General features: G+C 48.0%; 23 pseudogenes; 6 read left to right on the forward strand and 17 right to left on the reverse strand.

The window, feature by feature from the left end:
* Window positions 1-17,519: 17,519 nt before the first annotated feature.
* On the reverse strand, window positions 17,520-17,638 carry LOC143949325 (5S ribosomal RNA; annotated as a pseudogene).
* Window positions 17,639-24,001: 6,363 nt separating this feature from the next.
* LOC143946871 (5S ribosomal RNA) lies at window positions 24,002-24,120 on the reverse strand (annotated as a pseudogene).
* Window positions 24,121-24,222: 102 nt separating this feature from the next.
* On the reverse strand, window positions 24,223-24,341 carry LOC143950065 (5S ribosomal RNA; annotated as a pseudogene).
* A 4,048-nt stretch (window positions 24,342-28,389) lies between these two features.
* Window positions 28,390-28,508, reverse strand: LOC143950000 (5S ribosomal RNA; annotated as a pseudogene).
* A 160-nt stretch (window positions 28,509-28,668) lies between these two features.
* Window positions 28,669-28,787, reverse strand: LOC143949797 (5S ribosomal RNA; annotated as a pseudogene).
* A 2,085-nt stretch (window positions 28,788-30,872) lies between these two features.
* Window positions 30,873-30,991, reverse strand: LOC143947810 (5S ribosomal RNA; annotated as a pseudogene).
* Window positions 30,992-31,082: 91 nt separating this feature from the next.
* On the reverse strand, window positions 31,083-31,201 carry LOC143949505 (5S ribosomal RNA; annotated as a pseudogene).
* Window positions 31,202-31,523: 322 nt separating this feature from the next.
* Window positions 31,524-31,642, reverse strand: LOC143948437 (5S ribosomal RNA; annotated as a pseudogene).
* Window positions 31,643-34,172: 2,530 nt separating this feature from the next.
* LOC143948090 (5S ribosomal RNA) lies at window positions 34,173-34,291 on the forward strand (annotated as a pseudogene).
* Window positions 34,292-38,279: 3,988 nt separating this feature from the next.
* Window positions 38,280-38,398, forward strand: LOC143949424 (5S ribosomal RNA; annotated as a pseudogene).
* A 100-nt stretch (window positions 38,399-38,498) lies between these two features.
* Window positions 38,499-38,617, forward strand: LOC143946073 (5S ribosomal RNA; annotated as a pseudogene).
* Window positions 38,618-39,156: 539 nt separating this feature from the next.
* On the forward strand, window positions 39,157-39,275 carry LOC143949748 (5S ribosomal RNA; annotated as a pseudogene).
* Window positions 39,276-51,277: 12,002 nt separating this feature from the next.
* On the reverse strand, window positions 51,278-51,396 carry LOC143949681 (5S ribosomal RNA; annotated as a pseudogene).
* A 109-nt stretch (window positions 51,397-51,505) lies between these two features.
* LOC143946158 (5S ribosomal RNA) lies at window positions 51,506-51,624 on the reverse strand (annotated as a pseudogene).
* Window positions 51,625-63,709: 12,085 nt separating this feature from the next.
* LOC143949750 (5S ribosomal RNA) lies at window positions 63,710-63,828 on the reverse strand (annotated as a pseudogene).
* A 539-nt stretch (window positions 63,829-64,367) lies between these two features.
* On the reverse strand, window positions 64,368-64,486 carry LOC143946074 (5S ribosomal RNA; annotated as a pseudogene).
* Window positions 64,487-64,586: 100 nt separating this feature from the next.
* LOC143949425 (5S ribosomal RNA) lies at window positions 64,587-64,705 on the reverse strand (annotated as a pseudogene).
* An 8,443-nt stretch (window positions 64,706-73,148) lies between these two features.
* On the reverse strand, window positions 73,149-73,268 carry LOC143949984 (5S ribosomal RNA; annotated as a pseudogene).
* A 721-nt stretch (window positions 73,269-73,989) lies between these two features.
* On the reverse strand, window positions 73,990-74,108 carry LOC143949326 (5S ribosomal RNA; annotated as a pseudogene).
* Window positions 74,109-83,253: 9,145 nt separating this feature from the next.
* Window positions 83,254-83,372, reverse strand: LOC143947568 (5S ribosomal RNA; annotated as a pseudogene).
* A 2,097-nt stretch (window positions 83,373-85,469) lies between these two features.
* LOC143948069 (5S ribosomal RNA) lies at window positions 85,470-85,588 on the reverse strand (annotated as a pseudogene).
* Window positions 85,589-128,786: 43,198 nt separating this feature from the next.
* On the forward strand, window positions 128,787-128,905 carry LOC143948070 (5S ribosomal RNA; annotated as a pseudogene).
* A 2,095-nt stretch (window positions 128,906-131,000) lies between these two features.
* LOC143947570 (5S ribosomal RNA) lies at window positions 131,001-131,119 on the forward strand (annotated as a pseudogene).
* The last annotated feature ends 7,699 nt before the right edge of the window (window positions 131,120-138,818 follow it).

Here is a 138,818-nt window from a genome sequence, read left to right on the forward strand (position 1 = left end):
AAAAAAAACAAGTCAACGCCAACAACATAAAAAAAAGCCTGCAGCATCTGGAAAACCCAGGCGGTCTCCCATCCAGGTACAAACCAGGCCCAACCCTGCTTAGCTTCTGAGACCAAACGAGATTGGGCGCTTTCAGGGTGTTGTTCCCATAGGCAATTTCTTTGTGCACTCTCAACCCTCTTGACAAATGCCAAGATGATCACCTTGGGAAACAAGCGGAAAAAAAAACATGTCAACGCCAACAGTTACTAATCAATCCCGACAATGCTTAGCCTCCGAGATCAGACAAGATCAGGCACTTTCAAGGTGATGGAGCCATAGGCGATCTTTGCGGGCACTCTCAACCATCTTGACAAACGCCAACATGGTCATCTTTGGAAACAAGCGAAAAAAACCAAGTCATTGCCAACATTGGAAGCTAACAGGGTTGGGCAATCAGTTTCCTTGCCTGAAATAGGCATCTCAGAACTGCCATCTGGCTGCTTCCCGGGTTTCCGACTCCTTCAACTAATCCCAGGAGACAATACTTCACCTCCATCCTGGTGGAGGTTCCAAACACCCGATCAATGGTTCCTGTCACCTCCGTCCAGTAGCGGATCAACTTCGGGCATCTCCAAAACATGTGCATCATGTATCCCCCCATGTTCCCGCACCGGGGGCAACTTGCGTCCTGCCGTTTGGCCAAATTGAAAAAGTTTACGAGGAGCATAATAGGTTCTATATAATAAGAACAGATGTGACATCCTCTGTGAGGAGAGCCACAATTCACCACAGGCAGGATTCCTGTGGCCAATTATAGCTCAGGGGGGTTTAGTACACACCCCACACTATATAAGGCCGCCAGCGCGGCGGCCTTGCATAGTGTGTTGCGGTGGTCAGGGAAAGAGGACGATAGGCAGGGACAGTGTCTTTACTGCTTGGGAACCTAGCACTATTACAGTGGGTGTTATGTGCCTCCTGCACAGTACACACCTGAAGCTTCCCTTTATTACTGGTGTTCAATTTCTGCAATACACGCATCTGCAGTGCAGAAGTTAGAGTGGGTGTTGTGTGCCTCCTACACAGTATACACCTTATTGCTGGTGTTCTGTTTCTGTAATACAGGAACCTAGCACTGTACCTAGGGTGTACAGAGAAGCTGGTATATATAGAAGACTACAGCATACAGAAGAGATGCTAGAGTAAACAGTGAGGCTGGGGTATACAGAGAGGCTAGTTTAAAGAGAGGCTAATATATACAAAGATGTTAGTGTATATAGAGAGGTTAGAGTGTATACAGAAAGGACAGTGCATATAGAGAAACTAGTGTATACAGAAGACAGGCTTGGGTATACATCAAAGCTGACAGTGTATACAGAAGACTGGGTAGTGCATACAGATAGTCTAGTGGGTAAAGAAGACAGGCTGGTGTATTCTAGCTAGTTTTTACAGTCTAGTGTATACAGAAGACAGGCTGTGGTATACAGAGGGTTTAGTGTATTCAGAGAGTCTAGTGTATACAGACGGCGAGTGTATACATAAGACTGGCTAGTTTACACAGTGTTGACAGAGATGCAAGGGTGTACAGAAAAGCTAGTATATATAGAAGACTACAGAATACAGAAGAAAGGCTAGTGAATACAGAATACAGACTCGTGTATGCAGATAAGCTTGAGTATACAGAGATGCTAGAGTAAACAGTGAGGCTGGGGTACACAGAGAGGCTAGTTTAAAGAGAGGCTAGTATATACAAAGATGTTAGTGTATATAGAGAGGTTAGTGTATAGAGAGAGTCGAGTGTATACAGATAGGACAGTGCATATAGAGAGACTAGTGTATACAGAAGACAGGCTTGGGTATACATCCAAGCTGACAGTGTATACAGAAGACTGGGTAGTGTATACAGAGAGTCTAGTGGGTACAGAAGACAGGCTGGTGTATTCTAGCTAGTTTTTACAGTCTAGTGTATACAGAAGACAGGCTGTGGTATACAGAGGGTTTAGTGTATTCAGAGAGTCTAGTGTTTACAGACGGCGAGTGTATACATAAGACTGGCTAGTTTACACAGTGTTGACAGAGATGCAAGGGTGTACAGAAAAGCTAGTATATATAGAAGACTACAGCATACAGAAGAAAGGCTAGTGAATACAGAATACAGACTCGTGTATGCAGATAAGCTTGAGTATACAGAGATGCTAGAGTAAACAGTGAGGCTGGGGTACACAGAGAGGCTAGTGTAAAGAGAGGCTAGTATATAAAAAGATGTTAGTGTATATAGAGAGGTTAGTGTATAGAGAGAGTCGAGTGTATACAGAAAGGACAGTGCATATAGAGAAACTAGTGTATACAGAAGACAGGCTTGGGTATACATCAAAGCTGACAGTGTATACAGAAGACTGGGTAGTGCATACAGATAGTCTAGTGGACACTACAGAAGACAGGCTGTGTTACTCAGAGATTTAGTGTATTCAGAGAGTCTAGTGTATACAGTTGGCGAGTGTATACATAAGACTGGCTAGTTTACACAGTGTTTACAGAGATGCAAAGGTTTACAGAGAAGCTAGTATATATAGAAGACTACAGCATACAGAAGAAAGGCTAGTGAATACAGAATAAAGGCTGGCTTTTGCGGAGAGGCTAGTTTTTTCAGAACACTATCTAGGGTATACAGAGAGGCTAGATTATACAGAGAGGCTAGTGCATAGAGTGAAGCTATTGTATATAAAAGCCTGGTTAGTGTATACAGAGAAGCTAGTGTGTACAGAAGAAAGGCTAGACAGGCTATAAAGAGAGATAAGTGTTTACAGAAGACAGTTTGGGGTATACAGAGATGCTAGTTTTTACAGAGAGACTAATGTATACAGAAGAGAGGCTAGGGCATACAGAAGACGGGCTAGTGTATTCAGACCTAGGCAAGTGTCTATCGAAGACAGGCTATTGTATGCAGAAGACCGGCTAGTGTAAACATGCTGTTGTATATAGAGAGGCTAGTGAATTTAGAGGGTAGGCTAAGTGATAACAGAAGACAATCTGGGCTATACAGAGACATTTCATCATTTCATCTAGCTCACATCTCTAATGGAGTTTGTCTCATTGCCATGTTATGTCTTTTCATTCTTATGCTAAATATAGATTATACTCACTACACGATTTTAATCATCCACATCAAGCATGCAATAAAACTATCATACATCAAAATGAATCATGTACTCTTTTGCTCTATTTTGCATATTTGTAATTCTCCACATCAACTGTCACATTGAGTATGTGACAGTCCTGACACACCATCCTGACTTATTTTGCTTTATTTCTTTTTACTACCTCAAAATCCGGTTAAAATTATTCACTTCGATGAGTTATACCGCTAATTGTACGGTAATGTTCACAAAACCATTCATTTGCTACTAGACATGCTGCACATACTAAGAGTAATGTAACTATCGCTCGCTAACGATGTAAACCGTTTTATTGCTTTTCTGACATTAACCGAGTATCTCTGACATTAACTGAGTATCTCTCTGCACTATGATCTTAATAATAATAATAATAATAATAATAGGATTGTGTAATGCAAAGATTAACTAGTCTAATATAAGCTTTCTCATTGGTACCTGCATATCCTTTAAATTTAGACTAACGCAACTATTTCTCAGCCATTTTCAAGCTAAACTTTCAATCTCTTACCGTTGAACAGCGATACTTCCTCCCTGCAATATTATGCCATTTAAATGTCCTATTTGTCGCCTATATTATACAACTCTCTGAAAAGCATATATGTAGACAATTAAACTAGTCTTACATCTTAATAAAACAGTTTTTTTTGCTCAACCAGTATCTCAGAACATAAGCAAATAAACGTTTCCACTGTTTGACTCTTTTTCTGTATTACTTATTTTTCTCCACCTTAACTGTCACAGTTAAAACACAGTGACAAAACATTTCTTTTTACCGCAGCAAAATGTAAGAAAAGCAGTGTAAGCCGTCTTTCTGCCATATGCTTCAGAAAATTAATGTACCGCTTTTAAATCCATATCAATTCCACAGAACCGTGAACCGTCTTACAATTTTAACATTTATTGATAGCAATTACTGATATTACATTATGACTATACCAGTGGGAAATTAATCATCAGCTCAGAGTTATTTAATTTGCAACCATCGAATCTCATTGCTATTCCGACATTCTGCCTTAATGAGGATATTACTTTGCAACTATCACTTGATCCCTTTTGTGTATTCACTTTATCTCGACCTATATATACTGCTTCAATATTTTCCTAATTTGTTTTGCTATAGTTATTATTATTATATTATAGAGATAACTATCTCTAAATCATTGTAAACCTAACCATAGTTATAATGTCTACAGCTAATTTTACGTTAAAGCAAAATTCACACAAAACCATGTCTTTAAAACCTTTACACATTAAGGGTAATGCAACCATCTCTCGCTACCTCTATGCAATAGGATTCTCTTTCCAGTGGAATCGGAAAACAGTCAGTGAAAGCCATCTTCGTGCGTAACAAAATTAATGGAACTATTTACACGTTGGAATTTTCAAGCTACGTCAATTTACTCTGTAATAATGTAAACCCTTTAGCTGCTTAGCTCACACTTTGCTGTATGTAGCCGCGTTAACTGTATTAATGGCTACATGTAAATAACCAATGGGGATTGACATTTTATGTCTATCTCACATCTCTAATGCAATTTGTCTCTTTGTCATGTCATACTTTGCAAGTTATTATACTTTCTCATCCTTAAAGACACGTAATGATCCTGAAGAACGATAAAAACCTAGTCAGGTCGTTGCTGATATTTCATGATTACAGCAATCATCTCATCTAATTGCTATTCCGACATTCTTCCCTGGTATTATTTTGCAACGCTCTATTGAACAATGTAAAGGTAAGCTAGATATTTTGTGTATTTCCACTTAAACTCGACTTGTATATACCGTCTCAATATTATCCGTTCTAATTTTGCTAAATTAGATTGTAGAGTTTGCTATGTCTAAATCCAGGTTACCTACTCACCTTAATCACGTATACGGCTAATTTTAGGATAATACAAAATCATCTTATTGCTTCTTTACACGCTGCACATATTAAGAGTAATGCAATGCTACCGTGTACAGTTTAATTGCTCTTCTCACATTTAGCTGGTATCTCTCTGCTATAGGAAACTGAATTTGTACTACAACGATCACTCATCTAATATCAGTCCACTCAGTGCTAACGGGATAACTTTTACATTTAGAGTAATGAAATGATTTCTCAGTCATTTTGAAGCTACTGCAACTAACGCTTCCGATCTCTTTTCAACTGCAATACTTAATCTTTGCTATTGCAGAATATTTAGCTGCTTAGCTCATACTTTGCTGTACGTAGCCGTGTTAACAGTATTAATACCTGCAAGTAACCAATGGGGATTGACATTTCATCTCTAATTCATTTTCACATTTCTAATGCAGTTTGTCTTTTTGCCATGTCATCCTCTGCCAGTTATTATCTTTTCTCATCCTTATGCTATATTTGGGGTATATTCACTACATGATTAAAGACACGTAATGATTGACACACGTCGTTGCTGTTATTTCGTGTATTTCCACTTAAACCCAACCTGTATATACTGTCTCAATATTAATCGGAGTTATTTTGCTATATTTATTATTAGAATAAACAGATTACTATCTCTAAATCCTGGTAAACCAACTCACACAAAACCATCTTATTTCTACCTTACACGCAGCACATATTAAGATATTAACATTTAGCCGGTATCTCTCTGCAATAGTAAACGAAATGTGTAGATCACTCATCTAATATCGTCTTCTCAGCGCTACCGCAACAACTTTTAAATTTAGAGTAATGCAACGATTTCTCAGTTTTATGAAGCTACTACAACTAACGTTTTGGTTTTCTTTCCTGTTAAATTACGCTCTGCAATATTAAGCAATGTAAAATTGGTCTCTTAACAATGCTATGTATAATAATACAAAACTTTCAAAAGCAATATCGTCTCACTGTAATACTTACACTCTGCATAATAAATATGAATAATGCGAATAATGCTAATAATAAAGTCGCCTAAAACTCGGCTATAATTAGAGAATATATTTATCAAAATAAACCATGTACTGCCAAACCAATAACGGCCAATTACTTAACGTCTATCAGTCAATGACTTAACAAAATACACTTAGCACTCTTTTGCTCTATTTTGTATATTTGTAGTTCTCCACATTAACTGTCACATTGATATCACCACTGACAACACACCACTTTTTAAAAGCACCAAAATATGAAAAAAGCACTGTAACTCTTTACATGTTTCAGAAGTAACTACTTTATTAGCAAAAAATAAAGTCCTGTCTTCTTTACACGCTAGCCTTTCTGTATACATTAATCTCTCTGTGTACACCAGCCACTCTATATAGACTAGCCTCTCTGTCTTCTGTATACACGTGCCCGTAATCTATATTCACTAGCCTGCCTTCTTTTTACAATAATCTCGGTGTCCCATTCTCTTGGCATACACTAGCCTCACTGAATTCCCCAGACTATCTTCTGTATACACAAGCCTATCTGTAAAAAATAGCCTGCCTTTTTTACTCATTAGCCTCTCTGTATAAACTAGCCAGTCTTCTGCATACTCTAGCCTCTCTGTGTAACACAGTCTAACTTTGGCTTCCCTAGCCTCCATCTCTGCATACGCAGGACCTTCCTCTGTATAATCTAGCCTATCTGTATACACTAGCCTGTCTTTTGTACAAATTAGCCTCTCTGTAGCCGGTCTTCTGTATACACGAGCCTCACTGTCTACTCTTGGTTGTCTTTTGTATACACTAGCATCTCTTTATACATTATCTCTCTGTATACCCAAGCCTCTCTGTATACACTAGTCCGCCTGTATACACTAGCAAGTCTGCATACACTAGCCTCTCTTAGTAACCCATCCTCTCTCTCTGTATACCCTAGCCTCCATCTCTGCCTACCCAGGACGTTCTTCTCTATAATCTAGCCTATCTGTATACACTAGCCGGTCTTCTGTAGACATTAGCCTCCCTGTATAAACTTGCTGGTCTACTGTATACACTAGTCCGTCTGTATACACTAGCAAGTCTGCATACACTAGCCTCTCTGTGTAACCCAGCCTCTCTCTCTGTATACCCAGGACGTTCTTCTGTATAATCTAGCCTATCTGTATGAACTAGCCTGTCTTTTGTACACATTAGCCTCTCTGTATAAACTAGCCGGTCCTCTGTATACACTGGTCCGTCTGTATACACTAGCAAGTCTGTGTAACCAAGCCTCTCTGTGTAACCCAGCCTCTCTCTCTCTAGCCTACATCTCTGCATACCCAGGACATTCTTCTGTATAATCTAGCCTATCTGTATAAACTAGCCTGTCATTTGTACACATTAGCCTCTCTGTATAAACCAGCTGATATTCTGTATACACTAGTCCGTCTGTATACCCTAGCACGTCTGCATACTCTAGCCTCTCTGTGTAACACAGTCTCTCTCTCTCTGTATACCCCAGCCTCCATCTCGGCAACCCAGGACGTTCTTCTGTATAATCTAGCCTATCTATATACACTAGCCTGTGTTTTGTACACTTTAGCCTCTCTGTATAAACTAGCCGGTCTTCTGCATACACGAGTCTCTCTGTATACCCTTGGAAGTCTTTTGTATACACTAGCTGCTCTTTATACATTAGCTCTTTGTATACCCAAGCCTCCTTGTATACACTAGTCCGTCTGTATACACTAGCAAGTCTGCATACACCAGCCTCTCTCTCTGTATACCCTAGCCTCCATCTCTGCATACCCAAGATGTTCTTCTCAATAATCTAGCCTATTTGTATACACTAGCCTGTCTTTTGCCCACATTAGCCTCTCTATATAAACTAGTTGGTCTTCTGTATACACTAGTCCGTCTGTATACACTAGCAAGTATGCATACTCTAGCCTCTCTCTCTGTATACCCTAGCCTCCATCTCTGCATACCCAGGACATTCTTCTGTATAATCTAGCCTATCTGTATACACTAGTGTATACAGACGGACTAGTGTATACAGAGGACCGGCTAGTTGATACAGACAGGCTAATGTGTACAAAAGACAGGCCAATGTATATAGATAGGCTAGATTATACAGAAGAACGTCCTGTGTATGCAGAGCGCTCAGCTTCAAGGGATGGCCATCGTGAGTAATATGAGGGACACTCCTCAACCCCGCCCCCACCTACCAGATCTGACTTTCATCTCCTTGCCCTCTCTGCCCTGGTCATCTGGTGGCAGTTTTATGCACTCCCTGGCCCCCACCCATTCATAATCCTTACCGACCTTTCCTTCCACTGCTCACAGGAACACACCGCTATCCTCCTGTCTGACACCGGTCCCCCTTGGAGGCTTTACACCTCACTGTTTGGGTGGTCCCTGCCTCCCCCTGAATGCTCCACATATACCCCGACGACATTGTCGGAGGGGCACCACTTGACAGGACATGGGGCTGTCATGCCGGTGGCATCTCCCATTGAAGGAAGGGATGATGGCAACAAACCCCTTGGCAGCAGGTTCTTTCATGTACAGACCAGGGCGGCTCATCTTCCCTTCTGGCGTCTTGACCTTAGAGGGGGGAGTTGCACTTTGGGGGGTCTGAGTGATACCTAGTGCGCTGTACTGGAAGGGCTTGACATTCCCGCATATGTGTCCCCTCCCCCTGGTTGCGCCCCTCGTCCCCCCCTCTCTGGCCCCCACCTACTCTTTGCCGACATTGCCTTCTGCAACTTTCGGGGACACCCTGAATGACTCATTTATTGAGCCTATTGGTACGAGACACTGCTTCCCTCCAGTGTGACTCTGGACCCCCATGGAGGATTAACCCCTTACTGTTTGGGCGGTCCCAGCCTCCCTCTGGATGCTCTACACAGCCCCCGATGGTGATGCAGGAGAGACACTAATTGGCGGGCCCCAGGACTGCTGCTCGGGTGAAGTCTCCCGTTGGATGGAGGGATGGTGGCCCCAGCCCCTTGCCTGCCGGATTCTCCATGCACCGACCAGGGCTGCTCCTCTTTCATCTTGATGTGGTGACCATAGAGGGCAGGAGTTGAAATTTATGGCGTCCGGGTGGTTGCTGGTGTGAGTGCGCTAAAGGACTTGACATTTCCGCATGTTTGTCCCCTCTCCCTTGCTGCCCCTTTCCCTCCCTCCTTCCCCCTTCCCTCCTTCCCTTTCCTCCCCCCTTTCCCCCTTCACTCCCCCTTTCCCTCTTCCCTCCCCCTTTCCCTCCCCCTTCCCCCCTTCCACCCCCCTTTTCCCCTCTTCCCTGCCCCTTCTCCCCCGGGGTGTGGACGGGGGAGAGGGGGTAAGGAGAGGACAATCTGCCAAAGGGAGAAATGCATTTGTTCGGGGGCTGCATGTACTTTTGGGGTATGGGACGGGGGGTGGTGGATTCCATTTTGTGATGCCTTTTCTGTTGTGATGGGCTCCCTCGTGCATGCCTACGTTTAGGGTGAGCTGAGGAGACCCCTCAGTGCTGACAGTTATATGCTCTACCTCTGTTTTGATTATACTATTGTTTTTTGGTTCTATGATGTTACTGATTGTCTTTTATTTGCATACCGGTATCAGACGTGACATTTACCACTGCCGGGACTGGGGGGACTAGGATTTGGGGGCTCCCTCTCCGACCTGTCTACCCACCAACCCACGCAGGACAGCGCTTTAAACCCAGTGTACATCTGGTAAGTGCTATAGCATAATTGTGCTGTTTTAGTATACCCTTTCTGTACTGTTGAGTGCGGACAACCCTTAATTTCCCTCTCCCCCTGGGGTTGAGGTGCCCGGCCTCTTTTTCCCCTTACCTTTCCTTCCATTTGCCCTTCCTTTCTCCCCCTTAGTTCCCGCCATCCATTACCTACCCAAAACCTACCTTGGTTCAACTTTCTTTGCTTTTCTCTGACGTCCCCCTCCCCCTCCCCGAGGAGCGATGGCAGACTCAGTCAAGGTCACCTCTCTAAACGTTAAGGGACTGAACTCCCCTGAAAAACGGTGGATCCTCCTGTGAGAACTGAAGACTTCTTGTACTGATGTGGCCTTTATACAAGAAACACATTTTAAAAATACTAGTCTCCCCTTTCTATGGTCGAGATCTTTCCCTAAGGTCTACCACTTTACTAACCCCTCCTCTAAGACCAAGGGAGTCTTCATTCTGATCTCTAGCAGGCTCCCCTGGGTTCTCCAGGATTCTCTGGTGGACCCTGGGGGCCGATATCTTTTTCTTAGGGGCCACATTGGAGAGCGCCTTTTTACATTTGCCACTGTGTACGCTCCCAATGATCACCAAGATACGTTCCTCAGAACTACCCTGCACAGATTATGTGACTTTCGGGAGGGCCAGTTGATATTAGGTGGGGACTTTAATGTCCCCTTTCGCCATCGGTTGAAACTTCTGCCTCTTGCTCCTCGCTCCTCATTTACTAAGTGTTTACTGAATGACCAATTAGTTGATGTCTGGCGTCTGCAACACTCTGGGGAAAGGGACAACTCTTTTTGCTCTTCCCCTCACAAATCATACTTGAGGATAGACTTCTTCTTGATTCCACATGACCAACTGCACTTGGTGAGCTTTTCCTCCATCGGCCATATTACTTGGTCTGACCACGCTCCTGTAGCCCTTACCTACACCCTCTCTAGGAACCCCTCACGTAGGTCTCTATTCTGGCACCTTAATGAGAGCCTCCTCCAGATACCGGAAGTTTTAGCAGATGGACCAGGGAATTGGACCTTTATTTCCAAGAAAACTAAACGCAGGACTGCGACCCGAGGATAATTTGGGAGGCTCACAAGTCAGTACTCCGCAGGGTACTTATCAGGCACGGGGCAGGCATCAAACGAACATGGAAGGAACAGCTTGCTAATCTGTTTCGTGAACTTGCCTCTGTGGAAGCCAAACATAAACATGCCCCCTCACGGACCTTAGAGATTGAATTGGGGACACTCTGCACCCAGATTGCTGACCTTCTCCATTATAAAGCGAAAGCGACACTCCAGTTTTGTCGTAAATTGACGTAGGAGTCAGGGGACAAATGCAGAAAAATCTTAGCCAGGTCGGTAAAGGAGTTTAAATCTGCCTCTTACATACCCCAGTTGATAGATGAGAATGGCCAGAGGGCCTCTACCCCAACCCAAATAGCCAAAGTCTTTGAAAAATGTTACTCTGATCTCTACAACCTGCCTGATTCAGGGTCCGGACAGGACAATATAGACAGATATGTAACCGGTTCTGGTCTACCAACCCTCTCATCGGACTCACGGGAGTACTTGGAGGACCCGATCACACTGGAAGAAGTCCAGACGGCCGTGGGACCTCCGAAGGTGGGTAAGGCTCCGGGCCCTGACGGATATACCGCACAATACTATAAGACCTTCCTCCCTATTCTCGGCCCGCGCTTGGTGAATTTATTTAATACTCTGAGCTCAAATGGGGATTTTCCTGAGGATACCCTTAGAGTCCACATCTCGTTGATACCTAAGGAGGGCAAAGACCTGGGCCTATGTGGGAGCTACAGACCCATTTCCCTCCTAAATTCGGTCCTAAAACTATTGTCTAAAATCCTTGCCATGTGATTGGCACATCACTTGCAGTCCCATATACATATTGACCAGTTAGGTTTTATTTCCACCAGGGAAGATAGGGACAACACCATTAAGGTGCTTACCGTGGTCCATAAAGCAAAGTCATCTGGGACCCCTTGTCTTCTCGTGAGTACTGATACCGAGAAGGCTTTTGATCGGGTCAAATGGACATTCATGTTCTTGGTCCTTCGCCATATAGGTCTGAGTGAACGGATGCTGGCATGGATAAGTAAAATATACTCACGCCCTTCAGCTCAAGTCAAAGCGAATGGGGTGCTCTCATCTCCCCTTGACATCGGGAATGGGACCAGACAGGGTTGCCCCCTGTTGCCCCTGTCATTGGAACCCTTTCTCTCCACAATTCAACAAAACTCAGACATAACGGGACTCCAAATGGGTACTACTGAGTGCAAGATATCTGCCTACGTGGATGACATGCTGTTCTCGCTGACGAATCCCAGAGTTTCCTTGCAAAATCTCCTTCGGGAATTCCAGATATACGGGATACTTCTTGAAATCAGAGGCCATGGGGGTTGCAGTCCCCCCGCAAACGTTACTAGACTTGCAGTCCAATTTTCGATTTAAATTGACCCGTACAGCCCTTAAAACTTCCCCCACCCTTTGTCACTAAGATCCGCAGTTTGCTTCACGGGTGGCATTCTGGCCTCCATTCCTGGTTCAGGAGATGCAATCTCATTAAAATGAACATACTCCCTAAATTTACCTATCTTTTCCAAGCTCTCCTGATCCAGATTCCAGTCCCGTTTTTTAAGCAAGCTCAATCCTTGCTCACTCAATTTAACTGGGCCCACGAAAATCCCAGACTTAAGCGGTCACAGCTGACATTGTCTAAACAACAGGGAGGGTTGGTTCTCCCTGACTTGTGTCGCTACTACCTGGCCTCCCATCTGGGGTGTGTATTGGACTGGAATCCAAACAAACTTTCTAAGCTCACTCCCGAATTCTGCTAAGAAGCGCCATGTGGTGCTATAAGGGTTTACCCACAGAATTGACGTCACATCCCACTATAGGGGCTTAGTTGAAAGTCAGTCACCTGATCGCTACCCAAAACACACTCACGTCTTTGACTTCCCCCCTATTCCCTATACGTGGCCATCCGAACTTTAAACCGGGGACCCACTTAGAAATTCCAACCTAGACAATGCGTCTAAATTCATCATTGATGGAAAATGGCCTTCTTTCTCAACCCTAACAGATCCGACAGGGCTTTTCCAACTGCCTTTTTGGAGAGCGGCGCAACGACATAATTTTCTCCATTCCATCCCCAATCCTCAAACGTTCGCCAATCCTCAGACGGAGTTTGAGACTCTATGCAGGAGCGAAGGCCCTTTGGCACACATTCTCTCTCAAACAGATTACCCACACTTAACCTGTCTGTCCAACTGGGAAAAGGACCTTAATTGCTAGTTTTCCCCAGCACAGAGACAACGCATTATCACTTTGGCTCTCAAAACCTGGCTGTGCACGAAGATACAGGAGACTAATTTTAAACTTCTCACCAGGTGGTATTTGACACCATCAAAGCTGCATAAATGTTTCCCCTCTTCCTCGAACATATGCTGGAGGTGTGGAGAACAGGGCTCGAGTCCTGCGGGAACGCGTGGGAACGGCGTCCCTGCACTTTTTTCACAGCAGGAACGCCGTTCCCATTTGCAGGACCGGAGCCGCCCGAGGCTCTAGCACAGCCTGCTAGCTGTATTGTCTTCACATAGCTGACATCGGAAGAGCAGCACAGCGATGCACGGAGGGCAGGGGCTGGCCCAGTTAACTGACTGGTTAATAGAACCGCTCTGCATTCTATCCACCAATCAGTTAACTGGGGCCGGTCCCGCCCTCTGTCTATCCCTTTGCTGCACTTCCGATGTCAGCTCTGTGCCTCCGATGTCATCTGCTGTATCCTGAGTAAGGTAAGAAAGGGAAGACGGCACTGTTATGAAGGAGGGAGGGGGAAAGTATCAGAAACTGAAAGGAATGAGGAGGGGTGATATAAAAGGGAGGCAGGGCAGGAATGTGAAGGGGGGTTCTACAAAGGGGGTGAGGACAGGAATGTGAAGAAGGGTGCTATAAAGGGGCTGAGGACAGGTTTAAATTTTAAAACTGGCTACTTGGTCATCTCCTGTAGTATGTCGCATTCACAGTCTGGTCATCTCCTGTAGTCGCATTTGCAGTCTGGTCATCTCCTGTAGTCGCATTCGCAGTCTGGTCATTTTCTGTAGTATGTCTCATTCGCAGTCTGGTCATCTCCTGTAGTCGCATTCGCAGTTTGGTCATCTCCTGTAGTATGTCGCATTCGCAGTCTGGTCATCTCCTGTACTATGTCACATTTTCAGTCAGGTCATCTCCTGTAGTCGCATTTGCAGTCTGGTCATCTCCTGTAGTCACATTTGCAATCTGGTCATCTCCTGTAGTATGTCGCATTCACAGTTTGGTCATCTCCTGTAGTCGCATTCGCAGTCTGGTCATCTCCTGTAGTATGTCGCATTCGCAGTCTGGTCATCTCCTGTAGTCGCATTTGCAGTCCGGTCATCTCCTGTACTATGTCACATTTTCAGTCTGGTCATCTCCTGTAGTCGCATTTGCAGTCTGGTCATCTCCTGTAGTCGCATTTGCAGTCTGGTCATCTCCTGTAGTCGCATTTGCAGTCTGGTCATCTCCTGTAGTCGCATTTGCAGTCAGGTCATCTCCTGTAGTCGCATTTGCAGTCTGGTCATCTTCTGTAGTATGTCGCATTCGCAGTCTGGTCATCTCCTGTAGTCACATTCGCAGTCTGGATATCTTCTGTGGTATGTCGCATTCGCAGTCTGGTCATCTCCTGTAGTATGTCGCATTCACAGTCTGGTCATCTCCTGTAGTCGCATTCGCAGTCTGGTCATCTCCTGTAGTCGCATTCGCAGTCTGGTCATCTCCTGTAGTATGTTGCATTCGCAGTCTGGTCATCTCCTGTACTATGTCACATTTTCAGTCTGGTCATCTCCTGTAGTCGCATTTGCAGTCTGGTCATCTCCTGTAGTCACATTTGCAATCTGGTCATCTCCTGTAGTATGTCGCATTCACAGTCTGGTCATCTCCTGTAGTCACATTCGCAGTCTGGTCATCTCCTGTAGTATGTCGCATTCGCAGTCTGGTCATCTCCTGTAGTTGCATTTGCAGTCTGGTCATCTCCTGTACTATGTCACATTTTCAGTCTGGTCATCTCCTGTAGTCGCATTTGCAGTCTGGTCATCTCCTGTAGTCGCATTTGCAGTCTGGTCATCTCCTGTAGTCGCATTTGCAGTCTGGTCATCTTCTGTAGTATGTCGCATTCGCAGTCTGGTCATCTCCTGTAGTCACATTCGCAGTCTGGTCATCTTCTGTGGTATGTCGCATTCGCAGTCTGGTCATCTCCTGTAGTATGTCGCATTCACAGTCTGGTCATCTCCTGTAGTCGCATTCGCAGTCTGGTCATCTCCTGTAGTCGCATTCGCAGTCTGGTCATCTCCTGTAGTATGTTGCATTCGCAGTCTGGTCATCTCCTGTACTATGTCACATTTTCAGTCTGGTCATCTCCTGTAGTCGCATTTGCAGTCCGGTCATCTCCTGTAGTCGCATTTGCAGTCTGGTCATCTCCTGTAGTATGTCGCATTCACAGTCTGGTCATCTCCTGTAGTCGCATTTTCAGTCTGGTCATCTCCTGTAGTCGCATTCGCAGTCTGGTCATCTCCTGTAGTCGCATTCGCAGTCTGGTCATCTCCTGTAGTCGCATTTGCAGTCTGGTAATCTCCTGTACTATGTCGCATTTGCAGTCTGGTCAACTCCTGTACTATGACGCATTTGCAGTCTGGTCATCTCCTGTAGTAGCATTCGCAGTCTGGTCATCTCTTGTAGCATGTTGCATTTGCAGTCACTGTATTTTATGTGAAATATAAATATGCATATGAGCGTATCATTTTTTTTTTTTGGTGGGGGGAGTGGATCTTGGGTGGGAGTTCCCACACTTTTTTCCCCAGGACTTGACCCCTGGTGGAGAAGAAGAGGGCACGTTGCTCCACATTTTTTGGTCCTGTCCTAGCTTGGTGGACTTCTGGACAGAGATCCGATGCATAACACAAAAATTCACAGACTTCTCCATCCAGGAAGAGGCTGCATTCTTTCTCTTGCATCATTAACAGATTCCCAATAAGAAGTACAAAAAAAACAATTTTACGGCATGTGATAAATGCGGCGAAATCCTGCATCCCTCTCTATTGGAAAAAATGTCCCCCCCCTTTCATTACTTACTGGCTTAGGAAAATAGAGGACATTAAAAAAAATGGAGGACTTGATCCTCACATCACAAGGTAAACAAGAATTTTTTAAACAAACCTGGGACATCTGGAATACCTTTATATTCTCGCTGGAAGGATGTCGCCTGCTATCGCCTTAGTGCTCTGAGCTTTCCTTGACTGGCCCCTTGGACAGTGGCTGCCATCGTGTCTCGTCCCCTCTTCTCCTTTCCTGATCTTTCACCCCTTCTCTTTTCTGCCTTCCTCCCCTATCTATCACCCCCTCCACCCCCTCTCTCTTCTGGAAAAAGTGGAAAATTGGGAATTACGGCCCCACACCCCCCTCTGGATGGATTATGCAGGGGGGACCTGGGGTTTGTGTGACCCTGGATCTTGGTACAGTACTTTATTCGTGCCTCGAATCATTGTGATTGATGGAAGGCAGACTCACAGTTGCGAATATACCTGTATCAAGTATTGTTCAGCTGCTTTTTGCTCTGTATTTCTCTGTTGCATTATGTACTCGGGGGACCATCTTCCCCTGTTTGGAGAAAAAATTATATTTGAAAAAAAAAAGAAGCCTACGACACCTGGTATTTCCAGGCGGTCTCCCATCCTGGCATTAACCAGGCCCGACCCTGCTTAGCCTCCAAGATCAGACGAGATGGAACAGATTCAGGGTGATGTGGCCACAGCCAATATCTTCAGGCACTCTCAACTCTCTTGACAAACGCCAAGATGGTCACCTTGGGAACAAGCAGAAAAAAATAGGTCAACGGCAACAACATAAAAAGAAGCCTACGGCACCTGGAAATCCCAGGCGGTCTCCCATCCAGGTACTAAACTGATCCCAACCCTGCTTAGCCTCTGAGATCAGATGAGATTGGGCTCTTTCAGGGTGATGTGGCCATAGCAGATTTCTTCGGGCACTCTCAACCCTCTTGACAAACACCAAGATGGTCACCTTTGGTAAACAAAAAAAAATAAACAAGTCAACACCAACAACATAAAAAGAAGCCTACAGCACCTAGTATTCCCAAGGCCCAACCCTGTTTAGAGATCAGAGGAGATCGGGCACTTTCAGGGTGATGTGCCCATAGGCAATCTCTTTGGGCACTCTCATCCCTCTTGAAAAATGCCAAGATAGTCACCCTGGGAAACAAGCGAAAAAAAACAGGTCAACGCCAACAACATAAAAAGAAGAATACGGCACCTGGTATTCCAAGGCCGTCTCCCATACAAGTACTAACTAGGCCCAACCCTTCTTAGCCTCAGAGATCAGAAGAGATAGGGTGCTTTCAGGGTGATGCGGCTGTAAGCGATCTCTTTAGGCACTCTCAACCCTCTTGACAAATGCCAAGATGATCACTTTGGGAAACAAGCGAAAAAAACAGGTCAACACCAACAACATAAAAAGAAGCCTGCGGCATCTGGAAAACCCAGGTGGTCTCCCATCCAGGTACAAACCAGGCCCAACCCTGCTTAGCCTCTGAGACCAGACGAGATTGGGAACTTTCAGGGTGTTGTGCCCGTAGGCAATTTCTTTGTGCACTCTCAACCCTCTTGATAAATGCCAAGATGGTCACCTTGGGAAACAAGGAAAAAAAAACAGGTCAACGCCGACAACATAATGAGAAGTCTACGGCACCTGGTATTCCCAGGCTGTCTCCCATCCAGGTACTGACCAGGCCCATCGCTGCTTAGCCTCCAAGATCAGATAAGATTGGGCTCTTTCAGGTTGATTTGGCCGTAGGCACTCTCTTTGGGCACTCTGAAGCCTCTTGACAAAGGCAGAGATGGTCACCTTGGGAAACAAGCTAAAAAAAACAGGTCAAAGCCAACAACATAAAAAGAAGCCTACGGCACCCGGTATTCCCAGGCGATCTCCCAATCATGACACTAACCAGGCCAGATCCTTCTATGGCAGCTGGTCTTCCCAGGCAGTCTCCCATCCAGGTACTAACCAGGCCTGACGCTGCTTAGCCTCTGAAATCAGAGGAGATCGGGTGCTTTCAGGGTGATGTGGCCGTAAGCGTTCTCTTCAAGACACGCCCAACCCTCTTTTTTTTTTCAAATATATATTTTATTAGTTTTCAACAATGGGACAAGGGCCCGTTTAACATACAGCGGTAGCAAAAAAATGGAGGTCGCAGCCTCCAAGTCACTCATCTTGACAAGATATAAAATACAGTGCATATTCCAACAGCACAAGAAAGAGAATATAACCAGGGTCCATATGTCCCCGAGGTCCAGTTTGTTGGTATAGCCAAAATCTAAACAATATAGGCCGACATATCGCTACCAGAAAAGAATGAGAGAAGAAAGAAAGGTAAGTTACAGGGGAGAGGGGGGAGGATCGGAGAGAAGGGGGGCATGGAGGGACAATGGGAGGCGTGCGACTGAGATACCTGTCCATGGGGTTGGAACCTCCGTGTACTGCCTAGTGTCCATGTAATCACAACAGCTCAAGTCGCAAGCAGCGACTTTCCTTCATCTGAAAGTATGAACATATTCCAGAGAGACCAGGTTTTCCTGTAGGTGTCCTGTCTGTGTTGCGCTGTCAACACCAAGTCCTCCATTTTATTCATGTCTTCTACCCTCCTCAACCACATTGCTACGGTCGGAGGACAGTCTTGTTTCCAAAGTAGGGGGATACAGGATTTGGCAGCGTTAGTCAAGTGTCGCAGTATAGATCTCTTGTATCTTCGGGGGGGCAGGGTGGACACATGGAGTAGAAAGAACGCCGGGTCGTTGGGAATCAGCAGGTCCATAAAATTTTGAGACACCGTTCGCACTGCAGTCCAGAAAGGCGTCAACTTAGGGCAGGACCAAAACATGTGTAACATGGACCCCCTCTCTTCATGACATCGCCAGCAACTTGCTGACGTGTCTGGGAAAATGGCATGTAGGCGACTAGGTGTAAGATACCACCGGGTCATGATTTTATAATTGGTCTCTTGTATTTTAGTGCACAGTGACGTTTTAAGAGAATGGTCAATTATATTCTGTTTCTGGACTGCAGTAAAGGTGCATTGAAGCTCCGCCTCCCACTTGTCCAAGCACGCCAGGCTCGGCGGGTGGGCTGGTGTATTCAGTGTCGAGTACATTTTAGAGAGGACTCGAGAAACTGGTTCCGTGCCTGTGAGGAATTCCTCGTATGGGGTCAGCGGTCGTGTATAAGACTGGGGATTTGGGATGCTTTGAAGAAAATGGTGTATCTGTACTGCGTCCCAGAAGGAGAGCTGGAAGGAGCCCGCTGGGTCGGTTAGCTCCGTTAACAAGGGCCACCTATCTCGCCGCACAAATCGTGCAGCCGTTACACAATCTGACTCCCTCAGCGCCTGAAAGCGTGTAGGTGAGTTCCCGGGGGGGAACCGGTGGTTACCTAGAATCGGGGTCAAGGGAGAGGTTTTGGTAGTCAGGGAGTTTTGGAGTGTCGCCTGAAGACATTGCGTCAGAGTGTTCCCTATCAAGGGATGCGATTTTATCTCAGGGGGGAGGGAGCCACCACACCATAGCGCAGAATGCAGGGGAATGTTTACCTGCCGTTGTTCTATCTGTACCCATAATTTCAATTCTTGATGTCTCCCCCAGTCCACGATTCTGCCTAAGTGTATTGCTTGGTAGTATCTCCTAATATCGGGGAGTGCCAGTCCCCCATATCGTTTGGGCGCAGAAAGTTGGGCACGTGGTATGCACGGTTTCTTGTATGCCCAGACAAATTGGACAAACAGGGTCTGCACCTGTTTAAAATATGTGGGAGGTATTCTGATCGGGAGAGCCTGAAAGAGGTATAACAATTTGGGCAGCACACTCATTTTTTTCTTATGCCATGTGTCTAGCAGTGCCCTAATCTGTATCAACAAAGGGGGAAAGTTATAGTCATAGATGCGAGACAGGTCAGTTGGGATTTTCGTGCCCAGGTAAGTGAAGGCAGAGGACGTCCATCTAAATCGGAAGGTGGATTGTAACATCGAGAGAGTACGTGCCGGAATAGATATCCCCATTGCCTCAGATTTAATAAAGTTAATTCGAAGGTTAGAGAGTTTCCCGTAAGTCTCGAATGAACTAAGGAGGTTCAGAAGGGAAATTATTGGGTTAGTGATGGAGAAGAGCATATCATCCGCATAGGCTGACAGCTTACAGTGCAGTCGGCCAATTGCCACCCCTTGTATATCGGGGTTCATTCTGATCTTGGCTAAAAACGGTTCCAAGGACAGAGCGAAAAGGAGGGGGGACAATGGGCAACCCTGTCTCGTCCCATTGGTGATCTTAAAAGGTTCTGATAGTATACCGTTGGCCTTCACCTGGGCTGTAGGACTACTATATATACTAGCTATGCGGCTCAGCATCACCTCCCCCAGTCCGATATGTCGTAGTACTGTAAACATAAACGACCAGTTAACCCGGTCGAACGCCTTTTCGGCATCAGTGTTTAAAAATAGACACGGGGTCTTCTTTGATTTCACAATATGTAACAAATTAAGCACTTTGGTGGTACTATCCCTAGCTTCCCTCGACGGGACAAAACCCACCTGATCCAGATGGATAAGTTGCTGGAGATGCGATGCCAGCCGAGTAGCCAGTATTTTGGTGAATAGTTTGAGATCTACGTTCAGCAGCGAGATAGGTCTATAACTGCCACAGGACGCCGGGTCCTTCCCCTCCTTAGGGATCACGGAGATATGGGCACCCAGGGTAGCGGAGGCGAACGTTTCTCCCGACCCCATGGCATTAAAGACCGTGAGTAGTTGGGGGCCTAATACTGGGAATAGGGTTCTGTAGTATTGTAAGGTATAGCCGTCAGGACCCGGCGCTTTCCCGGGCTTAAGGGACTTCATGGCCGTTTGGAGTTCTGGTAAAGTTATGGGAGAGTCTAAGATCCTCTGCGTGTCAGGCGAGAGAGAGGGCATGTGAGAGGTCGCAACGTATTCCTCCATGTCTGATTGGGGCGCTGTCACCAGAGGCCGGGAAGGAAAGGGCAAGGGAAGAGAGGGGAAGGAAACAGAAGGTTAAAACAGATACCAGAAAGAAAAGGAAAAAACGTTAAAAGAAGAAAGAGAAAAAGAGTCAGGAAAATGGGACAAAGTCTAACACCTTGTCCCTTACACAGTATAATATTTGCATATGGCGCTTGGTAGCCGTGTGGCAGAACCCAGCGACATATACCAACCTATTTGGGGGAGAGGTAGGACAGGGCTCAAAAAGAGAGCGCCCAGCCACCCCTCCCCACCCGACACATCATAAAAATGAAAAAACATGTATCACTCCAAAAATATTGCAACAGGGATAACCCCCAACCCAGAAAAAAGGAGACAACAAATGCATAAAAACGGAAAAAAGTGAACGAAACAGGTGTTCCCATTCCCCACGGTATACGTCCCCCTCGTACCTGCTTTTCGGTAGACACCTGGCTCCAAACGTAGGAATTGCCGCAGCAAGAGGGCTGTTAATCCTGTATCTACCAGGCCATGTAGGAGACTGTCAACCCTCCCCAGATATACCCTGAGAGCCTGCCGATCGTTAGCCAGATCGGCTCCTAATACAGGACAAGTAGCCAGCCAAATGGTGCCCAACGGCCTGGTAGCCCGACCAGAGCCCCCAACTAAACACACACCTGCGACAGAGTCTTTCAATGCGTCCGTAATCCAGTGGATGCCCATGCCCCCAGAACCCCCATGGCATCAGGGCTCCATGCGCGCAGACATGTCAAACCCATTCCTCATCCGTCCAGGCTACCCGTCCGTATGTCCAGCCGAGGGGTTCACATGACTGCAACTCTCAGGGCCGTTGCCAATGGGGGGATTTCACGGCAGCCATCCCCACCCATCCAACGGTGGCAAAGGGTGTCCTCCCCGGTTAGGCGCTGGAGCGTGGAATGTTCCTGCCGTAACTGAGAAGGGATGTCCCACGGCAGACAGGCAGGGCAGAGTCAGCAAGACAAATACGTCAACCGAGGGGTGGGGGCGTAGCTCCTCACAGTTCCCCGGAGGGGGGGGGGGCTGATAAAATGCAGGTAGGATCATTCAACACCTCGGGGCGGGTAGCCCACCAAAAAGAGAAAAAAAAAAAAAAAAGGGGGGGGGGGTGGTGCCAGGGGACCATGAGGGAGCCAGGTGGCAGTCAAGGTGCAAAGGTAACTGGAAATGTAGGGGCAAAGATAAGAAACAAAAACTTAACTGAGCAGGTGAGTTCCGAACCTGGGGTTGGGATCATCCGATTACGGTCAAACGAGGTTGGGCGGTAGCACCCGGGAGCCAGATCAAGATTCACGGACATCCTCCTGAGAGACCGCTCTAGGTCGGCGACGACCTCTTTGTAATCCGGGAGGCACTGCAGCTCCTTGTCCAGACATACTCGGTTGTCCTTGCGGTCGTGGGAGGAAAGCCAGCCAGTCAGGCATCCTCACCGGCTCTGAACCAAGAAAGGTAAAGAGGGCAGGCAGGGATTCAGGTTTCCGCAAAGTAAACGATCTCTGATCTTTCTTAAATGTCACTGAAAGCGGATATCCCCAGCGGTAAGTTATATTTCTTCTGCGAGCAAGGTCAAGCAGCGGCCGCAGCATGGCTCGTCTTTGCAGGGTGGGGCGGGAAAGGTCCGGGAGGATCTTAATGGTCGGCCCCATCAAATTCCAGGTCCCCGGCGTTCCAGGCTTTGCGTAGGATCTGTTCCTTATGAGGATAGTGGTGGATCCTGCAGATAACATCTCGGGGCCGCAGGGGGTCCGTAGGTTTAGGGCCTAGCGCTCTGTGTATCCGGTCGATCTCCACCCGGTCCGGGAGATCGATGCCTTCTATAGCGCGGAAGATAGCAAGAGCGGTATCCTGCAAGTCTTCAGGGCCTGTAGCCTCAGGTAAGCCCCGGAGTCACAGGTTGTTCCTGCGACTCCTATCCTCCATTTCCTCCAAGTGGAGTTGTTGTGCCACCAGAGTCTCTGCGTGTGCCTCCTGGAGTCTATCCACCGCCGCTACACGTTGTTCAAAAGCAGCCAGAGAGGTCTCCCCCGCCTCCACCCTAGAATTAAGCGCCGATACGTCTGCCTTAACTGCCGCCATCTCTTTGCGGTGAGCCGCCTCCACAGTCCCTATCAGAGCGGTTATGTCCGCCTTCGTCGGCAACGCTTGGAGCAGCATACGCAGTTCAGCGTCCACTCTGCCTGTCGGCACGGCAGCCCGCCTCAGTTCGTCGTCCATGGGGTGGAGGTCCGGCGGAAATTCCCGATAGCCATCTGCTGGTGTATGCTCTGTATGCGAGAGTGGTGCTGGACCTGGGGACACGCTCTCCTCCTCCGTGCGAGTCGCCGCCATCTTGGCCTCCGGGGATAGAAATTGCTGGCGGTGAAATAACCGGCTAAGCTCTCCGGAGGTCGGGGTTTGAGGCGCCGATTTGAACAGTTTGTTGTTCCGCTTGGCTCCCTTCTTCTTAGCGAAGTGCATAGTGCTCTGTAAGGCACTGAAATGGTCGGGGTGGTCGAGAGGCGACCGGGCGCTCCAAAAAGAAAGTGCCCCCTACTCAGCCATCTCTAGTCCACCTGTCCGGTAGAACTGCAGGACCCTCGGCCGTGGTGGTAGGCCGGAACGGCCGCGGAGCACGATCCCGGGTGGGGGCCGCAGGAAACACCGGGGATCCGTAGGCCTTAGTAGGCCTCACTGGGCCGGAACCGGCCGCGGCCTCCCCGAGCGCCCCAGAGTCCAGGGAACGCCACCGGAGGGATCCTGGCAGGAGGGTGGACAACGTGGGGGGACCGATGGAGGTCTCTCACCTCTGCAGGCAGCAGGGCCAAGGCTTTTCCGGGAGGCCTCGGGGCAGAAAGATGGCGGCGGCCGGCGGACGGCAATGCGGCGGATCCGCGGAGTCAGCGGGCCGCCGAGCGCTGCAATATAGGCCTGGGACACCGCTGCGGGCTCCAACTAGCCGGCCGAGGTGGCTTGAGCAGGGATTGGGCACCGGATCGCGTGGATGGCTCCGCAGGTATCAGGAGCTTACAATCTAACATCTGTCGCCATTTGTGTCAGGCCACGCCCCCAAAAGAACACGCCCAACCCTCTTGACAAACGCCAAGATGGTCGCCTTGAGAAACAAGCAAAAAAACAGGTCAAAGCCAACAACATAAAAAGAAGCCTATGGCACCTGGTATTCCCAGGCGGTCTCCCATCCAGGTACTAACCAGGCCCAACACTGTTTAGCCTCCGAGATCAGACGAGATTGGGCGCTTTCAGGGTGATGGGGCCGTAGGTGATCTCTTCCGGCACTCTCAACCCTCTTGACAAACGCAAAGATGGTCACCTTGGGAAAAAAGTGAAAAAAAAAAACAGATCAAGGCCAACAACATAAAAAGAAGCCTACAGCACCTAGTATTCCCAGGTGGTCTCCAATCCAGGTACTAGCAAGGCCCAACCCTGTTTAGCCTCTGAGATCAGAGAAGATCGGGCGCTTTCAGGGTTATGTGCCCATAGGCAATCTCTTTGGGCACTCTCAACCCTCTTGACAAATGCCAAGATAGTCACCTTGAGATACAAGCGAAAAAAAAACAGGTCAATGTCAACAACATAAAAAGAAGAATACGGCACCTGGTATTCCAACGCCATCTCCCATCCAGGTACTAACTAGGCCCAACCCTTCTTAGCCTCAGAGAAGAGAAGAGATAGGGCTCTTTCAGGGTGATCCTGCTGTAAGCGATCTCTTTGGGCACTCTCAACCCTCTTGACAAATGCCAAGATGGTCACCTTGGGAAACAAGCGAAAAAAAAAATGAATCAATGCCAACAACATAAAAAGAAGCCTACAATAACTGGTATTCTCAGGTGGTCTCCCATCCAGGTGCTAACCAGGTGCTAACCAGGCCCGACTCTTCTTAGCCTCCAAGATCAGACGAGATTGGGTGCTTTCAGAGTGATGTGGCCATAGGCAATCTCTTCAGGCACTCTCAACCCTCTTGACAAACACCAAGATGGTCACTTTGGGAAACAAGCGAGAAAAAAAGCAGCTCAACGCCAACAATCTAAAAAGAAGTCTACAACACCTGGTATTCCCAGGCGGTCTCCCATCCAGGTACTAACAAGGCCTGACTCTTCTTAGCCTCCAACATCAAACGAGATTGGGTGCTTTCAGGCTGATGTGCCCGTAGTCAATCTCTTCAGGCACTTTCAACCCTCTTGACAAAGGCAAAGATGGTCACCTTGGGAAACAAGCAAAAAAATAAAAAATAAGTCGGAAGCTAGAGACAATACGGCTCGAGTCCTCCGTTTAATCCATGCAGCGCATGTACAGGGAAGGCCCTTGCTTATGTTGTCAACGGATGCGGAGAAGGCCTTTAACAGGGTGGCCTGGCACTTTTTGCAGGCCACCCTGGAACATATAGGTCTTGGCCCCAACATGATGAGCTGGGTAATGTCGCTTTACTCCACGCCGTCGGCAGCAGTACGGGTGACTGGAACCACTTATGTGTCACGTTCGGAATGACCCGAATATTACTGGCATATCCAAACCCTCGGCACACCACAAAATTGCGGCGTACGCTGACGATCTAATTTTTTTCGTCTCCAATCCACACATTTCCCTTCCCAATATACTCGCGGCTCTCCGGCGATACGGCAGCCTATCAAACTATAAAATCAATTGCGCCAAGTCGGCTGTATTGAATATATCGGTTCTACTGAGCTGAAAAATCTATACGTTACGTGGGCGTTGACATCGCAGCGGATTTGGCGCAATTGTACCCGCTTAATTTTGTCCCTCTCCTGAATAGACTGAAATCTGATTTGGGAAACTGGCATGCTTTAACACTGACCCGGTTCGGGCACTGTAATGCATTCAAAATGACAGCCCTCCCGCGGATCTTATACTTGTTCCAGACATTACCAATCCGGTTACCCCCAATTTTTTTCAGACAACTGCAGGTGCTGCTCTGGGACTTTATTTGGGCGCGCAAACTGCCCAGAGCCCGTTTGCAATTGCTTGCCAGACCAAAGGACAAAGGGGGTCTGGGTCTCCCAGATCTGAGACAATACTACAGAGCGACTCTGCTAGCGAGAGTCGTTGATTGGCATTGTAATGGCCCACACAAGCAGTGGGTGGAGATGGAGATTGAGGATGGATCCATTCCCCTATTGACCTCCCCGTGTTTCCTGTCCTCCCTACCAAAAGACCTCAGAGATCACCCCGTACTGGGAGCTACGTTGGCTGTTGTGCGGAGGTTGTTCCGCTGCACACACATTGCTCCCCTGCCATCACCAATGACTCCGGTTATAGGTAATCCAGACTTCCCACCGGGATTTACCAACAAGAAACTGCGACAGTTGACAGTGGTGGGGAAACTGTCACTTTCTTCTGGCCATACAAAGGGCCCCCTACACTCCTAGAGACCTGACGCCCTATGAATCCATCTGTCACAAAAGGGAACCTGTGCGACACACCCTCTCCCTCCTGTACAACCTATTGAGTAGTCAGGAGGAGGAGTCGACCCCACCATTTATCCACAAATGGGAGGGGGACTTAGGCATCACATTTACCCCACAACAGATAGGGAAGATCCTGACCTTAGTACATAAAGCTTCCATCGCAAACCAATATCAAGAATCAGGATACAAGATAGTCTCACACTGGTATAGAGTCCCATACCTTCCGAATAAAATGAATAGATCGATCCCAGATGTTTGTTGGAGGTGCAATTCAGATACGGGGACCATGGGACACATTTTCTGGGCATGCCCGGCCTTGAGGAACCTTTGGGTGGAGGTGACCGGGATGATAAAAACTCTCACAAATGTAGATATCGCAGACAACCCAGCAGCGTGCCTTCTACACTTGACCGAACAGCCTGTTCGAAAATACAAAAAAACCCTCACGATGCAACTCCTGAATGCCGCCCGGGCCTGCATTCCCACACTGTGGATGCAGCCTCAGCCCCCATCCAAGGTGCTGTGGTATTCCAAAGTCAATCATATTCTCCGGATGAAATTGACCGCCACCCTTCACAACACTGAAGAGGCATTTAGTGTTACATGGAGGCCCTGGAGGTATTTTACTGGTACTCGAGACTACATTCGGGTGGTGAGCAGTGCCCCTGTCCCAGAAAACGACTGAACATCTAACGCTTACCTACGTAGGCCATGTCTGCCCTGGGTGGCATTCCCCCCCCCCTCCCTTTTTGTCTTTATTTTTATTTTTTTCCCCGCCGCCATCCCCCCCTCCTCTCTCTCCGTCTTTGCACTCTCTTCTCCCCCCGTCCTCCCTTTTGACTATGCCTTGTCTCCTTACTAGCCTTTGGGACCCAGAAGAACCCCAGAGTTCTGGACACGACCGGCTCATATTTTACTCTGGTTCACATAGGTCATGATAAGCTGGCTCGCTGTGGTCCCAGTTGTTCTCCATGATTACATTTGTCCGAACGGAGCTGCACTAGTTATACTGTACTACATGTCGGAGGTGGGGTTTCTCTCTTTTCTGCATGAAACTGTAGGACTCCCCTCTGAGAACTCAGAGTTATTTGGCTGCCTATTTTTTGTTACCGTGTAATTGTGACCCTGGGTCATGCTGTATGGTTGACTGTTATATTTATGTTGTTCTACTTATACTTAATAAAAGAATTAAAAAAAATAAATAAAAATAAGTCAATGCCAACAACTTAAAATAAAAGCCAATGGCATCGAGAAATCCCAGGCGGTCTCCCATCCAGGTACTAACCAGGTCCCAACCCTGCTTAGCCTCTGAGATCAAATGAGATTTGGCTCTTTCAGGGTGATGCAGCCATAGTAGATTTTTTCAGGCACGCTCAACCCTCTTGACAAACGCCAAGATGGTCACCTTGGGAAACAAACAAAAAAAACAAGTCAACGCCAACAACATAAAAAGAAGCCTACAGCACCTAGTATTCCCAGGCGGTCTCCCATCCAGGTATTAACAAGGCACGACCCTTTCTAGCCACTGAGATCAGCGGAGATTTGGCGCTTTCAGGGTGATGTGCCCATAGGCAATCTCTTTGGGCACTCTCTTCCCTCTTGAAAAATGCAAAGATAGTCACCCTGGGAAACAAGCGGAAAAAAACAGGTCAACGCCAACAACATAAAAAGAAGAATACGGCACCTGGTATTCCAAGGCTGTCTCCCATTCAAGTACTAACTAGGCCCAACCCTTCTTAGCCTCTGAGATCAGAAGAGATAGGGTGTTTTCAGGGTGATGTGGCTGTAAGCGATCTCTTTAGGCACTTTCAACCCTCTTGACAAATGCCAAGATGATCACTTTGGGAAACAAGCGAAAAAAACAGGTCAACACCAACAACATAAAAAGAAGCCTGCGGCATCTGGAAAACCCAGACGGTCTCCCATCCAGGTACAAACCAGGCCCAACCATGCTTAGCCTCTGAGACCAGACGAGATTGGGCGCTTTCAGGGTGTTGTGTCCGTAGGCAATTTCTTTGTGCACTCTCAACCCTCTTGACACATGCCAAGATGGTCACCTTGGGAAACAAGGGAAAAAAAACAGGTCAACGCCGATAACATAATGAGAAGCCTACGGCACCTAGTATTCCCAGGCTGTCTCCCATCCAGGTTCTAACCAGGCCCATCGCTGCTTAGCCTCCGAGATCAGATGAGATTGGGCTCTTTCAGGGTGATTTGGCTGTAGGCACTCTCTTTGGGCACTCTGAAGCCTCTTGACAAAGGCCAAGATGATCACCTTGGGAAACAAGCTAAAAAAAACAGGTCAAAGCCAACAACATAAAAAGAAGCCTACGGCATCCAGTATTCCCAGGCGATCTCCCAATCAAGACACTAACCAGATCAGATCCTTCTATGGCACCTGGTCTTCCTAGGCAGTCTCCCATCCAAGTACTAACCAGGCCTGACACTGCTTAGCCTCTGAAATCAGACGAGATCGGGTGCTTTCAGGGTGATGTGGCCGTAAGCGTTCTCTTCAAGACACGCCCAACCCTCTTCAAAAACGCCAAGATGGTCACCTTGAGAAACAAACGAAAAAAACAGGTCAAAGCCAACAACATAAAAAGAAGCCTATGGGCTTACAGCGGACCTTAAAAGATGGGACCCACTAGCTCTGTCATGGTTCGGACGCTGTAATGTGTTGAAGATGAACGCGATGCCACGACTTCTGTATCTACTACAAGCCTTACCTATCAAAATACCCCAGACTTTCTTTCATGCGGTTCGCTCAATCTTTATCAAGTTCCTCTGGCGTGGCAAACATACGCGTATTGGTAGGGCAATGCTATTGCGACCGAAATTGCGGGGAGGTATTGGCTTCCCGGACCCTGCTCTATATTACACAGCGACGCACATGACACGGGTGGTTGACTGGTGCCGGCATGGGGAACTGACGCTATGGGTCAAGCTAGAGCAGGAGATGGCGCGGGTTCCACTGGCTGGTCTGCCTTGGGCGGGGAGGCCATTGGAGTCCTGTGTGACTACTCACCCGTTAATTGGCCCCTCGCTCGCCGAGATGGATCGTTTTTTTCACCTTTCCCACCTGACTAACTTCCCTTCTCCTATGACCCCAATTATTGGACATCCTAGATTCCCTCAGGGCCTGTCTGACCAGGCCATTACCAGGCAAGCCCTGAAAGGGCTTCTGAGAGCAGCCCTATTTCTTGGACCCACGGGCTGGATTCCCACGGGGACCATACTGCTAGAGCAAGTACCTGTTGCATTGGATAGCTGGAGAGCTAGACAGCTCATCCATTTCCTCGGATCACTACCTAACCATTCGTTCTTCTCTAGACAATTCCACCCCTTCGAGAAACTTTGCCTGGATGATGGCCCAATTCGTGGTTCCCTCTCTAGGTCCTACCAAATCCTGACAGACGCACAATCCTCCACGGATCCGCCCTTCCTAGCTAAATGGAAAAGGGACTTACAAACTACATTCTCCAAACCACAGAAGGACAGAATACTCTTTTTCGCCCATAAGTCGTCACTCTGCAGTAAATATCAGGAGATCTCATATAAGCTGATCACATGCTGGTATCGTACACTGGCGGTGTTGGCCAAAATATTCCCCGGTCAATCTGACCGCTGCTGGCGCTGTGAGCAACAGGCTGGCACCATTCTCCACATTTTCTGGGAATGCCCTAAATTACAAACATTCTGGCAGCCTGTCCTGAGACTCATCCACAAGTTCACAGACATTTCCTTAGCCAATGATCCCACAGCAGTTCTTCTCAATCTAACTCCTATGTCGAGAAAGCGTTATCATAAGTCCTTACTTAAACATCTCCTCAATGCAGCTAGGGCCTGCATTCCAAGTCAGTGGAAACAGCAACTGCTCCAAAGGTGACCCAGTGGTTCGCAAGGGTAAATGATATTGAACGAATGGAAGACCTGACTGCCACAATGAGGGATAAAACGGAGGAGCAGGGGAACAGATGGTTCTACTGGAACAGTTGTGCTTTTCGGAAGAATACCTCCGCGAGACATAGTAAGCTCATGGTGATCGTTGGAGATCGCTGTTCCAAGCGTTGGACAGCTGATGAGCTGGTAAACCGAGGGCGTCTCTTGCTCCCTGGGAGGGGACCCCACCCTATCCACTCTACCCACGACACCCCCTTACCCCTTCTTTTCCTTTTCTGCCATTTCCTTCCCCAATCTTCTCTTTCCCCTTCTCCCTCCTTTCAGTTCTACTATTTCCCTTCTTAACTCAAAAAAGGGAAAAGAAAATGGTATGTTCCGACCTCATTTGACTACTACACAATACTCTTCCCCTATCTATGGATATCGAAACTCTTCGAGGGTAGCAGGGCTAGTATCAATAATATTTTAAGTGGTAGAGGATCCCAACGAGATGGAGCTTTAATCTCATCTTGATATGACCGCAAAGCTGTACACGTGCTATTCTCCTCGGACTTCTTACCATTGGCTCTGATATCCATGCAATATGATCGTTTGTTTGTAACTATTTGTATCACACATTCTTTGAAGTTGCCTTTGCATTGTATGTCGCATACTACAAAATAAAAAAATAAAAATAAAAATAGAAAAAGAAGCCTATGGCACCTGGTATTCCCAGGCGGTCTCCCATCCACGTACTAACCAGGCCCGACACTGTTTAGCCTCCGAGATCAGATGAGATTGGGCGCTTTCAGGGTGATGGGGCCGTAGGTGATCTCTTCGGGCACTCTCAACCCTCTTGACAAACACCAAGATGGTCACCTTGGGAAAAAAAAACAGGTCAAGGCCAACAACATAAAAAGAAGCCTACAGCACCTAGTATTCCCAGGTGGTCTCCAATCCAGATACTAGCAAGGCCCAACCCTGTTTAGCTTCTGAGATCAGAGGAGATCAGGCGCTTTCAGGCTTATGTGCCCATAGGCAATCTCTTTGGGCATTCTCAACCCTCTTGACAAATGCCAAAATAGTCACCTTGGGAAACAAGCAAAAAAAAAACAGGTCAATGTCAACAACATAAAAAGAAGAATACGGCACCTGGTATTCCAACGCCATCTCCCATCCAGGTACTAACTAGGCCCAACCCTTCTTAGCCTCAGAGAAGAGAAGAGATAGGGCTCTTTCAGGGTGATGCTGCTGTAAGCGATCTATTTAGGCACTCTCAACCCTCTTGACAAATGCCAAGATGGTCACCTTGGGAAACAAGCGAAAAAAAAAAAACGAATCAACGCCAACAACATAAAAAGAAGCCTACAATAACTGGTATTCCCAGGTGGTCTCCCATCCAGGTACTAAGCAGGCCTGACTCTTCTTAGCCTCCAAGATCAGACGAGATTGGGTGCTTTCAGAGTGATGTGGCCATAGGCAATCTCTTCAGGCACTCTCAACCCTCTTGACAAACACCAAGATGGTCACCTTGGGAAACAAGCGGAAAAAAAAACAGGTCAACGCCAATAACATAAAAAGAAGCCTACGACACCTGGTATTCCCAGGCGGTCTCCCATCCAGGTACTAACAAGGCCAGACTCTTCTTAGCCGACAACATCAAACGAGATTGGGTGCTTTCAGGGTGATGTGCCCGTAGGCAATCTCTTCAGGCACTTTCAACCCTCTTGACAAACGCCAAGATGGTCACCTTGGGAAACAAGCAAAAAAAAAAAAGAACTTAAAAAAAAAGCCTATGGCATCGAGAAATCCCAGGCGGTGTCCCATCCAGGTACTAACCAGGTCCCAACCCTGCTTAGCCTCTGAGATCAAATGAGATTGGGCTCTTTCAGGGTGATGCTGCCATAGTAGATTTTTTCAGGCACGCTCAACCCTCTTGACAAACGCCAAGATGGTCACCTTGGGAAACAAACAAAAATAACAAGTCAACGCCAACAACATTAAGAGAAGCCTACAGCACCTAGTATTCCCAGGCGGTCTCCCATCCAGGCATTAACAAGGCGCGACCCTTTCTAGCCTCTGAAATCAGAGGAGATTGGGCACTTTCAGGGTGATGTGCCCATAGGCAATCTCTTTGGGCACTCTCATTGGAAAAATGCCAAGATAGTCACCCTGGGAAACAAGCGAAAAAAAAACGGTCAACGCCAACAACATGAAAAGAAGAATACGGCACCTGGTATTCCAAGGCCGTCTCCCATACAAGTAGTAACTAGGCCCAACCCTTCTTAGCCTCAGAGATCAGAAGAGATAGGGTGCTTTCTGGGTGATGCGGCTGTAAGCGATCTCTTTAGGCACTCTCAACCCTCTTGACAAATGCCAAGATGATTACTTTGGGAAACAAGCGAAAAAAACAGGTCAACACCAACAACATAAAAAGAAGCCTGCAGCATCTGGCATTCCCAGGCGGTCTCCCATCCAGGTATTAACAAGGCGCGACCCTTTCTAGCCTCTGAAATCAGAGGAGATTGGGCACTTTCAGGGTGATGTGCCCATAGGCAATCTCTTTGGGCACTCTCATTGGAAAAATGCCACGATAGTCACCCTGGGAAACAAGCGGAAAAAAAACGGTCAATGCCAACAACATGAAAAGAAGAATACGGCACCTGGTATTCCAAGGCCGTCTCCCATACAAGTAGTAACTAGGCCCAACCCTTCTTAGCCTCAGAGATCAGAAGAGATAGGGTGCTTTCAGGGTGATGCGGCTGTAAGCGATCTCTTTAGGCACTCTCAACCCTCTTGACAAACGCCAAGATGGTCGCCTTGAGAAACAAGCGAAAAAAACAGGTCAAAGCCAACAACATAAAAAGAAGCCTATGGCACCTGGTATTCCCAGGCGGTCTCCCATCCAGGTACTAACCAGGCCCGACACTGTTTAGCCTCCGAGATCAGACGAGATTGGGCGCTCTCCAGCTATCCAATGCAACAGGTACTTGCTCTAGCAGTATGGTCCCCGTGGGAATCCAGCCCGCGGGTCCAAGAAATAGGGCTGCTCTCAGAAGCTCTTTCGGGGCTTGCCTGGTAAAGGCCTGGTCAGACAGGCCCGGAGGGAATCTAGGATGTCCAATAATTGGGGTCATAGGAGAAGGGAAGTTAGTCAGGTGGGGAAGGTGAAAAAAACGATCCATCTCGGCGAGCGAGGGGCCAATTAACGGGTGAGTAGTCACACAGGGCTCCAATGGCCTCCCCGCCCAAGGCAGACCAGCCAGTGGAACCCACGCCATCTCCTGCTCTAGCTTGACCCATAGCTTCAGTTCCCCATGCCGGGACCAGTCAACCACCCGTGTCATGTGCGTCGCTGTGTAATATAGAGCAGGGTCAGGGAAGCCAATACCTCCCCGCAATTTCGGTCGCAATAGCATTGCCCTACCAATACGCGTATGTTTGCCGCGCCAGAGGAACTTGATAAAGATTGAACGAATCGCATGAAAGAAAGTCTGGGGTATTTTGATAGGTAAGGCTTGTAGTTGATACAGAAGTCGTGGCATCGCGTTCATCTTCAACACATTACAGCGTCCGAACCATGACAGAGCTAGTGGGTCCCATCTTTTAAGGTCCGCTGTAAGCCCATAGGCTTCTTTTTATGTTGTTGGCTTTGACCTGTTTTTTTCGCTTGTTTCTCAAGGCGACCATCTTGGCATTTGTCAAGAGGGTTGGGCGTGTCTTGAAGAGAACGCTTACGGCCACATCAACCTGAAAGCACCCGATCTCGTCTGATTTCAGAGGCTAAGCAGTGTCAGGCCTGGTTAATACCTGGATGGGAGACTGCCTGGGAAGACCAGGTGCCATAGAAGGATCTGGTCTGGTTAGTGTCTTGATTGGGAGATCGCCTGGGAATACTGGATGCCGTAGGCTTCTTTTTATGTTGTTGGCTTTGACCTGTTTTTTTTAGCTTGTTTCCCAAGGTGACCATCTTGGCCTTTGTCAAGAGGCTTCAGAGTGCCCAAAGAGAGTGGCTACGGCCAAATCACCCTGAAAGAGCCCAATCTCATCTGATCTCGGAGGCTAAGCAGCGATGGGCCTGGTTAGTACCTGGATGGGAGACAGCCTGGGAAAACCAGGTGCCGTAGGCTTCTCATTATGTTGTCGGCGTTGACCTGTTTTTTTTCCCTTGTTTCCCAAGGTGACCATCTTGGCATGTGTCAAGAGGGTTGAGAGTGCACAAAGAAATTGCCTATGGGCACAACACCCTGAAAGCGCCCAATCTCGTTTGGTCTCAGAGGCTAAGCAGGGTTGGGCCTGGTTTGTACCTGGATGGGAGACCGCCTGGGTTTTCCAGATGCCGCAGGCTTCTTTTTATGTTGTTGGTGTTGACCTGTTTTTTTCGCTTGTTTCCCAAAGTGATCATCTTGGCATTTGTCAAGAGGGTTGAGAGTGCCTAAAGAGATCGCTTACAGCCGCATCACCCTGAAAGCACCCTATCTCTTCTGATCTCAGAGGCTAAGAAGGGTTGGGCCTAGTTAGTACTTGAATGGGAGACGGCCTTGGAATACCAGGTGCCGTATTCTTCTTTTTATGTTGTTGGCATTGACCTGCTTTTTTTCGCTTGTTTCCCAGGCTGACTATCTCGGCATTTTTCAAGAGGGATGAGAGTGCCCAAAGAGATTACCTATGGGCATATCACCCTGAAAGTGCCCAATCTCCGCTGATCTCAGAGGCTAGAAAGGGTCGCGCCTTGTTAATACCTGGATGGGAGACCGCCTGGGAATACTAGGTGCTGTAGGCTTCTTTTTATGTTGTTGGTGTTGACCTGTTTTTTTCGCTTGTTTCCCAAAGTGATCATCTTGGCATTTGTCAAGAGGGTTGAGAGTGCCTAAAGAGATCGCTTACAGCCGCATCAACCTGAAAGCACCCTATCTCTTCTGATCTCAGAGGCTAAGAAGGGTTGGGCCTAGTTAGTACTTGAATGGGAGACGGCCTTGGAATACCAGGTGCCGTATTCTTCTTTTTATGTTGTTGGCGTTGACCTGCTATCTTTTTCGCTTGTTTCCCAGGCTGACTATCTTGGCATTTTTCAAGAGGGATGAGAGTGCCCAAAGAGATTACCTATGGGCATATCACCCTAAAAAGGGCCCAATCTCCGCTGATCTCAGAGGCTAGAAAGGGTCGCGCCTTGTTAATACCTGGATGGGAGACCGCCTCTGAATACTAGGTGCTGTAGGCTTCTTTTTATGTTGTTGGCGTTGACTTGTTTTTTTTGTTTGTTTCCCAAGGTGACCATCTTGGCGTTTGTCAAGAGGGTTGAGCGTGCCTGAAAAAATCTACTATGGCTGCATCACCCTGAAAGAGCCAAATCTCATTTGATCTCAAAGGCTAAGCAGGGTTGGGACCTGGATGGGAGAACGCCTGGGATTTCTCGATGCCATAGGCTTTTTTTTTAAGTTGTTGGCATTGACTTATTTTTTTTTTTTTTTATTCTTTTATTAAGTATAAGTAGAACAACAAAATTATAACAGTCAACCATACAGCATGACCCAGGGTCATAATTACATGGTAACAAAAAATAGGCAGCCAAATAACTCTGGGTTCTCAGAGGGGAGTGCTACAGCTTCATGCAGAAAAGAGAGAAACCCCATCTCCGACATGTAGTACAGTATAACTAGTGCAGCTCCGTTCGGACAAATCTAATCATGGAGAACAACTGGGACCACAGCGAGCCAGCTTATCATGACCTCTGTGAACCAGAGTAAAATATGAGCCGGTCGTGTCCAGAACCCTGGGGTTCTTCTGGGTCCCGAAGGCTAGTAAGGAGACAAGGCAAAAGGGAGGACGGGGGGAGAAGAGAGTGCAAAGACGGAGAGAGAGGAGGGGGGGGGATGGCGGCAGGGAAAAAAAAATAAAATAAAGACAAAAAGGGGGGGGGGGAATGCCACCCAGGGCAGACATGGCCTACGTAGGTAAACGTTAGATGTTCAGTCGTTTTCTGGGACAGGGGCGCTGCTCACCTCCCGAATGTAGTCTTGAGTACCAGTAAAATACCTCCAGGGCCTCCATGTAACACTAAATGTCTCTACAGTGTTGTGAAGGGTGGCGGTCAATTCTTCCATCCGGAGAATATGATTGACTTTGGAATACCACAGCACCTTGGATGGGGGCTGAGGCTGCCTCCACAGTGTGGGAATGCAGGCCCGGGAGGCATTCAGGAGTTGCATCGTGAGGGTTTTTTTGTTTTTTTGTATTTTCGAACAGGCTGCTCGGTCAAGTGTAGAAGGCACGCTGCTTGGTTGTCTGCGATATCTACATTTGTGAGAGTTTTTATCGTCCCGGTCACCTCCACCTAAAAGTTCCGTAAGGCCGGGCATGCCCAGAAAATGTGTCCCATGGTCCCCGTATCTGAATTGCACCTCCAACAAACATCCAGGATCGATCTATTCATTTTATTCAGAAGGTATGGGACTCTATACCAGCGTGAGACTATCTTGTATCCTGATTCTTGATATTGGTTTGCGATGGAAGCTTTATGTACTAAGGTCAGGATCTTCCCTATCTGTTGTGGGGTAAATGTGATGCCTAAGTCCCTCTCCCATTTGTGGATAAATGGTGGGGTCGACTCCTCCTCCTGACTACTCAATAGGTTGTACAGGAGGGAGAGGGTGTGTCGCACAGGTTCCCTTTTGTGACAGATGGATTCATAGGGCGTCAGGTCTCTAGGAGTGTAGAGGGCCCTTTGTATGGCCAGAAGAAAGTGATGAAGTTGATAAGCACTAAACAAGTCAAGCGGAGGGTCAGAAAGCTCGGCGACAGTTTGCGTGGTCGGGAGCCCTCCCGAGGGCCACACCTCTCCCAGACGCTGTTTCCCCACCACTGTCAACTGTCGCAGTATATTGTTGGTAAATCCCGGTGGGAAGTCTGGATTACCTATAACCGGAGTCATTGGTGACGGCAGGGGAGCAATGTGTGTGCAGCGGAACAACCTCCGCACAACAGCCAACGTAGCTCCCACTACGGGGTGATCTCTGAGGTCTTTTGGTAGGGAGGACAGGAGCCACGGGGAGGTCAATAGGGGAATGGATCCATCCTCAATCTCCATCTCCACCCACTGCTTGTGTGGGCCATTACAATGCCAATCAACGACTCTCGCTAGCAGAGTCGCTCTGTAGTATTGTCTCAGATCTGGGAGACCCAGACCCCCCTTGTCCTTTGGTCTGGCAAGCAATTGCAAACGGGCTCTGGGCGGTTTGCACGCCCAAATAAAGTCCCGGAGCAGCACCTGCAGTTGTCTGAAAAAAATTGGGGGTAACCGGATCTGTAATGTCTGGAACAAGTATAAGATCCGGGGGAGGGCCGTCATTTTGAATGCATTACAGCGCCCGATCCAGGTCAGTGTTAAAGCATGCCAGTTTCCCAAATCAGATTTCAGTCTATTCAGGAGAGGGACAAAATTAAGCGGGTACAATTGCGCCAAATCCGCTGCGATGTCAACGCCCAGGTAACATATAGATTTTTCAGCCCAGTAGAATGGAAAAGTGGAGCGGAGCCTCTTGGCCTCACCATCCGGGACCGATATATTCAATACAGCCGACTTGGCGCAATTGATTTTATAGTTTGATAGGCTGCCGTATCGCCGGAGAGATGCGAGTATATTGGGAAGCAAAATGTGTGGAGATGGAAAAAATTAGATCGTCAGCGTACGCCGCAATATTGTGGTGTGCCGAGGGTTTGGATATGCCAGTAATATTCGGGTCATTCCGAACGTGACACATAAGTGGTTCCAGTGTCAGAATAAAAATTAGGGGAGACAGAGGGCACCCCTGCCTCGTCCCATTAGTGATGGGGAAAGAGTCCGAGCACCACTCGTTCACCCATACCGCTGCCGACGGCGTGGAGTAAAGCGACATTACCCAGCTCATCATGTTGGGGCCAAGATCTATATGTTCCAGGGTGGCCTGCATAAAGTGCCAGGCCACCCTGTCAAAGGCCTTCTCCGCGTCCGTTGACAACATAAGCAAGGGCCTTCCCTGTACATGCGCCGCATGGATTAAATTGAGGACTCGGACCGTATTGTCTCTAAGGTGACCATCTTGGCGTTTGTCAAGAGGGTTGAAAGTGCCTGAAGAGATTGCCTACGGGCACATCACCCTGAAAGCACCCGATCTCGTTTGATGTTGGAGGCTAAGAAGAGTCGGGCCTTGTTAGTACCTGGATGGGAGACCGCCTGGGAATACCAGGTGTCGTAGACTTCTTTTTATGTTGTTGGCGTTGACCTGTTTTTTTTTCGCTTGTTTCCCAAAGTGACCATCTTGGTGTTTGTCAAGAGGGTTGAGAGTGCCTGAAGAGATTGCCTATGGCCACATCACTCTGAAAGCACCCAATCTCGTCTGATCTTGGAGGCTAAGAAGAGTCGGGCCTGGTTAGTACCTGGATGGGAGACCACCTGGGAATACCAGTTATTGTAGGCTTCTTTTTATGTTGTTGGCGTTGATTCGTTTTTTTTTTTCGCTTGTTTCCCAAGGTGACCATCTTGGCATTTGTCAAGAGGGTTGAGAGTGCCCAAAGAGATCGCTTACAGCAGCATCACCCTGCAGAGCCCTATCTCTTCTCTTCTCTGAGGCTAAGAAGGGTTGGGCCTAGTTAGTACCTGGATGGGAGATGGCGTTGGAATACCAGGTGCCGTATTCTTCTTTTTATGTTGTTGACATTGACCTGTTTTTTTTTTTGCTTGTATCTCAAAGTGACTATCATGGCATTTGTCAAGAAGGTTGAGAGTGCCCAAAGAGATTGCCTATGGGCACATAACCCTGAAAGCGCCCGATCTCCTCTGATCTCAGAGGCTAAACAGGGTTGGGACCAGTTTAGTACCTGGATGGGAGACCGCCTGGGATTTCCAGATGCCGTAGGCTTCTACTTATGTTGTTGCCGTTAACCTATTTTTTTCTGCATGTTCCCAAGGTGACCATCTTGGCGTTTGTCAAGAGAGTTGAGAGTGCCTGAAGATTTTGGCTATGGCCACATCACCCTGAATCTGTTCCATCTCATCTGATCTTGGAGGCTAAGCAGGGTCGGGCCTGGTTAATGCCTGGATGGGAGACCGCCTGGGAATACCAGGTGTCGTAGGCTTCTTTTTGTTTTCAAATATAATTTTTTCTCCAAACAGGGGAAGACGGTCCCCCGAGTACATAATGCAACAGAGAAATACAGAGCAAAAGGCAGCTGAACAATACTTGCTACAGGTATATTCGCAACTGTGAGTCTGCCTTCCATCAATCACAATGAATAAAGTACTGTACCAAGATCAAGGGTCACACAAACCCCAGGTCCCTCCGGCATAATCCATCCAGAGGGGGGTGTGGGGTCGTCATTCCCAATTTTCCACTTTTTACAAAAGAGAGAGGGGGTGGAGGGGGTGAGAGATAGGGGAGGAAGGCAGAAAAGAGAAGGGGTGAAAGATCAGGAAAGGAAAAAAGGTGACGAGACACGATGGCAGCCACCGTCCAAGGGGCCAGTCTTGGAAAGCTCAGAGCACTAAGGCGATAGCAGGCGACATCCTTCCAGCGAGAATATAAAGGTATTCCAGATGTCCCAGGTTTGTTTAAAAAATTCTTGTTTACCTTGTGATGTGAGGATCAAGTCCTCCATTTTTTTTAATGTCCTCTATTTTCCTAAGCCAGTGAGTAGGGGGGGGGAACATTTTTTCCAATAGAGAGGGATGCAGGATTTTGCCGCATTTATCACATGCCGTAAAATTGATTTTTTTGTACTTCTTAATGGGAATCTGTGAATGGTGCAAGAGAAAGAATGCAGCCCCTTCCTGGATGGAGAAGTCTGTGAATATTTGTGTTATGCATCGGACCTCTGTCCAGAAGTCCACCAAGCTGGGGCAGGACCAAAAAATGTGGAGCAACGTGCCCTCTTCTTCTCCACACCTCCAGCATATGTTCGAGGAAGAGGGAAACATTAATGCATGTTTGATGGTGTCAAATACCACCTGGTGAGAAGTTTAAAATTTGTCTCCTGTATCTTCGTGCACAGCGAGGTTTTGAGAGCCAAAGTGATAATGCGTTGTCTCTGTGCTGGGGAAAACAAGCAATTAAGGTCCTTTTCCCAGTTGGACAGACAGGTTAAGTGTGGGTAATCTGTTTGAGAGAGAATGTGGGCCAAAGGGCCTTCGCTCCTGCATAGAGTCTCAAACTCCGTCTGAGGGCGGGCGAACGTTTGAGAATTGGGGATGGAATGGAGAAAATTATGTTGTTGCGCCGCTCTCCAAAAAGGCAGTTGGAAAAGCCCTGTCGGATCTGTTAGGGTTGAGAAAGAAGGCCATTTTCCATCAATGACGAATTTAGACGCATTGTCTAGGTTGGAATTTCTAAGTGGGTCCCCGGTTCAAAGTTCGGATAGCCACGTATAGGGAATAGGGGGGAAGTCAAAGATGTGAGTGTGTTTTGGGTAGCGATCAGGTGACTGACTTTCAACTAAGCCCCTATAGTGGGATGTGACGTCAATTCTGTGGGTAAATCCTTATAGCACCACATGGTATATTCACTCCCGGAATTCGGGAGTGAGCTTAGAAAGTTTGTATCGATTCCAGTCCAATACACGCCCCAGATGGGAGGCCAGGTAGTAGCGTCGCAAGTCAGGGAGAACCAACCCTCCCTGTTGTTTAGACAATGTCAGCTGTGACCGCTTAAGTCTGGGATTTTCGTGGGCCCAGTTAAATTGAGTGAGCAAGGATTGAGCTTGCTTAAAAAACGGGACTGGAATCTGGATCAGGAGAGCTTGGAAAAGATAGGTAAATTTAGGGAGTATGTTCATTTAATGAGATTGCATCTCCTGAACCAGGAATGGAGGCCAGAATGCCACCCGTGAAGCAAACTGCGGATATTAGTGACAAGGGGTGGGGGGAAGTTTTAAGGGCTGTATGGGTCCATTTAAATCGAAAATTGGACTGCAAGTCTAGTAACGTTTGCAGGGGGACTGCAACCCCCATGGCCTCTGATTTCAAGAAGTATCCCGTATATCTGGAATTCCCAAAGGAGATTTCGCAAAGGAAACTCTGGGATTCGTCAGTGGAGAGAAAGGGTTCCAATGACAGGGGCGACAGGGGGAAACCCTGTCTGGTCCCATTCCCGATGTCAAGGGGAGATGAGAGCACCCCATTCGCTTTGACTTGAGCTGAAGGGCGTGAGTATATCTTACTTATCCATGCCAGCATCCGTTCACTCAGACCTATATGGCGAAGGACCAAGAACATGAATGTCCATTTGACCCGATCAAAAGGCTTCTTGGCATCAGTACTCACGAAAAGACAAGGGGTCCCAGATGACTTTGCTTTATGGACCAGGGTAAGCACCTTAATGGTGTTGTCCCTATCTTCCCTGGTGGGAATAAAACCTAACTGGCCAATATGTATAAGGGACTGCAAGTGATGTGCCAATCACGTGGCGAGGATTTTAGAGAATAGTTTTAGGACCGAATTTAGGAGGGAAATGGGTCTGTAGCTCTCACAAAGGCCCGGGTCTTTGCCCTCCTTAGGTATCAACGAGATGTGGGCTCTAAAGGTATCCTCAGGAAAAATCCCCATTCGAGCTCAGAGTATTAAATAAATTCACCAAGCACGGGTCGAGAATAGGGAGGAAGGTCTTATAGTATTGTGCAGTATATCCGTCAGGGCCCGGAGCCTTACCCACTTTCGGAGGTCCCACGGCCGTCTGGACTTCTTCCAGTGTGATCGGGTCCTCCAAGTACTCCCGTGAGTCTGATGAGAGGGTTGGTAGACCAGAACCGGTTACATATCTGTCTATATTGTCCTGTCCAGACCCTGAATCGGGCAGGTTGTAGAGATCAGAGTAACATTTTTCAAAGACTTCGGCTATTTGGGTTGGGGTAGAGGCCCTCTGGCCATTCTCATCTATCAACTGTGGTATGTAAGAGGCAGATTTCAACACCTTTACCGACCTGGCTAAGATTTTTCTGCATTTGTCCCTTGACTCCTATGTCAGTTTACGACAAAACTGGAGTACCGCTTTCGCTTTATAATGGAGTAGGTCAGCAATCTGGGTACGGAGTGTCCCCTATTCAATCTCTAAGGTCCGTGAGGGGGCATGTTTATGTTTCGCTTCCACAGAGGCAAGTTCACGAAACAGATTAGCAAGCTGTTCCTTCCGTGTTTGTTTGATGCGCGCCCCGTGCCTGATAAGTACCCTGCGGAGTACTGACTTGTGAGCCTCCCAAATTATCCCCGGGTCGCAGTCCTGCGTTTAGTTTTCTTGGAAATAAAGGTCCAATTCCCTGGTCACATCTGCTAAAACTTCCGGTATCTGGAGGAGGCTCTCATTAAGGTGCCAGAATAGAGACCTAGGTGAGGGGTTCCTAGAGAGGGTGTAGGTAAGGGCTACAGGAGCATGGTCGGACCAAGTAATATGGCCGATGGAGGAAGAGCTCACCAAGTGCCGTTGGTCATGTGGAATCAAGAAGAAGTCTATCCTCAAGTATGATTTGTGAGGGGAAGAGCAAAAAGAGTAGTCCCTTTCCCCAGAGTGTTGCAGACGCCAGACATCAACTAATTGGTCATTCAGTAAACACTTAGTAATCCACTTTCTAGAGGAAATGAGGAGCGAGGAGCAAGAGGCAGAAGTGTCAACCGATGGCGAAAGGGGACATTAAAGTCCCCATCTAATATCAACTGGCCCTCCCGAAAGTCACATAATCTGAGCAGGGTAGTTCTGAGGAACGTGTCTTGGTGATCATTGGGAGCGTACACAGTGGCAAATGTAAAAAGGCACTCTCCAATGTGGTCCCTAAGAAAAAGATATCGGCCCCCAGGGTCCACCAGAGAATCCTGGAGAACCCAGGGGAGCCTGCTAGAGATCAGAATGGAGACTCTCTTGGTCTTAGAGGAGGGGTTAGTAGAGTGGTAGACCTTAGGGAAGGATCTCGACCATAGAAAGGGGAGGCTAGTATTTTTAAAATGTGTTTCTTGTATAAAGGCCACATCAGTACAGGAAGTCTTCAGTTCTCACAGGGGGATCCACCGTTTTTCAGGGGAGTTCAGTCCTTTAACGTTTAGAGAGGTGACCTTGACTGAGTCTGCCATCACTCCTCGGGGAGGGGGAGAGGGATGTCAGAGAAAAGCAAAGAAAGTTTAATTAAGGTAGGTTTTGGGTAGGTAATGCATGGCGGGAAGTAAGGGGGAGAAAGGAAGGGCAAATGGAAGGAAAGGTAAGGGGAAAAAGAGGCCGGGCACCTCAACCCCAGGGGGAGAGGGAAATTAAGGGTTGTCCGCACTCAACAGTACAGGAAGGGTATACTAAAACAGCACAATTATGCTATAGCGCTTACCAGATGTACACTGGGTTTAAAGCGCTGTCCTACTTGGGTTGGTGGGTAGACAGGTCGGAGAGGGAGCCCCCGAATCCTAGTCCCCCCAGTCCCGGCAGTGGTAAATGTCACGTCTGATACCGGTATGCAAATAAAAGACAATCAGTAACATCATAGAACCAAAAAACAATAGTATAATCAAAACAGAGGTAGAGCACATAACTGTCAGCACTGAGGGGTCTCCTCGGCTCGCCCTAAACGTAGGCATGCACAAGGGAGCCCGTCACAACAGAAAAGGCATCACAGAATGGGATCCACCACCCCCCGTCCCATACTCCAAAAGTACATGCAGTCCCCGAACAAATGCATTTCTCCCTTTGGCAGATTGTCCTCTCCTTACCCCCTCTCCCCTGTCCACGCCCCGGGGGGAAAGGGGGGAAAGGGGGGAAAAGGGGGGGTGGAAGGAGGGAAAGGGGGAGGGAAAGGAGGGAAGGGAAGGGTGGGAAGGGGGGGGAGGGAGGGGGGAGACAGGGGAGAGGGGACAAACATGCGGAAATGTCAAGTCCTTTAGCGCACTCCCACCAGCAACCACCCGGACCCCATAAATTTCAACTCCTCCCCTCCATGGTCACCACATCAAGATGAAAGAGGAGCAGCCCTGGTCGGTGCATGGAAAATCCGGCAGGCAAGGGGCTGGGGCCACCATCCCTCCATCCAACGGGAAACTTCACCCGAGCAACAGTCCTGGGGCCCGCCAATTAGTGTCTCTCCTGCATCGCCATCGGGGGCTGTGTAGAGCATCCAGAGGGAGGCTGGGACAGCCCAAACAGTAAGGGGTAAATCCTCCAGGGGGGTCCAGAGTCACACTGGAGGGAAGCAGTGTCTCGTACCGATAGGCTCAATAAATAAGTCGTCCAGGGTCCCCGAAAGCTGCAGAAGGCAATGTCGGCAAAGAGTAGGTGGGGGCCAGAGGGGGGGGCGAGGGGCGCAACCAGGGGGAGGGGACACATATGCGGGAATGTCAAGCCCTTCCAGTACAGCACACTAGGTATCACTCAGACCCCCCAAAGTGCAACTCCCCCCTCTAAGGTCAAGACTCCAGAAGGAAAGATGAGCTGCCCTGGTCTGTACATGAAAGAACCTGCTGCCAAGGGGTTGGGGCCATCATCCCTTCCTCCAATGGGAGATGCCACCGGCATGACAGCCCCGTGTCCTGTCAAGTGGTGCCCCTCCGACAATGTCGTCAGGGTATATGTGGAGCATCCAGGGGGAGGCAGGGACCACCCAAACAGTGAGGGGTAAAGCCTTCAAGGGGGACCGGTGTCAGACAGGAGGATAGCGGTGTCTTGTACAAGTTGGTTAATTAGACAAGTCATCCAGTGTGTTCCAGTGAGCAGCGGAAGGAAAGGTCGGTAAGGATTATGAATGGGTGGGGGCCAGGGAGTGCATAAAACTGCCACCAGATGACCGGGGCAGAGAGGGCAAGGGGATGAAAGTCAGATCTGGTAGGTGGGGGCGGGGGTGAGGAGTGTCCCCCATATTACTCATGTTGGCCATACCTTGAAGTCAACATGAGTAATATGGGCTAGATTATACATGAGTAAAAAATAGGCTAGATTATACAGAAGAACGTTCTGGGTATGCAGAGATGGAGGCTAGGGTATACAGAGAGAGAGGCTAGAGTATGCATACTTGCTAGTGTATACAGACGGACTAGTGTATACAGAAGACCGGCTAGTTTATATAGAGAGGCTAATGTGTGCAAAAGACAGGCTAGTGTATATAAATAGGCTAGATTATAGAGAAGAACATCTTGGGTATACAGAGAGAAAGGCTGGGTTACACAGAGAGGCTGGTGTATGCAGACTTGCTAGTGTATACAGACGGACTAGTGTATACAGAGAGGCTTGGGTATACAGAGAGCTAATGTATAATGAGCAGCTAGTGTATACAAAAGACATCCAAGGGTATACAGAGAGACTCATGTATGCAGAAGACCGGCTAGTTTATACAGATAGGCTAAAGTGTACAAAACACAGGCTAGTGTATATAGATAGGCTAGATTATACAGACGAACGTTCTGGGCATGCAGAGATGGAGGCTAGGGTATACAGAGAGAGAGACTGTGTTACACAGAGAGGCTATGCAGACTTGCTAGTGTATACAGACGGACTAGTGTATACAGAAGACCAGCTAGTTTATACAGAGAGGCTAATGTGTACAAAAGACAGGCTAGTTTATACAGATAGGCTAGTGTGAAGATATGAAGACATATGCAACACATATCTATATAAGTTACTCAGAGTTCCCCTTCAATATAAGAATGAATTTCTTTTTCAAATGTTTCTCTATTCTTTGAGTATTTGTCAAATGTTTCCACACATATGATTGCTTGTGTATTCTGTTCTCTGGATGACATGAAATGTTCTGCCAGTAAGATAACAAAAGATATTATTCCCAGAAATGTTGTAAAAATGTTGGTATGGAAAGTCCCTGTTTATAACAAACTTTACCCTTATCATAATTAATCACTATCCTGTCAAATTGACCTTTATCTTGTTTATCTTGTTTTTGTGTTTGGGTCAAGATGACCATATGTAATGTGGGACCAATTATTATGAAATGTATTACGTACTCTGTAACTTGGTTCTGTGCCCGCCATAAGCGGTAATGTTATAATTTTCTTATAAAAAGCTGTAACAGTTTGTATTCTGTACCACAACCCCTTGGAAGGTGTGGTCCTCTGTACAGTGAGTATTTCTGAAGTAAACATGCATTGAGACGAATGCTACTTCGTAGATGTCCTTTATTTCAAAGCTCATCATAACAGTTGGTGACCCTCGGACGGTCTTCTTATCTGCACCCCCACCATCGGCTCTCAACCCTCAAAAGGAGGGACAGCACAGAGGCCTCAGGTGAGAAACCTTTTATTTCTCATATTAGAAAGTACTGTCTTTCTGTGCGGTTTTGAGGAGCCGGGTGGGGCTTGTGGAATACAGAAGGTAACACGTTCCTTTTTGATTTTACTGCATTCTGTCTATGTACGATTACTGAGAATACTAATGGTACCAGTTACAACTTAAGCATGCAAAAGTACTTACTTGCCCTTCTTCTTACTCTCAGAAATGACAATGAATATAGTCATGTTATTAAGGGATGTGTAAAATGCAGGTACCACAATTTCTATGAGTGAATAGAAGGTGGTGGATGTTGAATTTTTTGTGTGATTTTTTGAGAAACGTTTGTGGTCCTAAGGCGGATAGGTTTGCCTTCAGCGGATAGCCACAAATGGGTGAATGACCTGCTGTATGTTCTCTGGAATAGGGAGTCGAGATAGGGACTAGCCTATTACCACTCAGAAAGGAGACGTCCTTCTGAGAGTAGAACGAAGTGAGATATCTCAATATATGTACTGGGCTGCTGGTACACAGCCGTGAGAAGTAAACAGTCCCGGAGCTCTAAAATATTGTCATTTCTGAAAAAGAGTAACAGGGGAAACATAAAGAAAATGGGAAATTTGCTTGAAAAAAATATTTTACCGGTAATGAATACTTTTGGGTTAACAAAAGAAAGGGCAATAAAATTATTAAAAATAGCAAAGAAAACAGGGTTAAGTGTAGCGAAATTGCATCCAAGCGCCCCTATCATAAAGATGATGGTAAGTGGAGAGCCGGATGTTTTAAAGCATCATGTAAAATGGTGTAAAATTACAAAAAGGGAATACAAAGAGGACCCGTCGAAATGGTGGCCCCCCTGAGGGTTCGCTTGATACCCCAACAATTGATGCATTATTTAATTTACTCTTTAAAATGTCTGATTGCGGGGGGATTGAATGTCTAGCTGCTTGGGAAGAAGAGTCCCGAAATAATTTAAAACCACCCCCTTATAAAATGTGTACTGAAAAAGCTGCTCTGCATCTGGAAGATGAAGAGGAGCTTCCCAATGCTTGGGCATCCCCGTATGAGTTTGCAAGAAGGGATTTAGCAGTAGCATCTAGAGCAGCGTCTGCCCCTATAGATGAGGTTGATCCTATGGAGGAAAGGGAAGAAGACACGGGAGAACAGAGTGCTCCCCACATGCCTTTCCAGGCTACCCCTCAGCAGCAGCAAGCTGTTTCCAGCTTCTCACAGGAGGGAAGGAGCCGAATGTTAGAGGGAGCCCAAGGGACTTCTCAGCGGAGGAGTAGTTTGGGATCTTCATTCGATAAAAGTGAGGGGGTAATATTTGATAAAGATGGACAAATTTGGCAGTACACTCCATCAAAATCAAATGCTTTAGCAAAGTTCACTAAAATAGATAGATTACACACCCCCATAAAACAGACAAGCCAGACTTATACCCCAGTGGTTATGAGGCAAAAAGCAGCAGCAAAGCAGAGAGCTTTAGGGATACTACACACTCCAGATAGGGAAAGAGAAACAAGGGAATTGGTCAGGTCCCTAATTAAAGGATAAGCCGGTAGAAAAGCCGGTAGAGCAGATGCCCCTAAGGGAAGTGGCCCTGCCAGGAGGGGTAGTGGGAGATCAATATGTAGCTAATATGGCTCAAGTTTATGTCCCATGGAAGCCTAGTGAGACAAGAGCAATTGTGGCAAAACTGCCCAATATGGAAAAATGTCCTAAGAAATGATATGGGAAAATGATGTGGATGGAAAGGACTCAACAAGCCAGATATACAGATATGTGGATCTTGATTGACTGTGTGGTGCCTGAAAAGTATTTGGATGTATGGAACGTATTTGCAAAGAATAAGGGTGCTTGTGAACAATAAAATGTTAGAGAGAAGTAAGTGATGAGTTAGCAAATGGGTTAATCTCTCCCTATCGGTGTGCACGGGTCAGCTAGCAAATTGCAGATGTGCTTATGATTTTCTGAAAGGGAGGGATCAACAGGCTCCGTGTCAGTGAGGGAACAGTGCGGGCAGACGCCTGCTGCAGTGGCATAACTAGAACCTTCAGGGCCCCGATGCAAGAAACAATGAAGGGCCCCCCTGAACCCCATCCAGGGCCCTTCCCTCCGAGTCTGGCGGTTGAACTCCAGGGCGTGGTCACAGGTATGACCTTTGTGAGCCCTGTAGTTCCACCACTGGTATCAGTAGTTTTTTTTTATAATTTTTTTTTAATTTTTAGGTGCCCCATTGGGGGACTGTCCCTAGGCAGGATGGGGTCCCCGTCCCCAGAAGAGATGAGGCCTTTTTCTCCAGGGCAGATGAAGTTACTGCCCCCAGGTGAGAAGGGGTCCCAGTCCCCAGGGGAGGTGTGGGTCCCTGTCCCCACGTAAGAAGGGGTCCCTGTCCCCAGGAGGAGAGGGAGGGGGTATATAATGGTGTGTGGGGGATGGGGTCCTCTCACTCACCATGACCAAGCTGTAGGCCACGCACTCATCCATGCTGGCCTGGGCTCCATCCAGTGTGCTGGATGGGCGATCAGCATATCGCCCAGAAAGACCTTTCATCATCTGTGTATGACGGGGGAGGAGGGGGGCTGGCAGACAAGCCTGCAGTGTCCTCCGGGGAGCTGGCTCTCATAGGGCTGCACTGCATCTGTGTGCTTAAAGTTTGTTTACCCCTAGCTGCCTATGCTGCTGCTGGCCATATGTAGAGGGGGCTGCATGGGCCCCCTGCATCACAGGGCCCGGTTGCGGTCACGACTGCTACACCCCCTATAGTTACGCCCCTGACCCCTGCCCTACACCTGATAGATGTTATAGGGTTGTAAGAGGTGGGTACTGGGGGGTAGGTTTGGGTGGGCCTAAAAATCATATAAATCATGGCTCCTGTATATCCTGGATCAGGGATAAGGCTAGTAAGGGGGGTATCACTTGATAAATTGACCACCCAATGCCTGCAATATTGTAAGGTAGTGAACGGGCCCCTGCTTTCAGGGTAGTATGATGTTTAGTAAAGTATAAAGAATTACTAGCTCCTCTATGATGATATGAGGTCTGCAATATGAAGAATAGTTCATATAAGGCATAGAGGTAAGCGCCAATATAAATGTCGCAGCAGGGCACAAGATCGGATCAGTCACTAAAATATACCAAGTGCTCCGTTCGATGTATACTTTACCGATAGGTGTCTCGGGTTCTTCTGGGCGCTCATTCGGCCATGGTAGTGTTCAGTTAGAGAGTAAAAGGCTACAACTATATGGGATCCGAGCAGGTCTGGTGTCTAGTCGAGTGCGTGCGTTGAATGCTCTCTCGTCTGATGGGTTGGAGGCCCAGGACTGTTCCAGGTAGAAATCATGGTGGTAACCGGAGTCAGGGATATTGAAGCTAGTGTAAGTGTCTGTAGTCTTTCAAGGCAGGTAAGTAAGGGAATGGTCCATATGCATGGCAGAGGAAAGGAGAGCGGCACTAGGCAGGGTATGAAGCATGTAGGCTAATCCACCGTCGCATGGGTGTCCCAGAGCTCTCGTGAGGCGACAGGTCTAGCGGTCCCTGCGTGCTCTGCGAGGTAGCGGGACCGAAGTCGGGCTCGTCGGTGTGTGGCGGGGTCGGTGTCCCCCAAGTGGTCTGAAGGTGGATGGCAACCTATGTCTGCGAGATCTGGACAGTTGAGTTTCCATGAGATCTTCAGTGCTCCGGGTGTTGGGTGAAACCACACCTTCCCAAAATCGTCTTATAACCGGGCACTCCCACACCACATGTATAAAGTGGTACACTTCGGGCATCTATCCGAGTATCCCGGGTATATTCTGGAAAGGCGTTGCGGGGTATAGTATGCCCTATGAATACATTTCAACCGTATGTACCTGTCCTTAGCTGATATCATCAATGGCAAATATTGTTGTATCCCCTCTTCCCAATCATCAGTCGCCAGGATGGGGAGGTCCTCCTGCCATTTCTGGAAGAGGCTAGGTCCCCCCCTGGCCGACCCCGTCGAGATCCTAAGATAAAGAGAGGAGAGGACACGATCCGCCTCCTGGGCCATGAGAAATTTCTCGACAATGTGGGAGTGTAAGATTACTCCTGAAGGAAATTGTGCTCTCAGTGTGTGGCGTAATTGTATGTAGCGAAAAATCATTCTGGAGGGGAATTGGTATTCTTCTCTAAGGGAATCAAAGGGGATAAGGGATCCCCTCGGCATCACCTGTTGCAGAGTTGTGACACCATACCTAGCCCAAAGGGCAGGGTCCGGGACCGAGCTGAGGTGTTTCAACTTTGGGTTTTCCCACAGTGGGGTGTATGGCGACAGTGCGGCGGGCGGGTTCAATCGAGTTGTAACCTGATTCCAAACCCGAAGCATAGTTCGCATAGGGGTAGTGACCTCAGGGTGAGCCTTCGGCCCTCTAAAGACTAAGTTACTCAATGCAGGATAGGAGCCTAAAATTGCCGCCTCCAGATTAACAGACGGGTTGGAGCGGAGCTGCATGAACCACCACCGTAACCAGTACCGCTGCCCAATAATATTCCTTCAGACAGGGAAGGGCTAGACCCCCAAGTGACAGGGGCAATTGGAGGGTAGTTTGTGCTATTCTTGGGGTTGCCCCGGCCCATATAAAGGTGTTCACTATCTGTTCTACCTTCTTAAAAAATGAAGGTATCTGTCATTTGTGGGAGGAGCCTCGCCGTTATAAGACGGCCTCGGTTCCTCCCTGCCCTGTTGGATGTTTCCGGAGGTTGTCCCACCCTCTCGTTCCCCCTTTTTCTTTGTATCCCCTTTTCTTTTTTAGTACTACTTGGGAATGCCCCCTTTTAGGCATACTGACCACGTGACCACGGCACAAATTCAGGTCACTTTCTTTCAGTATCTGTCATTCCCATTTCATCATTGTTATTAGAGTCTCCAAGCACAAATTAAAAAAAAGCCTACGGCACCTGGTATTCCCAGGCACTCTCCCATCCAAGTACTAACCAGGCCTGATCCTGCTTAGCATACAAGATCAGACGAGATCGGGCGCATTTAGGGTGATGTAGCCATAGGCAGTCTTGCTGGCCACTCTCAACCCTCTTGACAAACGCCAAGATGGTCACCTCGGCAAACAAGCAGAAAAATAAAACAGGTCGTCGACGCCAACAACATATTAAAAAAAAAGCCTACGGCACCTGGTATTCCCAGGGGGTCTCCCATCCAGGTACTAACCAGGCCTGACCCTGCTTAGCATTCAAGATCAGACAAGATCGGGTGTATTCAGGATGATGTGGCCATAGGCAATCTTGCTGGCCACTCTCAACCCTCTTGACAAACGCCAAGATGGTCACCTCGGCAAACAAGCAGAAAAATAAAACAGGTCGTCAACGTCAACAACATATTTAAAAAAAAGCCGGGAGGGCGTGGCTTGCCTAGAGAGAGGATGGCTGCTTAAGCTTTTTGCTCCGTCTTACCTCAGCCTAAAAAAGATCGATCACCGAGGATTTTACCTGAAAAACACTTTCACATCATGGGGACCTCCTCAAGTGGACCCTCTGCATCTAGATCCCACTCACCAAGGGACCTGGGATCCCGTATACCAAGAGAATACCGCATCTTTTCAGGAACCAGGGGGCCCACATGGCGGCCTGTTCTCCCACCACCAACCACATCGGGATTACCCTGACGCCGACTGATCCACAGCACACTATGGCAGACAGTCCATCTCCCCATCACCAACAACTAAATATCCACGACCTGAGGACTGTCGCGGCTGATATAAAGAGCACTCTAACCGCCGCCATCTCAGACTTCCGCCACGAGATACAAGCAATCACAGGGAGAGTAAACTCCATGGAGCTAATGGCGGCGCAACAACAGCATTAATTGCAGATGGCTCAAGGCAAAGTCGACACACACACCTGGCAGCTCAGAGACCTCCAGCACCATGTCGAAGATATCGACAATAGGGGACGAAGACACAATCTGAGGTTTAGAGGCCTCCCGGAGTCGATGGAGCCCGAGCAAATCCTCCCAGCGGTCACATCCCTATTCAGCCAGCTGCTAGTCTGAACCTCCGGTACACCTATAGCTATGGAGAGGATACATAGAGCCCTTAGGCCTAAGGGCAAAGATTCTGATCCCCCACGGGAGGTCATCTGTTATGTTAACGACTATACCCTCAAAGAAGAGGTTCTTAAAAAAACTAGGAGCAATCTGAACCTGACATTTGAAGGCCATTTGATCCAGATATATCAGGATCTTTCGGCGATCACGCTGAAACATCGAAGAGACTTGCGCCCATTACTTGACGTGCTGAGGCATAGAGACATCCGCTATCGCTGGAAGTTTCCGTTCGCTCTGCAAGCCTCTTACCAGGGCCGCACTGCAATCTTAAAAGTGCCAGAATATCTAGAAACCTTCTGCAAAACGCTGGACCTGCCACTGGTTGAAATACCTAATTGGTATGCTGATTTTCGGGTCCACATTTCACCCAACACCCGGAGCACTGAAGATCTCATGGAAACTCAACTGTCCAGATCTCGCAGACATAGGTTGCCATCCACCTTCAGACCACTTGGGGGACACCGACCCCGCCACACACCGACGAGCCCGACTTCGGTCCCGCTACCTCGCAGAGCACGCAGGGACCGCTAGACCTGTCGCCTCACGAGAGCTCTGGGACACCCATGCGACGGTGGATTAGCCTACATGCTTCATACCCTGCCTAGTGCCGCTCTCCTTTCCTCTGCCATGCATATGGACCATTCCCTTACTTACCTGCCTTGAAAGACTACAGACACTTACACTAGCTTCAATATCCCTGACTCCGGTTACCACCATGATTTCTACCTGGAACAGTCCTGGGCCTCCAACCCATCAGACGAGAGAGCATTCAACGCACGCACTCGACTAGACACCAGACCTGCTCGGATCCCATATAGTTGTAGCCTTTTACTCTCTAACTGAACACTACCATGGCCGAATGAGCGCCCAGAAGAACCCGAGACACCTATCGGTAAAGTATACATCGAACGGAGCACTTGGTATATTTTAGTGACTGATCCGATCTTGTGCCCTGCTGCGACATTTATATTGGCGCTTACCTCTATGCCTTATATGAACTATTCTTCATATTGCAGACCTCATATCATCATAGAGGAGCTAGTAATTCTTTATACTTTACTAAACATCATACTACCCTGAAAGCAGGGGCCCGTTCACTACCTTACAATATTGCAGGCATTGGGTGGTCAATTTATCAAGTGATACCCCCCTTACTAGCCTTATCCCTGATCCAGGATATACAGGAGCCATGATTTATATGATTTTTAGGCCCACCCAAACCTACCCCCCAGTACCCACCTCTTACAACCCTATAACATCTATCAGGTGTAGGGCAGGGGTCAGGGGCGTAACTATAGGGGGTGTAGCAGTCGTGACCGCAACCGGGCCCTGTGATGCAGGGGGCCCATGCAGCCCCCTCTACATATGGCCAGCAGCAGCATAGGCAGCTAGGGGTAAACAAACTTTAAGCACACAGATGCAGTGCAGCCCTATGAGAGCCAGCTCCCCGGAGGACACTGCAGGCTTGTCTGCCAGCCCCCCTCCTCCCCCGTCATACACAGATGATGAAAGGTCTTTCTGGGCGATATGCTGATCGCCCATCCAGCACACTGGATGGAGCCCAGGCCAGCATGGATGAGTGCGTGGCCTACAGCTTGGTCATGGTGAGTGAGAGGACCCCATCCCCCACACACCATTATATACCCCCTCCCTCTCCCCCTGGGGACAGGGACCCCTTCTTACGTGGGGACAGGGACCCACACCTCCCCTGGGGACTGGGACCCCTTCTCACCTGGGGGCAGTAACTTCATCTGCCCTGGAGAAAAAGGCCTCATCTCTTCTGGGGACGGGGACCCCATCCTGCCTAGGGACAGTCCCCCAATGGGGCACCTAAAAATTAAAAAAAAATTATAAAAAAAAACTACTGATACCAGTGGTGGAACTACAGGGCTCACAAAGGTCATACCTGTGACCACGCCCTGGAGTTCAACCGCCAGACTCGGAGGGAAGGGCCCTGGATGGGGTTCAGGGGGGCCCTTCATTGTTTCTTGCATCGGGGCCCTGAAGGTTCTAGTTATGCCACTGCAGCAGGCGTCTGCCCGCACTGTTCCCTCACTGACACGGAGCCTGTTGATCCCTCCCTTTCAGAAAATCATAAGCACATCTGCAATTTGCTAGCTGACCCGTGCACACCGATAGGGAGAGATTAACCCATTTGCTAACTCATCACTTACTTCTCTCTAACATTTTATTGTTCACAAGCACCCTTATTCTTTGCAAATACGTTCCATACATCCAAATACTTTTCAGGCACCACACAGTCAATCAAGATCCACATATCTGTATATCTGGCTTGTTGAGTCCTTTCCATCCACATCATTTTCCCATATCATTTCTTAGGACATTTTTCCATATTGGGCAGTTTTGCCACAATTGCTCTTGTCTCACTAGGCTTCCATGGGACATAAACTTGAGCCATATTAGCTACATATTGATCTCCCACTACCCCTCCTGGCAGGGCCACTTCCCTTAGGGGCATCTGCTCTACCGGCTTTTCTACCGGCTTATCCTTTAATTAGGGACCTGACCAATTCCCTTGTTTCTCTTTCCCTATCTGGAGTGTGTAGTATCCCTAAAGCTCTCTGCTTTGCTGCTGCTTTTTGCCTCATAACCACTGGGGTATAAGTCTGGCTTGTCTGTTTTATGGGGGTGTGTAATCTATCTATTTTAGTGAACTTTGCTAAAGCATTTGATTTTGATGGAGTGTACTGCCAAATTTGTCCATCTTTATCAAATATTACCCCCTCACTTTTATCGAATGAAGATCCCAAACTACTCCTCCGCTGAGAAGTCCCTTGGGCTCCCTCTAACATTCGGCTCCTTCCCTCCTGTGAGAAGCTGGAAACAGCTTGCTGCTGCTGAGGGGTAGCCTGGAAAGGCATGTGGGGAGCACTCTGTTCTCCCGTGTCTTCTTCCCTTTCCTCCATAGGATCAACTTCATCTATAGGGGCAGACGCTGCTCTAGATGCTACTGCTAAATCCCTTCTTGCAAACTCATACGGGGATGCCCAAGCATTGGGAAGCTCCTCTTCATCTTCCAGATGCAGAGCAGCTTTTTCAGTACACATTTTATAAGGGGGTGGTTTTAAATTATTTCGGGACTCTTCTTCCCAAGCAGCTAGACATTCAATCCCCCCACAATCAGACATTTTAAAGAGTAAATTAAATAATGCATCAATTGTTGGGGTATCAAGCGAACCCTCAGGGGGGCCACCATTTCGACGGGTCCTCTTTGTATTCCCTTTTTGTAATTTTACACCATTTTACATGATGCTTTAAAACATCCGGCTCTCCACTTACCATCATCTTTATGATAGGGGCGCTTGGATGCAATTTCGCTACACTTAACCCTGTTTTCTTTGCTATTTTTAATAATTTTATTGCCCTTTCTTTTGTTAACCCAAAAGTATTCATTACCGGTAAAATATTTTTTTCAAGCAAATTTCCCATTTTCTTTATGTTTCCCCTGTTACTCTTTTTCAGAAATGACAATATTTTAGAGCTCCGGGACTGTTTACTTCTCACGGCTGTGTACCAGCAGCCCAGTACATATATTGAGATATCTCACTTCGTTCTACTCTCAGAAGGACGTCTCCTTTCTGAGTGGTAATAGGCTAGTCCCTATCTCGACTCCCTATTCCAGAGAACATACAGCAGGTCATTCACCCATTTGTGGCTATCCGCTGAAGGCAAACCTATCCGCCTTAGGACCACAAACGTTTCTCAAAAAATCACACAAAAAATTCAACATCCACCACCTTCTATTCACTCATAGAAATTGTGGTACCTGCATTTTACACATCCCTTAATAACATGACTATATTCATTGTCATTTCTGAGAGTAAGAAGAAGGGCAAGTAAGTACTTTTGCATGCTTAAGTTGTAACTGGTACCATTAGTATTCTCAGTAATCGTACATAGACAGAATGCAGTAAAATCAAAAAGGAAAAAAATCAAAAAATCTAAAAGGAACTGTATTCCACAAGCCCCACCCGGCTCCTCAAAACCGCACAGAAAGACAGTACTTTCTAATATGAGAAATAAAAGGTTTCTCACCTGAGGCCTCTGTGCTGTCCCTCCTTTTGAGGGTTGAGAGCCGATGGTGGGGGTGCAGATAAGAAGACCGTCCGAGGGTCACCAACTGTTATGATGAGCTTTGAAATAAAGGACATCTACGAAGTAGCATTCGTCTCAATGCATGTTTACTTCAGAAATACTCACTGTACAGAGGACCACACCTTCCAAGGGGTTGTGGTACAGAATACAAACTGTTACAGCTTTTTATAAGAAAATTATAACATTACCGCTTATGGCGGGCACAGAACCAAGTTACAGAGTACGTAATACATTTCATAATAATTGGTCCCACATTACATATGGTCATCTTGACCCAAACACAAAAACAAGATAAACAAGATAAAGGTCAATTTGACAGGATAGTGATTAATTATGATAAGGGTAAAGTTTGTTATAAACAGGGACTTTCCATACCAACATTTTTACAACATTTCTGGGAATAATATCTTTTGTTATCTTACTGGCAGAACATTTCATGTCATCCAGAGAACAGAATACACAAGCAATCATATGTGTGGAAACATTTGACAAATACTCAAAGAATAGAGAAACATTTGAAAAAGAAATTCATTCTTATATTGAAGGGGAACTCTGAGTAACTTATATAGATATGTGTTGCATATGTCTTCATATCTTCACACTAGCCTATCTGTATAAACTAGCCTGTCTTTTGTACACATTAGCCTCTCTGTATAAACTAGCTGGTCTTCTGTATACACTAGTCCGTCTGTATACACTAGCAAGTCTGCATAGCCTCTCTGTGTAACACAGTCTCTCTCTCTGTATACCCTAGCCTCCATCTCTGCATGCCCAGAACGTTCGTCTGTATAATCTAGCCTATCTATATACACTAGCCTGTGTTTTGTACACTTTAGCCTATCTGTATAAACTAGCCGGTCTTCTGCATACATGAGTCTCTCTGTATACCCTTGGATGTCTTTTGTATACACTAGCTGCTCATTATACATTAGCTCTCTGTATACCCAAGCCTCTCTGTATACACTAGTCCGTCTGTATACACTAGCAAGTCTGCATACACCAGCCTCTCTATGTAACCCAGCCTTTCTCTCTGTATACCCAAGATGTTCTTCTCTATAATCTAGCCTATTTATATACACTAGCCTGTCTTTTGCACACATTAGCCTCTCTATATAAACTAGCCGGTCTTCTGTATACACTAGTCCGTCTGTATACACTAGCAAGTATGCATACTCTAGCCTCTCTCTCTGTATACCCTAGCCTCCATCTCTGCATACCCAGAACGTTCTTCTGTATAATCTAGCCTATCTGTATACACTAGTGTATACAGACGGACTAGTGTATACAGAGGACCGGCTAATGTGTACAAAAGACAGGCTGATGTATACAGATAGGCTAGATTATACAGAAGAACGTCCTGGGTATGCAGAGCGCTCAGCTTCAAGGTATGGCCAACATGAGTAATATGGGGGACACTCCTCACCCCCGCCCCCACCTACCAGATCTGACTTTCATCCCCTTGCCCTCTCTGCCCCGGTCATCTGGTGGCAGTTTTATGCACTCCCTGGCCCCCACCCATTCATAATCCTTACCGACCTTTCCTTCCGCTGCTCACTGGAACACACTGGATGACTTGTCTAATTAACCAACTTGTACAAGACACCGCTATCCTCCTGTCTGACACCGGTCCCCCTTGAAGGCTTTACCCCTCACTGTTTGGGTGGTCCCTGCCTCCCCCTGGATGCTCCACATATACCCTGACGACATTGTCGGAGGGGCACCACTTGACAGGACACGGGGCTGTCATGCCGGTGGCATCTCCCATTGGAGGAAGGGATGATGGCCCCAACCCCTTGGCAGCAGGTTCTTTCATGTACAGACCAGGGCAGCTCATCTTTCCTTCTGGAGTCTTGACCTTAGAGGGGGGAGTTGCACTTTGGGGGGTCTGAGTGATACCTAGTGTGCTGTACTGGAAGGGCTTGACATTCCCGCATATGTGTCCCCTCCCCCTGGTTGCGCCCCTCGCCCCCCCCTCTGGCCCCCACCTACTCTTTGCCGACATTGCCTTCTGCAGCTTTCGGGGACCCTGGACGACTTATTTATTGAGCCTATCGGTACGAGACACTGCTTCCCTCCAGTGTGACTCTGGACCCCCCTGGAGGATTTACCCCTTACTGTTTGGGCTGTCCCAGCCTCCCTCTGGATGCTCTACACAGCCCCCGATGGCGATGCAGGAGAGACACTAATTGGCGGGCCCCAGGACTGTTGCTCGGGTGAAGTTTCCCGTTGGATGGAGGGATGGTGGCCCCAGCCCCTTGCCTGCCGGATTTTCCATGCACCGACCAGGGCTGCTCCTCTTTCATCTTGATGTGGTGACCATGGAGGGGAGGAGTTGAAATTTATGGGGTCCGGGTGGTTGCTGGTGGGAGTGCGCTAAAGGACTTGACATTTCCGCATGTTTGTCCCCTCTCCCCTGTCTCCCCCCTCCCTCCCCCCCCTTCCCACCCTTCCCTTCCCTCCTTTCCCTCCCCCTTTCCCTCCTTCCACCCCCCCTTTTCCCCCCTTCCCTGCCCCTTTTCCCCCCCGGGGCGTGGACAGGGGAGAGGGGGTAAGGAGAGGACAATCTGCCAAAGGGAGAAATGCATTTGTTCGGGGACTGCATGTACTTTTGGAGTATGGGACGGGGGGTGGTGGATCCCATTCTGTGATGCCTTTTCTGTTGTGACGGGCTCCCTTGTGCATGCCTACGTTTAGGGCGAGCCGAGGAGACCCCTCAGTGCTGACAGTTATGTGCTCTACCTCTGTTTTGATTATACTATTGTTTTTTGGTTCTATGATGTTACTGATTGTCTTTTATTTGCATACCGGTATCAGACGTGACATTTACCACTGCCGGGACTGGGGGGACTAGGATTCGGGGGCTCCCTCTCCGACCTGTCTACCCACCAACCCAAGTAGGACAGCGCTTTAAACCCAGTGTACATCTGGTAAGCGCTATAGCATAATTGTGCTGTTTTAGTATACCCTTCCTGTACTGTTGAGTGCGGACAACCCTTAATTTCCCTCTCCCCCTGGGGTTGAGGTGCCCGGCCTCTTTTTCCCCTTACCTTTCCTTCCATTTGCCCTTCCTTTCTCCCCCTTACTTCCCGCCATGCATTACCTACCCAAAACCTACCTTAATTAAACTTTCTTTGCTTTTCTCTGACATCCCCCTCCCCCTCCCCGAGGAGTGATGGCAGACTCAGTCAAGGTCACCTCTCTAAACGTTAAAGGACTGAACTCCCCTGAAAAACGGTGGATCCCCCTGTGAGAACTGAAGACTTCCTGTACTGATGTGGCCTTTATACAAGAAACACATTTTAAAAATACTAGCCTCCCCTTTCTATGGTCGAGATCCTTCCCTAAGGTCTACCACTCTACTAACCCCTCCTCTAAGACCAAGAGAGTCTCCATTCTGATCTCTAGCAGGCTCCCCTGGGTTCTCCAGGATTCTCTGGTGGACCCTGGGGGCCGATATCTTTTTCTTAGGGACCACATTGGAGAGTGCCTTTTTACATTTGCCACTGTGTACGCTCCCAATGATCACCAAGACACGTTCCTCAGAACTACCCTGCTCAGATTATGTGACTTTCGGGAGGGCCAGTTGATATTAGATGGGGACTTTAATGTCCCCTTTCGCCATCGGTTGACACTTCTGCCTCTTGCTCCTCGCTCCTCATTTCCTCTAGAAAGTGGATTACTAAGTGTTTACTGAATGACCAATTAGTTGATGTCTGGCGTCTGCAACACTCTGGGGAAAGGGACTACTCTTTTTGCTCTTCCCCTCACAAATCATACTTGAGGATAGACTTCTTCTTGATTTCACATGACCAACTGCACTTGGTGAGCTCTTCCTCCATCGGCCATATTACTTGGTCCGACCATGCTCCTGTAGCCCTTACCTACACCCTCTCTAGGAACCCCTCACCTAGGTCTCTATTCTGGCACCTTAATGAGAGCCTCCTCCAGATACCGGAAGTTTTAGCAGATGTGACCAGGGAATTGGACCTTTATTTCCAAGAAAACTAAACGCAGGACTGCGACCCGGGGATAATTTGGGAGGCTCACAAGTCAGTACTCCGCAGGGTACTTATCAGGCACGGGGCGCGCATCAAACAAACACGGAAGGAACAGCTTGCTAATCTGTTTCGTGAACTTGCCTCTGTGGAAGCGAAACATAAACATGCCCCCTCACGGACCTTAGAGATTGAATAGGGGACACTCCGTACCCAGATTGCTGACCTACTCCATTATAAAGCGAAAGCGGTACTCCAGTTTTGTCGTAAACTGACATAGGAGTCAAGGGACAAATGCAGAAAAATCTTAGCCAGGTCGGTAAAGGTGTTGAAATCTGCCTCTTACATACCACAGTTGATAGATGAGAATGGCCAGAGGGCCTCTACCCCAACCCAAATAGCCGAAGTCTTTGAAAAATGTTACTCTGATCTCTACAACCTGCCCGATTCAGGGTCTGGACAGGACAATATAGACAGATATGTAACCGGTTCTGGTCTACCAACCCTCTCATCAGACTCACGGGAGTACTTGGAGGACCCGATCACACTGGAAGAAGTCCAGACGGCCGTGGGACCTCCGAAAGTGGGTAAGGCTCCGGGCCCTGACGGATATACTGCACAATACTATAAGACCTTCCTCCCTATTCTCGACCCGTGCTTGGTGAATTTATTTAATACTCTGAGCTCGAATGGGGATTTTTCCTGAGGATACCTTTAGAGCCCACATCTCGTTGATACCTAAGGAGGGCAAAGACCCGGGCCTTTGTGAGAGCTACAGACCCATTTCCCTCCTAAATTCGGTCCTAAAACTATTCTCTAAAATCCTCGCCACGTGATTGGCACATCACTTGCAGTCCCTTATACATATTGGCCAGTTAGGTTTTATTCCCACCAGGGAAGATAGGGACAACACCATTAAGGTGCTTACCCTGGTCCATAAAGCAAAGTCATCTGGGACCCCTTGTCTTTTCGTGAGTACTGATGCCAAGAAGCCTTTTGATCGGGTCAAATGGACATTCATGTTCTTGGTCCTTCGCCATATAGGTCTGAGTGAACGGATGCTGGCATGGATAAGTAAGATATACTCACGCCCTTCAGCTCAAGTCAAAGCGAATGGGGTGCTCTCATCTCCCCTTGACATCGGGAATGGGACCAGACAGGGTTTCCCCCTGTCGCCCCTGTCATTGGAACCCTTTCTCTCCACTGACGAATCCCAGAGTTTCCTTTGCGAAATCTCCTTTGGGAATTCCAGATATACGGGATACTTCTTGAAATCAGAGGCCATGGGGGTTGCAGTCCCCCTGCAAACGTTACTAGACTTGCAGTCCAATTTTCGATTTAAATGGACCCATACAGCCCTTAAAACTTCCCCCCACCCCTTGTCACTAATATCCGCAGTTTGCTTCACGGGTGGCATTCTGGCCTCCATTCCTGGTTCAGGAGATGCAATCTCATTAAATGAACATACTCCCTAAATTTACCTATCTTTTCCAAGCTCTCCTGATCCAGATTCCAGTCCCGTTTTTTAAGCAAGCTCAATCCTTGCTCACTCAATTTAACTGGGCCCACGAAAATCCCAGACTTAAGCGGTCACAGCTGACATTGTCTAAACAACAGGGAGGGTTGGTTCTCCCTGACTTGCGACGCTACTACCTGGCCTCCCATCTGGGGCGTGTATTGGACTGGAATCGATACAAACTTTCTAAGCTCACTCCCGAATTCCGGGAGTGAATATACCATGTGGTGCTATAAGGATTTACCCACAGAATTGACGTCACATCCCACTATAGGGGCTTAGTTGAAAGTCAGTCACCTGATCGCTACCCAAAACACACTCACATCTTTGACTTCCCCCCTATTCCCTATACGTGGCCATCCGAACTTTGAACCGGGGACCCACTTAGAAATTCCAACCTAGACAATGCGTCTAAATTCGTCATTGATGGAAAATGGCCTTCTTTCTCAACCCTAACAGATCCGACAGGGCTTTTCCAACTGCCTTTTTGGAGAGCGGCGCAACAACATAATTTTCTCCATTCCATCCCCAATTCTCAAACGTTCGCCCGCCCTCAGACGGAGTTTGAGACTCTATGCAGGAGCGAAGGCCCTTTGGCCCACATTCTCTCTCAAACAGATTACCCACACTTAACCTGTCTGTCCAACTGGGAAAAGGACCTTAATTGCTTGTTTTCCCCAGCACAGAGACAACGCATTATCACTTTGGCTCTCAAAACCTCGCTGTGCACGAAGATACAGGAGACAAATTTTAAACTTCTCACCAGGTGGTATTTGACACCATCAAACATGCATTAATGTTTCCCTCTTCCTCGAACATATGCTGGAGGTGTGGAGAAGAAGAGGGCACGTTGCTCCACATTTTTTGGTCCTGCCCCAGCTTGGTGGACTTCTGGACAGAGGTCCGATGCATAACACAAATATTCACAGACTTCTCCATCCAGGAAGAGGCTGCATTCTTTCTCTTGCACCATTCACAGATTCCCATTAAGAAGTACAAAAAAATCAATTTTACGGCATGTGATAAATGCGGCAAAATCCTGCATCCCTCTCTATTGGAAAAAATGTTCCCCCCCCCTACTCACTGGCTTAGGAAAATAGAGGACATTAAAAAAAATGGAGGACTTGATCCTCACATCACAAGGTAAACAAGAATTTTTTAAACAAACCTGGGACATCTGGAATACCTTTATATTCTCGCTGGAAGGATGTCGCCTGCTATCGCCTTAGTGCTCTGAGCTTTCCAAGACTGGCCCCTTGGACGGTGGCTGCCATCGTGTCTCGTCACCTTTTTTCCTTTCCTGATCTTTCACCCCTTCTCTTTTCTGCCTTCCTCCCCTATCTCTCACCCCCTCCACCCCCTCTCTCTTTTGTAAAAAGTGGAAAATTGGGAATGACGACCCCACACCCCCCTCTGGATGGATTATGCCGGAGGGACCTGGGGTTTGTGTGACCCTTGATCTTGGTACAGTACTTTATTCATTGTGATTGATGGAAGGCAGACTCACAGTTGCGAATATACCTGTAGCAAGTATTGTTCAGCTGCCTTTTGCTCTGTATTTCTCTGTTGCATTATGTACTCGGGGGACCGTCTTCCCCTGTTTGGAGAAAAAATTATATTTGAAAACAAAAAGAAGCCTACGACACCTGGTATTCCCAGGCGGTCTCCCATCCAGGCATTAACCAGGCCCGACCCTGCTTAGCCTCCAAGATCAGATGAGATGGAACAGATTCAGGGTGATGTGGCCATAGCCAAAATCTTCAGGCACTCTCAACTCTCTTGACAAACGCCAAGATGGTCACCTTGGGAACATGCAGAAAAAAATAGGTTAACGGCAACAACATAAGTAGAAGCCTACGGCATCTGGAAATCCCAGGCGGTCTCCCATCCAGGTACTAAACTGGTCCCAACCCTGTTTAGCCTCTGAGATCAGAGGAGATCGGGCGCTTTCAGGGTTATGTGCCCATAGGCAATCTCTTTGGGCACTCTCAACCCTCTTGACAAATGCCATGATAGTCACTTTGAGATACAAGCAAAAAAAAAAACAGGTCAATGTCAACAACATAAAAAGAAGAATACGGCACCTGGTATTCCAACGCCATCTCCCATCCAGGTACTAACTAGGCCCAACCCTTCTTAGCCTCAGAGAAGAGAAGAGATAGGGCTCTGCAGGGTGATGCTGCTGTAAGCGATCTCTTTGGGCACTCTCAACCCTCTTGACAAATGCCAAGATGGTCACCTTGGGAAACAAGCGAAAAAAAAAAACGAATCAACGCCAACAACATAAAAAGAAGCCTACAATAACTGGTATTCCCAGGTGGTCTCCCATCCAGGTACTAACCAGGCCCGACTCTTCTTAGCCTCCAAGATCAGACGAGATTGGGTGCTTTCAGAGTGATGTGGCCATAGGCAATCTCTTCAGGCACTCTCAACCCTCTTGACAAACACCAAGATGGTCACTTTGGGAAACAAGCGAAAAAAAAACAGGTCAACGCCAACAACATAAAAAGAAGTCTACGACACCTGGTATTCCCAGGCGGTCTCCCATCCAGGTACTAACAAGGCCCGACTCTTCTTAGCCTCCAACATCAAACGAGATCGGGTGCTTTCAGGGTGATGTGCCCGTAGGCAATCTCTTCAGGCACTTTCAACCCTCTTGACAAACGCCAAGATGGTCACCTTAGAGACAATACGGTCCGAGTCCTCAATTTAATCCATGCGGCGCATGTACAGGGAAGGCCCTTGCTTATGTTGTCAACGGATGCGGAGAAGGCCTTTGACAGGGTGGCCTGGCACTTTATGCAGGCCACCCTGGAACATATAGATCTTGGCCCCAACATGATGAGCTGGGTAATGTCGCTTTACTCCACGCCGTCGGCAGCGGTATGGGTGAACGAGTGGTGCTCGGACTCTTTCCCCATCACTAATGGGACGAGGCAGGGGTGCCCTCTGTCTCCCCTAATTTTTATTCTGACACTGGAACCACTTATGTGTCACGTTCGGAATGACCCGAATATTACTGGCATATCCAAACCCTCGGCACACCACAATATTGCGGCGTACGCTGACGATCTAATTTTTTCCATCTCCACACATTTTGCTTCCCAATATACTCGCATCTCTCCGGCGATACGGCAGCCTATCAAACTATAAAATCAATTGCGCCAAGTCGGCTGTATTGAATATATCGGTCCCGGATGGTGAGGCCAAGAGGCTCCGCTCCACTTTTCCATTCTACTGGGCTGAAAAATCTATATGTTACCTGGGCGTTGACATCGCAGCGGATTTGGCGCAATTGTACCCGCTTAATTTTGTCCCTCTCCTGAATAGACTGAAATCTGATTTGGGAAACTGGCATGCTTTAACACTGACCTGGATCGGGCGCTGTAATGCATTCAAAATGACGGCCCTCCCCCGGATCTTATACTTGTTCCAGACATTACAGATCCGGTTACCCCCAATTTTTTTCAGACAACTGCAGGTGCTGCTCCGGGACTTTATTTGGGCGTGCAAACCGCCCAGAGCCCGTTTGCAATTGCTTGCCAGACCAAAGGACAAGGGGGGTCTGGGTCTCCCAGATCTGAGACAATACTACAGAGCGACTCTGCTAGCGAGAGTCGTTGATTGGCATTGTAATGGCCCACACAAGCAGTGGGTGGAGATGGAGATTGAGGATGGATCCATTCCCCTATTGACCTCCCCGTGGCTCCTGTCCTCCCTACCAAAAGACCTCAGAGATCACCCCGTAGTGGGAGCTACGTTGGCTGTTGTGCGGAGGTTGTTCCGCTGCACACACATTGCTCCCCTGCCGTCACCAATGACTCCGGTTATAGGTAATCCAGACTTCCCACCGGGATTTACCAACAATATACTGCGACAGTTGACAGTGGTGGGGAAACAGCGTCTGGGAGAGGTGTGGCCCTCGGGAGGGCTCCCGACCACGCAAACTGTCGCCGAGCTTTCTGACCCTCCGCTTGACTTGTTTAGTGCTTATCAACTTCATCGCTTTCTTCTGGCCATACAAAGGGCCCCCTACACTCCTAGAGACCTGACGCCCTATGAATCCATCTGTCACAAAAGGGAACCTGTGCGACACACCCTCTCCCTCCTGTACAACCTATTGAGTAGTCAGGAGGAGGAGTCGACCCCACCATTTATCCACAAATGGGAGAGGGACTTAGGCATCACATTTACCCCACAACAGATAGGGAAGATCCTGACCTTAGTACATAAAGCTTCCATCGCAAACCAATATCAAGAATCAGGATACAAGATAGTCTCACGCTGGTATAGAGTCCCATACCTTCTGAATAAAATGAATAGATCGATCCTGGATGTTTGTTGGAGGTGCAATTCAGATACGGGGACCATGGGACACATTTTCTGGGCATGCCCGGCCTCTGACGTCCCCCTCCCCCTCCCCGAGGAGTGATGGCAGACTCAGTCAAGGTCACCTCTCTAAACGTTAAGGGACTGAACTCCCCTGAAAAACGGTGGATCCTCCTGTGAGAACTGAAGACTTCTTGTACTGATGTGGCCTTTATACAAGAAACACATTTTAAAAATACTAGTCTCCCCTTTCTATGGTCGAGATCTTTCCCTAAGGTCTACCACTTTACTAACCCCTCCTCTAAGACCAAGGGAGTCTTCATTCTGATCTCTAGCAGGCTCCCCTGGGTTCTCCAGGATTCTCTGGTGGACCCTGGGGGCCGATATCTTTTTCTTAGGGGCCACATTGGAGAGCGCCTTTTTACATTTGCCACTGTGTACGCTCCCAATGATCACCAAGATACGTTCCTCAGAACTACCCTGCACAGATTATGTGACTTTCGGGAGGGCCAGTTGATATTAGGTGGGGACTTTAATGTCCCCTTTCGCCATCGGTTGAAACTTCTGCCTCTTGCTCCTCGCTCCTCATTTACTAAGTGTTTACTGAATGACCAATTAGTTGATGTCTGGCGTCTGCAACACTCTGGGGAAAGGGACAACTCTTTTTGCTCTTCCCCTCACAAATCATACTTGAGGATAGACTTCTTCTTGATTCCACATGACCAACTGCACTTGGTGAGCTCTTCCTCCATCGGCCATATTACTTGGTCTGACCACGCTCCTGTAGCCCTTACCTACACCCTCTCTAGGAACCCCTCACGTAGGTCTCTATTCTGGCACCTTAATGAGAGCCTCCTCCAGATACCGGAAGTTTTAGCAGATGGACCAGGGAATTGGACCTTTATTTCCAAGAAAACTAAACGCAGGACTGCGACCCGAGGATAATTTGGGAGGCTCACAAGTCAGTACTCCGCAGGGTACTTATCAGGCACGGGGCAGGCATCAAACGAACATGGAAGGAACAGCTTGCTAATCTGTTTCGTGAACTTGCCTCTGTGGAAGCCAAACATAAACATGCCCCCTCACGGACCTTAGAGATTGAATTGGGGACACTCTGCACCCAGATTGCTGACCTACTCCATTATAAAGCGAAAGCGACACTCCAGTTTTGTCGTAAATTGACGTAGGAGTCAGGGGACAAATGCAGAAAAATCTTAGCCAGGTCGGTAAAGGAGTTTAAATCTGCCTCTTACATACCCCAGTTGATAGATGAGAATGGCCAGAGGGCCTCTACCCCAACCCAAATAGCCAAAGTCTTTGAAAAATGTTACTCTGATCTCTACAACCTGCCTGATTCAGGGTCCGGACAGGACAATATAGACAGATATGTAACCGGTTCTGGTCTACCAACCCTCTCATCGGACTCACGGGAGTACTTGGAGGACCCGATCACACTGGAAGAAGTCCAGACGGCCGTGGGACCTCCGAAGGTGGGTAAGGCTCCGGGCCCTGACGGATATACCGCACAATACTATAAGACCTTCCTCCCTATTCTCGGCCCGCGCTTGGTGAATTTATTTAATACTCTGAGCTCAAATGGGGATTTTCCTGAGGATACCCTTAGAGTCCACATCTCGTTGATACCTAAGGAGGGCAAAGACCTGGGCCTATGTGGGAGCTACAGACCCATTTCCCTCCTAAATTCGGTCCTAAAACTATTGTCTAAAATCCTTGCCACGTGATTGGCACATCACTTGCAGTCCCATATACATATTGACCAGTTAGGTTTTATTCCCACCAGGGAAGATAGGGACAACACCATTAAGGTGCTTACCGTGGTCCATAAAGCAAAGTCATCTGGGACCCCTTGTCTTCTCGTGAGTACTGATACCGAGAAGGCTTTTGATCGGGTCAAATGGACATTCATGTTCTTGGTCCTTCGCCATATAGGTCTGAGTGAACGGATGCTGGCATGGATAAGTAAAATATACTCACGCCCTTCAGCTCAAGTCAAAGCGAATGGGGTGCTCTCATCTCCCCTTGACATCGGGAATGGGACCAGACAGGGTTGCCCCCTGTCGCCCCTGTCATTGGAACCCTTTCTCTCCACAATTCAACAAAACTCAGACATAACGGGACTCCAAATGGGTACTACTGAGTGCAAGATATCTGCCTACGTGGATGACATGCTGTTCTCGCTGACGAATCCCAGAGTTTCCTTGCAAAATCTCCTTCGGGAATTCCAGATATACGGGATACTTCTTGAAATCAGAGGCCATGGGGGTTGCAGTCCCCCCGCAAACGTTACTAGACTTGCAGTCCAATTTTCGATTTAAATTGACCCGTACAGCCCTTAAAACTTCCCCCACCCTTTGTCACTAAGATCCGCAGTTTGCTTCACGGGTGGCATTCTGGCCTCCATTCCTGGTTCAGGAGATGCAATCTCATTAAAATGAACATACTCCCTAAATTTACCTATCTTTTCCAAGCTCTCCTGATCCAGATTCCAGTCCCGTTTTTTAAGCAAGCTCAATCCTTGCTCACTCAATTTAACTGGGCCCACGAAAATCCCAGACTTAAGCGGTCACAGCTGACATTGTCTAAACAACAGGGAGGGTTGGTTCTCCCTGACTTGTGTCGCTACTACCTGGCCTCCCATCTGGGGTGTGTATTGGACTGGAATCCAAACAAACTTTCTAAGCTCACTCCCGAATTCTGCTAAGAAGCGCCATGTGGTGCTATAAGGGTTTACCCACAGAATTGACGTCACATCCCACTATAGGGGCTTAGTTGAAAGTCAGTCACCTGATCGCTACCCAAAACACACTCACGCCTTTGACTTCCCCCCTATTCCCTATACGTGGCCATCCGAACTTTAAACCGGGGACCCACTTAGAAATTCCAACCTAGACAATGCGTCTAAATTCATCATTGATGGAAAATGGCCTTCTTTCTCAACCCTAACAGATCCGACAGGGCTTTTCCAACTGCCTTTTTGGAGAGCGGCGCAACGACATAATTTTCTCCATTCCATCCCCAATCCTCAAACGTTCGCCAATCCTCAGACGGAGTTTGAGACTCTATGCAGGAGCGAAGGCCCTTTGGCACACATTCTCTCTCAAACAGATTACCCACACTTAACCTGTCTGTCCAACTGGGAAAAGGACCTTAATTGCTAGTTTTCCCCAGCACAGAGACAACGCATTATCACTTTGGCTCTCAAAACCTGGCTGTGCACGAAGATACAGGAGACTAATTTTAAACTTCTCACCAGGTGGTATTTGACACCATCAAAGCTGCATAAATGTTTCCCCTCTTCCTCGAACATATGCTGGAGGTGTGGAGAACAGGGCTCGAGTCCTGCGGGAACGCGTGGGAACGGCGTCCCTGCACTTTTTTCACAGCAGGAACGCCGTTCCCATTTGCAGGACCGGAGCCGCCCGAGGCTCTAGCACAGCCTGCTAGCTGTATTGTCTTCACATAGCTGACATCGGAAGAGCAGCACAGCGATGCACGGAGGGCAGGGGCTGGCCCAGTTAACTGACTGGTTAATAGAACTGCTCTGCATTCTATCCACCAATCAGTTAACTGGGGCCGGTCCCGCCCTCTGTCCATCCCTTTGCTGCACTTCCGATGTCAGCTCTGTGCCTCCGATGTCATCTGCTGTATCCTGAGTAAGGTAAGAAAGGGAAGACGGCACTGTTATGAAGGAGGGAGGGGGAAAGTATCAGAAACTGAAAGGAATGAGGAGGGGTGATATAAAAGGGAGGCAGGGCAGGAATGTGAAGGGGGGTTCTACAAAGGGGGTGAGGACAGGAATGTGAAGAAGGGTGCTATAAAGGGGCTGAGGACAGGTTTAAATTTTAAAACTGGCTACTTGGTCATCTCCTGTAGTATGTCGCATTCACAGTCTGGTCATCTCCTGTAGTCGCATTTGCAGTCTGGTCATCTCCTGTAGTCGCATTCGCAGTCTGGTCATTTTCTGTAGTATGTCTCATTCGCAGTCTGGTCATCTCCTGTAGTCGCATTCGCAGTTTGGTCATCTCCTGTAGTATGTCGCATTCGCAGTCTGGTCATCTCCTGTACTATGTCACATTTTCAGTCAGGTCATCTCCTGTAGTCGCATTTGCAGTCTGGTCATCTCCTGTAGTCACATTTGCAATCTGGTCATCTCCTGTAGTATGTCGCATTCACAGTTTGGTCATCTCCTGTAGTCGCATTCGCAGTCTGGTCATCTCCTGTAGTATGTCGCATTCGCAGTCTGGTCATCTCCTGTAGTCGCATTTGCAGTCCGGTCATCTCCTGTACTATGTCACATTTTCAGTCTGGTCATCTCCTGTAGTCGCATTTGCAGTCCGGTCATCTCCTGTAGTCGCATTTGCAGTCTGGTCATCTCCTGTAGTCGCATTTGCAGTCTGGTCATCTCCTGTAGTCGCATTTGCAGTCAGGTCATCTCCTGTAGTCGCATTTGCAGTCTGGTCATCTTCTGTAGTATGTCGCATTCGCAGTCTGGTCATCTCCTGTAGTCACATTCGCAGTCTGGTCATCTTCTGTGGTATGTCGCATTCGCAGTCTGGTCATCTCCTGTAGTATGTCGCATTCACAGTCTGGTCATCTCCTGTAGTCGCATTCGCAGTCTGGTCATCTCCTGTAGTCGCATTCGCAGTCTGGTCATCTCCTGTAGTATGTTGCATTCGCAGTCTGGTCATCTCCTGTACTATGTCACATTTTCAGTCTGGTCATCTCCTGTAGTCGCATTTGCAGTCTGGTCATCTCCTGTAGTCACATTTGCAATCTGGTCATCTCCTGTAGTATGTCGCATTCACAGTCTGGTCATCTCCTGTAGTCGCATTCGCAGTCTGGTCATCTCCTGTAGTATGTCGCATTCGCAGTCTGGTCATCTCCTGTAGTTGCATTTGCAGTCTGGTCATCTCCTGTACTATGTCACATTTTCAGTCTGGTCATCTCCTGTAGTCGCATTTGCAGTCTGGTCATCTCCTGTTGTCGCATTTGCAGTCTGGTCATCTCCTGTAGTCGCATTTGCAGTCTGGTCATCTTCTGTAGTATGTCGCATTCGCAGTCTGGTCATCTCCTGTAGTCACATTCGCAGTCTGGTCATCTTCTGTGGTATGTCGCATTCGCAGTCTGGTCATCTCCTGTAGTATGTCGCATTCACAGTCTGGTCATCTCCTGTAGTCGCATTCGCAGTCTGGTCATCTCCTGTAGTCGCATTCGCAGTCTGGTCATCTCCTGGAGTATGTTGCATTCGCAGTCTGGTCATCTCCTGTACTATGTCACATTTTCAGTCTGGTCATCTCCTGTAGTCGCATTTGCAGTCCGGTCATCTCCTGTAGTCGCATTTTCAGTCTGGTCATCTCCTGTAGTCGCATTCGCAGTCTGGTCATCTCCTGTAGTCGCATTCGCAGTCTGGTCATCTCCTGTAGTCGCATTTGCAGTCTGGTAATCTCCTGTACTATGTCGCATTTGCAGTCTGGTCAACTCCTGTACTATGACGCATTTGCAGTCTGGTCATCTCCTGTAGTAGCATTCGCAGTCTGGTCATCTCTTGTAGCATGTTGCATTTGCAGTCACTGTATTTTATGTGAAATATAAATATGCATATGAGCGTATCATTTTTTTTTTTTGGTGGGGGGAGTGGATCTTGGGTGGGAGTTCCCACACTTTTTTCCCCAGGACTTGACCCCTGGTGGAGAAGAAGAGGGCACGTTGCTCCACATTTTTTGGTCCTGTCCTAGCTTGGTGGACTTCTGGACAGAGATCCGATGCATAACACAAAAATTCACAGACTTCTCCATCCAGGAAGAGGCTGCATTCTTTCTCTTGCATCATTAACAGATTCCCAATAAGAAGTACAAAAAAAACAATTTTACGGCATGTGATAAATGCGGCGAAATCCTGCATCCCTCTCTATTGGAAAAAATGTCCCCCCCCTTTCATTACTTACTGGCTTAGGAAAATAGAGCACATTAAAAAAAATGGAGGACTTGATCCTCACATCACAAGGTAAACAAGAATTTTTTAAACAAACCTGGGACATCTGGAATACCTTTATATTCTCGCTGGAAGGATGTCGCCTGCTATCGCCTTAGTGCTCTGAGCTTTCCTTGACTGGCCCCTTGGACAGTGGCTGCCATCGTGTCTCGTCCCCTCTTCTCCTTTCCTGATCTTTCACCCCTTCTCTTTTCTGCCTTCCTCCCCTATCTATCACCCCCTCCACCCCCTCTCTCTTCTGGAAAAAGTGGAAAATTGGGAATTACGGCCCCACACCCCCCTCTGGATGGATTATGCAGGGGGGACCTGGGGTTTGTGTGACCCTGGATCTTGGTACAGTACTTTATTCGTGCCTCGAATCATTGTGATTGATGGAAGGCAGACTCACAGTTGCGAATATACCTGTATCAAGTATTGTTCAGCTGCTTTTTGCTCTGTATTTCTCTGTTGCATTATGTACTCGGGGGACCATCTTCCCCTGTTTGGAGAAAAAATTATATTTGAAAAAAAAAAGAAGCCTACGACACCTGGTATTTCCAGGCGGTCTCCCATCCTGGCATTAACCAGGCCCGACCCTGCTTAGCCTCCAAGATCAGACGAGATGGAACAGATTCAGGGTGATGTGGCCACAGCCAATATCTTCAGGCACTCTCAACTCTCTTGACAAACGCCAAGATGGTCACCTTGGGAACAAGCAGAAAAAAATAGGTCAACGGCAACAACATAAAAAGAAGCCTACGGCATCTGGAAATCCCAGGCGGTCTCCCATCCAGGTACTAAACTGATCCCAACCCTGCTTAGCCTCTGAGATCAGATGAGATTGGGCTCTTTCAGGGTGATGTGGCCATAGCAGATTTCTTCAGGCACTCTCAACCCTCTTGACAAACACCAAGATGGTCACCTTTGGTAAACAAAAAAAAATAAACAAGTCAACACCAACAACATAAAAAGAAGCCTACAGCACCTAGTATTCCCAAGGCCCAACCCTGTTTAGAGATCAGAGGAGATCGGGCACTTTCAGGGTGATGTGCCCATAGGCAATCTCTTTGGGCACTCTCATCCCTCTTGAAAAATGCCAAGATAGTCACCCTGGGAAACAAGCGAAAAAAAACAGGTCAACGCCAACAACATAAAAAGAAGAATACGGCACCTGGTATTCCAAGGCCGTCTCCCATACAAGTACTAACTAGGCCCAACCCTTCTTAGCCTCAGAGATCAGAAGAGATAGGGTGCTTTCAGGGTGATGCGGCTGTAAGCGATCTCTTTAGGCACTCTCAACCCTCTTGACAAATGCCAAGATGATCACTTTGGGAAACAAGCGAAAAAAACAGGTCAACACCAACAACATAAAAAGAAGCCTGCGGCATCTGGAAAACCCAGGTGGTCTCCCATCCAGGTACAAACCAGGCCCAACCCTGCTTAGCCTCTGAGACCAGACGAGATTGGGAACTTTCAGGGTGTTGTGGCCGTAGGCAATTTCTTTGTGCACTCTCAACCCTCTTGATAAATGCCAAGATGGTCACCTTGGGAAACAAGGAAAAAAAAACAGGTCAACGCCGACAACATAATGAGAAGTCTACGGCACCTGGTATTCCCAGGCTGTCTCCCATCCAGGTACTGACCAGGCCCATCGCTGCTTAGCCTCCAAGATCAGATAAGATTGGGCTCTTTCAGGTTGATTTGGCCGTAGGCACTCTCTTTGGGCACTCTGAAGCCTCTTGACAAAGGCAGAGATGGTCACCTTGGGAAACAAGCTAAAAAAAACAGGTCAAAGCCAACAACATAAAAAGAAGCCTACGGCACCCGGTATTCCCAGGCGATCTCCCAATCATGACACTAACCAGGCCAGATCCTTCTATGGCAGCTGGTCTTCCCAGGCAGTCTCCCATCCAGGTACTAACCAGGCCTGACGCTGCTTAGCCTCTGAAATCAGAGGAGATCGGGTGCTTTCAGGGTGATGTGGCCGTAAGCGTTCTCTTCAAGACACGCCCAACCCTCTTTTTTTTTCAAATATATATTTTATTAGTTTTCAACAATGGGACAAGGGCCCGTTTAACATACAGCGGTAGCAAAAAAATGGAGGTCGCAGCCTCCAAGTCACTCATCTTGACAAGATATAAAATACAGTGCATATTCCAACAGCACAAGAAAGAGAATATAACCAGGGTCCATATGTCCCCGAGGTCCAGTTTGTTGGTATAGCCAAAATCTAAACAATATAGGCCGACATATCGCTACCAGAAAAGAATGAGAGAAGAAAGAAAGGTAAGTTACAGGGGAGAGGGGGGAGGATCGGAGAGAAGGGGGGCATGGAGGGACAATGGGAGGCGTGCGACTGAGATACCTGTCCATGGGGTTGGAACCTCCGTGTACTGCCTAGTGTCCATGTAATCACAACAGCTCAAGTCGCAAGCAGCGACTTTCCTTCATCTGAAAGTATGAACATATTCCAGAGAGACCAGGTTTTCCTGTAGGTGTCCTGTCTGTGTTGCGCTGTCAACACCAAGTCCTCCATTTTATTCATGTCTTCTACCCTCCTCAACCACATTGCTACGGTCGGAGGACAGTCTTGTTTCCAAAGTAGGGGGATACAGGATTTGGCAGCGTTAGTCAAGTGTCGCAGTATAGATCTCTTGTATCTTCGGGGGGGCAGGGTGGACACATGGAGTAGAAAGAACGCCGGGTCGTTGGGAATCAGCAGGTCCATAAAATTTTGAGACACCGTTCGCACTGCAGTCCAGAAAGGCGTCAACTTAGGGCAGGACCAAAACATGTGTAACATGGACCCCCTCTCTTCATGACATCGCCAGCAACTTGCTGATGTGTCTGGGAAAATGGCATGTAGGCGACTAGGTGTAAGATACCACCGGGTCATGATTTTATAATTGGTCTCTTGTATTTTAGTGCACAGTGACGTTTTAAGAGAATGGTCAATTATATTCTGTTTCTGGACTGCAGTAAAGGTGCATTGAAGCTCCGCCTCCCACTTGTCCAAGCACGCCAGGCTCGGCGGGTGGGCTGGTGTATTCAGTGTCGAGTACATTTTAGAGAGGACTCGAGAAACTGGTTCCGTGCCTGTGAGGAATTCCTCGTATGGGGTCAGCGGTCGTGTGTAAGACTGGGGATTTGGGATGCTTTGAAGAAAATGGTGTATCTGTACTGCGTCCCAGAAGGAGAGCTGGAAGGAGCCCGCTGGGTCGGTTAGCTCCGTTAACAAGGGCCACCTATCTCGCCGCACAAATCGTGCAGCCGTTACACAATCTGACTCCCTCAGCGCCTGAAAGCGTGTAGGTGAGTTCCCGGGGGGGAACCGGTGGTTACCTAGAATCGGGGTCAAGGGAGAGGTTTTGGTAGTCAGGGAGTTTTGGAGTGTCGCCTGAAGACATTGCGTCAGAGTGTTCCCTATCAAGGGATGCGATTTTATCTCAGGGGGGAGGGAGCCACCACACCATAGCGCAGAACGCAGGGGAATGTTTACCTGCCGTTGTTCTATCTGTACCCATAATTTCAATTCTTGATGTCTCCCCCAGTCCACGATTCTGCCTAAGTGTATTGCTTGGTAGTATCTCCTAATATCGGGGAGTGCCAGTCCCCCATATCGTTTGGGCGCAGAAAGTTGGGCACGTGGTATGCACGGTTTCTTGTATGCCCAGACAAATTGGACAAACAGGGTCTGCACCTGTTTAAAATATGTGGGAGGTATTCTGATCGGGAGAGCCTGAAAGAGGTATAACAATTTGGGCAGCACACTCATTTTTAGTAGATTGCATCTCCCAAACCATGAGTGTAGTCCCTTATGCCATGTGTGAGCAGCGGAAGGAAAGGTCGGTAAGGATTATGAATGGGTGGGGGCCAGGGAGTGCATAAAACTGCCACCAGATGACCGGGGCAGAGAGGGCAAGGAGATGAAAGTCAGATCTGGTAGGTGGGGGCGGGGTTGAGGAGTGTCCCTCATATTACTCACGATGGCCATCCCTTGAAGCTGAGCGCTCTGCATACCCAGGACATTCTTCTGTATAATCTAGCCTATCTATATACATTAGCCTGTCTTTTGTACACATTAGCCTGTCTGTATCAACTAGCCGGTCCTCTGTATACACTAGTCCGTCTGTATACACTAGTGTATACAGATAGGCTAGATTATACAGAAGAATGTCCTGGGTATGCAGAGATGGAGGCTAGGGTATACAGAGAGAGAGGCTAGAGTATGCATACTTGCTAGTGTATACAGACGGACTAGTGTATACAGAAGACCAACTAGTTTATATAGAGAGGCTAATGTGGGCAAAAGGCAGGCTAGTGTATACAAATAAGCTAGATTATAGAGAAGAACATCTTGGGTATGCAGAGATGGAGGCTAGGGTATACAGAGAGAGAGGCTGGGTTACATAGAGAGGCTGGTGTATGCAGACTTGCTAGTGTATACAGACGGACGAGTGTATACAGAGAGGCTTGGGTATACAAAGAGCTAATGTATAAAGAGCAGCTAGTGTATACAAAAGACATCCAAGGGTATACAGAGAAACTGGTTCCGTGCCTGTGAGGAATTCCTCGTATGGGGTCAGCGGTCGTGTGTAAGACTGGGGATTTGGGATGCTTTGAAGAAAATGGTGTATCTGTACTGCGTCCCAGAAGGAGAGCTGGAAGGAGCCCGCTGGGTCGGTTAGCTCCGTTAACAAGGGCCACCTATCTCGCCGCACAAATCGTGCAGCCGTTACACAATCTGACTCCCTCAGCGCCTGAAAGCGTGTAGGTGAGTTCCCGGGGGGGAACCGATGGTTACCTAGAATCGGGGTCAAGGGAGAGGTTTTGGTAGTCAGGGAGTTTTGGAGTGTCGCCTGAAGTCATTGCTATCAAGGGATGCGATTTTATCTCAGGGGGGAGGGAGCCACCACACCATAGCGCAGAACGCAGGGGAATGTTTACCTGCCGTTGCTCTATCTGTACCCATAATTTCAATTCTTGATGTCTCCCCCAGTCCACGATTCTGCCTAAGTGTATTGCTTGGTAGTATCTCCTAATATCGGGGAGTGCCAGTCCCCCATATCGTTTGGGCGCAGAAAGTTGGGCACGTGGTATGCGCGGTTTCTTGTATGCCCAGACAAATTGGACAAACAGGGTCTGCACCTGTTTAAAATATGTGGGAGGTATTCTGATCGGGAGAGCCTGAAAGAGGTATAACAATTTGGGCAGCACACTCATTTTTAGTAGATTGCATCTCCCAAACCATGAGTGTAGTCCCTTATGCCATGTGTCTAGCAGTGCCCTAATCTGTATCAACAAAGGGGGAAAGTTATAGTCATAGATGCGAGACAGGTCAGTTGGGATTTTCGTGCCCAGGTAAGTCAAGGCAGAGGACGTCCATCTAAATCGGAAGGTGGATTGTAACATCGAGAGAGTACGTGCCGGAATAGATATCCCCATTGCCTCAGATTTAATAAAGTTAATTCGAAGGTTAGAGAGTTTCCCGTAAGTCTCGAATGAACTAAGGAGGTTCGGAAGGGAAATTATTGGGTTAGTGATGGAGAAGAGCATATCATCCGCATAGGCTGACAGCTTACAGTGCAGTCGGCCAATTGCCACCCCTTGTATATCGGGGTTCATTCTGATCTTGGCTAAAAACGGTTCCAAGGACAGAGCGAAAAGGAGGGGGGACAATGGGCAACCCTGTCTCGTCCCATTGGTGATCTTAAAAGGTTCTGATAGTATACCGTTGGCCTTCACCTGGGCTGTAGGACTACTATATATACTAGCTATGCGGCTCAGCATCACCTCCCCCAGTCCGATATGTCGTAGTACTGTAAACATAAACGACCAGTTAACCCGGTCGAACGCCTTTTCGGCTTCAGTGTTTAAAAATAGACACGGGGTCTTCTTTGATTTCACAATATGTAACAAATTAAGCACTTTGGTGGTACTATCCCTAGCTTCCCTCGACGGGACAAAACCCACCTGATCCAGATGGATAAGTTGCTGGAGATGCAATGCCAGCCGAGTAGCCAGTATTTTGGTGAATAGTTTGAGATCTACGTTCAGCAGCGAGATAGGTCTATAACTGCCACAGGACGCCGGGTCCTTCCCCTCCTTAGGGATCACGGAGATATGGGCACCCAGGGTAGCGGAGGCGAACGTTTCTCCCGACCCCATGGCATTAAAGACCGTGAGTAGTTGGGGGCCTAATACTGGGAATAGGGTTCTGTAGTATTGTAAGGTATAGCCGTCAGGACCCGGCGCTTTCCCGGGCTTCAGGGACTTCATGGCCGTTTGGAGTTCTGGTAAAGTTATGGGAGAGTCTAAGATCCTCTGCGTGTCAGGCGAGAGAGAGGGCATGTGAGAGGTCGCAACGTATTCGTCCATGTCTGATTGGGGCGCTGTCACCAGAGGCAGGTTGTACAGGGTGGAGTAGAAAGAGTGAAACTCCCGTGTAATATGTGTGGGCAGGATTGCCCTTTCGCCCCCTGCCTTGTTAATATGAGGGACGTATGTGGAAAGTTTTAAGTCTCTGACCATTCTTGCCAACAATTTCCCGCATTTGTCCCCTGATTCATATGTCGTTCTACGGCAGATCTGTAAATGTGCCTTAGCTCTGTAGTGGAGGAGATCGTTGATCTGTTTCCGTAAGGTTGTCAAGTCAGACTCCGAGGACAGTGTGGGATTATGCTTATGTTTGCCCTCAGCAACAGCAAGTTTCTGTAAGAGTTGGGTAAGTTGTTGGGTACGCTCCCGTTTAATGCGGGCCCCATGCTTAATAAGGATCCCCCAATCACTGGTTTGTGAGCCTCCCACAAAATCCCAGGCGTACAACCAGGTCGGGCATTCTCCTGGAAGTAACAATGCAGCTCCCTAGACACCTCCGCCAGCACCTCCGGTGCCTGCAGGAGGCTCTCGTTCAGACGCCAGAATCGGTGTCTGGAAGAGGCGTGATCAGATATACGGTATGTCAAAAATATAGGTGCATGGTCAGACCAGGTCCTAAGTCCAATAGACTTGTGTTCAATGGCATGTAGGTGCGCATGGGGGATCAGGAAGTAGTCTATCCTAGTGTATACCTGGTGTACAGAGGAATAGTAGGTATAGTCACGCTCTCCCGAATGCTGCAGACGCCAAACGTCTATCAGCTGTGATTTATGGAACGTCTTAGACATACGTTTGAGTTGGCCTATGGGGATGGAGGTCCTTCCGGAGGAAGTGTCCACTGAGGGAGTCAATGGGGCATTAAAGTCTCCCCCTATAATCAACTGGCCCTCTCTGAAGTCTTGGAGACGTTCTAAAGTCTCTTCCAGAAAGGTGGCCTGGTGGTCATTAGGGGCATATATCGCTGCCAGTGTAAGCTGCGTGAGGCCTACCGTACCCTTAAGGAAGACAAACCGTCCTGAGGGGTCCAGATTGTAGCTCTGGCAGTTCCAGGGAACCCTACTGGATATCAGTATGGAGACTCCCTTGGACTTAGCCGTTGGGTTTGTGGAATGATAGGCAATCGGGAAAAGCTTATTTCGTAAATAAGGTAGCTTATTATCCTTAAAGTGGGTCTCCTGGAGAAAAGCTACGTCTACCTGGGACCGTTTTAAATCATCTAACAAAATACGCCTCTTCTCCGGCGTGTTAAGACCCTTAACGTTCAGGGACATCACTGTAAGTCTGTCGAATGCCATAGGGGACCCGGGGGGGGGGGGGGTTGGGCGGGTGGCGGAAAGGACCGGGAAGGAAAGGGCAAGGGAAGAGAGGGGAAGGAAACAGAAGGTTAAAACAGATACCAGAAAGAAAAGGAAAAAACGTTAAAAGAAGAAAGAGAAAAAGAGTCAGGAAAATGGGACAAAGTCTAACACCTTGTCCCTTACACAGTATAATATTTGCATATGGCGCTTGGGAGCCGTGTGGCAGAACCCAGCGACATATACCAACCTATTTGGGGGAGAGGTAGGACAGGGCTCAAAAAGAGAGCGCCCAGCCACACCTCCCCACCCGACACATCATAAAAATGAAAAAACATGTATCACTCCAAAAATATTGCAACAGGGATAACCCCCAACCCAGAAAAAAGGAGACAACAAATGCATAAAAACTGAAAAAAGTGAACGAAACAGGTGTTCCCATTCCCCACGGTATACGTCCCCCTCGTACCTGCTTTTCGGTAGACACCTGGCCCCAAACGTAGGAATTGCCGCAGCAAGAGGGCTGTTAATCCTGTATCTACCAGGCCATGTAGGAGACTGTCAACCCTCCCCAGATAGCCTGCCGATCGTCAGCCAGATCGGCTCCTAATACAGGACAAGTAGCCAGCCAAATGGTGCCCAACGGCCTGGTAGCCCGACCTGAGCCCCCAACTAAACACACACCTGCGACAGAATCTTTCAATGCGTCCGTAATCCAGTGGATGCCCATGCCCCCAGAACCCCCATGGCATCAGGGCTCCATGCGCGCAGACATGTCAAACCCATTCCTCATCCGTCCAGGCTACCTGTCCGTATGTCCAGCCGAGGGGTTCACATGACTGCAACTCTCAGGGCCGTTGCCAATGGGGGGATTTCACGGCAGCCATCCCCACCCATCCAACGGTGGCAAAGGGTGTCCTCCCCGGTTAGGCGCTGGAGCGTGGAATGTTCCTGCCGTAACTGAGAAGGGATGTCCCACGGCAGACGGGCAGGGCAGAGTCAGCAAGTCAAATACGTCAACCGAGGGGTGGGGGCGTAGCTCCTCACAGTTCCCCCGGAGGGGGGGGGCTGGTAAAATGCAGGTAGGATCATTCAACACCTCGGGGCGGGTAGCCCACCAAAAAGAGAAAAAAAAAAAGGGGGGGGGTGGTGCCAGGGGACCATGAGGGAGCCAGGTGGCAGTCAAGGTGCAAAGGTAACTGGAAATGTAGGGGCAAAGATAAGAAACAAAAACTTAACTGAGCAGGTGAGTTCCGAACCTGGGGTTGGGATCATCCGATTACGGTCAAACGAGGTTGGGCGGTAGCACCCGGGAGCCAGATCAAGATTCACGGACATCCTCCTGAGAGACCGCTCTAGGTCGGCGACGACCTCTTTGTAATCCGGGAGGCACTGCAGCTCCTTGTCCAGACTTACTCGGTTGTCCTTGCGGTCGTGGGAGGAAAGCCAGCCAGTCAGGCATCCTCACCGGCTCTGAACCAAGAAAGGTAAAGAGGGCAGGCAGGGATTCAGGTTTCCGCAAAGTAAACGATCTCTGATCTTTCTTAAATGTCACTGAAAGCGGATATCCCCAGCGGTAAGTTATATTTCTTCTGCGAGCAAGGTCAAGCAGCGGCCGCAGCATGGCTCGTCTTTGCAGGGTGGGGCGGGAAAGGTCCGGGAGGATCTTAATGGTCGCCCCATCAAATTCCAGGTCCCCGGCGTTCCAGGCTTTGCATAGGATCTGTTCCTTATGAGGATAGTGGTGGATCCTGCAAATAACATCTCGGGGCCGCAGGGGGTCCGTAGGTTTAGGGCCTAGCGCTCTGTGTATCCGGTCGATCTCCACCCGGTCCGGGAGCTCGATGCCTTCTATAGCGCGGAAGATAGCAAGAGCGATATCCTGCAAGTCTTCAGGGCCTGTAGCCTCAGGTAAGCCCCGGAGTCGCAGGTTGTTCCTGCGATTCCTATCCTCTATTTCCTCCAAGTGGAGTTGTTGTGCCACCAGAGTCTCTGCGTGTGCCTCCTGGAGTCTATCCACCGCCGCTACACGTTGTTCAAAAGCAGCCAGAGAGGTCTCCCCCGCCTCCACCGTAGAATTAAGCGCCGATACGTCTGCCTTAACTGCCGCCATCTCTTTGCGGTGAGCCGCCTCCACAGTCCCTATCAGAGCGGTTATGTCCGCCTTCGTCGGCAACGCTTGGAGCAGCATACGCAGTTCAGCGTCCACTCCGCCTGTCGGCACGGCAGCCCGCCTCAGTTCGTCGTCCATGGGGTGGAGGTCCGGCGGAAATTCCCGATAGCCATCTGCTGGTGTATGCTCTGTATGCGAGAGTGGTGCTGGACCTGGGGACACGCTCTCCTCCTCCGTGCGAGTCGCCGCCATCTTGGCCTCCGGGGATAGAAATTGCTGGCGGTGAAATAACCGGCTAAGCTCTCCGGAGGTCGGGTTTGAGGCGCCGATTTGAACAGTTTGTTGTTCCGCTTGGCTCCCTTCTTCTTAGCGGAGTGCATAGTGCTCTGTAAGGCACTGAAATGGTCGGGGTGGTCGAGAGGCGACCGGGCGCTCCAAAAAGAAAGTGCCCCCTACTCAGCCATCTCTAGTCCACCTGTCCGGTAGAACTGCAGGACCCTCAGCCGTGGTGGTAGGCCGGAACGGCCGCGGAGCACGATCTCGGGTGGCGGCCGCAGGAAACACCGGGGATCCGTAGGCCTTAGTAGGCCTCACTGGGCCGGAACCGGCCGCGGTCTCCCCGAGCGCCCCAGAGTCCAGGGAACGCCACCGGAGGGATCCTGGCAGGAGGGTGGACAACGTGGGGGGACCGATGGAGGTCTCTCACCTCTGCAGGCAGCAGGGCCAAGGCTTTTCCGGGAGGCCTCGGGGCAGAAAGATGGCGGCGGCCGGCGGACGGCAATGCGGCGGATCCGCGGAGTCCACGGGCCGCTGAGCACTGCAATATAGGCCCGGGACACCGCTGCGGGCTCCAACTAGCCGGCGGAGGTGGCTTGAGCAGGGATTGGGCACAGGATCGTGTGGATGGCGACGGATAGCTCCGCAGGTATCAGGAGCTTACAATCTAACATCCGTCGCCATTCGTGTCAGGCCACGCCCCCAAAAGAACACGCCCAACCCTCTTGACAAACGCCAAGATGGTCGCCTTGAGAAAAAAGCAAAAAAACAGGTCAAAGCCAACAACATAAAAAGAAGCCTATGGCACCTGGTATTCCCAGGCGGTCTCCCATCCAGGTACTAACCAGGCCTGACACTGCTTAGCCTCTGAAATCAGACGAGATCGGGAGCTTTCAGGGTGATGTGGCCGTAAGCGTTCTCTTCAAGACACGCCCAACCCTCTTCAAAAACGCCAAGATGGTCGCCTTGAGAAACAAACGAAAAAAACAGGTCAAAGCCAACAACATAAAAAGAAGCCTATGGGCTTACAGCGGACCTTAAAAGATGGGACCCACTAGCTCTGACATGGTTCGGACGCTGTAATGTGTTGAAGATGAACGCGATGCCACGACTTCTGTATCTACTACAAGCCTTACCTATCAAAATACCCCAGACTTTCTTTCATGTGGTTCGCTCAATCTTTATCAAGTTCCTCTGGCGTGGCAAACATACGCGTATTGGTAGGGCAATGCTATTGCGACCGAAATTGCGGGGAGGTATTGGCTTCCCGGAGCCTGCTCTATATTACACAGCGACGCACATGACACGGGTGGTTGACTGGTGCCGACATGGGGAACTGACGCTATGGGTCAAGCTAGAGCAGGAGATGGCGCGGGTTCCACTGGCTGGTCTGCCTTGGGCGGGGAGGCCATTGGAGTCCTGTGTGACTACTCACCCGTTAATTTGCCCCTCGCTCGCCGAGATGGATCGTTTTTTTCACCTTTCCCACCTGACTAACTTCCCTTCTCCTATGACCCCAATTATTGGACATCCTAGATTCCCTCCGGGCCTGTCTGACCAGGCCATTACCAGGCAAGCCCTGAAAGGGCTTCTGAGAGCAGCCCTATTTCTTGGACCCACGGGCTGGATTCCCACGGGGACCATACTGCTAGAGCAAGTACCTGTTGCAATGGATAGCTGGAGAGCTAGACAGCTCATCCATTTCCTCGGATCACTACCTAACCATTCGTTCTTCTCTAGACAATTCCACCCCTTCGAGAAACTTTGCCTGGATGATGGCCCAATTCGTGGTTCCCTCTCTAGGTCCTACCAAATCCTGACAGACGCACAATCCTCCACGGATCCGCCCTTCCTAGCTACATGGAAAAGGGACTTACAAACTACATTCTCCAAACCACAGAGGGACAGAATACTCTTTTTTCGCCCATAAGACGTCACTCTGCAGTAAATATCAGGAGATCTCATATAAGGTGATCACACGCTGGTATCGTACACTGGCGGTGTTGGCCAAAATATTCCCCGGTCAATCTGACCGCTGCTGGCGCTGTGAGCAACAGGCTGGCACCATTCTCCACATTTTCTGGGAATGCCCTAAATTACAAACATTCTGGCAGCCTGTCCTGAGACTCATCCACAAGTTCACAGACATTTCCTTAGCCAATGATCCCACAGCAGTTCTTCTCAATCTAACTCCTATGTCGAGAAAGCGTTATCATAAGTCCTTACTTAAACATCTCCTCAATGCAGCTAGGGCCTGCATTCCAAGTCAGTGGAAACAGCAACTGCTCCAACGGTGACCCAGTGGTTCGCAAGGGTAAATGATATTGAACGAATGGAAGACCTGACTGCCACAATGAAGGATAAAATGGAGGAGCAGGGGAACAGATGGTTCTACTGGAACAGTTGTGCTTTTCGGAAGAATACCTCCGCGAGACATAGTAAGCTCATGGTGATCGTTGGAGATCGCTGTTCCAAACGTTGGACAGCTGATGAGCTGGTAAACCGAGGGCGTCTCTTGCTCCCAGGGAGGGGACCGCAGGGGACCCCACCCTATCCACTCTACCCACGACACCCCCTTACCCCTTCTTTTCCTTTTCTGCCATTTCCTTCCCCAATCTTCTCTTTCCCCTTCTCCCTCCTTTCAGTTCTACTATTTCCCTTCTTAACTCAAAAAAAGGGAAAAGAAAATGGTATGTTCCGACCTCATTTGACTACTACACAATACTCTTCCCCTATCTATGGATATCGAAACTCTTCGAGGGTAGCAGGGCTAGTATCAATAATATTTTAAGTGGTAGAGGATCCCAACGAGATGGAGCTTTAATCTCATCTTGATATGACCGCAAAGCTGTACACGTGCTATTCTCCTCGGACTTCTTACCATTGGCTCTGATATCCATGCAATATGATCGTTTGTTTGTAACTATTTGTATCACACATTCTTTGAAGTTGCCTTTGCATTGTATGTCGCATACTACAAAATAAAAAAATAAAAATAAAAATAAAAAAAGAAGCCTATGGCACCTGGTATTCCCAGGCTGTCTCCCATCCAGGTACTAACCAGGCCCATCGCTGCTTAGCCTCCGAGATCAGATGAGATTGGGCTCTTTCAGGGTGATTTGGCCGTAGGCACTCTCTTTGGGCACTCTGAAGCCTCTTGACAAAGGCCAAGATGGTCACCTTGGGAAACAAGCTAAAAAAAAAGGTCAAAGCCAACAACATAAAAAGAAGCCTACGGCATCCAGTATTCCCAGGCGATCATTAGCCTACCCTGATAAACTATGTGCTTTAAAGTGACGATTCCTCTTTTCGCCCACAGAGAAGGGTCTGGGATACTATTCAGGTGAGGGAGCATGGGGTTGCCCCATAGGGGCATATGTGGGGAGATGTGGTTGGGCTTTCCATAGCTCCTCCTTGTCTCCCGCCAGACCCTCACCGTGGTACGCATCAAGCCCGTCATGGAGGAGCTCGCCCTAAGCCCCCGAAATGGTAGGTTACTCAGAGCTGCATAGGAGCCAAGGATGGCTGCCTCCAGGGTGACCGCCGGGTTTTGTGTGGGCTGGGAGAACCACCACCGAATTGTGACCAAAACGGCCGCCCAGTAGTAGATCTGAAAGTTTGGGAGCGCCAGGCCCCCCCCCCCCGATAGTGGGAGATATAGTATCTGCTTAGCTACCCTGGGGGGTCTCCCAGCCCAGACAAAGGATATAAACAGACTCTCCAGTCTCTGGAAAAAAGTCCTGGGAATGTGGATGGGGGTATTACGAAAGAAGTAATTTTTTGTTAATTTTTAACAAATTGACTCTGCCCACTGGGGATAAAGGGAGAGATCGCCATGCCGCGCACCTAGCCCCTAATTGTGTCATGAGTGGCTGTATATTGTCCTCCAGATAGCTCTGAACTCTACCACTGACCTTAATCCCCAGGTATATAAAACTTTCCACTCATTTAAGCTGTGGATGAGGCATGCGGGGGGGTCGAGGAGTGGAGTGGGAAAACAACCGGTTTGTCCCAATTGATGCGGATACCTGAGTACTGACCGAATCGATTAATCAGTTCCAGTGCAGTGCCCAAAGAAGACGACGCGTCCACTAAATAAAGCAGAGCATCATCTGCATACAAGGACAGCTTTTCCTCGATGGGCCCTACTTGTATCCCCTTTATCCCAGTATCCGCTCTCAGCAAAATAGCCAAGGGCTCCATCGCAAGGACAAATAAGGCTGGTCAGAGGGGGTGCCCCTGTCTCGTACCCCGTGCCAGCTGAAACTGCCCGGAGAGACAGCCATTGGTACGGATTCTAGCAGAGGGGCTGTGGTACAGCATGCGGATCCAATTCTTAAATCCTGGGCCAAATCTGAATTGCGAGAGCGCCTCCCATAGGTAACCCCACTCAACAGAGTCGAAAGCCTTCTCCACGTCGAGCGAGGCCACTACACCCGTCTCCCCCCGGCCGCTATCTATGTGCGTGAGTAGGCGTCTGATATTAATGTCTGTGCCTCTGCCTGGCATAAAACCTGTTTGGTCACTATGGACAAGGGCCGTGATGACTAAGTTAGTCTGTTGGCCAGGATTTTGGCCAGTATTTTCGCGTCCACATTTAACAGTGATATAGGGCGGTATGACGAACACAAGGTGGGGTCTTTCCCCGGCTTGGGGATCACCACTATGATCGCCTCGCTCATGGTGTCGGGAAGTTTATCAATATGCGACGACGCAGAGAATAGATGGTGGAGTCTTTCAGAGAGCTCCGTAGCGTAGTGCTTATAGAATTCCGCCGGGATTCCGTCCGGTCCCGACATCTTACCCGCCTGCATAGATTTAAGCGCCTGGAGAATCTCCAGAACCGTGATAGGGGCGTCCAGCCTATTTCGGTACGTTTCCGTGAGGATTGGTATATCTATGTCGGCCAAGTAGGTCGTTAGTTCTTCCTTACTGTAATCTGACCTAGAGGTGTAGAGAGATGTATAAAACTCCGCAAAACAGTTATTAATCCCGTCTGGGGTGTGAAGCAACTGACCGGATTTGTCCCTGATATGTGAAATGCTCAACCCCCCTGCCTGTTCCCTGGAGAGCCAGGCCAGCATCCTCCCCGACCTCTCCCCCTGCTCAAAGATCCGCTGGGACTGAGCTAGCATTCTCTTCTGGGTGAGAGAGGTATGAAGATCAACAGCCTCTCTGGTCAGGATTTGCAGTTGCCAATAATGTTGGGGGTCCCGAGTGCGGACAAAAAGAGCCTCCGCGCAGACCGCCTCTCCCTCAGCTTTTTTTAGCTCTGCTCTACGTTCCCTGCGTATTTTGCCAATGATAGTCTGATAGTGCCCCCTCGTGGTAGCCTTAAAGGCATCCCAGACTACCGTGGCCCCAGCCGAACCTGCATTCTCCTCCCAATAGCTGTTCAATTCGGTCCTAAAATGAGCATCCACAGCGGCATCTGAGTTTCAGAACCTGGAAAGCCTCCATAGTCTAACCGCTGGTCCCAGGGAAAGATCCAATGTCAGAAACAGAGGTGCATGGTCCGATATCCCCCTGGGCAATATTTGTATGTCTACGACCCTTGGGAGGACTGGGCTCCGCGCAAAGACCAAGTCAATGCGGGAGAATGTTTTATGGGTGGCAGAGTGACATGTAAATGCCCGAGACCCGGGGTGTCTCCACCTCCAGACATCCGTCGGGGCCATATGTGTCTGCCCAGGCAGCCAGCCCAGGTCCATGGTGTCCCCCCGGAGTCAGTCTGTCCATGTCTGGGTCAGGAACTAGATTAAAATCACCCAGGATAAGAGCATTATCAGAGGCAAACTCGGCCATCTTGCTAGTGATTTGGTTCAGCACCAGCAATGAGGCCGGCGGGGGTAAGTATAATCCCACAATGGTCCAGGTCATTGAGTAAATTGTCGCATGAATAATGACATACCTGCCGTCCGGGGCCAAGGCCAGATCCAGGAGCCGAAAGGGGAGGGACTTCAATACTAGGACACTTACCCCCCTGGCAAAACTAGAGTGGGTGGAGTGGTAATGGTACCCCACCCAGGGTTTTTTGAGGGAAAGAAGTCTACTGCCGATGAGGTGCGTTTCCTGGAGTACGCATATGTGTGGGTTATAACTTTGAAGAAATTGAAACACCAGGGATCGCTTAACCGGGGAGTTCAATCCCCTGGTGTTCCAGGATACAATGTTAAGTGTAGACATGGATTCTGGGGGCAGTGGAAGGATCAGGATCATTGTGGAACCCTGCTCCCGGATTGGACCGCTGGACCCGGGACATACATATCCGAGGACAATGCAACACTGAAATATCAATATTTTTAGTAAACAAGTACAACAAAACTAAACAGAGAACAAACAGATAACCCCAATAACCATACATGAAAAAAGAAAAAGGGAAACAAAAGTCCCTGGCCCCGTTAGGGGAACAGTCCCCACTCCCCACCCCACCCAACCCCCTTAAACTGAGGAGGGTATTCATCCCAAAGTGTATCAGCTCGCCTGCTGTAACTGGGGGTCCGTGCAGGAGGCAAGTTCCACCCCCCCAGACATCCTGGGGGGGTTTAGATAACCAAGTGAGCGGCTCACTAGGCGTGAGGCAACCGCCTGCTCTATGAAGGAGGCTGACAGGGACATGGATCTGGGAGGATAAAGAAAAATTGCAGTTTGTCCCATCAGTGAAAATGATCCAAAAAGGGGAAGAAGGAACATATGGTATGAGCCCCCATGCTCCAGGAGGGAGCAGGAAAGGGCAAAGAGGAGCGGCATGTCACAGCCTTCTCCCGACCGTATCTCAGGTCAGGGGTATCAACTTGAACTCCCGCTACCGGGGAGGTTGCTGCCAGCATTAAAGGTGAGCCCACCATCGGTGCAAACAGGGCACAACAGGTGCAACAAAGGCCGTGGGCATCCCAACAGTAGAATGGGTTGTAAACAATTCCGAAGAGGTAGTTAGTCGATCAGCGGGCTGGCGCCAGCGAATCAATCCAGGCGGATGCCTCTCCGGGGGTGTTAAAGAAGCGGGTCGTCTCTCCATCCGGGCCGGAAAAAGAACACTATAGCGGATGTAACGTGCTCTCAAAGCCGCTTTCACGTAATCAAAGGATTTCCTCGGGGCGTGGTCTCGGCATGTAGCGGTGAGGACGCACTGTCCATGAGCTCCGGCGCTGACCCCGGTATTTTAGCACTTATTCGCCGCATGAACTACTCCACATGCCTGGGAACGATGGGTAGGAGAACCGGCAAGTCCCTGCCGAAGAAGGGCACGCCCGAGGGATCGATCAAACGGTTCCTGGCGGAGCCTGATGAGGTGGGGGACATGGATGGCCTAGGCCGCTCTCTGCTTACCACAAACGCGGCCACAGGCCCCGCCCCCCGCAGGCCCCGCCCCCGCCCCAGGCCTGAATGCAGATCTCAATCCCCGGCCTCGTCAGCGGGTTCTGACGGGGAAGAGAGTGAGACAAGCCGATCGGAAGTGGCAGCGCTGGTGAGCGGACTTCCTACTAAGTCTGAACTGGCATCGATGCTCTTGGGGCTAGAGAAATCCATCAAGAGAGAAGTGTCCGCTGTCCGTTCGGATCTCGCGCAAGTTTTGGACCGCGTAGAGGAGACCGAGCAGAGGCTGGACAGGCATGCTACCGCCATTAGGTCTCTGCAAGCAACTACCCGCTCTCTCGCTATCGCTCATCGGTCTTCCCTCTATAAGATCGAGGACCAGAGAACCGTAACAGACGGAACAACATCCGGATCCAGGGGCTCCCGGAGGCGACCGGGGACGAGGACCTCCTCCCAATGGTAAGAGGCATCTTTAACGGCCTATTGGGGAATGCGGCTGACCATCCTTTGAAAATTGACCAAGTTCACAGGGCCCTCCGCCCTCGTAACCTGGCGGCGGAGACTCCGCGTGATGTGATCTGCAGAGTGCACTATTTTGAAGAGAAGGAACGCATCATGAAAAAACTCAAGGGGACCCCAGTCCTGGACTTTTATGGGGCGTCACTCTCTTTTTTTCCTGATTTGGCCAGGGAGACTCTGGAGAGACGCAGGGCCCTGCGTCCCCTAACTGAGAAAATGCGCTTGTCCTCCATCAACTACCGGTGGAGTTTCCCTGCCGCCCTGATCGCACACAGAGATGGGAAGACGGCGGTTCTGCGGTTCCCAGAAGATCTGGAAAAATTCTGCATGGATGTGAGCATATCCCCGCCGGATTTACCGGGTTGGCAGGAAGGCATCCCACCCCTACCGAATAATCCTGAGGAGCCATGGCAGAGAGTGTCCCGCAAGCAACGCGTCCCCTCTTTTAGCCCAGCTAATATGCATGCATAGATGGCACGTCTGATGGCGCTCTACTGTCCAGTATTCCGCACTGATGGCGCGGCTTCCCTGGTCCCGCAAGTATAAGAAGTTGTTTATGTTACCTTTCATTTTTATTTCTGTTTTGGTGTTTAACGTCATACTCTCTCAGCTGCCTACGGGGTGTCTAATTTAATGGGAACGAAGTGTTGGAGTGCCTACGGGTGGTCCTGCACCGGGGACACTTGGGACATGCCTCTGACTGTCTCTACCTCATGACACTTGGATCCCCTATTGTGAACGTTGTTGGCTGGTGTTCTCGGTTCTTGTGTTTCCCTAAGTGTACATGAACTCTGTGCTATTTCTTTCATTTATGTGTTATTATATAATTTGTAATTTGGGGTTGGAGCCGGAGCTGCGGCCTGCGACTTCTGTTTTAGACTGTTGCGGGTTGCTGCTGCCTGGCCACATGTGTTTTCCCTCCGGGGGGTGTTGGGCGGATCTTGGCCCCCGGGCTCCGGCCGTTTCGATGGCTGGGGCTCCGGGGGGGGGGGGTGGCCCGGTCAATTGCTCCTTTACTGCACTGCAATCTGCTGTGTGCGCATGCCGCGGTAGACCCAATTGGGTCTGGGTTGTGTGTGCTGCAGGGGTTGCAGGTCATAACCTGTAATACTTACCTTCTCACTACTCTCCTTCTCTTTCCTCTCCTTTTCACACTTTTTCTTTCATCCCCCTGCCCTTTACTTCCCCTGCCTCTGGTCCTGTTTCCTGGTAACGGGCTGTATTTGGAGTTCTCTGACGGATCCCCATGGCCGCGGTGGAATTGTTATCGTTAAACGTGAGGGGCCTCCATGCCCCTGGTAAACGTCATAGCCTATACCGGGAACTGGGTCGCCTGCGGGGGGACATTGTCTTCTTGCAAGAGACCCATCTTACCCACACCACTTCGGTGAAATTATTCTCCCCGCAATACCCAGTCTGGTATTATAGTCTCTCTGATGTGCATAAGGCAAAGGGTGTGGCCATTGGGTTCCGTGGAGGTACCCCTTTTAACATGCTAGAGATGTTGAGTGACCCTCACGGACGCTTTCTGTTCCTCAGGGGCAGCCTGGTCGGGATGCCATGTACGTTGTCGACCCTCTATGCTCCTAATCGAGATCAGGCCACTTTTATTGCCACTACGCTTGCGAAATTGAGGGACTTTGCTAGTGGATGTGTTATCCTGGCTGGAGACTTTAATGTCCCCTTGGAACCAGTGTTTGATACGTCCGTGGGCAGGTCTTCGGTTCCTCGTAAGCGGCTTGCATACATTCGTAAACGCTTGTGTGACACCCAGTTAATGGACACATGGAGGATAATGCATCCGCGAGCAAGAGACTATACGTATTACTCGAGCGCCCACCAATCCTATTCCAGGATTGATTTTTTTTTCTTGATCACCACCACCTTTCCCTATTGACAAATTCATTAATTGCTTCATCAACCATATCTGATCATGGCCCCATTTTGCTTACCATTAATATCTCTTTGTTGCCCCGAAAACCAGCCAATTGGAAATTAAATGAGAACCTTATTAGTGAGGAGGCAGACAAAATACACATGCAAGAGGAACTAAATCAGTATTTCAAAGATAATACCCACCCAGACATTTCCCCAGGAGTACTGTGGGAAGCCCATAAGGCCCATATGCAAGGTAAATTCATGGAGTTGGGCTCCAGAAGGAAAAAGGAATTTGAGCAGCAACAATCTAAACTATTGTTAGAAATTAGCGCCCTTGAGTCAAAACACAAGGCCAGTCTCGCTCAAGCCACACTACATAACCTAACAATGAAGAGGGAGGAGTTGAAGGCCATGTACCATGAGCAATGGAAACGGGAAGCCCGTAGGGTGTCACAAAAATTCCATGAATGGGGTAATAAACCGGGGAGGCTTTTGGCTCGTTCCCTACAACAGGCAAAAACCAGGGCTTTCATTGATAAAATTAAGACAGCTTCTGACGCTCTCACGCATGAGACCACAACTATAGCCAAGGAATTTCATGCTTATTAAAAACGCCTATACCATGTCCCTCACGCTGTGCCGGACTTGGTGGTTAGGAGAACTCTGATCCAAGAATATCTACAGCAGGCCAACTTGCCCAAACTGAACTCTGACGCCCTCGCCTCATTGGACGGAGAGTTTTCTGTCCAGGAGTTCAAAGTAGCACTGAAGGCTATGGCGAGTGGCAAGGCCCCTGGACCGGATGGCTTTACGGCCTTTTACTATAAGGCCTTTGCGGAGACCCTGCTGCCGCGCCTCACCTCTTATGCTAACACGATCTCACAGGGGGGGACACCCCGTCCGGAGACGCTGCGTGCACATATCTCGGTGATTCCTAAGTCAGGGAAGGACCCTAGTTTATGCGGGAGTTATTGACCTATATCTCTCTTGAATCTAGACGCTAAACTGTATGCCAAAGGTATAGCAAACAGGCTTCTACACCTACTTCCACGCTGGGTTTCCAGTGATCAGACTGGGTTTATCCCGGGTAGGGAGGCATGCGACAATGCTCTCCGCACCCTGTCCCTGATGGCTTGTGCTAGGGGGTCCGCCCAGCCCACCCTGTTACTTTCTACAGACGCGGAAAAGGCATTTGACAGGGTGGACTGGGAGTATCTCATGGCGACCCCGTCTCACTTGGGAATCAGCCAAACTTTTCTATCTCACATTTCAGCACTATACCATTCCCCTACAGCTCAAATTCGTGTTAATGGTACCCTAAGTGAATCATTTACACTCTATAATGGTACACGTCAGGGCTGCCCCCTCTCGCTCTATCCCTGGAACCCTTCCTCTCTACAGTTAGACACAATCCAAACATCCATGGGATCACTGTTGGTGATCGAGAACACAAATACGCTGCTTATGCGGATGATATTCTGTTCTACATACAACAACCCCTGATTTCCCTTCCCAATCTGATGTCTGCCTTCTCACAATTCGGTCTCATATCTAATTTTAAAATGAACATGTCCAAATCGGAGATTCTTAACGTCTCTATCCCCGGGGAAACTGTGGTTCATCTTAGAGACTCCTTCCCTTTTAGCTGGCAAACACACAAAATGAAATATTTAGGCATCTACCTCACACCTAAACCCCAGACTCTATTTCGCGTTAACTATATACCCCTTCTTAATGCAATTCGAATGGACTTACAAAGATGGTCCCAAGTCGCACATTCGTGGTTAGGGAAAATTAGTGTGATTAAGATGAATATCCTACCCCGGATTCTGTTTTTATTCCAGATGATTCCAGTGGGTATTCCAGCTAGTTTCTTAACACTCATAGATTCACTGATCTGCAGATATGTTTGGAACAGAAAGCGTCCGAGACTGTCCCAAGGCCTTCTAACCAGACCTAAACGGCTGGGGGGCCTGGCTTTACCTAACGTGAAACTTTACTTTTTAGCCGTTGTTTTCAACAGGATATCAGACTGGAAATATCACAAACATTCTAAACTATGGGTTGCCCTTGAATTGGCGCTCAGTGGCACGGACCTCTACACCCAAGTGTGGATTCCCAGGAAACATAGGTCGTTAGCACCTAGCTCCTCTCCTCTCACCTATTCTACTCTACAGATCTGGGACTCGATATGTAAACAGCACAAGTGGTTATATCACTCTCCCATTATGCCTCTGACGGGTCATAATTACTTCCCACCAGGAAACATTGACCCCAGAATTCATTCCTGGAATCTGAGTAATACACCCCTGCTACACCACGTCGCCAACCAGGATGGCATTGTGCCTTTATCTCAACTAATTCCTCCCTCACGGGCAACGCCCATGGATCACTGGACCTACCATCAATTGGCTGCCTTTGTACACTCCCTGCTGAAACCATTGCGCTCACTGGCTGATTTAACACCGATTGAATCGGCCTTCATGGAGGATCAGCCCGTGGAGAGGCCTTTACCGCCCAGAGCCCGTTTGCAATTGCTTGCCAGACCAAAGGACAAGGGGGGTCTGGGTCTCCCAGATCTGAGACAATACTACAGAGCGACTCTGCTAGTGAGAGTCGTTGATTGGCATTGTAATGTCCCACACAAGCAGTGGGTGGAGATGGAGATTGAGGATGGATCCATTCCCCTATTGACCTCCTGTCCTCCCTACCAAAAGACCTCAGAAATCACCCTGTAGTGGGAGCTACATTGGCTGTTGTGCGGAGGTTGTTCCGCTGCACACATATTGCTCCCCTGCCGTCACCAATGACTCCGGTTATAGGTAATCCAGACTTCCCACCGGGATTTACCAACAAGAAACTGCGACAGTTGACAGTGGTGGGGAAACAGCGTCTGGGAAAGGTGTGGCCCTCGGGAGGGCTCCCGACCACGCAAAATGTCGCCGAGCTTTCTGACCCTCCGCTTGACTTGTTTAGTGCTTATCAACTTCGTCACTTTCTTCTGGCCATACAAAGGGCCCCCTACACTCCTAGAGTCCTGACATCCTATGAATCCATCTGTCACAAAAGGGAACCTGTGCGACACACCCTCTCCCTCCTGTACAACCTATTGAGTAGTCAGGAGGAGCAGTCGACCCCACCATTTATCCACAAATGGGAGAGGGACTTAAGCATCACATTTACCCCACAACAAATAGGGAAGATCCTGACCTTAGTACATAAAGCTTCCATCGCAAACCAATATCAAGAATCAGGATACAAGATAGTCTCATGCTGGTATAGAGTCCCATACCTTCTGATTAAAATGAATAGCTCGATCCCGGATGTTTGTTGGAGGTGCAATTCAGATACGGGGACCATGGGACACCTTTTCTGGGCATGCCCGGCCTTGAGGAACTTTTCGGTTCCCAGCAGCATGCCTTCTACACTTGACCGAACAGCCTGTTCGAAAATACAAAATAACCCTCACGATGCAACTCCTGAACGCCGCCCGGGCCTGCAGTCCCGCACTGTGGAGGCAGCCTCAGCCCCCATCCAAGGTGCTGTGGTATTTCAAAGTCAATCATATTCTCCGGATGGAAGAATTGACCGCCACCCTTCACAACACTGAAGAGGCATTTAGTGTTACATGGAGGCCCTGGAGGTATTTTACTGGTACTCGAGACTACATTCGGGAGGTGAGCAGTGCCCCTGTCCCAGAAAATGACTGAACATCTAACGTTTACCTACGTAGGCCATGTCTGCCCTGGGTGGCATTCCCCCCCCTCCCTTTTTGTCTTTATTTTTCTTTTTTTCCCCGCCGCCACCACTCTCTCTCTCCGTCTTTGCACTCTCTTCTCCCCCCGTCCTCCCTTTTGACTATGCCTTGTCTCCTTACTAGCCTTCGAGGCCCAGAAGAACCCCAGGGTTCTGGACACGACCGGCCCATCTTTTACTCTGCTTCACATAGGTCATGATAAGCTGGCTCGCTGTGGTCCCAGTTGTTCTCCATGATTACATTTGTCCGAACGGAGCTGCACTAGTTATACTGTACTACATGTCGGAGGTGGAGTTTCTCTCTTTTCTGCATGAAACTGTAGGACTCCCCTCTGAGAACCCAGAGTTATTTGGCTGCCTATTTTTTGTTACCATGTAATTGTGACCCTGGGTCATGCTGTATGGCTGACTGTTATATTTATGTTGTTCTACTTATACTTAATAAAAGAATAAAAAAAAATAAAAAAAAATAAGTCAATGCCAACAACTTAAAACTAAAGCCTATGGCATCGAGAAATCCCAGGCGGTCTCCCATCCAGGTACTAACCAAGTCCCAACCCTGCTTAGCCTCTGAGATCAAATGAGATTGGGCTCTTTCAGGGTGATGCGGCCATAGTAGATTTTTTCAGGCACGCTCAACCCTCTTGACAAACGCCAAGATGGTCACCTTGGGAAACAAACAAAAAAAACAAGTCAACGCCAACAACATAAAAAAAAGCCTGCAGCATCTGGAAAACCCAGGCGGTCTCCCATCCAGGTACAAACCAGGCCCAACCCTGCTTAGCTTCTGAGACCAAACGAGATTGGGCGCTTTCAGGGTGTTGTTCCCATAGGCAATTTCTTTGTGCACTCTCAACCCTCTTGACAAATGCCAAGATGATCACCTTGGGAAACAAGCGGAAAAAAAAACATGTCAACGCCAACAGTTACTAATCAATCCCGACAATGCTTAGCCTCCGAGATCAGACAAGATCAGGCACTTTCAAGGTGATGGAGCCATAGGCGATCTCTGCGGGCACTCTCAACCATCTTGACAAACGCCAACATGGTCATCTTTGGAAACAAGCAAAAAAAACCAAGTCATTGCCAACATTGGAGGCTAACAGGGTTGGGCAATCAGTTTCCTTGCCTGAAATAGGCATCTCAGAACTGCCATCTGGCTGCTTCCCGGGTTTCCGACTCCTTCAACTAATCCCAGGAGACAATACTTCACCTCCATCCTGGTGGAGGTTCCAAACACCCGATCAATGGTTCCTGTCACCTCCGTCCAGTAGCGGATCAACTTCGGGCATCTCCAAAACATGTGCATCATGTATCCCCCCATGTTCCCGCACCGGGGGCAACTTGCGTCCTGCCGTTTGGCCAAATTGAAAAAGTTTACGAGGAGCATAATAGGTTCTATATAATAAGAACAGATGTGACATCCTCTGTGAGGAGAGCCACAATTCACCACAGGCAGGATTCCTGTGGCCAATTATAGCTCAGGGGGGTTTAGTACACACCCCACACTATATAAGGCCGCCAGCGCGGCGGCCTTGCATAGTGTGTTGCGGTGGTCAGGGAAAGAGGACGATAGGCAGGGACAGTGTCTTTACTGCTTGGGAACCTAGCACTATTACAGTGGGTGTTATGTGCCTCCTGCACAGTACACACCTGAAGCTTCCCTTTATTACTGGTGTTCAATTTCTGCAATACACGCATCTGCAGTGCAGAAGTTAGAGTGGGTGTTGTGTGCCTCCTACACAGTATACACCTTATTGCTGGTGTTCTGTTTCTGTAATACAGGAACCTAGCACTGTACCTAGGGTGTACAGAGAAGCTGGTATATATAGAAGACTACAGCATACAGAAGAGATGCTAGAGTAAACAGTGAGGCTGGGGTATACAGAGAGGCTAGTTTAAAGAGAGGCTAATATATACAAAGATGTTAGTGTATATAGAGAGGTTAGAGTGTATACAGAAAGGACAGTGCATATAGAGAAACTAGTGTATACAGAAGACAGGCTTGGGTATACATCAAAGCTGACAGTGTATACAGAAGACTGGGTAGTGCATACAGATAGTCTAGTGGGTAAAGAAGACAGGCTGGTGTATTCTAGCTAGTTTTTACAGTCTAGTGTATACAGAAGACAGGCTGTGGTATACAGAGGGTTTAGTGTATTCAGAGAGTCTAGTGTATACAGACGGCGAGTGTATACATAAGACTGGCTAGTTTACACAGTGTTGACAGAGATGCAAGGGTGTACAGAAAAGCTAGTATATATAGAAGACTACAGAATACAGAAGAAAGGCTAGTGAATACAGAATACAGACTCGTGTATGCAGATAAGCTTGAGTATACAGAGATGCTAGAGTAAACAGTGAGGCTGGGGTACACAGAGAGGCTAGTTTAAAGAGAGGCTAGTATATACAAAGATGTTAGTGTATATAGAGAGGTTAGTGTATAGAGAGAGTCGAGTGTATACAGATAGGACAGTGCATATAGAGAGACTAGTGTATACAGAAGACAGGCTTGGGTATACATCCAAGCTGACAGTGTATACAGAAGACTGGGTAGTGTATACAGAGAGTCTAGTGGGTACAGAAGACAGGCTGGTGTATTCTAGCTAGTTTTTACAGTCTAGTGTATACAGAAGACAGGCTGTGGTATACAGAGGGTTTAGTGTATTCAGAGAGTCTAGTGTTTACAGACGGCGAGTGTATACATAAGACTGGCTAGTTTACACAGTGTTGACAGAGATGCAAGGGTGTACAGAAAAGCTAGTATATATAGAAGACTACAGCATACAGAAGAAAGGCTAGTGAATACAGAATACAGACTCGTGTATGCAGATAAGCTTGAGTATACAGAGATGCTAGAGTAAACAGTGAGGCTGGGGTACACAGAGAGGCTAGTGTAAAGAGAGGCTAGTATATAAAAAGATGTTAGTGTATATAGAGAGGTTAGTGTATAGAGAGAGTCGAGTGTATACAGAAAGGACAGTGCATATAGAGAAACTAGTGTATACAGAAGACAGGCTTGGGTATACATCAAAGCTGACAGTGTATACAGAAGACTGGGTAGTGCATACAGATAGTCTAGTGGACACTACAGAAGACAGGCTGTGTTACTCAGAGATTTAGTGTATTCAGAGAGTCTAGTGTATACAGTTGGCGAGTGTATACATAAGACTGGCTAGTTTACACAGTGTTTACAGAGATGCAAAGGTTTACAGAGAAGCTAGTATATATAGAAGACTACAGCATACAGAAGAAAGGCTAGTGAATACAGAATAAAGGCTGGCTTTTGCGGAGAGGCTAGTTTTTTCAGAACACTATCTAGGGTATACAGAGAGGCTAGATTATACAGAGAGGCTAGTGCATAGAGTGAAGCTATTGTATATAAAAGCCTGGTTAGTGTATACAGAGAAGCTAGTGTGTACAGAAGAAAGGCTAGACAGGCTATAAAGAGAGATAAGTGTTTACAGAAGACAGTTTGGGGTATACAGAGATGCTAGTTTTTACAGAGAGACTAATGTATACAGAAGAGAGGCTAGGGCATACAGAAGACGGGCTAGTGTATTCAGACCTAGGCAAGTGTCTATCGAAGACAGGCTATTGTATGCAGAAGACCGGCTAGTGTAAACATGCTGTTGTATATAGAGAGGCTAGTGAATTTAGAGGGTAGGCTAAGTGATAACAGAAGACAATCTGGGCTATACAGAGACATTTCATCATTTCATCTAGCTCACATCTCTAATGGAGTTTGTCTCATTGCCATGTTATGTCTTTTCATTCTTATGCTGAATATAGATTATACTCACTACACGATTTTAATCATCCACATCAAGCATGCAATAAAACTATCATACATCAAAATGAATCATGTACTCTTTTGCTCTATTTTGCATATTTGTAATTCTCCACATCAACTGTCACATTGAGTATGTGACAGTCCTGACACACCATCCTGACTTATTTTGCTTTATTTCTTTTTACTACCTCAAAATCCGGTTAAAATTATTCACTTCGATGAGTTATACCGCTAATTGTACGGTAATGCAAAATGTTCACAAAACCATTCATTTGCTACTAGACATGCTGCACATACTAAGAGTAACTATCGCTCGCTAACGATGTAAACCGTTTTATTGCTTTTCTGACATTAACCGAGTATCTCTGACATTAACTGAGTATCTCTCTGCACTATGATCTTAATAATAATAATAATAATAATAGGATTGTGTAATGCAAAGATTAACTAGTCTAATATAAGCTTTCTCATTGGTACCTGCATATCCTTTAAATTTAGACTAACGCAACTATTTCTCTGCCATTTTCAAGCTAAACTTTCAATCTCTTACCGTTGAACAGCGATACTTCCTCCCTGCAATATTATGCCATTTAAATGTCCTATTTGTCGCCTATATTATACAACTCTCTGAAAAGCATATATGTAGACAATTAAACTAGTCTTACATCTTAATAAAACAGTTTTTTTGCTCAACCAGTATCTCAGAACATAAGCAAATAAACGTTTCCACTGTTTGACTCTTTTTCTGTATTACTTATTTTTCTCCACCTTAACTGTCACAGTTAAAACACAGTGACAAAACATTTCTTTTTACCGCAGCAAAATGTAAGAAAAGCAGTGTAAGCCGTCTTTCTGCCATATGCTTCAGAAAATTAATGTACCGCTTTTAAATCCATATCAATTCCACAGAACCGTGAACCGTCTTACAATTTTAACATTTATTGATAGCAATTACTGATATTACATTATGACTATACCAGTGGGAAATTAATCATCAGCTCAGAGTTATTTAATTTGCAACCATCGAATCTCATTGCTATTCCGACATTCTGCCTTAATGAGGATATTACTTTGCAACTATCACTTTTGTGTATTCACTTTACCTTTTGTGTATTCACTTTATCTCGACCTATATATACTGCTTCAATATTTTCCTAATTTGTTTTGCTATAGTTATTATTATTATATTATAGAGATAACTATCTCTAAATCATTGTAAACCTAACCATAGTTATAATGTCTACAGCTAATTTTACGTTAAAGCAAAATTCACACAAAACCATGTCTTTAAAACCTTTACACATTAAGGGTAATGCAACCATCTCTCGCTACCTCTATGCAATAGGATTCTCTTTCCAGTGGAATCGGAAAACAGTCAGTGAAAGCCATCTTCGTGCGTAACAAAATTAATGGAACTATTTACACGTTGGAATTTTCAAGCTACGTCAATTTACTCTGTAATAATGTAAACCCTTTAGCTGCTTAGCTCACACTTTGCTGTATGTAGCCGCGTTAACTGTATTAATGGCTACATGTAAATAACCAATGGGGATTGACATTTTATGTCTATCTCACATCTCTAATGCAATTTGTCTCTTTGTCATGTCATACTTTGCAAGTTATTATACTTTCTCATCCTTAAAGACACGTAATGATCCTGAAGAACGATAAAAACCTAGTCAGGTCGTTGCTGATATTTCATGATTACAGCAATCATCTCATCTAATTGCTATTCCGACATTCTGCCCTGGTATTATTTTGCAACGCTCTATTGAACAATGTAAAGGTAAGCTAGATATTTTGTGTATTTCCACTTAAACTCGACTTGTATATACTGTCTCAATATTATCCGTTCTAATTTTGCTAAATTAGATTGTAGAGTTTGCTATGTCTAAATCCAGGTTACCTACTCACCTTAATCACGTATACGGCTAATTTTAGGATAATACAAAATCATCTTATTGCTTCTTTACACGCTGCACATATTAAGAGTAATGCAATGCTACCGTGTACAGTTTAATTGCTCTTCTCACATTTAGCTGGTATCTCTCTGCTATAGGAAACTGAATTTGTACTACAACGATCACTCATCTAATATCAGTCCACTCAGTGCTAACGGGATAACTTTTACATTTAGAGTAATGAAATGATTTCTCAGTCATTTTGAAGCTACTGCAACTAACGCTTCCGATCTCTTTTCAACTGCAATACTTAATCTTTGCTATTGCAGAATATTTAGCTGCTTAGCTCATACTTTGCTGTACGTAGCCGTGTTAACAGTATTAATACCTGCAAGTAACCAATGGGGATTGACATTTCATCTCTAATTCATTTTCACATTTCTAATGCAGTTTGTCTTTTTGCCATGTCATCCTCTGCCAGTTATTATCTTTTCTCATCCTTATGCTATATTTGGGGTATATTCACTACATGATTAAAGACACGTAATGATTGACACACGTCGTTGCTGTTATTTCGTGTATTTCCACTTAAACCCAACCTGTATATACTGTCTCAATATTAATCGGAGTTATTTTGCTATATTTATTATTAGAATAAACAGATTACTATCTCTAAATCCTGGTAAACCAACTCACACAAAACCATCTTATTTCTACCTTACACGCAGCACATATTAAGATATTAACATTTAGCCGGTATCTCTCTGCAATAGTAAACGAAATGTGTAGATCACTCATCTAATATCGTCTTCTCAGCGCTACCGCAACAACTTTTAAATTTAGAGTAATGCAACGATTTCTCAGTTTTATGAAGCTACTACAACTAACGCTTTGGTTTTCTTTCCTGTTAAATTACGCTCTGCAATATTAAGCAATGTAAAATTGGTCTCTTAACAATGCTATGTATAATAATACAAAACTTTCAAAAGCAATATCGTCTCACTGTAATACTTACACTCTGCATAATAAATATGAATAATGCGAATAATGCTAATAATAAAGTCGCCTAAAACTCGGCTATAATTAGAGAATATATTTATCAAAATAAACCATGTACTGCCAAACCAATAACGGCCAATTACTTAACGTCTATCAGTCAATGACTTAACAAAATACACTTAGCACTCTTTTGCTCTATTTTGTATATTTGTAGTTCTCCACATTAACTGTCACATTGATATCACCACTGACAACACACCACTTTTTAAAAGCACCAAAATATGAAAAAAGCACTGTAACTCTTTACATGTTTCAGAAGTAAGTACTTTATTAGCAAAAAATAAAGTCCTGTCTTCTTTACACGCTAGCCTTTCTGTATACATTAATCTCTCTGTGTACACCAGCCACAATATAGACTAGCCTCTCTGTCTTCTGTATACACGTGCCCGTAATCTATATTCACTAGCCTGCCTTCTTTTTACAATAATCTCGGTGTCCCATTCTCTTGGCATACACTAGCCTCACTGAATTCCCCAGACTATCTTCTGTATACACAAGCCTATCTGTAAAAAATAGCCTGCCTTTTTTACTCATTAGCCTCTCTGTATAAACTAGCCAGTCTTCTGCATACTCTAGCCTCTCTGTGTAACACAGTCTAACTTTGGCTTCCCTAGCCTCCATCTCTGCATACGCAGGACCTTCCTCTGTATAATCTAGCCTATCTGTATACACTAGCCTGTCTTTTGTACAAATTAGCCTCTCTGTAGCCGGTCTTCTGTATACACGAGCCTCACTGTCTACTCTTGGTTGTCTTTTGTATACACTAGCATCTCTTTATACATTATCTCTCTGTATACCCAAGCCTCTCTGTATACACTAGTCCGCCTGTATACACTAGCAAGTCTGCATACACTAGCCTCTCTTAGTAACCCATCCTCTCTCTCTGTATACCCTAGCCTCCATCTCTGCATACCCAGGACGTTCTTCTCTATAATCTAGCCTATCTGTATACACTAGCCGGTCTTCTGTAGACATTAGCCTCCCTGTATAAACTTGCTGGTCTACTGTATACACTAGTCCGTCTGTATACACTAGCAAGTCTGCATACACTAGCCTCTCTGTGTAACCCAGCCTCTCTCTCTGTATACCCAGGACGTTCTTCTGTATAATCTAGCCTATCTGTATGAACTAGCCTGTCTTTTGTACACATTAGCCTCTCTGTATAAACTAGCCGGTCCTCTGTATACACTGGTCCGTCTGTATACACTAGCAAGTCTGTGTAACCAAGCCTCTCTGTGTAACCCAGCCTCTCTCTCTCTAGCCTACATCTCTGCATACCCAGGACATTCTTCTGTATAATCTAGCCTATCTGTATAAACTAGCCTGTCATTTGTACACATTAGCCTCTCTGTATAAACCAGCTGATATTCTGTATACACTAGTCCGTCTGTATACCCTAGCACGTCTGCATACTCTAGCCTCTCTGTGTAACACAGTCTCTCTCTCTCTGTATACCCCAGCCTCCATCTCGGCAACCCAGGACGTTCTTCTGTATAATCTAGCCTATCTATATACACTAGCCTGTGTTTTGTACACTTTAGCCTCTCTGTATAAACTAGCCGGTCTTCTGCATACACGAGTCTCTCTGTATACCCTTGGATGTCTTTTGTATACACTAGCTGCTCTTTATACATTAGCTCTTTGTATACCCAAGCCTCCTTGTATACACTAGTCCGTGTGTATACACTAGCAAGTCTGCATACACCAGCCTCTCTCTCTGTATACCCTAGCCTCCATCTCTGCATACCCAAGATGTTCTTCTCAATAATCTAGCCTATTTGTATACACTAGCCTGTCTTTTGCCCACATTAGCCTCTCTATATAAACTAGTTGGTCTTCTGTATACACTAGTCCGTCTGTATACACTAGCAAGTATGCATACTCTAGCCTCTCTCTCTGTATACCCTAGCCTCCATCTCTGCATACCCAGGACATTCTTCTGTATAATCTAGCCTATCTGTATACACTAGTGTATACAGACGGACTAGTGTATACAGAGGACCGGCTAGTTGATACAGACAGGCTAATGTGTACAAAAGACAGGCCAATGTATATAGATAGGCTAGATTATACAGAAGAACGTCCTGTGTATGCAGAGCGCTCAGCTTCAAGGGATGGCCATCGTGAGTAATATGAGGGACACTCCTCAACCCCGCCCCCACCTACCAGATCTGACTTTCATCTCCTTGCCCTCTCTGCCCTGGTCATCTGGTGGCAGTTTTATGCACTCCCTGGCCCCCACCCATTCATAATCCTTACCGACCTTTCCTTCCACTGCTCACAGGAACACACCGCTATCCTCGGTGGATCCTCCTGTGAGAACTGAAGACTTCTTGTACTGATGTGGCCTTTATACAAGAAACACATTTTAAAAATACTAGTCTCCCCTTTCTATGGTCGAGATCTTTCCCTAAGGTCTACCACTTTACTAACCCCTCCTCTAAGACCAAGGGAGTCTTCATTCTGATCTCTAGCAGGCTCCCCTGGGTTCTCCGGGATTCTCTGGTGGACCCTGGGGGCCGATATCTTTTTCTTAGGGGCCACATTGGAGAGCGCCTTTTTACATTTGCCACTGTGTACGCTCCCAATGATCACCAAGATACGTTCCTCAGAACTACCCTGCACAGATTATGTGACTTTCGGGAGGGCCAGTTGATATTAGGTGGGGACTTTAATGTCCCCTTTCGCCATCGGTTGAAACTTCTGCCTCTTGCTCCTCGCTCCTCATTTACTAAGTGTTTACTGAATGACCAATTAGTTGATGTCTGGCGTCTGCAACACTCTGGGGAAAGGGACAACTCTTTTTGCTCTTCCCCTCACAAATCATACTTGAGGATAGACTTCTTCTTGATTCCACATGACCAACTGCACTTGGTGAGCTCTTCCTCCATCGGCCATATTACTTGGTCTGACCACGCTCCTGTAGCCCTTACCTACACCCTCTCTAGGAACCCCTCACGTAGGTCTCTATTCTGGCACCTTAATGAGAGCCTCCTCCAGATACCGGAAGTTTTAGCAGATGGACCAGGGAATTGGACCTTTATTTCCAAGAAAACTAAACGCAGGACTGCGACCCGAGGATAATTTGGGAGGCTCACAAGTCAGTACTCCGCAGGCTACTTATCAGGCACGGGGCAGGCATCAAACGAACATGGAAGGAACAGCTTGCTAATCTGTTTCGTGAACTTGCCTCTGTGGAAGCCAAAGATAAACATGCCCCCTCACGGACCTTAGAGATTGAATTGGGGACACTGCACCCAGATTGCTGACCTACTCCATTATAAAGCGAAAGCGACACTCCAGTTTTGTCGTAAATTGACGTAGGAGTCAGGGGACAAATGCAGAAAAATCTTAGCCAGGTCGGTAAAGGAGTTTAAATCTGCCTCTTACATACCCCAGTTGATAGATGAGAATGGCCAGAGGGCCTCTACCCCAACCCAAATAGCCAAAGTCTTTGAAAAATGTTACTCTGATCTCTACAACCTGCCTGATTCAGGGTCCGGACAGGACAATATAGACAGATATGTAACCGGTTCTGGTCTACCAACCCTCTCATCGGACTCACGGGAGTACTTGGAGGACCCGATCACACTGGAAGAAGTCCAGACGGCCGTGGGACCTCCGAAGGTGGGTAAGGCTCCGGGCCCTGACGGATATACCGCACAATACTATAAGACCTTCCTCCCTATTCTCGGCCCGCGCTTGGTGAATTTATTTAATACTCTGAGCTCAAATGGGGATTTTCCTGAGGATACCCTTAGAGTCCACATCTCGTTGATACCTAAGGAGGGCAAAGACCTGGGCCTATGTGGGAGCTACATACCCATTTCCCTCCTAAATTCGGTCCTAAAACTATTCTCTAAAATCCTCAAATTTTCTTGGAAATAAAGGTCCAATTCCCTGGTCCATCTGCTAAAACTTCCGGTATCTGGAGGAGGCTCTCATTAAGGTGCCAGAATAGAGACCTACGTGAGGGGTTCCTAGAGAGGGTGTAGGTAAGGGCTACAGGAGCGTGGTCAGACCAAGTAATATGGCCGATGGAGGAAGAGCTCACCAAGTGCAGTTGGTCATGTTGAATCAAGAAGAAGTCTATCCTCAAGTATGATTTGTGAGGGGAAGAGCAAAAAGAGTTGTCCCTTTCCCCAGAGTGTTGCAGACGCCAGACATCAACTAATTGGTCATTCAGTAAACACTTAGTAAATGAGGAGCGAGGAGCAAGAGGCAGAAGTTTCAACCGATGGCGAAAGGGGACATTAAAGTCCCCACCTAATATCAACTGGCCCTCCCGAAAGTCACATAATCTGTGCAGGGTAGTTCTGAGGAACGTATCTTGGTGATCATTGGGAGCGTACACAGTGGCAAATGTAAAAAGGCGCTCTCCAATGTGGCCCCTAAGAAAAAGATATCGGCCCCCAGGGTCCACCAGAGAATCCTGGAGAACCCAGGGGAGCCTGCTAGAGATCAGAATGAAGACTCCCTTGGTCTTAGAGGAGGGGTTAGTAAAGTGGTAGACCTTAGGGAAAGATCTCGACCATAGAAAGGGGAGACTAGTATTTTTAAAATGTGTTTCTTGTATAAAGGCCACATCAGTACAAGAAGTCTTCAGTTCTCACAGGAGGATCCACCGTTTTTCAGGGGAGTTCAGTCCCTTAACGTTTAGAGAGGTGACCTTGACTGAGTCTGCCATCGCTCCTCGGGGAGGGGGAGGGGGACGTCAGAGAAAAGCAAAGAAAGTTGAACCAAGGTAGGTTTTGGGTAGGTAATGGATGGCGGGAACTAAGGGGGAGAAAGGAAGGGCAAATGGAAGGAAAGGTAAGGGGAAAAAGAGGCCGGGCACCTCAACCCCAGGGGGAGAGGGAAATTAAGGGTTGTCCGCACTCAACAGTACAGAAAGGGTATACTAAAACAGCACAATTATGCTATAGCACTTACCAGATGTACACTGGGTTTAAAGCGCTGTCCTGCGTGGGTTGGTGGGTAGACAGGTCGGAGAGGGAGCCCCCAAATCCTAGTCCCCCCAGTCCCGGCAGTGGTAAATGTCACGTCTGATACCGGTATGCAAATAAAAGACAATCAGTAACATCATAGAACCAAAAAACAATAGTATAATCAAAACAGAGGTAGAGCATATAACTGTCAGCACTGAGGGGTCTCCTCAGCTCACCCTAAACGTAGGCATGCACGAGGGAGCCCATCACAACAGAAAAGGCATCACAAAATGGAATCCACCACCCCCCGTCCCATACCCCAAAAGTACATGCAGCCCCCGAACAAATGCATTTCTCCCTTTGGCAGATTGTCCTCTCCTTACCCCCTCTCCCCCGTCCACACCCCGGGGGAGAAGGGGCAGGGAAGAGGGGAAAAGGGGGGTGGAAGGGGGGAAGGGGGAGGGAAAGGGGGAGGGAAGAGGGGAAGGGGGGAGTGAAGGGGGAAAGGGGGGAGGGAAGGGAAGGAGGGAAGGGGGAAGGAGGGAGGGAAAGGGGCAGCAAGGGAGAGGGGACAAACATGCGGAAATGTCAAGTCCTTTAGCGCACTCACACCAGCAACCACCCGGACGCCATAAATTTCAACTCCTGCCCTCTATGGTCACCACATCAAGATGAAAGAGGAGCAGCCCTGGTCGGTGCATGGAGAATCCAGCAGGCAAGGGGCTGGGGCCACCATCCCTCCATCCAACGGGAGACTTCACCCGAGCAGCAGTCCTGGGGCCCGCCAATTAGTGTCTCTCCTGCATCACCATCGGGGGCTGTGTAGAGCATCCAGAGGGAGGCTGGGACCGCCCAAACAGTAAGGGGTTAATCCTCCATGGGGGTCCAGAGTCACACTGGAGGGAAGCAGTGTCTCGTACCAATAGGCTCAATAAATGAGTCATTCAGGGTGTCCCCGAAAGTTGCAGAAGGCAATGTCGGCAAAGAGTAGGTGGGGGCCAGGGGGAGGGGACACATATGCGGGAATGTCAAGCCCTTCCAGTACAGCGCACTAGGTATCACTCAGACCCCCCAAAGTGCAACTCCCCCCTCTAAGGTCAAGACGCCAGAAGGGAAGATGAGCCGCCCTGGTCTGTACATGAAAGAACCTGCTGCCAAGGGGTTTGTTGCCATCATCCCTTCCTTCAATGGGAGATGCCACCGGCATGACAGCCCCATGTCCTGTCAAGTGGTGCCCCTCCGACAATGTCGTCGGGGTATATGTGGAGCATTCAGGGGGAGGCAGGGACCACCCAAACAGTGAGGTGTAAAGCCTCCAAGGGGGACCGGTGTCAGACAGGAGGATAGCGGTGTGTTCCTGTGAGCAGTGGAAGGAAAGGTCGGTAAGGATTATGAATGGGTGGGGGCCAGGGAGTGCATAAAACTGCCACCAGATGACCAGGGCAGAGAGGGCAAGGAGATGAAAGTCAGATCTGGTAGGTGGGGGCGGGGTTGAGGAGTGTCCCTCATATTACTCACGATGGCCATCCCTTGAAGCTGAGCGCTCTGCATACACAGGACGTTCTTCTGTATAATCTAGCCTATCTATATACATTGGCCTGTCTTTTGTACACATTAGCCTGTCTGTATCAACTAGCCGGTCCTCTGTATACACTAGTCCGTCTGTATACACTAGTGTATACAGATAGGCTAGATTATACAGAAGAATGTCCTGGGTATGCAGAGATGGAGGCTAGGGTATACAGAGAGAGAGGCTAGAGTATGCATACTTGCTAGTGTATACAGACGGACTAGTGTATACAGAAGACCAACTAGTTTATATAGAGAGGCTAATGTGGGCAAAAGACAGGCTAGTGTATACAAATAGGCTAGATTATTGAGAAGAACATCTTGGGTATGCAGAGATGGAGGCTAGGGTATACAGAGAGAGAGGCTGGTGTATGCAGACTTGCTAGTGTATACACACGGACTAGTGTATACAAGGAGGCTTGGGTATACAAAGAGCTAATGTATAAAGAGCAGCTAGTGTATACAAAAGACATCCAAGGGTATACAGAGAGACTCGTGTATGCAGAAGACCGGCTAGTTTATACAGAGAGGCTAAAGTGTACAAAACACAGGCTAGTGTATATAGATAGGCTAGATTATACAGAAGAACGTCCTGGGTTGCCGAGATGGAGGCTGGGGTATACAGAGAGAGAGAGACTGTGTTACACAGAGAGGCTAGAGTATGCAGACGTGCTAGGGTATACAGACGGACTAGTGTATACAGAATATCAGCTGGTTTATACAGAGAGGCTAATGTGTACAAATGACAGGCTAGTTTATACAGATAGGCTAGATTATACAGAAGAATGTCCTGGGTATGCAGAGATGTAGGCTAGAGAGAGAGAGGCTGGGTTACACAGAGAGGCTTGGTTACACAGACTTGCTAGTGTATACAGACGGACCAGTGTATACAGAGGACCGGCTAGTTTATACAGAGAGGCTAATGTGTACAAAAGACAGGCTAGTTCATACAGATAGGCTAGATTATACAGAAGAACGTCCTGGGTATACAGAGAGAGAGGCTGGGTTACACAGAGAGGCTAGTGTATGCAGACTTGCTAGTGTATACAGACGGACTAGTGTATACAGTAGACCAGCAAGTTTATACAGGGAGGCTAATGTGATAGGCTAGATTATAGAGAAGAACGTCCTGGGTATGCAGAGATGGAGGCTAGGGTATACAGAGAGAGAGGATGGGTTACTAAGAGAGGCTAGTGTATGCAGACTTGCTAGTGTATACAGGCGGACTAGTGTATACAGAGAGGCTTGGGTATACAGAGAGATAATGTATAAAGAGATGCTAGTGTATACAAAAGACAACCAAGAGTAGACAGTGAGGCTCGTGTATACAGAAGACCGGCTACAGAGAGGCTAATTTGTACAAAAGACAGGCTAGTGTATACAGATAGGCTAGATTATACAGAGGAAGGTCCTGCGTATGCAGAGATGGAGGCTAGGGAAGCCAAAGTTAGACTGTGTTACACAGAGAGGCTAGAGTATGCAGAAGACTGGCTAGTTTATACAGAGAGGCTAATGAGTAAAAAAGGCAGGCTATTTTTTACAGATAGGCTTGTGTATACAGAAGATAGTCTGGGGAATTCAGTGAGGCTAGTGTATGCCAAGAGAATGGGACACCGAGATTATTGTAAAAAGAAGGCAGGCTAGTGAATATAGATTACGGGCACGTGTATACAGAAGACAGAGAGGCTAGTCTATATAGAGTGGCTGGTGTACACAGAGAGATTAATGTATACAGAAAGGCTAGCGTGTAAAGAAGACAGGACTTTATTTTTTGCTTCTGAAACATGTAAAGAGTTACAGTGCTTTTTTCATATTTTGGTGCTTTTAAAAAGTGGTGTGTTGTCAGTGGTGATATCAATGTGACAGTTAATGTGGAGAACTACAAATATACAAAATAGAGCAAAAGAGTGCTAAGTGTATTTTGTTAAGTCATTGACTGATAGACGTTAAGTAATTGGCCGTTATTGGTTTGGCAGTACATGGTTTATTTTGATAAATATATTCTCTAATTATAGCCGAGTTTTAGGCGACTTTATTATTAGCATTATTCGCATTATTCATATTTATTATGCAGAGTGTAAGTATTACAGTGAGACGATATTGCTTTTGAAAGTTTTGTATTATTATACATAGCATTGTTAAGAGACCAATTTTACATTGCTTAATATTGCAGAGCGTAATTTAACAGGAAAGAAAACCAAAGCGTTAGTTGTAGTAGCTTCATAAAACTGAGAAATCGTTGCATTACTCTAAATTTAAAAGTTGTTGCGGTAGCGCTGAGAAGACGATATTAGATGAGTGATCTACACATTTCGTTTACTATTGCAGAGAGATACCGGCTAAATGTTAATATCTTAATATGTGCTGCGTGTAAGGTAGAAATAAGATGGTTTTGTGTGAGTTGGTTTACCAGGATTTAGAGATAGTAATCTGTTTATTCTAATAATAAATATAGCAAAATAACTCCGATTAATATTGAGACAGTATATACAGGTTGGGTTTAAGTGGAAATACACGAAATAACAGCAACGACGTGTGTCAATCATTACGTGTCTTTAATCATGTAGTGAATATACCCCAAATATAGCATAAGGATGAGAAAAGATAATAACTGGCAGAGGATGACATGGCAAAAAGACAAACTGCATTAGAAATGTGAAAATGAATTAGAGATGAAATGTCAATCCCCATTGGTTACTTGCAGGTATTAATACTGTTAACACGGCTACGTACAGCAAAGTATGAGCTAAGCAGCTAAATATTCTGCAATAGCAAAGATTAAGTATTGCAGTTGAAAAGAGATCGGAAGCGTTAGTTGCAGTAGCTTCAAAATGACTGAGAAATCATTTCATTACTCTAAATGTAAAAGTTATCCCGTTAGCACTGAGTGGACTGATATTAGATGAGTGATCGTTGTAGTACAAATTCAGTTTCCTATAGCAGAGAGATACCAGCTAAATGTGAGAAGAGCAATTACACGGTACACGGTAGCATTGCATTACTCTTAATATGTGCAGCGTGTAAAGAAGCAATAAGATGATTTTGTATTATCCTAAAATTAGCCGTATACGTGATTAAGGTGAGTAGGTAACCTGGATTTAGACATAGCAAACTCTACAATCTAATTTAGCAAAATTAGAACGGATAATATTGAGACAGTATATACAAGTCGAGTTTAAGTGGAAATACACAAAATATCTAGCTTACCTTTACATTGTTCAATAGAGCGTTGCAAAATAATACCAGGGCAGAATGTCGGAATAGCAATTAGATGAGATGATTGCTGTAATCATGAAATATCAGCAACGACCTGACTAGGTTTTTATCGTTCTTCAGGATCATTACGTGTCTTTAAGGATGAGAAAGTATAATAACTTGCAAAGTATGACATGACAAAGAGACAAATTGCATTAGAGATGTGAGATAGACATAAAATGTCAATCCCCATTGGTTATTTACATGTAGCCATTAATACAGTTAACGCGGCTACATACAGCAAAGTGTGAGCTAAGCAGCTAAAGGGTTTACATTATTACAGAGTAAATTGACGTAGCTTGAAAATTCCAACGTGTAAATAGTTCCATTAATTTTGTTACGCACGAAGATGGCTTTCACTGACTGTTTTCCGATTCCACTGGAAAGAGAATCCTATTGCATAGAGGTAGCGAGAGATGGTTGCATTACCCTTAATGTGTAAAGGTTTTAAAGACATGGTTTTGTGTGAATTTTGCTTTAACGTAAAATTAGCTGTAGACATTATAACTATGGTTAGGTTTACAATGATTTAGAGATAGTTATCTCTATAATATAATAATAATAACTATAGCAAAACAAATTAGGAAAATATTGAAGCAGTATATATAGGTCGAGATAAAGTGAATACACAAAAGGTAAAGTGAATACACAAAAGTGATAGTTGCAAAGTAATATCCTCATTAAGGCAGAATGTCGGAATAGCAATGAGATTCGATGGTTGCAAATTAAATAACTCTGAGCTGATGATTAATTTCCCACTGGTATAGTCATAATGTAATATCAGTAATTGCTATCAATAAATGTTAAAATTGTAAGACGGTTCACGGTTCTGTGGAATTGATATGGATTTAAAAGCGGTACATTAATTTTCTGAAGCATATGGCAGAAAGACGGCTTACACTGCTTTTCTTACATTTTGCTGCGGTAAAAAGAAATGTTTTGTCACTGTGTTTTAACTGTGACAGTTAAGGTGGAGAAAAATAAGTAATACAGAAAAAGAGTCAAACAGTGGAAACGTTTATTTGCTTATGTTCTGAGATACTGGTTGAGCAAAAAAACTGTTTTATTAAGATGTAAGACTAGTTTAATTGTCTACATATATGCTTTTCAGAGAGTTGTATAATATAGGCGACAAATAGGACATTTAAATGGCATAATATTGCAGGGAGGAAGTATCGCTGTTCAACGGTAAGAGATTGAAAGTTTAGCTTGAAAATGGCAGAGAAATAGTTGCGTTAGTCTAAATTTAAAGGATATGCAGGTACCAATGAGAAAGCTTATATTAGACTAGTTAATCTTTGCATTACACAATCCTATTATTATTATTATTATTAAGATCATAGTGCAGAGAGATACTCAGTTAATGTCAGAGATACTCGGTTAATGTCAGAAAAGCAATAAAACGGTTTACATCGTTAGCGAGCGATAGTTACTCTTAGTATGTGCAGCATGTCTAGTAGCAAATGAATGGTTTTGTGAACATTTTGCATTACCGTACAATTAGCGGTATAACTCATCGAAGTGAATAATTTTAACCGGATTTTGAGGTAGTAAAAAGAAATAAAGCAAAATAAGTCAGGATGGTGTGTCAGGACTGTCACATACTCAATGTGACAGTTGATGTGGAGAATTACAAATATGCAAAATAGAGCAAAAGAGTACATGATTCATTTTGATGTATGATAGTTTTATTGCATGCTTGATGTGGATGATTAAAATCGTGTAGTGAGTATAATCTATATTTAGCATAAGAATGAAAAGACATAACATGGCAATGAGACAAACTCCATTAGAGATGTGAGCTAGATGAAATGATGAAATGTCTCTGTATAGCCCAGATTGTCTTCTGTTATCACTTAGCCTACCCTCTAAATTCACTAGCCTCTCTATATACAACAGCATGTTTACACTAGCCGGTCTTCTGCATACAATAGCCTGTCTTCGATAGACACTTGCCTAGGTCTGAATACACTAGCCCGTCTTCTGTATGCCCTAGCCTCTCTTCTGTATACATTAGTCTCTCTGTAAAAACTAGCATCTCTGTATACCCCAAACTGTCTTCTGTAAACACTTATCTCTCTTTATAGCCTGTCTAGCCTTTCTTCTGTACACACTAGCTTCTCTGTATACACTAACCAGGCTTTTATATACAATAGCTTCACTCTATGCACTAGCCTCTCTGTATAATCTAGCCTCTCTGTATACCCTAGATAGTGTTCTGAAAAAACTAGCCTCTCCGCAAAAGCCAGCCTTTATTCTGTATTCACTAGCCTTTCTTCTGTATGCTGTAGTCTTCTATATATACTAGCTTCTCTGTAAACCTTTGCATCTCTGTAAACACTGTGTAAACTAGCCAGTCTTATGTATACACTCGCCAACTGTATACACTAGACTCTCTGAATACACTAAATCTCTGAGTAACACAGCCTGTCTTCTGTAGTGTCCACTAGACTATCTGTATGCACTACCCAGTCTTCTGTATACACTGTCAGCTTTGATGTATACCCAAGCCTGTCTTCTGTATACACTAGTTTCTCTATATGCACTGTCCTTTCTGTATACACTCGACTCTCTCTATACACTAACCTCTCTATATACACTAACATCTTTTTATATACTAGCCTCTCTTTACACTAGCCTCTCTGTGTACCCCAGCCTCACTGTTTACTCTAGCATCTCTGTATACTCAAGCTTATCTGCATACACGAGTCTGTATTCTGTATTCACTAGCCTTTCTTCTGTATGCTGTAGTCTTCTATATATACTAGCTTTTCTGTACACCCTTGCATCTCTGTCAACACTGTGTAAACTAGCCAGTCTTATGTATACACTCGCCGTCTGTATACACTAGACTCTCTGAATACACTAAACCCTCTGTATACCACAGCCTGTCTTCTGTATACACTAGACTGTAAAAACTAGCTAGAATACACCAGCCTGTCTTCTTTACCCACTAGACTATCTGTATGCACTACCCAGTCTTCTGTATACACTGTCAGCTTTGATGTATACCCAAGCCTGTCTTCTGTATACACTAGTTTCTCTATATGCACTGTCCTTTCTGTATACACTCGACTCTCTCTATACACTAACCTCTCTATATACACTAACATCTTTTTATATACTAGCCTCTCTTTACACTAGCCTCTCTGTGTACCCCAGCCTCACTGTTTACTCTAGCATCTCTGTATACCCAAGCTTATCTGCATACACGAGTCTGTATTCTGTATTCACTAGCCTTTCTTCTGTATGCTGTAGTCTTCTATATATACTAGCTTTTCTGTACACCCTTGCATCTCTGTCAACACTGTGTAAACTAGCCAGTCTTATGTATACACTCGCCGTCTGTAAACACTAGACTCTCTGAATACACTAAACCCTCCGTATACCACAGCCTGTCTTCTGTATACACTAGACTGTAAAAACTAGCTAGAATACACCAGCCTGTCTTCTGTACCCACTAGACTCTCTGTATACACTACCCAGTCTTCTGTATACCCAAGCCTGTCTTCTGTATACACTAGTCTCTCTATATGCACTGTCCTATCTGTCCTATCTGTATACACTCGACTCTCTCTATACACTAACCTCTCTATATACACTAACATCTTTGTATATACTAGCCTCTCTTTAAACTAGCCTCTCTGTGTACCCCAGCCTCACTGTTTACTCTAGCATCTCTGTATACTCAAGCTTATCTGCATACACGAGTCTGTATTCTGTATTCACTAGCCTTTCTTCTGTATTCTGTAGTCTTCTATATATACTAGCTTTTCTGTACACCCTTGCATCTCTGTCAACACTGTGTAAACTAGCCAGTCTTATGTATACACTCGCCGTCTGTATACACTAGACTCTCTGAATACACTAAACCCTCTGTATACCACAGCCTGTCTTCTGTATACACTAGACTGTAAAAACTAGCTAGAATACACCAGCCTGTCTTCTTTACCCACTAGACTATCTGTATGCACTACCCAGTCTTCTGTATACACTGTCAGCTTTGATGTATACCCAAGCCTGTCTTCTGTATACACTAGTTTCTCTATATGCACTGTCCTTTCTGTATACACTCTAACCTCTCTATATACACTAACATCTTTGTATATATTAGCCTCTCTTTAAACTAGCCTCTCTGTATACCCCAGCCTCACTGTTTACTCTAGCATCTCTTCTGTATGCTGTAGTCTTCTATATATACCAGCTTCTCTGTACACCCTAGGTACAGTGCTAGGTTCCTGTATTACAGAAACAGAACACCAGCAATAAGGTGTATACTGTGTAGGAGGCACACAACACCCACTCTAACTTCTGCACTGCAGATGCGTGTATTGCAGAAATTGAACACCAGTAATAAAGGGAAGCTTCAGGTGTGTACTGTGCAGGAGGCACATAACACCCACTGTAATAGTGCTAGGTTCCCAAGCAGTAAAGACACTGTCCCTGCCTATCGTCCTCTTTCCCTGACCACCGCAACACACTATGCAAGGCCGCCGCGCTGGCGGCCTTATATAGTGTGGGGTGTGTACTAAACCCCCCTGAGCTATAATTGGCCACAGGAATCCTGCCTGTGGTGAATTGTGGCTCTCCTCACAGAGGATGTCACATCTGTTCTTATTATATAGAACCTATTATGCTCCTCGTAAACTTTTTCAATTTGGCCAAACGGCAGGACGCAAGTTGCCCCCGGTGCGGGAACATGGGGGGATACATGATGCACATGTTTTGGAGATGCCCGAAGTTGATCCGCTACTGGACGGAGGTGACAGGAACCATTGATCGGGTGTTTGGAACCTCCACCAGGATGGAGGTGAAGTATTGTCTCCTGGGATTAGTTGAAGGAGTCGGAAACCCGGGAAGCAGCCAGATGGCAGTTCTGAGATGCCTATTTCAGGCAAGGAAACTGATTGCCCAACCCTGTTAGCCTCCAATGTTGGCAATGACTTGGTTTTTTTCGCTTGTTTCCAAAGATGACCATGTTGGCGTTTGTCAAGATGGTTGAGAGTGCCCGCAGAGATCGCCTTGAAAGTGCCTGATCTTGTCTGATCTTGGAGGCTAAGCATTGTCGGGATTGATTAGTAACTGTTGGCGTTGACATGTTTTTTTTTTCCGCTTGTTTCCCAAGGTGATCATCTTGGCATTTGTCAAGAGGGTTGAGAGTGCACAAAGAAATTGCCTATGGGAACAACACCCTGAAAGCGCCCAATCTCGTTTGGTCTCAGAAGCTAAGCAGGGTTGGGCCTGGTTTGTACCTGGATGGGAGACCGCCTGGGTTTTCCAGATGCTGCAGGCTTTTTTTTATGTTGTTGGCGTTGACTTGTTTTTTTTGTTTGTTTCCCAAGGTGACCATCTTGGCGTTTGTCAAGAGGGTTGAGCGTGCCTGAAAAAATCTACTATGGCCGCATCACCCTGAAAGAGCCCAATCTCATTTGATCTCAGAGGCTAAGCAGGGTTGGGACTTGGTTAGTACCTGGATGGGAGACCGCCTGGGATTTCTCGATGCCATAGGCTTTAGTTTTAAGTTGTTGGCATTGACTTATTTTTTATTTATTTTTTTTATTCTTTTATTAAGTATAAGTAGAACAACATAAATATAACAGTCAGCCATACAGCATGACCCAGGGTCACAATTACATGGTAACAAAAAATAGGCAGCCAAATAACTCTGGGTTCTCAGAGGGGAGTCCTACAGTTTCATGCAGAAAAGAGAGAAACTCCACCTCCGACATGTAGTACAGTATAACTAGTGCAGCTCCGTTCGGACAAATGTAATCATGGAGAACAACTGGGACCACAGCGAGCCAGCTTATCATGACCTATGTGAAGCAGAGTAAAAGATGGGCCGGTCGTGTCCAGAACCCTGGGGTTCTTCTGGGCCTCGAAGGCTAGTAAGGAGACAAGGCATAGTCAAAAGGGAGGACGGGGGGAGAAGAGAGTGCAAAGACGGAGAGAGAGAGTGGTGGCGGCGGGGAAAAAAAGAAAAATAAAGACAAAAAGGGAGGGGGGGGGGAATGCCACCCAGGGCAGACATGGCCTACGTAGGTAAACGTTAGATGTTCAGTCATTTTCTGGGACAGGGGCACTGCTCACCTCCCGAATGTAGTCTCGAGTACCAGTAAAATACCTCCAGGGCCTCCATGTAACACTAAATGCCTCTTCAGTGTTGTGAAGGGTGGCGGTCAATTCTTCCATCCGGAGAATATGATTGACTTTGAAATACCACAGCACCTTGGATGGGGGCTGAGGCTGCCTCCACAGTGCGGGACTGCAGGCCCGGGCGGCGTTCAGGAGTTGCATCGTGAGGGTTATTTTGTATTTTCGAACAGGCTGTTCGGTCAAGTGTAGAAGGCATGCTGCTGGGAACCGAAAAGTTCCTCAAGGCCGGGCATGCCCAGAAAAGGTGTCCCATGGTCCCCGTATCTGAATTGCACCTCCAACAAACATCCGGGATCGATCTATTCATTTTAATCAGAAGGTATGGGACTCTATACCAGCATGAGACTATCTTGTATCCTGATTCTTGATATTGGTTTGCGATGGAAGCTTTATGTACTAAGGTCAGGATCTTCATTATTTGTTGTGGGGTAAATGTGATGCTTAAGTCCCTCTCCCATTTGTGGATAAATGGTGGGGTCGACTGCTCCTCCTGACTACTCAATAGGTTGTACAGGAGGGAGAGGGTGTGTCGCACAGGTTCCCTTTTGTGAAAGATGGATTCATAGGATGTCAGGACTCTAGGAGTGTAGGGGGCCCTTTGTATGGCCAGAAGAAAGTGACGAAGTTGATAAGCACTAAACAAGTCAAGCGGAGGGTCAGAAAGCTCGGCGACATTTTGCGTGGTCGGGAGCCCTCCCGAGGGCCACACCTTTCCCAGACGCTGTTTCCCCACCACTGTCAACTGTCGCAGTTTCTTGTTGGTAAATCCCGGTGGGAAGTCTGGATTACCTATAACCGGAGTCATTGGTGACGGCAGGAGAGCAATATGTGTGCAGCGGAACAACCTCCGCACAACAGCCAATGTAGCTCCCACTACAGGGTGATTTCTGAGGTCTTTTGGTAGGGAGGACAGGAGGTCAATAGGGGAATGGATCCATCCTCAATCTCCATCTCCACCCACTGCTTGTGTGGGACATTACAATGCCAATCAACGACTCTCACTAGCAGAGTCGCTCTGTAGTATTGTCTCAGATCTGGGAGACCCAGACCCCCCTTGTCCTTTGGTCTGGCAAGCAATTGCAAACGGGCTCTGGGCGGTAAAGGCCTCTCCACGGGCTGGTCCTCCATGAAGGCCGATTCAATCGGTGTTAAATCAGCCAGTGAGCGCAATGGTTTCAGCAGGGAGTGTACAAAGGCAGCCAATTGATGGTAGGTCCAGTGATCCATGGGCGTTGCCCGTGAGGGAGGAATTAGTTGAGATAAAGGCACAATGCCATCCTGGTTGGCGACGTGGTGTAGCAGGGGTGTATTACTCAGATTCCAGGAATGAATTCTGGGGTCAATGTTTCCTGGTGGGAAGTAATTATGACCCGTCAGAGGCATAATGGGAGAGTGATATAACCACTTGTGCTGTTTACATATCGAGTCCCAGATCTGTAGAGTAGAATAGGTGAGAGGAGAGGAGCTAGGTGCTAACGACCTATGTTTCCTGGGAATCCACACTTGGGTGTAGAGGTCCGTGCCACTGAGCGCCAATTCAAGGGCAACCCATAGTTTAGAATGTTTGTGATATTTCCAGTCTGATATCCTGTTGAAAACAACGGCTAAAAAGTAAAGTTTCACGTTAGGTAAAGCCAGGCCCCCCAGCCGTTTAGGTCTGGTTAGAAGGCCTTGGGACAGTCTCGGACGCTTTCTGTTCCAAACATATCTGCAGATCAGTGAATCTATGAGTGTTAAGAAACTAGCTGGAATACCCACTGGAATCATCTGGAATAAAAACAGAATCCGGGGTAGGATATTCATCTTAATCACACTAATTTTCCCTAACCACGAATGTGCGACTTGGGACCATCTTTGTAAGTCCATTCGAATTGCATTAAGAAGGGGTATATAGTTAACGCGAAATAGAGTCTGGGGTTTAGGTGTGAGGTAGATGCCTAAATATTTCATTTTGTGTGTTTGCCAGCTAAAAGGGAAGGAGTCTCTAAGATGAACCACAGTTTCCCCGGGGATAGAGACGTTAAGAATCTCCGATTTGGACATGTTCATTTTAAAATTAGATATGAGACCGAATTGTGAGAAGGCAGACATCAGATTGGGAAGGGAAATCAGGGGTTGTTGTATGTAGAACAGAATATCATCCGCATAAGCAGCGTATTTGTGTTCTCGATCACCAACAGTGATCCCATGGATGTTTGGATTGTGTCTAACTGTAGAGAGGAAGGGTTCCAGGGATAGAGCGAGAGGGGGCAGCCCTGACGTGTACCATTATAGAGTGTAAATGATTCACTTAGGGTACCATTAACACGAATTTGAGCTGTAGGGGAATGGTATAGTGCTGAAATGTGAGATAGAAAAGTTTGGCTGATTCCCAAGTGAGACGGGGTCGCCATGAGATACTCCCAGTCCACCCTGTCAAACGCCTTTTCCGCTTCTGTAGAAAGTAACAGGGTGGGCTGGGCGGACCCCCTAGCACAAGCCATCAGGGACAGGGTGCGGAGAGCATTGTCGCATGCCTCCCTACCCGGGATAAACCCAGTCTGATCACTGGAAACCCAGCGTGGAAGTAGGGGTAGAAGCCTGTTTGCTATACCTTTGGCATACAGTTTAGCGTCTAGATTCAAGAGAGATATAGGTCAATAACTCCCGCATAAACTAGGGTCCTTCCCTGACTTAGGAATCACCGAGATATGTGCACGCAGCGTCTCCGGACGGGGTGTCCCCCCCTGTGAGATCGTGTTAGCATAAGAGGTGAGGCGCGGCAGCAGGGTCTCCGCAAAGGCCTTATAGTAAAAGGCCGTAAAGCCATCCGGTCCAGGGGCCTTGCCACTCGCCATAGCCTTCAGTGCTACTTTGAACTCCTGGACAGAAAACTCTCCGTCCAATGAGGCGAGGGCGTCAGAGTTCAGTTTGGGCAAGTTGGCCTGCTGTAGATATTCTTGGATCAGAGTTCTCCTAACCACCAAGTCCGGCACAGCGTGAGGGACATGGTATAGGCGTTTTTAATAAGCATGAAATTCCTTGGCTATAGTTGTGGTCTCATGCGTGAGAGCGTCAGAAGCTGTCTTAATTTTATCAATGAAAGCCCTGGTTTTTGCCTGTTGTAGGGAACGAGCCAAAAGCCTCCCCGGTTTATTACCCCATTCATGGAATTTTTGTGACACCCTACGGGCTTCCCGTTTCCATTGCTCATGGTACATGGCCTTCAACTCCTCCCTCTTCATTGTTAGGTTATGTAGTGTGGCTTGAGCGAGACTGGCCTTGTGTTTTGACTCAAGGGCGCTAATTTCTAACAATAGTTTAGATTGTTGCTGCTCAAATTCCTTTTTCCTTCTGGAGCCCAACTCCATGAATTTACCTTGCATATGGGCCTTATGGGCTTCCCACAGTACTCCTGGGGAAATGTCTGGGTGGGTATTATCTTTGAAATACTGATTTAGTTCCTCTTGCATGTGTATTTTGTCTGCCTCCTCACTAATAAGGTTCTCATTTAATTTCCAATTGGCTGGTTTTCGGGGCAACAAAGAGATATTAATGGTAAGCAAAATGGGGGCATGATCAGATATGGTTGATGAAGCAATTAATGAATTTGTCAATAGGGAAAGGTGGTGGTGATCAAGAAAAAAAAATCAATCCTGGAATAGGATTGGTGGGCGCTCGAGTAATACGTATAGTCTCTTGCTCGCGGATGCATTATCCTCCATGTGTCCATTAACTGGGTGTCACACAAGCGTTTACGAATGTATGCAAGACGCTTACGAGGAACCGAAGACCTGCCCACGGACGTATCAAACACTGGTTCCAAGGGGACATTAAAGTCTCCAGCCAGGATAACACATCCACTAGCAAAGTCCCTCAATTTCGCAAGCGTAGTGGCAATAAAAGTGGCCTGATCTCGATTAGGAGCATAGAGGGTCGACAACGTACATGGCATCCCGACCAGGCTGCCCCTGAGGAACAGAAAGCGTCCGTGAGGGTCACTCAACATCTCTAGCATGTTAAAAGGGGTACCTCCACGGAACCCAATGGCCACACCCTTTGCCTTATGCACATCAGAGAGACTATAATACCAGACTGGGTATTGCGGGGAGAATAATTTCACCGAAGTGGTGTGGGTAAGATGGGTCTCTTGCAAGAAGACAATGTCCCCCCGCAGGCGACCCAGTTCCCGGTATAGGCTATGACGTTTACCAGGGGCATGGAGGCCCCTCACGTTTAACGATAACAATTCCACCGCGGCCATGGGGATCCGTCAGAGAACTCCAAATACAGCCCGTTACCAGGAAACAGGACCAGAGGCAGGGGAAGTAAAGGGCAGGGGGATGAAAGAAAAAGTGTGAAAAGGAGAGGAAAGAGAAGGAGAGTAGTGAGAAGGTAAGTATTACAGGTTATGACCTGCAACCCCTGCAGCACACACAACCCAGACCCAATTGGGTCTACCGCGGCATGCGCACACAGCAGATTGCAGTGCAGTAAAGGAGCAATTGACCGGGCCACCCCCCCCCGGAGCCCCAGCCATCGAAACGGCCGGAGCCCGGGGGCCAAGATCCGCCCAACACCCCCCGGAGGGAAAACACATGTGGCCAGGCAGCAGCAACCCGCAACAGTCTAAAACAGAAGTCGCAGGCCGCAGCTCCGGCTCCAACCCCAAATTACAAATTATATAATAACACATAAATGAAAGAAATAGCACAGAGTTCATGTACACTTAGGGAAACACAAGAACCGAGAACACCAGCCACCAACGTTCACAATAGGGGATCCAAGTGTCATGAGGTAGAGACAGTCAGAGGCATGTCCCAAGTGTCCCCGGTGCAGGACCACCCGTAGGCACTCCAACACTTCGTTCCCATTAAATTAGACACCCCGTAGGCAGCTGAGAGAGTATGACGTTAAACACCAAAACAGAAATAAAAATGAAAGGTAACATAAACAACTTGTTATACTTGCGGGACCAGGGAAGCCGCGCCATCAGTGCGGAATACTGGACAGAAGAGCGCCATCAGACGTGCCATCTATGCATGCATATTAGCTGGGCTAAAAAAGGGGACGCGTTGCTTGCGGGACACTCTCTGCCATGGCTCCTCAGGATTATTCGGTAGGGGTGGGATGCCTTCCTGCCAACCCGGTAAATCCGGCGGGGATATGCTCACATCCATGCAGAATTTTTCCAGATCTTCTGGGAACCGCAGAACCGCCGTCTTCCCATCTCTGTGTGCGATCAGGGCGGCAGGGAAACTCCACCGGTAGTTGATGGAGGACAAGCGCAGTTTCTCAGTTAGGGGACGCAGGGCCCTGCGTCTCTCCAGAGTCTCCCTGGCCAAATCAGGAAAAAAATAGAGTGACGCCCCATAAAAGTCCAGGACTGGGGTCCCCTTGAGTTTTTTCATGATGCGTTCCTTCTCTTAAAAATAGTGCACTCTGCAGATCACATCACGCGGAGTCTCCGCCGCCAGGTTACGAGGGCGGAGGGCCCTGTGAACTTGGTCAATTTTCAAAGGATGGTCAGCCGCATTCCCCAATAGGCCGTTAAAGATGCCTCTTACCATTGGGAGGAGGTCCTCGTCCCCGGTCGCCTCCGGGAGCCCCTGGATCCGGATGTTGTTCCGTCTGTTACGGTTCTCTGGTCCTCGATCTTATAGAGGGAAGACCGATGAGCGATAGCGAGAGAGCGGGTAGTTGCTTGCAGAGACCTAATGGCGGTAGCATGCCTGTCCAGCCTCTGCTCGGTCTCCTCTACGCGGTCCAAAACTTGCGCGAGATCCGAACGGACAGCGGACACTTCTCTCTTGATGGATTTCTCTAGCCCCAAGAGCATCGATGCCAGTTCAGACTTAGTAGGAAGTCCGCTCACCAGCGCTGCCACTTCCGATCGGCTTGTCTCACTCTCTTCCCCGTCAGAACCCGCTGACGAGGCCGGGGATTGAGATCTGCATTCAGGCCTGGGGCGGGGGCGGGGGCGGGGCCTGCGGGGGGCGGGGCCTGTGGCCGCGTTTGTGGTAAGCAGAGAGCGGCCTAGGCCATCCATGTCCCCCACCTCATCAGGCTCCGCCAGGAACCGTTTGATCGATCCCTCGGGCGCGCCCTTCTTCGGCAGGGACTTGCCGGTTCTCCTACCCATCGTTCCCAGGCATGTGGAGTAGTTCATGCGGCGAATAAGTGCTAAAATACCGGGGTCAGCGCCGGAGCTCAGGGACAGTGCGTCCTCACCGCTACATGCCGAGACCACGCCCCGAGGAAATCCTTTGATTACGTGAAAGCGGCTTTGAGAGCACGTTACATCTGCTATAGTGTTCTTTTTCCGGCCCGGATGGAGAGACGACCCGCTTCTTTAACACCCCCGGAGAGGCATCCGCCTGGATTGATTCGCTGGCGCCAGCCCGCTGATCGACTAACTACCTCTTCGGAATTGTTTACAACCCATTCTACTGTTGGGATGCCCACGGCCTTTGTTGCACCTGTTGTGCCCTGTTTGCACCGATGGTGGGCTCACCTTTAATGCTGGCAGCAACCTCCCCGGTAGCGGGAGTTCAAGTTGATACCCCTGACCTGAGATACGGTCGGGAGAAGGCTGTGACATGCCGCTCCTCTTTGCCCTTTCCTGCTCCCTCCTGGAGCATGGGGGCTCATACCATATGTTCCTTCTTCCCCTTTTTGGATCATTTTCACTGATGGGACAAACTGCAATTTTTCTTTATCCTCCCAGATCCATGTCCCTGTCAGCCTCCTTCATAGAGCAGGCGGTTGCCTCACGCCTAGTGAGCCGCTCACTTGGTTACCTAAACCCCCCCAGGATGTCTGGGGGGGTGGAACTTGCCTCCTGCACGGACCCCCAGTTACAGCAGGCGAGCTGATACACTTTGGGATGAATACCCTCCTCAGTTTAAGGGGGTTGGGTGGGGTGGGGAGTGGGGACTGTTCCCCTAACGGGGCCAGGGACTTTTGTTTCCCTTTTTCTTTTTTCATGTATGGTTATTGGGGTTATCTGTTTGTTCTCTGTTTAGTTTTGTTGTACTTGTTTACTAAAAATATTGATATTTCAGTGTTGCATTGTCCTCGGATATGTATGTCCCGGGTCCAGCGGTCCAATCCGGGAGCAGGGTTCCACAATGATCCTGATCCTTCCACTGCCCCCAGAATCCATGTCTACACTTAACATTGTATCCTGGAACACCAGGGGATTGAACTCCCCGGTTAAGCGATCCCTGGTGTTTCAATTTCTTCAAAGTTATAACCCACACATATGCGTACTCCAGGAAACGCACCTCATCGGCAGTAGACTTCTTTCCCTCAAAAAACCCTGGGTGGGGTACCATTACCACTCCACCCACTCTAGTTTTGCCAGGGGGGTAAGTGTCCTAGTATTGAAGTCCCTCCCCTTTCGGCTCCTGGATCTGGCCTTGGACCCGGACGGCAGGTATGTCATTATTCATGCGACAATTTACTCAATGACCTGGACCATTGTGGGATTATACTTACCCCCGCCGGCCTCATTGCTGGTGCTGAACCAAATCACTAGCAAGATGGCCGAGTTTGCCTCTGATAATGCTCTTATCCTGGGTGATTTTAATCTAGTTCCTGACCCAGACATGGACAGACTGACTCCGGGGGGACACCATGGACCTGGGCTGGCTGCCTGGGCAGACACATATGGCCCCGACGGATGTCTGGAGGTGGAGACACCCCGGGTCTCGGGCATTTACATGTCACTCTGCCACCCATAAAACATTCTCCCGCATTGACTTGGTCTTTGCGCAGAGCCCAGTCCTCCCAAGGGTCGTAGACATACAAATATTGCCCAGGGGGATATCGGACCATGCACCTCTGTTTCTGACATTGGATCTTTCCCTGGGACCAGCGGTTAGACTATGGAGGCTTTCCAGGTTCTGGATCTCAGATGCCGCTGTGGATGCTCATTTTAGGACCGAATTGAACAGCTATTGGGAGGAGAATGCAGGTTCGGCTGGGGCCACGGTAGTCTGGGATGCCTTTAAGGCTACCACGAGGGGGCACTATCAGACTATCATTGGCAAAATACGCAGGGAACGTAGAGCAGAGCTAAAAAAAGCTGAGGGAGAGGCGGTCTGCGCGGAGGCTCTTTTTGTCCGCACTCGGGACCCCCAACATTATTGGCAACTGCAAATCCTGACCAGAGAGGCTGTTGATCTTCATACCTCTCTCACCCAGAAGAGAATGCTAGCTCAGTCCCAGCGGATCTTTGAGCAGGGGGAGAGGTCGGGGAGGATGCTGGCCTGGCTCTCCAGGGAACAGGCAGGGGGGTTGAGCATTTCACATATCAGGGACAAATCCGGTCAGTTGCTTCACACCCCAGACGGGATTAATAACTGTTTTGCGGAGTTTTATACATCTCTCTACACCTCTAGGTCGGATTACAGTAAGGAAGAACTAACGACCTACTTGGCCGACATAGATATACCAATCCTCACGGAAACGTACCGAAATAGGCTGGACGCCCCTATCACGGTTCTGGAGATTCTCCAGGCGCTTAAATCTATGCAGGCGGGTAAGATGTCGGGACCGGACGGAATCCCGGCGGAATTCTATAAGCACTACGCTACGGAGCTCTCTGAAAGACTCCACCATCTATTCTCTGCGTCGTCGCATATTGATAAACTTCCCGACACCATGAGCGAGGCGATCATAGTGGTGATCCCCAAGCCGGGGAAAGACCCCACCTTGTGTTCGTCATACCGCCCTATATCACTGTTAAATGTGGACGCGAAAATACTGGCCAAAATCCTGGCCAACAGACTAACTTAGTCATCACGGCCCTTGTCCATAGTGACCAAACAGGTTTTATGCCAGGCAGAGGCACAGACATTAATATCAGACGCCTACTCACGCACATAGATAGCGGCCGGGGGGAGACGGGTGTAGTGGCCTCGCTCGACGTGGAGAAGGCTTTCGACTCTGTTGAGTGGGGTTACCTATGGGAGGCGCTCTCGCAATTCAGATTTGGCCCAGGATTTAAGAATTGGATCCGCATGCTGTACCACAGCCCCTCTGCTAGAATCCGTACCAATGGCTGTCTCTCCGGGCAGTTTCAGCTGGCACGGGGTACGAGACAGGGGCACCCCCTCTGACCAGCCTTATTTGTCCTTGCGATGGAGCCCTTGGCTATTTTGCTGAGAGCGGATACTGGGATAAAGGGGATACAAGTAGGGCCCATCGAGGAAAAGCTGTCCTTGTATGCAGATGATGCTCTGCTTTATTTAGTGGACGCGTCGTCTTCTTTGGGCACTGCACTGGAACTGATTAATCGATTCGGTCAGTACTCAGGTATCCGCATCAATTGGGACAAACCGGTTGTTTTCCCACTCCACTCCTCGACCCCTCGCATGCCTCATCCACAGCTTAAATGAGTGGAAAGTTTTATATACCTGGGGATTAAGGTCAGTGGTAGAGTTCAGAGCTATCTGGAGGACAATATACAGCCACTCATGACACAATTATGGGCTAGGTGCGCGGCATGGCGATCTCTCCCTTTATCCCCAGTGGGCAGAGTCAATTTGTTAAAAATTAACAAAAAATTACTTCTTTCGTAATACCCCCATCCACATTCCCAGGACTTTTTTCCAGAGACTGGAGAGTCTGTTTATATCCTTTGTCTGGGCTGGGAGACCCCCCAGGGTAGCTAAGCAGATACTATATCTCCCACTATCGGGGGGGGGGGGGGCCTGGCGCTCCCAAACTTTCAGATCTACTACTGGGCGGCCGTTTTGGTCACAATTCGGTGGTGGTTCTCCCAGCCCACACAAAACCCGGCGGTCACCCTGGAGGCAGCCATCCTTGGCTCCTATGCAGCTCTGAGTAACCTACCATTTCGGGGGCTTAGGGCGAGCTCCTCCATGATGGGCTTGATGCGTACCACGGTGAGGGTCTGGCGGGAGACAAGGAGGAGCTATGGAAAGCCCAACCACATCTCCCCACATATGCCCCTATGGGGCAACCCCATGCTCCCTCACCTGAATAGTATCCCAGACCCTTCTCTGTGGGCGAAAAGAGGAATCGTCACTTTAAAGCACATAGTTTATCAGGGTAGGCTAATGATCGCCTGGGAATACTGGATGCCGTAGGCTTCTTTTTATGTTGTTGGCTTTGACCTTTTTTTTTAGCTTGTTTCCCAAGGTGACCATCTTGGCCTTTGTCAAGAGGCTTCAGAGTGCCCAAAGAGAGTGCCTACGGCCAAATCACCCTGAAAGAGCCCAATCTCATCTGATCTCGGAGGCTAAGCAGCGATGGGCCTGGTTAGTACCTGGATGGGAGACAGCCTGGGAATACCAGGTGCCATAGGCTTCTTTTTTTATTTTTATTTTTATTTTTTTATTTTGTAGTATGCGACATACAATGCAAAGGCAACTTCAAAGAATGTGTGATACAAATAGTTACAAACAAACGATCATATTGCATGGATATCAGAGCCAATGGTAAGAAGTCCGAGGAGAATAGCACGTGTACAGCTTTGCGGTCATATCAAGATGAGATTAAAGCTCCATCTCGTTGGGATCCTCTACCACTTAAAATATTATTGATACTAGCCCTGCTACCCTCGAAGAGTTTCGATATCCATAGATAGGGGAAGAGTATTGTGTAGTAGTCAAATGAGGTCGGAACATACCATTTTCTTTTCCCTTTTTTGAGTTAAGAAGGGAAATAGTAGAACTGAAAGGAGGGAGAAGGGGAAAGAGAAGATTGGGGAAGGAAATGGCAGAAAAGGAAAAGAAGGGGTAAGGGGGTGTCGTGGGTAGAGTGGATAGGGTGGGGTCCCCTGCGGTCCCCTCCCTGGGAGCAAGAGACGCCCTCGGTTTACCAGCTCATCAGCTGTCCAACGTTTGGAACAGCGATCTCCAACGATCACCATGAGCTTACTATGTCTCGCGGAGGTATTCTTCCGAAAAGCACAACTGTTCCAGTAGAACCATCTGTTCCCCTGCTCCTCCATTTTATCCTTCATTGTGGCAGTCAGGTCTTCCATTCGTTCAATATCATTTACCCTTGCGAACCACTGGGTCACCGTTGGAGCAGTTGCTGTTTCCACTGACTTGGAATGCAGGCCCTAGCTGCATTGAGGAGATGTTTAAGTAAGGACTTATGATAACGCTTTCTCGACATAGGAGTTAGATTGAGAAGAACTGCTGTGGGATCATTGGCTAAGGAAATGTCTGTGAACTTGTGGATGAGTCTCAGGACAGGCTGCCAGAATGTTTGTAATTTAGGGCATTCCCAGAAAATGTGGAGAATGGTGCCAGCCTGTTGCTCACAGCGCCAGCAGCGGTCAGATTGACCGGGGAATATTTTGGCCAACACCGCCAGTGTACGATACCAGCGTGTGATCACCTTATATGAGATCTCCTGATATTTACTGCAGAGTGACGTCTTATGGGCGAAAAAGAGTATTCTGTCCCTCTGTGGTTTGGAGAATGTAGTTTGTAAGTCCCTTTTCCATGTAGCTAGGAAGGGCGGATCCGTGGAGGATTGTGCGTCTGTCAGGATTTGGTAGGACCTAGAGAGGGAACCACGAATTGGGCCATCATCCAGGCAAAGTTTCTCGAAGGGGTGGAATTGTCTAGAGAAGAACGAATGGTTAGGTAGTGATCCGAGGAAATGGATGAGCTGTCTAGCTCTCCAGCTATCCATTGCAACAGGTACTTGCTCTAGCAGTATGGTCCCCGTGGGAATCCAGCCCGTGGGTCCAAGAAATAGGGCTGCTCTCAGAAGCCCTTTCAGGGCTTGCCTGGTAATGGCCTGGTCAGACAGGCCCGGAGGGAATCTAGGATGTCCAATAATTGGGGTCATAGGAGAAGGGAAGTTAGTCAGGTGGGAAAGGTGAAAAAAACGATCCATCTCGGCGAGCGAGGGGCAAATTAACGGGTGAGTAGTCACACAGGACTCCAATGGCCTCCCCGCCCAAGGCAGACCAGCCAGTGGAACCCGCGCCATCTCCTGCTCTAGCTTGACCCATAGCGTCAGTTCCCCATGTCGGCACCAGTCAACCACCCGTGTCATGTGCGTCGCTGTGTAATATAGAGCAGGCTCCGGGAAGCCAATACCTCCCCGCAATTTCGGTCGCAATAGCATTGCCCTACCAATACGCGTATGTTTGCCACGCCAGAGGAACTTGATAAAGATTGAGCGAACCACATGAAAGAAAGTCTGGGGTATTTTGATAGGTAAGGCTTGTAGTAGATACAGAAGTCGTGGCATCGCGTTCATCTTCAACACATTACAGCGTCCGAACCATGTCAGAGCTAGTGGGTCCCATCTTTTAAGGTCCGCTGTAAGCCCATAGGCTTCTTTTTATGTTGTTGGCTTTGACCTGTTTTTTTCGTTTGTTTCTCAAGGCGACCATCTTGGCGTTTTTGAAGAGGGTTGGGCGTGTCTTGAAGAGAACGCTTACGGCCACATCACCCTGAAAGCTCCCGATCTCGTCTGATTTCAGAGGCTAAGCAGTGTCAGGCCTGGTTAGTACCTGGATGGGAGACCGCCTGGGAATACCAGGTGCCATAGGCTTCTTTTTATGTTGTTGGCTTTGACCTGTTTTTTTGCTTTTTTCTCAAGGCGACCATCTTGGCGTTTGTCAAGAGGGTTGGGCGTGTTCTTTTGGGGGCGTGGCCTGACACGAATGGCGACGGATGTTAGATTGTAAGCTCCTGATACCTGCGGAGCTATCCGTCGCCATCCACATGATCCGGTGCCCAATCCCTGCTCAAGCCACCTCCGCCGGCTAGTTGGAGCCCGCAGCGGTGTCCCGGGCCTATATTGCAGTGCTCAGCGGCCCGTGGACTCCGCGGATCCGCCGCATTGCCGTCCGCCGGCCGCCGCCATCTTTCTGCCCCGAGGCCTCCCGGAAAAGCCTTGGCCCTGCTGCCTGCAGAGGTGAGAGACCTCCATCGGTCCCCCCACGTTGTCCACCCTCCTGCCAGGATCCCTCCGGTGGCGTTCCCTGGACTCTGGGGCGCTCGGGGAGGCCGCGGCCGGTTCCGGCCCAGTGAGGCCTACTAAGGCCTACGGATCCCCGGTGTTTCCTGCGGCCGCCACCCGAGATCGTGCTCCGCGGCCGTTCCGGCCTACCACCACGGCTGAGGGTCCTGCAGTTCTACCGGACAGGTGGACTAGAGATGGCTGAGTAGGGGGCACTTTCTTTTTGGAGCGCCCGGTCGCCTCTCGACCACCCCGACCATTTCAGTGCCTTACAGAGCACTATGCACTCCGCTAAGAAGAAGGGAGCCAAGCGGAACAACAAACTGTTCAAATCGGCGCCTCAAACCCGACCTCCGGAGAGCTTAGCCGGTTATTTCACCGCCAGCAATTTCTATCCCCGGAGGCCAAGATGGCGGCGACTCGCACGGAGGAGGAGAGCGTGTCCCCAGGTCCAGCACCACTCTCGCATACAGAGCATACACCAGCAGATGGCTATCGGGAATTTCCGCCGGACCTCCACCCCATGGACGACGAACTGAGGCGGGCTGCCGTGCCGACAGGCGGAGTGGACGCTGAACTGCGTATGCTGCTCCAAGCGTTGCCGACGAAGGCGGACATAACCGCTCTGATAGGGACTGTGGAGGCGGCTCACCGCAAAGAGATGGCGGCAGTTAAGGCAGACGTATCGGCGCTTAATTCTAGGGTGGAGGCGGGGGAGACCTCTCTGGCTGCTTTTGAACAACGTGTAGCGGCGGTGGATAGACTCCAGGAGGCACACGCAGAGACTCTGGTGGCACAACAACTCCACTTGGAGGAAATAGATGATAGGAATCGCAGGAACAACCTGCGACTCCGGGGCTTACCTGAGGCTACAGGCCCTGAAGACTTGCAGGATACCGCTCTTGCTATCTTCCGCGCTATAGAAGGCATCGAGCTCCCGGACCGGGTGGAGATCGACCGGATACACAGAGCGCTAGGCCCTAAACCTACGGACCCCCTGCGGCCCCGAGATGTTATTTGCAGGATCCACCACTATCCTCATAAGGAACAGATCCTATGCAAAGCCTGGAACGCCGGGGACCTGGAATTTGATGGGGCGACCATTAAGATCCTCCCGGACCTTTCCCGCCCCACCCTGCAAAGACGAGCCATGCTGCGGCCGCTGCTTGACCTTGCTCGCAGAAGAAATATAACTTACCGCTGGGGATATCCGCTTTCAGTGACATTTAAGAAAGATCAGAGATCGTTTACTTTGCGGAAACCTGAATCCCTGCCTGCCCTCTTTACCTTTCTTGGTTCAGAGCCGGTGAGGATGCCTGACTGGCTGGCTTTCCTCCCACGACCGCAAGGACAACCGAGTAAGTCTGGACAAGGAGCTGCAGTGCCTCCCGGATTACAAAGAGGTCGTCGCCGACCTAGAGCGGTCTCTCAGGAGGATGTCCGTGAATCTTGATCTGGCTCCCGGGTGCTACCGCCCAACCTCGTTTGACCGTAATCGGATGATCCCAACCCCAGGTTCGGAACTCACCTGCTCAGTTAAGTTTTTGTTTCTTATCTTTGCCCCTACATTTCCAGTTACCTTTGCACCTTGACTGCCACCTGGCTCCCTCATGGTCCCCTGGCACCACCCCCCCCCCTTTTTTTTTTTCTCTTTTTGGTGGGCTACCCGCCCCGAGGTGTTGAATGATCCTACCTGCATTTTACCAGCCCCCCCCCCTCTGGGGAACTGTGAGGAGCTACGCCCCCACCCCTCGGTTGACGTATTTGACTTGCTGACTCTGCCCTGCCCGTCTGCCGTGGGACATCCCTTCTCAGTTACGGCAGGAACATTCCACGCTCCAGCGCCTAACCGGGGAGGACACCCTTTGCCACCGTTGGTTGGGTGGGGATGGCTGCCGTGAAATCCCCCCATTGGCAACGGCCCTGAGAGTTGCAGTCATGTGAACCCCTCGGCTGGACATACGGACAGGTAGCCTGGACGGATGAGGAATGGGTTTGACATGTCTGCGCGCATGGAGCCCTGATGCCATGGGGGTTCTGGGGGCATGGGCATCCACTGGATTACGGACGCATTGAAAGATTCTGTCGCAGGTGTGTGTTTAGTTGGGGGCTCAGGTCGGGCTACCAGGCCGTTGGGCACCATTTGGCTGGCTACTTGTCCTGTATTAGGAGCCTATCTGGCTGACGATCGGCAGGCTATCTGGGGAGGGTTGACAGTCTCCTACATGGCCTGGTAGATACAGGATTAACAGCCCTCTTGCTGCGGCAATTCCTACGTTTGGGGCCAGGTGTCTACCGAAAAGCAGGTACGAGGGGGGCGTATACAGTGGGGAATGGGAACACCTGTTTCGTTCACTTTTTTCAGTTTTTATGCATTTGTTGTCTCCTTTTTTCTGGGTTGGGGGTTATCCCTGTTGCAATATTTTTGGAGTGATACATGTTTTTTCATTTTTATGATGTGTCGGGTGGGGAGGTGTGGCTGGGCGCTCTCTTTTTGAGCCCTGTCCTACCTCTCCCCCAAATAGGTTGGTATATGTCGCTGGGTTCTGCCACACGGCTCCCAAGCGCCATATGCAAATATTATACTGTGTAAGGGACAAGGTGTTAGACTTTGTCCCATTTTCCTGACTCTTTTTCTCTTTCTTCTTTTAACGTTTTTTCCTTTTCTTTCTGGTATCTGTTTTAACCTTCTGTTTCCTTCCCCTCTCTTCCCTTGCCCTTTCCTTCCCGGTCCTTTCCGCCACCCGCCCAACCCCCCCCCCCCCCCCGGGTCCCCTATGGCATTCGACAGACTTACAGTGATGTCCCTGAACGTTAAGGGTCTTAACACGCCGGAGAAGAGGCGTATTTTGTTAGATGATTTAAAACGGTCCCAGGTAGACGTAGCTTTTCTCCAGGAGACCCACTTTAAGGATAATAAGCTACCTTATTTACGAAATAAGCTTTTCCCGATTGCCTATCATTCCACAAACCCAACGGCTAAGTCCAAGGGAGTCTCCATACTGATATCCAGTAGGGTTCCCTGGAACTGCCAGAGCTACAATCTGGACCCCTCAGGACGGTTTGTCTTCCTTAAGGGTACGGTAGGCCTCACGCAGCTTACACTGGCAGCGATATATGCCCCTAATGACCACCAGGCCACCTTTCTGGAAGAGACTTTAGAACGTCTCCAAGACTTCAGAGAGGGCCAGTTGATTATAGGGGGAGACTTTAATGCCCCATTGACTCCCTCAGTGGACACTTCCTCCGGAAGGACCTCCATCCCCATAGGCCAACTCAAACGTATGTCTAAGACGTTCCATAAATCACAGCTGATAGACGTTTGGCGTCTGCAGCATTCGGGAGAGCGTGACTATACCTACTATTCCTCTGTACACCAGGTATACACTAGGATAGACTACTTCCTGATCCCCCATGCGCACCTACATGCCATTGAACACACGTCTATTGGACTTAGGACCTGGTCTGACCATGCACCTATATTTTTGACATACCGTATATCTGATCACGCCTCTTCCAGACACCGATTCTGGCGTCTGAACGAGAGCCTCCTGCAGGCACCGGAGGTGCTGGCGGAGGTGTCTAGGGAGCTGCATTGTTACTTCCAGGAGAATGCCCGACCTGGTTGTACGCCTGGGATTTTGTGGGAGGCTCACAAACCAGTGATTAGGGGGATCCTTATTAAGCATGGGGCCCGCATTAAACGGGAGCGTACCCAACAACTTACCCAACTCTTACAGAAACTTGCTGTTGCTGAGGGCAAACATAAGCATAATCCCACACTGTCCTCGGAGTCTGACTTGACAACCTTACGGAAACAGATCAACGATCTCCTCCACTACAGAGCTAAGGCACATTTACAGATCTGCCGTAGAACGACATATGAATCAGGGGACAAATGCGGGAAATTGTTGGCAAGAATGGTCAGAGACTTAAAACTTTCCACATACGTCCCTCATATTAACAAGGCAGGGGGCGAAAGGGCAATCCTGCCCACACATATTACACGGGAGTTTCACTCTTTCTACTCCACCCTGTACAACCTGCCTCTGGTGACAGCGCCCCAATCAGACATGGACGAATACGTTGCGACCTCTCACATGCCCTCTCTCTCGCCTGACACGCAGAGGATCTTAGACTCTCCCATAACTTTACCAGAACTCCAAACGGCCATGAAGTCCCTGAAGCCCGGGAAAGCGCCGGGTCCTGACGGCTATACCTTACAATACTACAGAACCCTATTCCCAGTATTAGGCCCCCAACTACTCACGGTCTTTAATGCCATGGGGTCGGGAGAAACGTTCGCCTCCGCTACCCTGGGTGCCCATATCTCCGTGATCCCTAAGGAGGGGAAGGACCCGGCGTCCTGTGGCAGTTATAGACCTATCTCGCTGCTGAACGTAGATCTCAAACTATTCACCAAAATACTGGCTACTCGGCTGGCATTGCATCTCCAGCAACTTATCCATCTGGATCAGGTGGGTTTTGTCCCGTCGAGGGAAGCTAGGGATAGTACCACCAAAGTGCTTAATTTGTTACATATTGTGAAATCAAAGAAGACCCCGTGTCTATTTTTAAACACTGAAGCCGAAAAGGCGTTCGACCGGGTTAACTGGTCGTTTATGTTTACAGTACTACGACATATCGGACTGGGGGAGGTGATGCTGAGCCGCATAGCTAGTATATATAGTAGTCCTACAGCCCAGGTGAAGGCCAACGGTATACTATCAGAACCTTTTAAGATCACCAATGGGACGAGACAGGGTTGCCCATTGTCCCCCCTCCTTTTCGCTCTGTCCTTGGAACCGTTTTTAGCCAAGATCAGAATGAACCCCGATATACAAGGGGTGGCAATTGGCCGACTGCACTGTAAGCTGTCAGCCTATGCGGATGATATGCTCTTCTCCATCACTAACCCAATAATTTCCCTTCCGAACCTCCTTAGTTCATTCGAGACTTACGGGAAACTCTCTAACCTTCGAATTAACTTTATTAAATCTGAGGCAATGGGGATATCTATTCCGGCACGTACTCTCTCGATGTTACAATCCACCTTCCGATTTAGATGGACGTCCTCTGCCTTGACTTACCTGGGCACGAAAATCCCAACTGACCTGTCTCGCATCTATGACTATAACTTTCCCCCTTTATTGATACAGATTAGGGCACTGCTAGACACATGGCATAAGGGACTACACTCATGGTTTGGGAGATGCAATCTACTAAAAATGAGTGTGCTGCCCAAATTGTTATACCTCTTTCAGGCTCTCCCGATCAGAATACCTCCCACATATTTTAAACAGGTGCAGACCCTGTTTGTCCAATTTGTCTGGGCATACAAGAAACCGCGCATACCACGTGCCCAACTTTCTGCGCCCAAACGATATGGGGGACTGGCACTCCCCGATATTAGGAGATACTACCAAGCAATACACTTAGGCAGAATCGTGGACTGGGGGAGACATCAAGAATTGAAATTATGGGTACAGATAGAGCAACGGCAGGTAAACATTCCCCTGCGTTCTGCGCTATGGTGTGGTGGCTCCCTCCCCCCTGAGATAAAATCGCATCCCTTGATAGCAATGACTTCAGGCGACACTCCAAAACTCCCTGACTACCAAAACCTCTCCCTTGACCCCGATTCTAGGTAACCATCGGTTCCCCCCCGGGAACTCACCTACACGCTTTCAGGCGCTGAGGGAGTCAGATTGTGTAACGGCTGCACGATTTGTGCGGCGAGATAGGTGGCCCTTGTTAACGGAGCTAACCGACCCAGCGGGCTCCTTCCAGCTCTCCTTCTGGGACGCAGTACAGATACACCATTTTCTTCAAAGCATCCCAAATCCCCAGTCTTACACACGACCGCTGACCCCATACGAGGAATTCCTCACAGGCACGGAACCAGTTTCTCTGTATACCCTTGGATGTCTTTTGTATACACTAGCTGCTCTTTATACATTAGCTCTTTGTATACCCAAGCCTCTCTGTATACACTCGTCCGTCTGTATACACTAGCAAGTCTGCATACACCAGCCTCTCTATGTAACCCAGCCTCTCTCTCTGTATACCCTAGCCTCCATCTCTGCATACCCAAGATGTTCTTCTCTATAATCTAGCTTATTTGTATACACTAGCCTGCCTTTTGCCCACATTAGCCTCTCTATATAAACTAGTTGGTCTTCTGTATACACTAGTCCGTCTGTATACACTAGCAAGTATGCATACTCTAGCCTCTCTCTCTGTATACCCTAGCCTCCATCTCTGCATACCCAGGACATTCTTCTGTATAATCTAGCCTATCTGTATACACTAGTGTATACAGACGGACTAGTGTATACAGAGGACCGGCTAGTTGATACAGACAGGCTAATGTGTACAAAAGACAGGCTAATGTATATAGATAGGCTAGATTATACAGAAGAATGTCCTGGGTATGCAGAGCGCTCAGCTTCAAGGGATGGCCATCGTGAGTAATATGAGGGACACTCCTCAACCCCGCCCCCACCTACCAGATCTGACTTTCATCTCCTTGCCCTCTCTGCCCCGGTCATCTGGTGGCAGTTTTATGCACTCCCTGGCCCCCACCCATTCATAATCCTTACCGACCTTTCCTTCCGCTGCTCACAGGAACACACTGGATGACTTGTCTAATTAACCAACTTGTACAAGACACCGCTATCCTAATGTCTGACACCGGTCCCCCTTGGAGGCTTTACACCTCACTGTTTGGGTGGTCCCTGCCTCCCCCTGAATGCTCCACATATACCCCGACGACATTGTCGGAGGGGCACCACTTGACAGGACACGGGGCTGTCATGCCGGTGGCATCTCCCATTGAAGGAAGGGATGATGGCCCCAACCCCTTGGCAGCAGGTTCTTTCATGTACAGACCAGGGCGGCTCATCTTCCCTTCTGGAGTCTTGGCCTTAGAGGGGGGAGTTGCACTTTGGGGGGTCTGAGTGATACCTAGTGCGCTGTACTGGAAGGGCTTGACATTCCCGCATATGTGTCCCCTCCCCCTGGTTGCGCCCCTCGTCCCCCCCTCTCTGGCCCCCACCTACTCTTTGCCGACATTGCCTTCTGCAGCTTTCGGGGACACCCTGAATGACTCATTTATTGAGCCTATTGGTACGAGACACTGCTTCCCTCCAGTGTGACTCTGGACCCCCATGGAAGATTAACCCCTTACTGTTTGGGCGGTCCCAGCCTCCCTCTGGATGCTCTACACAGCCCCCGATGGCGATGCAGGAGAGACACTAATTGGCGGGCCCCAGGACTGCTGCTCGGG

Source organism: Lithobates pipiens, unplaced genomic scaffold, assembly GCF_037356315.1.
Source record: "Lithobates pipiens isolate NorthernLeopardFrog02 unplaced genomic scaffold, aLitPip1_a1.2 Scaffold_30, whole genome shotgun sequence".
Lineage (NCBI taxonomy): Eukaryota > Metazoa > Chordata > Amphibia > Anura > Ranidae > Lithobates > Lithobates pipiens.